The sequence below is a fragment of the Lontra canadensis genome, unplaced genomic scaffold (genome assembly GCF_010015895.1).
Source record: "Lontra canadensis isolate GAN:19392208 unplaced genomic scaffold, GSC_riverotter_1.0 scaffold1, whole genome shotgun sequence".
NCBI classification, from domain to species: Eukaryota; Metazoa; Chordata; class Mammalia; order Carnivora; family Mustelidae; genus Lontra; species Lontra canadensis.
Window position 1 is genome coordinate 26,602,481 of NW_022630995.1, and position 115,011 is coordinate 26,717,491.

Sequence of the window (115,011 nt, forward strand, 5' to 3'; positions counted from 1 at the left end):
TGTGAAAATCAACCTCGATGAGAGAAATAAAGGAGGAATTTGAAGCATTAGTGAGCACTCAGACATGCAGAATAGGGTGCTAAAAGGCACATATTGTTCTATTAGGATGATCTGTGATGGAGTCATAACTCCTGTCCAAATCCCACTCTCAAGAAGGTGTAGGTAGCAGCCCCCACGGGTAATGAAGCCAAAATAAAAAATAAGCAAGTAGACACGAAATGGAGTGGCTTTTTTTTTTTTTTTTTGAGATGGAGGGAGGGAGGAAGACAGAGAGAGAGAGAGAGAAGTGGGGAGGGGCAGAGGGAGAGAACCTTAAGCAGGCTCCACGCCCAGCCCGGAGCCTGCCGTGAGGTTCAATCTCACGACCCTGAGACCATGACCTGAGCCAAAATCAGGAGTCGGACGCTTAACTGACTGAGCCACTCAGCCGCCCTGAAATGCGGGGGCTTTTAATATACTATTGAAAGTTGGCCACAACTTTTTGGTGAATGAGTTCACCGGTCCTGAGTACAGCTGCAACTCTCCTCATCATCACATTTATCCCGAGATTTCTAGAAAACACTAGTTTGAATTTGAGATATTCAATTTTCGGCAATCCTGAGATGTCTCAGCTACAAAGTGCCAGAGGCAAAAAAATAAACAAACAAAAAAACAAAACAAAAAACCCTCCTCAGCTTACCTTCTCATCGCCCCGGCTCTTCACAGCCCACATGCGTCAGAGAGTGATTGCAAAGGCGTTATTTCCAAAGGACTGAATACATTTCCTCAGAAGAGATTACATTTTAAATGATGTTTTTAAAAAATTTCCATTTAATTACTGTAGACAATTTGTTTCTCAGTTTCCAATTATTATTGTCAGCATAGCCCACTTACTCACTATAATTTCTGAACAAGGACTTGTACACAGGGGACGGTTTTGGGTTTTGTTATGGCAATTAAAGATAAATGTTACGAACAGATGCTGGGGGGAAATAAACCCAACCGTCTGCTGCTGAATGTGCCAAGAGCGGTGAGCGTGCTCTGTTTGGGATTCCCTTCTGCCCCAAGGGCTTAGGCTAGTAGACAGGGCCAGGAAGCTCTTGTATCATTTCCGCGCGCGTTAGGTTTTTCCCCTTCCAAGCTGTCACTAGGTTCCATGGGCAATTCTTCTCTAAAGGGATCACAGAAGCTTCTCTCTCATTTTCTACCTGGAAGTTCTTCTTCACACAAAGATGTGGGGAGAAGGTTCAGGCGAGTCAAAAGGGGGGATGCGTGTTGCTCCGCGGGGAGCACGTCCTCCTGCCTCCCTGTGGGTTCAGACGAATCAAGAAAGGTGCTGTCCGGGAGCTCCCTCTCCTCCTCACCCCTCTAGCTCTGGGGCGGAGTCTGTGATCTTCCATCTTTTCCTGCAGGTAATGTTTTCCATTTTCCGTTCATTGTGCCTCTTTGTCCCATTATTTCAAAGAGCTGTCTTTTAAAAATGCGCTTCCAGGGGCGCCTGGGTGGCTAAGTGGGTTAAGCCTCTGCCTTTGGCTCAGGTCATGATCTCAAGGTCCTGGGATCCAGCCCCAAATCCAGCTCTCTGCTCAGCAGGGAGCCTGCTTCCCCCGCCCTCTCTGCCTACTTATGATCTCTGTCAAATGAATAAAATCTTTTTTAAAAAATGTGCTTCTGTTGGAGCAACCATCCTGTAACCTCTTGCTTTCATAGGCCTGCAGCAATGCAGCTCAAGCTGGGTGTGTGCGTGTGTGCGTGCGAGTGCGCGTGTGTGTGGAGCAGGCATTAGTCATCTATGCCCTCCCCGGAGCATCCTGCTCATTACATCGCTGGAGAACTTCATTTCAATGACTGGGGTTTTTATGCGGACTAGTATTGCCCAGAGAAACCCACCTCGTGTTCCTGCTTTGTAGGGTTGCACAAAGTGCCTCGTGACTTTCTGCTGTTCCCTGTGGCCCAGGTTGGGCCTGTCCTACCGCTGGCCCTCTCCCAGTGCTTGCCGTCCATATAGAATGAAGCCTTTCCTTCATCTCCACCAACTGTCTCTGTAGGCGTCTGCAAGAGGATTTTCCAGAGTTGAGCCCAGCTTCGGTCCAAATGATAGCGGAAAGCCCATCTGCGTCACCAATTTAAAATGGTGTACCTGGAGATTTTGTGTTTTAGGAACCTTGTCTTCTACCTCCTGTCTTGCCTTCAAGCTCCTGGGAGTCTTAAAAAGTCTGGGTCGGTCCTTGTGGGTTCTCTGATCTTTACATGAGGTTTCTTAGATCCTCACGATTTTCTGCCCTGCACGGTCTTGTGACTTGCTTCCTTCTACGTGCATTTTCGGGGCACCTGTGCTGTGCCAGAGGTCCTGCCATCGGCGAGCTGATACTCCACCATCAGACAAGTTCAGAGTGGTAAGCGGGGCTGATGCTGGCTAGAGACTAATTGGACGGTAGTACCAGAGGCAGTGAAGTGGGCACTTCTGCCTGGCTCTGGCATTTTCCAAGCACTCAATTATTAGCTCAGAGTTTTAGAAATCCACAGGGTATGGTTGCATATCTTTTTAATTCACTGTCTGGCTGAGGAGGGTTTGTACTGTACCTGGAACTGTTCCAGATTAAGAGACTAGAGAGAGGCAGGACAGCTACGTATGGTGCTTTTCCCCGGATTATGAATAAAATTGCTATCAAGGCCAATATTGGTATGAAGAGAGAGATTTTAATCTAGACTGTTTATTAGGTTATAGAACTGTATCAATGTGAAATTTCTTGAGTGTGATCATTTTATCGTGGTTCTTAAACTGTCCTTGTTTTGAAATACTAGGTATAAAGCATCATAATGTAATTTACTCTTGGTTCAGGAAGAAAAGTGTACCTATCCACAGAGAGAAGTGTACGTATGTACAGACAGACAGACACACACAAACACACTCAGAATGCCACAGAAAAGGTGGCAAAACATTGACAAGCAGAAAATCTAGGGGACAGGTATATGGATGGGTTGAAGTTCATTATATTTCTTGAATTATTTTTCTGTAGCTTTGATTCTTCGGTATAGAGAGTTCGGTGGTGGGGGAGGGGAGGACCGAAAAGTAAAAGAAAATACTTTAAAACTACCTTAAGTGGTTTTTGAAGCAAAATCCCAAGAAGAGAAGAAAGAACTCACGAATCGGTTGTGAAACCAAACACAAATACTTTTTATTTATGGGATATCATTTTACATCAATTCCATTAAAACCTAAAACCAGTTTGCTGTACTCAAGTTAGGTGGCAGAACAGGGTTTCAGTTAAGCTGGAGTCACAGAACTTGCACACGTCTATGGGCGGAATGCAGATACTGACGACACGAAGCGTTCACAGTTACAGGCTGGCTGCCGTCCGTTTAACAGTAACCCCCCAGGGAAAGGCCTTAGGATGAAAAGCAACCCACGTTTTGGTCTCATTTACAGACACCCAACACTTAGTTGGTCAATGAATTTTATACATTTATTATACAACATATGAAAGAATAAAAGATAAGGCTTACAGAGGTATTTTAGCAGTTGTAAGAATAAAAACCAAGGGCGCACACTAACTCGGAAAGCTTTCCGTATAAACTTCAAAAGCACTGATAAAATGGAGACGGAGAGGCAACAGATGTGTGTTGTTAAAGGAGAAGGTTAGAGGCTTGTCTAGTCGGATTTATAAAAACTTAATTCAGAGTTCATGCTTTGAAAAGGCTGCATGTAACATTATAGTGGGTGTTTACGGCAAATCCAATCGTGAAATTTCTGACCTACCAGTAAACACCGCAAAGTTGTATCATGACGACGGAGTATTGCAATGTGTAGTTCAAGACACCGTGGGAAGAGAGAAAGGGTGTAGACAGGTAAGAAAGAAAAACCAGAAGAAGGCACCCTAATTTCTTGAACATTAGCCAGTAAGTAAGTGTCTGATGACTGCTCAATTTTATGTAACTTAGGGACATTTTTTAAAAGAAAAGCATCTTGTTACTCGTTTGGCCCCTTTTCGTCTCCCTAAAAATAACTGCATAAAATCAAGAGCCAAGGGCAAGCAGTCCACAGGCACAGAGGCTTCTTTTTCAAGGGAGCTCGAAAACTATTTGGAGTCTTCTAAATGTACGAGATCGTCACTGCTTGGGAATACTTACTTTCCATATTCCAGATCACGAATAGTTTTCCCTTGGGTTTTTTCCCCCCGATCATCAAAATGTTCACAGTGGCTGAAATGGAACATCTCCTCTTATGTTAGGATTAGCTGTGCTTAGTGTTCCCGAACATTCTCCAGTACTAACCTTAACTCTGAAAATAACTTCATCTATGATTTCTACTTGGTTAAACAAAACTACAGCGGATCGAATCTAAGAACTGTTGCCTTTAAAGTGCGATTTATTATTTTTTTTTTTTTAACTTTGCGGGATACTTCTGAAAATGAATCGAGTTCTTCACAAATTCACACCTGCCTCTGGCCCATCGCCCCGGGACACCAGGCACCGGCTGGGATGGAACAGATCAGTCCCGAGGGCTGTGCTTGCGTCAACACCTTCTCTTCTCTTCTGTTATTAACTTGTGCAAACTGGTATGAGGCTGTAAGGTAGACAGACGAGTCTACCATTCCTAAGCAAGGAATGATGAAGTCTGCTTAATCATTACAGAGTTTTTCACACTTCTGGTTTATTTCACAGCAAACCAAACCTTTCTTTTTGGTAGAAAAAGGGAGTGATTTCTACCGCATCATGATTTTGTATATGCACACACACTGTATATACATACAAAATTTCTGTCTTTGGTGGTTCAGTTAGGGAGAAAATAATATGAAAATCTGAACACTGTTTGCAAAGAAACTGTGACATAGTGGTCAGGAGTAGCATTGTCTGTGTGCTTTTGCTCATTTAATGCCATTTAAAGGTTCACATTTAGTCCAAGAGATTTTTTTTGGCCAGATTTTGTGATAACCCGAACCTCTTCCAATCATTATTCCATCGTGGATCTTGCTCATACCTACAGCATGCACCTGTCCAAATGCACCATTAGCTTTTTATCGGTTTAAATCATTAGACTTTTATGTTTTCACAAAACTTTAGGGACTAAGTTAGTCATTCAATAGCACCAGATAGTTGAGGGGGAAACAGGTTATCTATACATTTCCTCAAGAAGGGTAAGGCAAGGAAAAAAAAAAAAAAGAGCAAAAAAAAAAAAAAACCCCAAAAAAACAAAAAAACAAAAAAAAAACCAAACAGACATAAAATACAAACCTAAAAATACCGTCCTGTTTACTCTCGTTTCCTCATCCACATAAATAATGGCTATCACCTTTCTGTACAAATTACTCGGGTAATGAATGACAAGTGGCCCCTCCAGGAAAGGTCCTACCGTGTGATAAAATGAGCTCAATGCTGGTGGTTTCGTGTCCATTGCCTGCAATGGACATTCTGCCAGGAAAAGCCTAGCATGAAAGAAAACGAAACAAAACACCTCTCACTTACAGTATAGTTCTTTTTCCAGGAAAACTAGAAAATTAGACACCATGAAAGCTTAACTAAAAATCTAAACCACAACTAAAGGTGCTTTGCGGTTACAAATTGCCAGCAAACCATCAGGTTTCCACGGAGCAGGCAAAATCAATGTTACCTAGAATGGCACGGGAAGCGTCGGGAGACCCAACACTGACAAAGAGAAGGCAAAAGGGAAAACCAAAACCAAAACAAAACCCAAAACAAAAACAGCAAAGGAAGTTTACAAAAGTTTCAAACTCATTTAAAAAAGGTGCAATTTTAATTTGTTCATTTGTACCTATATTCAAACTACTACGGCCTAACATCAGAGAATAAAAACCTACACCCTGCGTAATAGAAAGCATCTGTGGCATGGTACGTGTCTAGATGTTCAAATAATTGTACCTTCCATCATTTAAAAACACTCACATTGAAGTAAACCAAATTATATTTGGCATGTGCCTCTGTGAAGGTCTGACTCACACCTCTTTCCACAAGTTGGCCTCTTAAACGATGAGGTTAATTCTGGCAACATTCGCTTATGGTAAAGGTTGTTCTCTCTTGTGTTCTGAAATGCTACACTGGAGACCAAATAGAGTATAACTGGTTCGTTTGAAAAAAGGGACTAGAAATATGCCACAAAAATTATTTTTACAATACAGTTTTGCAGAAATAATCTCTAGGTGAAGCTTTGTCTTTTTATACACATATACAAAATTTAAACAGCAATATACACATCATCACAGTGAGGGCGCTGGCAAAGTCACCAATCTGTAGTGTTAGGTACAAACTGCAAAGCAGCCTTCCAAGAGGACGAGGCTACACAGCAAGCAGAGCCGGCCCGTTCAATAGCAAACACCAAAACGTCCCTGCAAAAGGGAGACAGTGCAAGAAAAGCAGCATGCGCTTGGATACAAACAGCAATTTATGGCTAATGGTTGACAGATCTGTGGTAACAGTGACTCTCTCGCTGCTATGCATAAAGTCCTAGGACATCTGTTTGTCTTTATACCACTCCACAAACTCGTCCAACAAAACTGGCCCTGAAGAAAGAGAGAAAACAAAGGGGCTATAAGGCTCTTCCCAGTGAGGAGGGTGTGCTGATGGATGGGGCGGGGCCGGGGGGGGGATGCTGCGCTGGGGGCGGGGTTGGTGTGTGTGTGTGTGTGTGTGTGTGAGAGAGAGAGAGAGCGAGAGAGAGCGAGAGAGAGACTGAGAGAGAGCGAGCGAGCGAGGACATGTGTGCACCCAGTGCCCGGTACTTACACGCTCCATCTTCGTCGTAGTTGCTGAGGTCAAGGTTAATTGTCCTGCTAAACTCTAGCACATTGCACCACTGGTCTTTGTTAATAACTTTATATTTTGATTGCTGATGGAGGGAAAAGTAACATGAATTACTGACACTTACAATGAACAAATGACACGGTTTCAACTGCTGTGTGCATCAACTTAATAAAGTTCATGAAGGTTAACTCTTTCATTTGAGGTATGTTAAGCACCAATCTAGGAGAAGGATGAGAGACAGCAAGAGCAGAACTTAAGATGACAATTCCCATTAGGAAAATATTATGAGGGCTCAACACAAAATGACAAGCATATCAAAGAAACATGATTTTTATCCCTAGAAGTGAAATTTCTAGACTGCCAAAGCCCTCATTAACCTACTTCATAGAGATCCTGCAAGAATTACAAGAGATAATTTATGTAAAGTACCTCATTCAGTGCTTGGCAGAAAGCAGGTGCTAAGTAAAGAGTAGCTCCCCATTAATAATCCCTGGCCTGATTAGCACGCTCACTGTCAAGTACACACACAGCAGGAAGTTACTCTCCGGGAACTGACGAAGGGCTAGCAGCGGTCTTAGAGCTAGGTGCTCTAGCTGTTGGAGAGAGTTACTGTTCTAATCATTCAAACCTTGAATCTGATCATAAAAGTAATAAATCAGAACACCCATGAAGTAGTTCTCCTATTCCACTCAGACAAAAAATATGCCATAGGTATTTTTTTTTTCAAAGTATACAATTCCTGTATAAAGACTGAAAAATTAAAACTCAGATTCAACAGTTTTTAAATCCTACCCACTAAAAGTCGGGAACACTGGGAACCAATACGAGGAGGGGAAGAGCAGAGAGAGCAGAGCCCACGGTTTTGAGGGTGCAAACACAAGAGAAGCTCAAAGGAAACGCTCGCTGTGTCCTTTGAAAAGAAAAAAAAAAAAAGCCAACTAATGTAAAAGAGGGAACAAATACAAGTTGAACTTCTGAAGCAACTCAAAGCAAACATCAGTCTTGGAAACAGCTAAAGATGCTCCTGGAACCATGCAAAGTCAGACTGGCTTGCGGCAGGGTCTTTCGGCTACAAAACTCCTTGCACTGGGGCTCAAATTCTGCTCTACTCTGAGAACAGGACCTATTTCTACTCATTTTTCGAAGAAAGCTAACATTTCATGGGACGGCCAGAGAAATTAGAACAGATCACTGTAGCCACGGACTGTCACATCAATAAATACTTCTTAAAGTAAAAACTGTATCTTATACCCGTCTTGAGAAGTCCTGGTTAGTGACCGTTAAAAGCAATTTTTAGTAACAGTCCTCAAAGAATCAGATCAGCTGAAAGTTTTTCTGGATCACTGCATAAAGTGAGCTGTAAGAAAGATTAAGGCGAAAGTGAAGCTGGAGTCAGGGTAGGGCCCAAGTTTTTCTCAAAGACCCAGGACCCTCGTCCTTTGAAGCAAAGGGCACTTTTTAAGGGGTCTGGGTCTGGAGGGCAAGAAGGATGCCGTCTGTGACAACCCCTGAAGCTGAAACTTACGTCTCCGTTACTTCCAGGTCCTACAGTATCACAGGGCATCAAAACCAGCTCCGATAACCAGCAGCTCAAAACGTTTGATCACGAACACTTAGAGCAAGCAAACCTCGGTGGAGTCAAGCTCTGGACATTTTTTCTAACGCAAACGCAAAGGGAATGGAAACTGAGGGAGATGCTGCCAGTGTGCCTAACCCTTAGATTGAGCTAGGTGCCCGCATCCTTGGAGATAAAGAGTAGAGAACAGTACAGGACCAACTCCTATGATAAGAAGGTGGACAGCCGCTTCTGAACCTTTGCTTCATAAGAGTGAAAATTCATCTACAGCCACAAAAGAAAGTGAACCTTGTTTTACTGCTGTTATTCAGAGCAGGATATCCTAGCGGAGGTCAAGGGGGGCAAGAGAGCGGGAAGGACGGAGCCATGGCCGTCTCCGATGCACCCGCACCCGGGAGTGATGCGGCACACACACCCCGCGCCCCCCCCAGACAGCCCCAGGGAAAACGGGGAACTGCTCACGGACAGCGATTACGTCACCATCATTCCTACAGGCAGAAAAGTACAACAAACAGAAAATTATGTGAAATGGTTAAATAAAGTAGACTTGGTAGTTCTAAGCAAGCAAACATACATTCCATAAAATAACAATTTGGTACCTCTAAGAATTGGTGAAAAACTGGAAAAAGGGGCCAGATTTTTCCTAATAACAGTCCCAACATGCACTTGGCAGTGTTTATGTCTAGGCTGCGCTGGTCCTTTTCCTGTTTAACAAACAAAAACAAGGATGAGCCAGATGCCCCCAAATAATAAATTCCAATAATCCAAATTTCTGTTTCACTTCAACACAAAATTAGTAAACAGCTCATTTGTGATACACCATAAAAACCCTGAACCAAGCCTCGGGTGGGGGAGGGGGGCGGTTCAAACGCAAGGGAGGGCTTAATCAGTTCGGTGCCATATCAGTTTACCGTGGGCAAGACTCATGTCAACTGAGTGATCGCCCTAATGCAAAAGCGATTAGTTATATAGTCACGGTATCTATGAACATTTCACGGGATAAAGAAAAATCTACAACTCGATCACTTGCTGCAACATTTACAATTATCCAAATCATAATTATGGACCCCAAAGCCTGTAACTTTACTAAATGGAATTTATAGGTTTCAATTTCCACGCTTAGGAATCAGGTTTCCTTAAGAAAAATCATTTTTTCCCACAATTTTATTTCACTGCTAAGTGTTTTTCATTGTTTTTCTTGAACCTAAGAAGCTGGAATTAAATCAACTCCTAATAAATGCTGGGGCTCTGGAGATTCTGAGAGGATGAACGCATGCGCGCACTGGGGGGCAAAGTGTCTAATGTGCTGCAGTCCTCCTTACCTTGGATTTATTAGATGTGGAATCTCTTAGCAGAACACCCCTAACTAGTAGCCAAGGGAAAGACAATATTTTATAAGGAAACCAGAAAAGCAATAATACATAAACCTGAATATGGGCAGATTAAGTTCAAATTCACTTCTACTTGCGATGAAGGATCCTACTTTCTCGTTCTCACCTTTCACACAAGTTTCCATTCCAGACACACAAGCAGGCTGTTTCTAAGTAAAGGGACTGAGGATCTGGGCCCATGAGCAGCAACCTCACATATCCGAAGCTAGCCTCCTTGTGGTATTTTGACTACAGCGGAAATGTGCAAAAGGATTTTCGACAAAGGGAGAGTGAGAGCCTGGCCATCCCGCTTGGGACGCAATCTCAGTGTTCGTCAAATTCAGGGATGATGCTAGGACTACCACGGTCAGCCACGTAGGAGCCACACATACCTTCCGACCAAATTAACTGTTACCTTGAGGACTCTAACACTGAGGTGCTCAACAGTACACACGGAATTTCTGGCCATGACACTGGATTTGAAAGTGAAGGACTTAAACAATATGGCCCATGGGAGGGCCTCGCTCAGCAACAGCAAACAGGGCAGATGCAGATACAGGAAGATGGGCAACAGGTCTGTCTTCGGTCCCAGTCGCAAAGGGTTAAGGACTGTTCCCCGACAGACCAGGTCAGTTGGTCCAAGTCCCCCTTCTCCATTACAGGCCACGCAAACTGAGTCTGATGATGGTGGGGGCCCAGCTCCACAGTTCCATGCAAACAGGTGGGACCTCCTTTCCACGGCGTTCTCTGCCTGTCTCCTGGCCACGCATACGCTCTTGCTCAGGGCTGCGGGACTCACTCCCAGGGAGAGGAGGGCAGGAGGAGAGGTGCGCCCGAGACTGCCCACCTCTCGCCAACCACCCTCCTCGGTTTGCTGCATTCCAGGGGCTCTCACTTCTGCGATGCGCTGTGCAAGCAAAGGGACAACTTCCCCTTACCCTGTAACATGGGTGTGGCACACAGCAACAGCACACCACACTATAAAGCAATCCACAAAAAAATAAAATAACGAGCAAACTGTTGAAAACACACGCGGCACCACGGGACGGGGCCCAAAGTTCATTTGCTGAACAACCGCTCAGGTAGCACAGGGCTGAGGCCACCGGCGTCCTGCACACCCTTTCCCCCTGAGGAGTTTGTAATCACTCACTACGCCTAACGTCGCTAGTCTTGCCTTGATACAGTTGTGCCTTCTTCCAACATCAATGCCTCTGTCCCCATCACGATGGACATACACTAAGGTGACAAAAAAAAAAAAAAGATACAAAGGACCTGGACAGACTCTTTGCAACAATATAATCATCTGACAAACTGATGATCATGAAGGAATTTCAATGCATGTGTTTGGCAGTGATGCCAAAACATGGAGGAAAGGCATCAGACTCACAGGACCGGAAGCTGAACAGCACTCACTTACTCCTGCTCTGCAAGGGTGCCAGCCGGCAGCTCGCAATCACTAACACCATCTTCTGCCTAGCAAATAAGAGAAAGATATTATGGACGCACTCGCGGTCTGAACAGTGGCATCTCGCTGAAAACCAACATTGCCAGTGGGGGGATACAGACTAAGTGCAAATGACCATGAATGGAAACGCTCAAAGTTCCCGGGAACAGCACAGTTGAGAGCTCCCACAGCACACATCTCCTAACCAGCAAAACTGGAGACACGCCCAGGGGGTTCTCGGACAATGATCCTAATGGTAGTCTCTGCAAAAGGGCTCCCAATCAGAAGTGAAAAGAATCTTCTAGGATTCTATGAGGCAGCCATCGACATCATGGGTAGTTAAAAAAGGAAAAAAAAAAAATCACCTTAACAAATTCAAGGAGTACAGCAAAGACATACAGAAGCTCCTTGAGAGAAATTTGAATAGTACTCCTGTCAACAGTGACCCATGACCCTTGCTCTTGGAGCAACCAAGGAGCAAAGGACAGATTTCTGCATCTCAAGGTCAGAATCTAAGCAGAAAGGACCTTGAGGCAGTCTGTCAAGAGTCCATCAGCATCCCCCAGAGGCCCATCAAGGTTAAAGGAGAAGAAACCAAACTTCCCTTCCTGCCTACTCCTGACCCAAGAAGTGGGGGTATCTCTTGGCACGCACTTCCCTTGTCTAGGAGAACAGCTTAGAAAAGAATTTTATTTTTCAAATAATAATAGGAACCAAACAGGTTCTAGACACCAAAGATACACTAACTCCCTACAACACACAACTAGATTCTGCCTTGCTGTCTTCCTTAAACAGAGATTTTTAAAAGCGCAGTTACAGACGAATCGGGCCTCTTCGTGGGGCAGCCGTAAAACCAAAGGAATGTACTCTGGAGATCTGAGGAAGTTATGTGTCGTCTCTGGACTAAATGCATCCCTCAAAGCTAAAGTCTAACAACAGTGAATGTAGAAAGTGATGACGTTTATCAAGGTCTGATTTAAAGTTGTAGTATCTATTTACATATATTCAATATATACATAAAAACTACCTTTGTTTATGTAAGACTGTTTCAGTATAAGTCTTCTTGTAAAATATGAAAATTAAACACTTTTTTTCTTAAATAGCTCAAATGATTTAACAATAACAGAAACAAAGCAATTCAAATATGTAAATACGGTATTACAAAATGAATCTGTAACCACCTAGGTATCTAGATATTCTGTACAAGAGGTTCCCAACTTCCAGATTCTCTATTTCCAATTTTCACGAAGTGTTAACAGCTTAAAATTTGTATGTGAAATGGGGCGCCTGGGTGGCTCAGTGGGCTAAAAGCCTCTGCCTTTGGCTCTGGTCATGATCTCAGGGTCCTGGGATAGAGCCCCACAACAGGCTCTCTGCTCAGCAGGGAGCCTGCTTCCTCCTCTCTCTCTCCGCCTGCTTCTCTGCCTACTTGTGATCTCTGTCTGTCAAATAAATAAATAAAATCTTAAAAAAAATACTTGTATCTGAAAAGGGGAACCCCAAATTATTAAAAGTATAAAGAAAAAAAAACCTTCCAAAAAAATCCCTCTTGTAAAAAAAAAAAAAAATCCCTCTTGTTTTCAAGAGAGACTAGGTGAACTCAAGAAACCAACTGTGGGGGCACCTGGGTGGCTCAGTGGATTAAAGCCTCTGCCTTCAGCTCGGGTCATGATCCCAGGGTCCTGGGATCGAGCCCCGCATCAGGCTCTCTGCTCGGCGGGGAGCCTGCTTCCTCCTCTCTCTCTGCCTGCCTCTCTGCCTGCTTGTGATCTCTGTCTGTCAAATAAATAAATAAAATCTTTAAAAAAAAAAAAAAAAAAAAGAAACCAACTGTGACTACAACTCACAAACATAAATGGCAAATACCAAGGCAGAAATTGGTGCGTGAAATCAAAAGGCCTAAACTGAAGACCTATGACACACGCCCTGCAATTCTTCTAGGTCACCACTGACTTCATAAAAAAGAAAGCGCAAACGCAGTCCTCCTAAACACAGCTACCTAAGGGAACAAATGCAAAGTAAAGACAGCGCTAAAGAACTCGAATTTTGATATGGTTCTGTTTTTGAAACTGGTAATACAATAAATCAGTTTTTCAAGTGGGAGTCTTTTTTTTTTTAATGCATGTGAAAAAACAAGCAAAATGTCAAAAAACCCAAGAGTGCCCTTCCACTGGGAAAAGTGAAATAGTTTTGCTCTTAGAATTTACCCAGCATTCATTAAGATAACAATGTTTGCAAAACAATTACTTAATTAAGCTAAACTATTGACACTTCCTTTAAAACAAAAGAAAAAAAATCTGCCAACAGTCTTTCCTTGTCATTTTACTTGGCACAGATTCTCTGACTGTAAGCACTACTCTTGGAAAACAAGTCATTATTTGGAACTTGAGGTTTGCAGACAACCTAAATCATGTCAGTGTAGAATAACTGAACAACTGTTCCTAATTCTATAGGGTAATTTATGGACTACTTCAACTGCACCAAAAGCTTTGAAAGGCGCCTTATACTTAAACACATTTAATACAACGACTCTGTTAGGACAGGCGTTATTATAACCCCCACTTTATAAATAAGGAAACTGAGGCACGGGGAGCTGAATGACAGTCATCAACCAGTCGGTCAAGTCCAAGCCTGAGCTCTTGGGTGAGTAGCACAGCACCTCCCTGAAAAAGGTTCCGAGGCAGCGAAGTCCCAACAGCTTTACAACCAGGGGCTGAGCACCGTCTGCCCTGCTGACGGGACGTGCAGGGTAAGGAACCCGGGATGAGCGCACTACCCCTCCTTCCTACTTGCATCCTCCCCGGGGACCACCCCCGTTTTCTTCCGAATTCACAATGAAGAGGAGAAGAAAGTGGAGGGACGGCGGGCGGCGTAGACAGGGAAACTAGGCAACTGCGCTGCTGACCGCGGAGAGACTGACCCAGGTGAGCAGAGAAGCGGAAGCGGCTCCCGAGATCGCAACAGACTCGGGTCAGCGCCGCGTCGGGCCGAATTCTCTGCCGACACGGGCTGCTGAGCCAGGCCTGGGAAATGCTCCTTAGCAGCTTCTGTGGGTGACACTCACGGTCATTTCTGGTTTGCAGGGAAATGACTCAGGGGCTGTTTCACTTAGAGGAAGACAACACCGGAGCTTTGCGCTGTGTAACCTCTGCCATCTCGCCCAGGCGCTGGGGCCCGCCCCCCGCAAAGCGCGCACCGCCAGGGACCGCCGCATGGAGCACTGTACCAGCCACCGGGAGCACCCTCCCAGCGCTCCCAGCGCCGGGAGCAGCCTGCCGCCCACCAAGCCCGCGACCGCGCCTCCCAGGAAGAGGCGCTCGGGCTCTTCTGCCTCCACGGAGCCCTCCGGTTCCACTTCTTCAAGCTGGACCTCTAGGAGTGCGGGGTCAAGAACTCCCGCCAGAAAACTGGCCGGCTCTTCCCGGCACCTCGAACAGAAGGCCTCCCTGCCTCCAGCGGTGGCTCCTCCCACCTCCTCTTCCTGCCCTCGGTCTGTCCATCCGGATCATCTCCCGCACTCTAGGAGGCCCCCCACGTGCCCTCTCTCTCCCTTCTGTTCCGGGCCGGACGGGGCCTGCTCTTCTCAGGGCTATGACGGGGCTGCGCGCCCCCCTCGGCCCACCATCTACCCTCAAAACTCTGAGTGTCCACCCGCCCCGTGACTGCAGCTGGCTACCTGCCTCTGCCACAGAAAACAGGAAAAACCAAATGTAACATATTTAATAACTCTTCCCAGATCAACACAAATTACTATATTTAGTCTTTTACTTCATTCCATTTGTCCAATCTTATTCTCACTAGATCCTTAAAAAAAGAAAGGAATCAAGAAAAAATGGCTGTTTTATTTTAAATGAGTCCATATAATGATACTTGTTTATGTAATAATATTTACACTTGGGAGAGAACCCTTCTGCAAAAATGCCCACTTGTATGAAAGAACTGGCCATTTCAACCCCTGAATGTGTGTGTCCCACCATCTTCCTCCACCAAGACACCACAAGATGGTGACAGTGTGAAGTCAGGGAAGGCAGTGTGGCTCTGCAAGAGCCCCGTGCTGTCCCCTCCTCTCTGGCTTCCAGTGTCATCATCTGCCTAATGACGACACTGGACCACGTGGTCTCTTGTGGTTTCTTTCAGCTCTAAAGTTTCACAATTCTAAGACATCCATGAGACTATAAAAATAAGTTCAAGTCAAAAATTAAGTTAGAAAAATAATGACAACTAACCACTATTTTTAATTGGGTACAAGTTTGAAAGTGAGGGAAAAAACCATCACATTCATAGGGCTATATAATCTTGGTGGAGAGATGTCAAAGAGGTCATCTTGCCATTTTCTGGTACTGTATCATAGCTTCCTTCCTCATATATTAAAGTAAAATTGAAAATATTTAACATAAACCATTGTTATTTATAATAGGGAATATTTAGGATGTTGAAACAATAAGAAAGCTTAATTTCTATTAGAAGTTTGGTTTTAAAAGGTCTGCTGTGTTAATTATATGTTATTACCTCTAGGAGTCCTTTCTTAGTAAGGAAAAAATAAATATTGGAGGGAAAAAAGAGGAGATGGACTTTTCCCAACCAAGATGGAGTTAGAGAAATCAGATTTCCCCTTTCCCTTTGAAAAACTGGGAAACTGGACCAATGATCTGAAATGATGGCTGTCACACGATGGACAACAGGCAGCATAGGACCATGACCGCTAGAAGGAGATAGGACGGAAGGCCTAGGGTGATACCCGCTCATTCTTCTGAGGCAGGTTCCAACCCAGAACACAGGAGGAAGAACCCAAACCAAGCCCAGGGCTTCTTGCTGGGAGTTGGAAAGGACAGAGGCTGTAGTTCAAGGAGACAAAGGTGATTATGATTTGTGGGATAAAATACCAGCAAGGGGGGAGCTACACAGAGAGGTATTTAGAAATCCACAAAGTGTCTCCCCTAGTCACTAGCCAAGGACTTATCTGTGCAAGTGCGAGAAGAGACTGAGTGCAGGGAAGGCAGCAAACACTCACTGAAAAGGAGTAAGAAGAAATTCCCAGACCTCCGCAGGGCTGGGGAAAACCCTGTGTTGCCACCAGCTACAGTGGAAAGATCTAATACACATGGGCTTGGGTAGAATCCTCAAAAGAGACTTACCAGTGGGGTTGAATCATCCCAAAACTGAAGGCTACTCCAGACCAGGACTTTCAAAGGATCAGTCCGGTTCCAAGGAACTGTAACTGTACACCAGGAAAATGCTTACGCTCAGTCTTACTTAAAGGAATACAACAAAACTCAGGAGCCAGTAACATCTGGCATCCAATCAAAAGCCAAAAAAACAAAAACTACTAGGAAAGCAGAGAACTTGTCAAATATGATCACAATCAAGACAAAAATTAAGGAATAGAAAGATACGTAAAAGAAGATGTGGTATATATACACAATAGAATACTATGCAGCCATCAAAAGAAATGAAATCTTGCCATTTGCGACGTGGATGGAACTAGAGGGTATCATGCTTAGCGAAATAAGTCAATCGGAGAAAGACAACTATCCTATGATCTCCCTGATATGAAGGAGAGGAGATGCAACATGGGGGGTTAAGGGGGTAGGAGAAGAGTAAATGAAGCAAGATGGGATTGGGAGGGAGACAAACCATAAGTGACTCTTAATCTCACAAAACAAACTGAGGGTTGCTGGGGGGAGGGGGGTTGGGAGAAGGGGGGTGGGGTTATTATGGACATTGGGGAGGGTATGTGCTATGGTGAGTGCTGTGAAGTGTGTAAACCTGGCGATTCACAGACCTGTACCCCTGGGGATAAAAATATATTATATGTTTATAAAAAATAAAATTAAAAAAAAAAAGATATGTAAAAACGACAGACATGATGGTACCAGGAAACAGAGTTTTTAAAACACCTGTCATAAACATGTTCTAGATGTTCAAGAAGGTAGGAGAAGATATTATCACATAATGAGGAGAGAAATGGATAGAAAAAAGGCTCAGATGGAACTTTTCCAGCTGGAAAATACAGCACCCAAAATGATAAATATACAGGCCAGGATTAACAGCAGAATTAGACACTGAAGAAGAAAAAATCAGTATTAGCAGACACAGTAAGAAATATTACAAAGGATAAGGGGAGACCCCAAAACTGAACATGGAATCACTGGCTCGTGGGACAAAAATCAAGCTTCTAACACAGGTGTTAACTGCTGTCCCAGAAAGACAGAAAGGGGGAACTGAAAAAATGCTGAAGAAATAACAGCTGACAAAGTTCCCAACGTAACACAAACGAAGTCCACACATTCAAAAAACTGAACAAACCCTAACCAGAATGAACAGAAGGAAAATTATGCCAGGGCATATCGTAATCCACTTGCCAGAAAGGAGGAAAAACAATAAAACCAGCTACAAAATAAGACACTATGTTCAACGGAAAAATGAACATCGGACTTATCATCGGAAACTATTTAAGACAGAAGGGAAAGAGATCATTTAAAGAATATTAACAGTCAATCTCTAATCTTTTATCAGGAGAAGCACCTCCTATATCAAAGGCAAATTAAGTTTAGAGAATTCACCGCCAGAAAGTCTGTACTATGAGGAATGTTAAAGGGAATTTTTTTAGGCAGAAGGCAAAGGATACCAGGAAGAAATGTGGATCTACGTCAAAGAGCACAAACATGGCTCATAAAAGATATTTTTGTCTATTTAAAGCAAAAGTGATAACAACGTATGCTATGGTCTGATGTTTGTGGCTCCCCCTGAATTTGTATGTTGAAATCCTAACCCCCAAGGTCACGGGTATTAGGAGATGCGGCCTTTGAGAGGTGGTTAGGTCACGAGGCTGGAGGTGAATGCCATTCTAAAAGGAGACCCCAGAGAACTCCCTCTTCCCCTCTGCCATGTGAGGGTACAGCAGAGAGCCATCTAAGATCAGGCTTCAGGTGACCACCAGAGACCTAACCGGCTGGCACCTTGACCCTGGACTTCCCAGCCTCCAGAACTGCAAGAAACAGATTTCTGTTACTTACAAGCTACTTAGTCTCTGGTATCTTGTTATAGTAGCCTGAACAGACTAAGACAATATACTGTGAGATTTATAGTACAAGGACAATGTCCCCCAGCAGCAGCAGAGAGTATGGGAGGGCAAAAGGAAAGTCTGCTATTGTAAAGGTTCTTGCATTATACATAAAGTGGTAAAATATTATTTGTAGATTGTGAAAATATAAAGATGTATACGTCAAGCCTAGAGCAACCACAAGAAAAATGAAACAGAGAGACAGCTATTAAGGCAATACCGGGATGGAATGATTAAAATGGGACCATTTAAAAAAATATACCTCAATCCAAGAAATCATGATAAAGGGGAAAAAGGAACAAAACAGATGAGACAAACAGGGAAAAAAATACTATAGGAGACGTAAGTTTAACCATACCGATAATTACATTAAATGTACATGGTTTAAGCATCTCAAGAGGTTATTTTCAGACTGTCTATAGGCTATCCATAGGAAACTATATCCTACCTGTAAGAAACCCACTTTAAACATAAAGACACAAATAGGTTTAAGGTAAAAGGGTGGAAAAAGGCAGATCCTGCAGACTTTAATCAAAAGAAAGCAGGAATGGCTGTATCTGTGTCAGACAAAGTAAATTTTAGAACAAGGAACATTACTAGAGATAAAGAGACATTTCATGATGCTAAAGGATCAATGCTTTAAAAGGCTGTACCCGTATGCACCGTATGTACACCTAATGTCTGTACTTCGGAATACGTGAGGAAAACGACAGGGGGAATAAAGCTGGAGAGTTCAACGCTCCTGTCTCGGTGATGGACAGAACCTAGAAGGCAGACAACGGGAAGGACAGAGAAGACCGGAACACCACCATCAACCCGCGTGACCTAACTGGCCGTCATAAAACACTTCACCGAACAGCAGCAGGACACTCATTCTTTATGTGTTTTACACAAAAACACATTCATCGCGGCAGACTGTGTTCTGGACCGCAGGTCAAGTCTCCACACGTGTGGTGAACTGAAATGACCCGTGCTGTACTCTGACCACAACAGAATTCAACCAGGGATCACCGCGAGGATTACTTGGAAAGCCCTAAATATGTGGAAAATAACACCAACAACACGTTTCTAAATAACCAACGTGTCGAAGAAATCACAAGGGAAAATGGAAAATTTCTTGAACTGAATGCCAACGAAAACGCGTACAACATCTCAAAATGGCGGATGTGGCGAAGCAAACCAAACCGAAGGGTCCAATGACAAAGCCATCTCAGAGCGTATTTTGGCCCAACTGAATGTGTCTGGCGAGGATTAATATGGGCGGCAGTTACTCATCTTACCTACCAGGGCCTATGAATTCACTGGCAGCGCTCAGTAAAAGCAAGGATCTCTGCTGGCTGCTACTGGGGATGCAAAGAAGGAAAATGCCGACTCCCTGGCTCCGTCCCAGACAAGGCAGGCCTGTGCCCAAACTCCACAGCCGTGCTGGAGGAGGCAGCAGTGGTGGGCGGGGGGCGGGGGCAGGATCCCTGAGGGTGTGAGGGCAGGGGAGGCTGTGGGCAGGGGACAAGGGGATGCGGGCAGCTGGGCCCAGAAGCCGGAGGTGGCAGAGAGCTGTGGGGGCGCAAGCAGGGCTCCGGGCAGGGGGGGGGTGTCTGATGACGAAAGGCAGAAAGCAGAAAGGCCAGAGCAGGTTCAGCAAACAGCGGGCTGGACGTCACAACACAGGTGTCCTGTGAGAAAGGAAACCCGAGGGACCCGTGGCCTGGACGTGGGACCAGAACCTGGGTTTGAGTCCCTATCTACTGCTGATGGACGGCATGACCATGGTGCAATGTCTCTGCTTCTCCGTGGCCCACTCTCCTCCTCTGTGAAGGAGGCTGAACCCACCCCTGCTTGTCACGCATCGTGTGTGGGGGGACAGCCACACTGAACACATGGCGAAGCACTACGTACCCTGAAGGCCCAGGGGGCGGAAGGAAGGCTCTGCAGAGCTGGAAGGTGGCCCGGTGACCCTGGGGCTGAAGGCAGACGAGGGACACCCTCCTGACGGGATGCTGGATGAGAAGTGACAGGATGTGGAAACAAGGTGACTGTGGCAGTGCAGGCCTGGAGTAACTAGGGCCTTGAGTCGCGAGGCTGTGGTGGAAGCACCAAGGAAGAGGCCAGCAAAGGGGGCTTCTGAGACAGGCCACACTGACAGGCCACGCTTACGGGCCACACTGATGGGCCACGGATGCGGCAAGCTGGGGCGAGGAGTAAAATGGAACTCAGGGCTAAAGCAGCGGGTATGTGGCAATCTCTGACCCCCAAATAGAAAAGCTAAAAAACAGGGCTTATTTTGGTGAGAAGCTGTAATGCTTTGAAACACACTTTGCCCATACAGTAAGAACAGTGGACTCTGGGAGGAAACCGGTCTCATGTAATAAAATGGTTAATCCTAAAAACCATGTATCTATTCTAAAAGCATCTGGCAAATAACTCCCGTGTACAATTTCACAAATGCCATTTAGTAGAACACTGTGTCTGAGCTGCACCATATCATTTCTAACATCTATAAACTTTGATGTGTTGTGATTTTATTGGTAGGTTATGAAAATGCAAAAATTCACAAATGAGGCCATGCTAGAGAACTACTAATGTGTTATTACAGATGCACCAGAATTCACCATCAAGTAAACCCTTGGGGCTGACCTACCGGAGTCAAAGCATGTAAAAAGGGAAAAAGATCAGCATGGTGGTTATGTTAAAAAAAAAAAAAAAAAAAGAGTTCTCTGTCCCTGAACTCTCTGCTTTAAAACCCAATCAATCAAGGGATGCCTGGGTGGCTCAGCTGGTTAAGCGGCTGCCTTCGGCACAGGTATTGATCCCAGCGTACTGGGATCCAGTCCCACGTCGGGCTCCTTGCTCGGCAGGGAGCCTGCTTCTCCCTCTGCCTCTGCCTGCCACTCTGTCTGCTTGTGCTCACTCTCGCTCCTCTCTCTCTCTGACAAATAAATAAATAAAATCTTAAAAAAAAAAAACCCAATCAATCAAGAAAGCCTCGTCACCTGAATCCACGAAATGCACAAGCCTAACAGAGACACAACACCGTTCCTGAATGGAGTGTAACCGTATGGGCCGTGGGCTGTGTGTGAATGAACACAGCGCCAGCCCGAGCCTCGGGACTCCCACCCATGGTGACTCGGCTGAGAAAACGAGACTTCATTCACTCCAGCAGAACCACGGTCACACACTCAGATGGGCCTCACCACGTGACAAACAAGATTGCTCACTTTTCAGCACGATGACTAGAAACTATGTCTGAGTCACGTTCACTGGAATCCGCTCGGGTCTGAACTTCAAACGACTCCCAAACACGACACAGCACCCAGAGGGAAGCTGGATTCGATCTGAGTGGTTTACTCCGGTAACTCAATGGGTGAAGGTCTGCTGTTTCACGAGAATGACAAGCTTTCCCAAGCCTGTCTCAAAGACATTTAAGAAAACGGTCTACCGCATGCCCATTTGTAAATGACTTCTAAGCCAATCTCAAGAACGACTGAAGGTCTGCCATCACAGCTTTCTGCTAACACGCTACATTTTTGCCCAGAATCAGTTAGTTTAGAAAGCGTACATGTAGAAAGAAGTTCTAACTAGCATCCTGGGAGTAACTTACTCAACTTTGTTGCTTGCAGCATGTAAAAACGAACCTCAAAAGGCAATAAGAAAAAGGGGGGGGGAGGGAAACATCTGGATAGGCTCCAGAGAACTCACCCGTGCAAAGTCAAATGCATATCTGTAAATAAGTTTAAAGTTTGTAGAATCATTTAATAATGATCTTAAGTATTCCAAAGAATTTCTGAGTTTTTCTGTTGTATCACATCTAGAAAAACAGAATAAAGGCAAATTATAACCTGAGTTTTTTCTTAACTGGGTCGTTACATAAAACAGAATACCTAAAGAACACATTCATGACGATCTTATTTTTCCCACATTTTTGACTTAAAAAAAATTTCCAACGTACAGAAAAATGGAAAGGATAGTAAATAGGCACCCACATACCCATCCCCTAGGTTCATAACAAATACTGTCAGATTTGCACTTTCTCACATACAGGCACTTTTTTTCTGTACCAGCTACTATTTGAAAGTAGCTGGCCAACATTATGACACTTCAATCCTAAACATATGAATACCATCATCACTCTTAATATTTTATCAATGTCAACTTTCTTAGCTAATGTACAACCCATATACAAAACTTCCAATTGTTCCCCCAATTTTCTTTATAGATGCTTTTTCTTGATCCAGGATCCAATCAAAGCTGTTTTTAGCTGTTTATCTCCTTAGTCTCTAGAAGGGCATCCTGCCTTTTTCTGTCTTTCTTGACAATGCCATTTTCGAAAAAAAGTCGTTTTGCAGAATCCCAGTTTGTCAGGTAATTTCCCTAGGATTATACTTTAGCTAACTACTTACGGTAAGAACACTACTCATGATACCCTTCTCCCTGTGTCCCATGGGGAAGCTCCTAATGTCAGTCTGGCCCATTGTGAGTGATTCTAAATTGCTTCATTCAATTTAAGTACCCTCCCCCAGATTCTCCACTAACAGGTACTTTCCCTCCTCTGAAATGGTATATAATTTATGGGCTGCTATCTTGAGACTGAATCCTGTTCCTCAACAACTTTCATCTGGTGGCTTTAGCGCCCACCTGCTTGAATCGACCTCAAATTTGAAGATGTGAAATGGTGATTTTTCTGACTCTCTCCTGCTGTGACACTACCGGCTGGAGCTCTTCTATAAAGAGAAGTTCTACTCACCCCCTTTCTTCTCTTCTGGACTTAAGGATTTTTGCTTTTTATTCAGAGTTATAATCTTGCATTGCCTTTCGTCTTTGTGATGCACACATTGTCCTCATTTGGGCAGCAACCCCTCCAAGCTGGTGCCACTGTCCTTCTGACTTGTCCCCGTCAGTCTCTGAGCACGTCCTTGCTTCTGGCACAAGACATCCCAGCTCAATTTGTACTATCTCTACCCTATACCTGAAATCAGCTATTTCTCCAGGGAGCTTTGGTGATAAAAACCTATTTTTTACAGGTAGGTGACACACGGTTTATTTTTCCTAAGGAAGTAGACTAATTGGCTATTTTTACAATTTTCTGTTCCTAATATCTAGCCCTTAAAAAGGAGAACCAAGAGTCACCACTTCCACCAGTGATATTAACCTTTTCAATGCTGGATGTGCTTCCTAAGTATAAATAATACATACTGTAAGTCTTATCAATGTAAACATTTTACATACTTTATAAACTAAAATAGGTTCATACTAGAGCACACTGATCTATTTTTAGCAATAAATCTCTAAAGGTTTCTTTTTTGTAGCTAACTACAAAACAGTTCCCATAATCTAATGAGATAATAAAATATTTAAAAGCCAAAAATTAGAGTAAATGCTTCATTTCTATGAATCTACAATTTAGAATGTCCTCTATTTCTTCCTGATGTTTAGAAAGTAAAAAACAAAAAAAACAATTAGAGTATTTTAGAAGTCAGAAAAGGCTTCTTGAAGGGACTGAAATGTTTGCTGACAGTTAAAAGCAGACATCAAATATTTTTAGCAGAGAGGGTCTTTCAGATAAAAGGAACAGCACGTGCAAAGGCCCAGTGGCAGAAGGGGGCATGCCAAGTTAAGATGAAAAGAAAACCACTGTGACTAGACAGGGTAGATGAAGAGGGGAAGTGAAAGGGAGGTGGGGCCAGGCCTTGTAAAGGGTTTTGCGGTCCAGACTGTTTTGTTTTTTTAATTGAATGCTAGAAAAAAAATGGAAGCCACCCTCTACACCATGGGAAAGACCACAATAACCGGGCTTGCATCTTGAAAAGCACACTCTGGATCTCTATGGAGAAAGACTGGGGAAGACAAAAAAAAAAAAAAAAAAAAAAGATGCTGATAGCCTAGATAGAGATCTAGTGTCAGACCCCAAATGTGGGGTGAACAGTTGCTCAAAGGACATGCAAGAAAGCAGTAAGTGGGAGTCTAGGAAACAGGGGGGAACAAGCTATCTCTGCATTGGGCATTCTACTGTATGGTTTGATTTTTTTATCGTTTATATATACATAATAATATTTTATTAATAATATGGGGGAGGGTCAGAGAAGAGAGCAACCAGCTAACCCCAAAACATTTAAGGCTGAGGTCTCTGCTCTTCACTGGAAGGGCAGGTGAAGGACCAAAGCCACAGGACATCGGCCAGATATGGGCAGGTGGTTTAGGGGACTCCTGCCCAATGAGAGGAAGAAGAAAGATGTTTGTTGCAACAGACTCGAGGGCAGGGACCACTCATCCAGACAAGAGCTCTGGCGGCACAGCTAACAGAAAAGAAAGGAGCTGCGAGTCTTCAGGCAGGACCACGAGGCCAAACGTGAATGAAGCTCAGGCCTGCCTGGGAGTCCTGCCCCCACCCCGGCCAAAGACATCCTTCTGCTTGAAAGACACCCAGAGCTCCTGTCTGGAGTGTAAAGCATGAAATGCCCAAAGTAAAATTTTCACTTCGTGGATGTACCAAAGACAGTGACGTGGCTTAGGGCTAATATCATCAATAAAGGGTTTAATCTGCTTAAAAAGGGGCCCTGATACGTACGCCAGTGTTCGCAGCAGCAATGGCCACAATCACCAAGCTATGGAAAGAGCCAAGATGCCCTTCAATGGACGAATGGATAAAGAAGATATAGTCCATATATACAATGGAATAGTATGCCTCCACCAGAAAGGATAAATACCCAACTTTTGTATCAACATGGACAGGACTGGAAGAGATTATGCTGAGTGAAATAAGTCAAGCAGAGAGAGTCAATTATCATATGGTTTCACTTACATGTGGAGCATAAGGAATAACACGGAGGACATTGGGAGAAGGAAAGGAAAAGTGAATTGAGGGAAATCGGAGGGGAAGACAAACCATGAGAGACTGTGGACTCTGAGAAACAAACTGAGGGTTTTGGAAGGGAGGGGGGCAGGAGGATGGGTGAGCCTGGTGGTGGGTATTAAGGAGAGCACATATTGCATGGAGCGCTGGGTATTGTGCATAAACAACGAATCTTGGAACACTGAAAAAATAAAATAAAATAAAATTTAATTTAATTTAATTTTAAAAAGGGGGGGTCCTGCCCCACAGTCTCTAGACTGACCCCCATCAGGGAACAGGCCGCTGAGCCACCCTATTTGAGCCACAGATTGCCATCTAGTGGTCACTCCACAAGATCACGTACAGGGCCTGTGAAGAAACCGGTTTGGGGCACTGAAGCAAGCCTCCAGAGACTTTCCAGAAAGCAGCCACATCTTCAGCCCATCTTCCCTACTTTTCGGTGTAGCACAAGTGAGAAAACTCCTATCGGCCCAAGCCCAAGAGTGAAAGACCATGCCACTCCACTCAGGGACATTACCTCCCAAAACAAAATGTGCACTTATCGTGGGATGGTTTCTTTTGTGATTTTGCTCCTGTAACAGACTCAGAAGCACCAGAAACTCGAACAATAAGCCTCAAAGGCTCTGAAACCAAAAGTAAATTCTCTATTACCTGGGGAAAGGCCTTTACCCCTTCACTTAGCCATAGGTATTTTTCTAGCCCCTCATCAGTTCTATGCTGAGTCAGCTACATCTCTAACACTGTTTTGTTCTGTCTAGGATAAACATCCCTATAAGCTTAATTCATCAGAAGTAACCTAAAGCCTACATGTAGGAATAAGGCGATAAGCAAAACAAAGAGTCGACTGAAATGAGCTGTGCCTTCTGACTGAGAATGATCTACAAAGCTTAGCAAGGACCGTCCCCCACCAGATGCTGTCACTCCTTCCAGCACTCACGAAACATGGCCCCGGTACGGCCGGGCAGAGTTCTGAGAGCTCAGGTGTGAACCACAGCGCACCACTCCCTCTTCCTGGTTCGAGAGGTGCTGGCGGAGACACCCAGGAAGTGCTGGAGCTCATTCAAACCTCTGGTTCCAAAACCCATGGGCTGTCTGTCTCTGGCACATTCCCACTATAGAGTAACCATTTTTTTTTAAGCTTAGCGTTTTCATCAAATATACTAATATGTTATAAATACAGGTATTGTCATATAACTTTAATTCCAGTTTGAGTTCAAAACACTTCTCTAGGCATGTTTAATAAAACTAAAAGAGAGCAAAAAAGAAAAAAAAATCCAAAACAGAAGACAAAACAGGTAATTCAGAAGATGGACTACCTTCCGTCTTTCCAGCCTATGAATGATTAGTTTCCATCCTTATTTACTTCTTGTCCTTATTTACTGGGCGTGCACACCGTATAAACACAGTACTCACTCAATTCAAGAAGCCTAGAGAAAAGTGGCCTTATTACTTTTAGATCTTTTGCCTGAACTTTGCTTCCGAGCCCCTGCCCTGAAGGGACTGTCTTGTTCATGGACTTTGTTTCCCCAGGATGTAGAAACACTGCGATGTAGAAACACTGCGCTTGACACATCATGGCCATTCAAATACTTGCTAAACAAATGATGCATCTATGGAGGCCCGAGGGAGGGAGGAGTGGAGGTTCTTAAAACTTGACGTTGGACTATTCTGAACTATAAAGAACCTTAGAGGTTATTCTGAGTAATTATCTCTTCCTCCGTCATGGGGAAAGCTGTCTCAGAGCTCCACAATGAGGAAAGAAAGCAGGCTCCTCAATGTCCTGAGTGGGTCGGGCTTGTCATTCTGCCCCAAATGGCAAGGACCAAGTTTCGTACAGGAACGCATCTGCCACCAAGTGTGTCACACCAAGTGTTAAGCAGGGCTCCCAGTGAAGGACCAGCAGGGTTCCTGCATCTCCCTCTGCACCCCCCGAACATACGCATACCTCCTCCAGGGAGCTGCGCACTTCCCAGGGAAGGTGGCCCCCATATGGGAAAAGCCTGGCATTGTGTAACTTTCTTTGGTAAAGGCAAACGTCAAGAAGAATCCAGAATGACGTAAATTGGATATTCTACCCTCCCTCTTAAGACAAATGAAAGTGTGTCTGAAAAATATTAACGGTGCCTCCTCTGAAGCCTTGAAATAAAACCTTGATATGGCCATGCCTTCATCAAGACAAGGACCCTTATAACAGAGTAGCCATCCTGCACCGTGTTCGGAAGGCAGCAGAGAAAGACAGCGAGGAAAACCGTGAAAGTGAGTAGATGTAAAACTGTCAAGGAGATGTGCCCAACACCAAAAACACAATTTTTAAAAGAGATTTCAGAGGACTTAATCCCTCAAACTCTAGGCACCATGCTATTGACTTTTACCTAAAACTCATTCCCCATCAGACAATAGTTGATACAGGAAGAATGTGACTTAAGAATCAGAAGTCTGGGGCTTTCTTCTTCTTTCTGCCACTTACTTTTAACACATCATGTAACCCTGCTAAGCCTCAGTTTCCTCATTTGTAAAATGTGCAGGAGAAAGCCTGATCTGTCTTCTTTACCAGGCAGCTGTGAAAACCGTAATCAACTACTACAGCCAGGTGCAAAGACAGCATTTTTATCAATAACAAATGTATGACACTAGTAAGTTGGCAAGTTCCAAATTGTTTCAATAAAACCATAAAACCATTTCCACTCCAATTTCAATCCAGTAAATATCAAAGTCTATTATTCCAAGTTGAAGTGCAAAAAAAAAAAAGATCAAAGTTCCCATGTTAAGAATCAGCACTTCACCTTCTAGGACCACGGAAATATTTACGTACCCGTCCCAACCGTATCCTTCAGTGCCCAGCAGAGGGGAACAACTGTTTTCTTGAATGAAACTCTTAGTGTGTGCTCTCCCTCACTCACACACACACGCATGCATGCAAAGTGAACTCATAAAACCATCATCATAAAACCACTGGGTTTTTGTGTTGTTTTTTTTTTCCTTATTCTGGCACAGGTAATACAAATAGAATCATTATTATTACTTTTTAATTACCAGCGTAATGAGGTTCCAATTTTTCCCAAAGCTAACATGAGAATATACAAAATAGAAGATATCAAATATTTTCATTTTTAAGTTAAACTCAAGTCAAAGTCTTCCCCCTACCTGAAAGCCAGATGCTATTACGCCTTTACTGTTTAAGCTCTAAGCCTGTGCTGATAGGACAGCCACCAGACACACGCGGCCACCGAGCTCTTCAGATGCAATTAATGCAAAGTGAGGTGGACCAGAAATGTTAAAACATGCCCCAGAGTTTGAAGATTTAATATGAAAAAAAGAACAGCTCATTAATTTTTAAAATACTGATTATATGTTAGAATAATAACAGTTTGGATATTTGGAGTTAAATAAAATATATTAAAATTAATTTTACCTGTTTCTTTTAACCTTTTTTAATGGGACTATTAGAAAGTTTAAAATGACAGACTGGCTCACATCTATGAGAAGAGGCTTCTATTGGGCAGATCTGCTCTAGAAGAATACTAAAATAAACAATATACATTCCATAAAAATTTTAATTTAAATTCATGCATAATGTCCTCTTCACCATGTAAAAATGGGATTTGGTCTTTACACCTATGGCCACAGATGAAGTCTGCCAGATCACCTGGCTTCCTCCAGTCACCCAGCCCGGGCTCCCTAACCTCCCTTGGAAACAGCCAGCTGGGGAGTGCATGGAGGTCTCCCCCACAACTCCACTCCCAGGGCAGCCCTGGGACTTACTGTAGAGAAGTCATTCCTTTCAACCATTCCTGCAGAGTAAAATAACCCATGTTTTGTGCATCCAATTTCCAAGCGAGGACAAGCATAACTACCTGTATAAAAACAAACAAACAAAAAATTAGAACGACCAATCAAATCAGAATGACAGATCTTAGGAATTAAAACATATCAACAACTTTCCCAATGCCTGTGTTTATGGTAGTTTAGTCACCGAAATATGAACAGGGTAACTTCAACGATGCGTTCTAGTTTGGAAAACACCTAAAAAAAAGTTTGATCATTCGTCTGTTGACAAAGGCTTGGAGGAACATGAACTCTTACAATGCATGATAGTGGAAGTGTAAAGCCATTAACCACTCCAGAGTGCAATTCCGCAATATTTACCAAAAATTAAAACCAGATACTGACCCAGCAACTCCACTTATGGAAAGTTACCTTATAGATACATGTATACAAATATTCAACAATATTTTCTGCAATATTACTTATAGTAGCAAAAGCCTGAGAACAACCACACATCTATTAATAAGGGCCTAATTAAATACTTCCTTGTTGAATGCTTTCTGCACAAAGAAATACTATGCCACCATTAAGACAAATGAAGTAGAGCCATCAGCAGAAATGGGGAACAATCTCCAAGGTTTACTAAGTGAAAAGAGCAGGTGCAGAGCAGCTGGCTACAAAAATAAAAAGGCGAGTGATAGGTCATATGTAATAATGGAGTCGTATCACAGACACACAATAATGTTTGTGAATTTAACTGTATAGACCGGAGGAAAATTATCTGAGAGGAGCCCAACATTCCACTTTAAAAAGCGTGGTGCCTGGACCGAGCACAGGCTGAGTGGCCCAGTGGCCCCCGATCACTTCTCAGTGGGGCACTGCTCTGGCTTCTAGGGAACCTTCGGAAACGCGGTATCAGGAACCATGACAACTCTAGTTTACGGCACAGCTTATCACTTAGCAGCTTTAGAGAAAAGACAGCCCACAGATCCTGATGGTGAGCTTAATAGATCCCTGAAGGTGTAAAGTCAACGTTTCAAAGGCATGTCCAGCTTCTAACTATCCAGGGCTCCGCACAGCGACAGAGCTGACCCTGCCCATCCATGAGTGTGAAGAGGAGGAAGCCTTCCCATCTGGTCTACCTCAAAGACCCAACATAAGACGAGGAGTAACTGAAAAGGAAAGGAGGTCATCCCTAGACAGGTAAAGAAGAGGGATGGGGATTTGCTAGGACCACCACTCTGTGGGGCTGGTTATCTCTGGACAGTTGTCCATACCTAAGGGACACCCGAGTCCTGAACAGGGGCTATACACTGACGAATGGCTACGTGTCTGCCTGTTGTAAGAACAACAACAAAAAACAATGGGAAGAAAACAGATGTTTCTGCAAACGTTGGCCAGGGACTAACATGTTCCATGTTTGGCAGTTAATCTGATTTCTTTACACAGGACTCGAAGGCTTCATTTCAGCTACCAGAAGAACGTCTCCAAACATCAAGCCACCAGCCATATGGCCCCACTGGGTCCGACAGTGATGGTGGTAAGAGGATGACATAACAGGAAAAAAGTAAGGCAAGCAGTCAATTAGAAATCACTTGAGATGATTTAATTAGCCTCTGAGAGCCAACACACACATTAAGTACTTCAGAACAATAGTATTTAGGAGATGCAGCAAGTCTGTCCTTTTGTTCACCAACAAGCTAGTTTGTAGACTAAAAATGTCCAGTTTTGTCTAATTTCTAACTGCAAGATTAAAGAAAAGCTTTCTCTTCATGCTGACTTTATGGTCAAATTTCCACCTTGGAAATTATTATCTGTGAGAACTGATTTTCTAAGCCCTTTCACCAAATCTCAATTAAATCAATACATGTCAATTTTTAAAGTTACTACGTTTCTTAGATTAAAAAATCTAGATTACTAGGTAGATTACTAGAACTGATTAGTAAACCAATATTTCCACATACCACGTGTATCATCACAAAATCATCGCTTTAACAGGTTAAAAAATTTTACCTTAAGAGACCAGGGGGCTATTCAGAAGAACTTCCCAAAAAGAGCTTACATGTTCTTCCAAATATTTACACAGTAGAGGATCTCTCCCTAACCCTTAGCTTTTCTTGGAATTTTGACTCTGGCATATCAATTTACCTAGGTGAAATGACCCACATTTTCTAATTCAAACTTAGTATCTTCTCACACAATATCTATCCTCTACTGGAGAGATTTAAAGTCCACATAAACACTTGTTAAGTTAAAACAACGGTTAGGACACAGAAACACAACACACACACACACATATGCTAATATGCAAGAAATGCGGCTAAAAAGCCAAGTCGATATTTGCCATGAGTATTTCTTTACACAAAATGGGACTTTTTCTTACGGTAGCTAATCAGGATGCTAATTACTTAAATAAAGGATTTTGTTGTTGCCTTACTAAATGACAGCACATTTGAATTTTACGAGCCTGCTTAAATTTTATAAGCTGTAAGTCTCAGGCAAGGTGAGGGCTTTACAACCTTTATTTATTTTTTTAAGATTTTATTCATTATTTATTGCTTCCCACTGAGCCCCAATGTGGGGCTCGATCTCAGAACCCTGGGATCATGACCTAAGCTGAAGACAGACACTTAATGACTGAGCCACCCAGGTGCCCTACAACCTACTTTTAAAGTGTTTTCAAGTGCTAAGTCAACAGAGCATGACAAGCCTTTAAAAAACTATCTCAACACTTATTTTTCAAATGTTAACACTTCCGACATTGGGATGTATTCACAACTGATGCATATCAGTTTACTTAGCAACATGTTTTTCTTTCTTAGTGATGATATAAAATATAACTTCTATTGGTGCCTTAGAATTGAAGCACGGTAATAAATATTTTAGGATAATATTCTGAATTCGGTCTCCCGGTCTTCAGTGTGATTTCACATTTCAAGACTATTTCTTTTCCTACAGAAATCGAGAAAGAAAGGCCTCATCACTGCTCCACAAAAGGATACTAAGAGCAGATCTCTGTAGCTGAGGACAGCTATCTGAAGAACTAGAATCAAGGGCAGCACTCCCTCCTCTCCAACAGGCCTTCCCTGCCCCGGGAGTAAATGCTCCCACGATGCCTCTCGCAATGCCTCTCACATTGGCGGTCCTGATCTCCTCCCTTCCTGGCCCTACTGTCCACCCCTCCTCCCATCCAGGCTGACATCTGTGCTCCTTAGGTCCGCTCTCAGGCCCAACTCACTCTTACCCCTCTTACCATTCAGTCCAGAAAACACTCTGCCAACCTCAGCCCAGCCACCATCAGGAAATTTCCTTCATAAAGCTGGTGAAATATTCTTTTCTGTGTCTATGACTAGTAGTCTATGGGCCTCATCAGGCAAATACTCTTTATTGGCCCAGTTGTCCCTAAACCTTTAGAGCAGGCTGAATAATTTATTAAGATCCCTGAACTAGATCACATTAAAATAAAAAAATATAAGGACAGAAATCCATGTAATGAGCTAAAAGCGCTTTAGAAAAAGTAAAGCATTGGGGGGAGTTGGGGGGAGGACAGAGGCATAGAAATGTTAAGGATAAAGAAAAGTTTTAAGAAAAAGTGTGAAGTCTTCATTTCTAGTTGTCTTTAAGAGCATGGGCACCAGCAATCTTGCCAAGAAGAGTCTGAATGAGAGGGACGATCTCTTGAGATCTCTTCTAGATCATAAATTCATTCAGGAGCTAAGACATGTTTGTTAAATCGGAGGCTAATGCGGTATCAGACTGCGTGGTTAATGAGCCAGGGCACTTGTATAGTATCGTTTTTCATGTTAGTGTAAGAGAGACGATGTAGGACAGGAAAAAATGTTCAACAATACCATGATGATAAGACTTAAGAAAAAATAATTAAGTGTATAAAGTAACTTCTAATTAAAATGTTTTAAGGACATACTTAGGGCCTTTATATACTAAAAAGTAATCCCTGTGTTAAATCTGATCAGAAGTGGAAGAGCTATGAAAAATTCTTGATCATTACAACCTACTCAAAACCCTGATGAATAATTAATTATTCAAAGATCTGGACAAACTCTACATTGGGCTGGAATGACTACAGAGGGGGACAGATAGACTGTGACTCAGTCTCCCGACTGATCTCCCACTGAAGGCACACAGGCCCATACCACTTTTTAAACATCTAGCCTAATTACTTTATTATAACTAGGCCTTTCAGATACAAGAACGTAAACAAGAAAAAAATGACTAACCAGTCACACCATACCAATTGCAATGAAAAAATTTGCTTAGAAATCAAATTAGATTGGAACTTGTTGCCTAGATTGCCTCATAAAACTAACACACACCGTTACTTTTTTACTGTTGCTTTATTTGTCAAGGGACAAAAGAGGTAAGGAAAATAGTCAACTGATTTGCCTACCTTAATAGGCTACACTTACATTTTCTGGTTCGACACCAATGTCTTCACAGAATTTCTCCATGCCTTCAGGGCCTACAATATCATCAGTACCTGTGATGAAATGAAACCTTATATAAATTTAATCTTACCAGGTACACTATTACTCCTATAGTAGTGTTATACAGTTAAAATATGATTAAAGGAAACTAAAATCAAGTAACACTTACAGGCCATAATCCTTTCTGAAAAAAAGAAGTCACCAAGTATAAACTAGAAAATATTCTGGAATTTCCATTACTTTTTAAAGAATTCGGCTCTGCACAATGATTTAAGTCAGTTTATTGCCACGTCTTCCAACCTGAGAACACAGGCTACACATAATCTGCGTCTAGAGATAAGGCTACCTGAGTTCAACTCCTTCTCTTTCAAGGAGCTCATAGCTCTATCTTATTTTGGTGATAATTTCAATATATATAATAATCTCTGGAAACCCGAGAACCACATAACATTCCTTACAAAATTAACTGGGAAATAACATAATTGCTTCTCTTCCGTAGGAGAAAAGCAAGCAGTCTTTCTGTTCTTGATAAGTCAATAAAGCCTCTTTCTTCCCACTCTGGCTTCAGCTTTGTTTCCTCCTAAAATAACTGCCTACATGTTCTATCTCTACTTTATCTCCCATTCATTCTTCAACCACTGCAATTTAGTTTCTGCTCCTCTCTCTCTATTGAAGCTCTTCTTGCCAAGGTCACCAACAACACCTTCACTGCCAAATCTAACAGGTTTTTATCTGAACTCTCTGTGCTATCTGAAACTTTGGAGCTCTTTCTTCACAAAGTTTGCCTCTTCCCACAGCTTCTGGAAGTACCCTCTCTCATCTGGTTTTCCTCCTACTTCTCTTTTGGCCTCTTCATGTGTTCCTTTGCTTCCTCCCAACATGTTAAATTTGATGTGTGGAGTTCCATCTTGAAACCTTTCCTAGTCCCTTCTATACCCTCTGCCAAGGAAGTGGCAAGGGCACTCAAGCTCTCGGGCCCATGCTTTCCCTCTTAGCTTGGGACTGTCTACCACGTCCTGTCAAACGGCCACAGCTGAACTCATCTTCTGCCCTGAGCCACCTCCTGCATTTCATTTTCAGCCACCACCTCACTGACCAGATCATCTCTCCACGCCACGCCTGCTTATCCTCCGGTAGTCCCTCCCAGCTGGTGGCCCCATCAGAAAACAGAAACCTGGGAGTCATCCTGGACCTCTCCCTTCTTCCACATGCTCCATGTCCGGTCAACTAGCAGGTGCAATGCCAATTTTGCCTTCCAAATATTTCTGAGGCGCACTTATCCTGTGCTAGCCTGTTCAGGCTTTATTCTCCCAAGCAGATGACCCCAGCAGTCTCCTTGGGATTCTCCTGAATTCCATAGCCCCGCATCCCCCGACCCACCCTGCGCACAGCCACCTAAAGGAGCCATCCCGGACATAAACCCCATGCTGGCTTCATGCCCTTCAGTGGCTCCCCACTCCCCGAGGATGAGGTCCAAAGTCTGGCATATCCAATAAGGTTCTCTAGGATTTAAAGCCTCCCTTCTTCTTCAGCCTCCCATCTCTCCATCTTCCGCTCAAGTTTCTTAGAAAGAAATGAATCAATAAGCAGTCCTCAATGAATAAAAACTGAGCCCCAGAAACTTACCTGTGGTTTGCTCGGCACACATGTCCTGCCACACACCTAACACCAGGCTGTTCTCTGTGGCCTCAGCCCGTCTTCCTCTCCCCTTTCCCAGTGTTAGCTGGCCGGCTCGTTCAGTCCTGAAGACTGAAACCAGACAGGGAGTCCTCCACTCCCCCCCGCCGACCCCACCCCTGCAGAGACTGGGAGGGGCAGTCCTCTGTGACCCTGCCATCCCAGGAGCATCTTCTCACATGCGGCCCGTCTGCGTTAAGTCCTGGCTCCTGTGTCTTTCCCTCGTGATTCCTCCAAAGTAAGAGCTACTGTATTTCCAAGGGACCCTCAGCACCCCGCCTGGCACGGGGCAGGTGCTTTTAGAAAGCGGACTGGATGAATGAGTGAAGGGTGGAATACAGGAGTGGCTCTGCAATCTCTGCACAGCCCCTAGCTCTAGCAAGGCCTGCAGAATCCCACCATCTTCATAGCCCTGTTTCATCCAGGTAACACCGACCTGACACACGGTGGACCTTTGCTAAAGACGGAGAGAACATGGGCCCTGCCCTCCAGGAAGGAAGACAGAGCATAGGAGTAATTCCTTTTTTTTTTTTCTTCTTTTTTTTTTTTTTTTTAAGTAATCTGTACACCCAACATGGGGCTTGAACTCACAACCCGGAGATCAAGAGTTGCATGCTTAACCACCCGAGCCAGCCAGGAGTAATTTCAATACAAAATAATGATATTTATTATAATAAATAAATTTATTATTTATTATAATAAATAAATTTATTTATTATAATAAATAATAGGGGGGCAGGATCCACGGAGCACGCGACGCTCGATCTTGGGGCTGTGGTCCAAGTGCTACGTTGGATGTAGAGATTACTTAAAAAAAACAAACAAACAAACAAACAAAAAAAAAAAACAATAAATGTATAAGGTTGCTGTCCTCAAGATAAAATGAATATTAAAATCACCTAGAGGGCTTGTTGGAAAGTCTTATGTCATTTCCCTGCTTCAAAGCCTTGGCTCCCCTCAAGTCAAACTCAGGCCCTTCCCTTGTAATGTGGCCACCGCAAATATTTTCTCTGCATGTTGTTATTCTCCTTTGCATCACAAATGTGCTGTTCTGTTACAAAATGTTTTGTTTCACATATTCAAATCCGTTCCCCTTTTTGGGGATTTTCTTTTTTTCTCCTTTTATTTTATAGGTTTTTCTACATAGTCCTAATTTACTTATCTTGATGACTGGGGGAAAAGCTATTGTTTAAACAAAAATTTAAATACTGAAATCTTTAAATAATACTTAAATATTAAGACAATAATAAAAGTTATCCAAATAAAAGAACTGCATTTCTAATCCAGTTATGTTTTGCCACATTAATACACACACGATATAAAAGTTCATGTCAAAGTGAAAGTGAGAAAAAATCAGAAAGCAAGTTTCCACTCCATCCCTTCCCTACTCCTCAGAGACAATCATTTATTAAACAGTCCTTTAAATAGCCTTCCCGAAATAAGCTGCTTATAGAATTCTACAGGCATGGAATAGGTCCATGTTTATTTGCTGTTTCTGTTCGTCCATGAAATTCTCCGTGGCTTTCCAGGGAGAATCTGATCATTTCATCTCCAGCCAATGTTCGTTTTTGCCTGCTCCTTTCTAATGACTTATTCCCCATTCTTTCCATCTCTTGTCTAATAGCACTGGCTCATCATTTCCAAAACATGGGCAAATAAGCATCGCCAGGGGTGAGCACCCTTATCTTTATCTCTCTTCACTCAAATGAAAACACATTCAGCATTTTACCACCTAACAGGCTGCAAGGTCTGGCTTTGAGAGTGTGGACACCCACACGTGGGCAGCACGTAAATATTCTGCAAATGACACAGGAATACAGCCACATGGGAAAACGCTCCAACAGACAAAATCAGGGCAAAGTAGACTAAAAAGAAAAAGGTGTTTTCTGCTCTCGGACTTAGCTATGCACAAATACACAATGAAATCACTTATCAGTTTGCTGACACACAAGGGTTCACACTAGGCCTGTAAATCCTGCCCCTCGCTTTAGTCCCCGTGCGTACCTGGTGGTCTTCCCAGGCGAGGACCCGCACATGCGCTCTGCTAGTGGCCTGTCTTCCGTCACCTCCCTGCACGGAAGCGTGTGTACGGGTCACTGTCCTGGCCATGGTTCTACTACTGTAAAGATTCCAGCGACAAAATCCAAGAAGAGTTCTTCTTGTGAGGAAATATCCACCCATTCCTATTATGCTAAGAGGTTTTGTTCTTAGAAACAGATGCCTTTTTTTGGTCACTACTGGGAGGACCCCTTGAGAGGTAGTTGCAGATGTGAAAGAAAAAGTTACTTTATAATTCATTTAAAATTCCTGTCTTTGGTTTCCATTCCTCCCAACTGGAAAGGGCTCTTCTGCTGTAACCTTGAGCCTTGAGCCTTGTAAGGTGCCTCCTTTTCCCCAGGCCTGCGCACAGGCACTTGGTGGGTCCCGGCTGACTTTCCTACCTTGTCCACCCTCCAGCCTGGCCACTGACGCCTCTCTCTGCCAGCATTCAGCCCAAAGATGATGCTTCTCGGGTCTGTCTGTTGACCTGAGTGCACCCCAGAGCCTGGCACCCAGCAGGCCCTCAGGGGAGGTTTGCTGACATATACTGTGTGGCTGTCATGTTAAGTTCTCCAGGGTTCTTCCTTTCCTCCAGATTCTACGCGATGCCATTGTCCTATTACCTACAATACTTGCCTCTGTTGTTTCTAAAGAGCAAGTTTTAACCATATGCCTTGCAGGGGCATGACTCTGCCCAAAGTAGTATTTTATCCTAAAAACCGTAAAATATAGCTTGTCAATCAACATTATTTAAGATACCCATAATTCTGCTACTTAAAACAATTTTTCTCTTTTAGCCATGGTCTTTCTCGTGCATGCACTGAGATTTAGTTGTAATCACGCTGCTCGTTGGGATGAGGAATTTATCAATTCACACATAGAATTCAGCCATCTTAACTCCACCATTAAGAACTGAGAATTCTTCATTCTGAATACAGAACTGGCTGACACGAAGTGGTTAGAGGTGAAGCATGAAGGAGATGATTTTTAAAAGCTCTATCGAAAATCCTAAGCTGTGGATTGCCCTGGTAACAAGCTAGTGGAGATATATTTGGAAGGCAGATACACTGACAATGCTCTAAAAAAAAAAAAAAAGTAGCCCCCCCCACTTTCCCCACCATCCTAAGCAGGGGCCCCTCATAAATATATTTAACCTTTTTCATGGTGGCCTCAGGCCCTCGGGGGAAAGCTTCCATAATGCCATGACCCTGCATCCCTGAGGCAAACGAGGCCACACTGTCCCTTGCCTTACCCATAGCCTCTGTTCCCTTGCTGACAGATCACTTGGTCACTTAGCATCTGCTCCTGGCCCTTAATCTCATTCTGGTAAACCCAAACACAATCCTGTCATAGAACTTAATCCAAAACAGAAACTAAGGACCTGGAGTCAGGACTTGGGAGAACTTCTATGATTTACATATATGTGAGCTTGTAACTCTGACTTCGACAATGGCACGTGTTTGGCTTAATTCCTTATTCTTAGATAGACTTCAGAAAGTAGACGTTATCAGGTCAACTGCTCAGGTAACACTGGTTATTTTTCATCCTAATGGAAAGAGCGGGGACTCCTGTTGCAGATGGAGGTCTGCCATGGGCAGTGGGGGGCAGGGTAAGGAGTGGAATGAACTCTGGGAAGGAGGTAAGAGGCACCCCAGTGAGATGACTACACCACAAAGGTCCCTACCACCCCTCTACCCACCCCAGATGAGAGTGCAAGGAGTCAAGCCCATGCCAGTTGCTCTTTCCCAAGGAAACAGAACTCACCATGGATGCTAAAGCCTTCCCCTTGCTAGCTAGTGCCCCAATCCCCTCCCCTGCCCCACGGCAGCCTCCTAGCCTGCCACCCTCCCCCCCCACCGCAGACTCCTCCCACAGCACCACTTGACAGTCGCCCTGGGTCATGTCACCATTTGCTTTTCTTGAATAATGATATACAGCTTTTATTCATGTGCATGGGATATTAGAAGGGAAAGCAGGTATCAGCTGGAGCTCCTCATGAGACCCAATTTCAAGCCATTTCCCCTACCAACACAGGAAAAGAAGACAAAATGGGGGAGGGGAGTAAAAACAGGGATGGCCGCACCCACAAAAACTGTTTGCAGAGATGAACTGCAAGGAACCACCCGGCAGGGATTTCAAGGAACCTAAAGAACGTGGCTTAATCTTTATCCTAAATGTCACCTTCCTGAGCCAGAGAAAAGCAAACAAGAAGGAAAACTGTAGCCTGCCCTTTTTAAAGGACACAGAAATGTGGCCATACCATGAAAAAATGATGTTTGCTTGGAAAGACACACACACACACACACATCAAAATAGCTATGCTCTGATGGCAGAATTAAGTGTACTTTTTGTCTGTTTAAAAGACAAAACTTTTTCCTTTTCATAACCCATTTCCATAAAAATCAATGTGAACCAAGACAAGAAAGCAAAAAAACCTTCATAATCAAAGTAATATAAATATGAAAAGACCACATTCAGCACCCAAGTATCAAGCACCTGGCAAAGGGCCAACCGCTTTTCCTAGGAATACAAAATGTCTTCGAGAGATTCACTTTCTCTCGATGTAACATGGAAACACATACATTCTAATACTATGTAAGTATTTGTACTAAGGTCCATGCCCTGCAAACAAAATCCGGCTCCAACTAGTTCAAGCAATGAAGGAGAATTCATTAGAAAGATACCGGAGTAGCACGGGAAAATCAAAAGACCTATAGGGAAACAGGATCATGTCCTTTCAAGTCTACCATGCAGGAGAGAAAATGCTCTTCTCCTAGCTTCAATCTGAAAATTCCAGGGAATTTGATCAGATTGGCCTGGCCTGAGTTACCTGCCAGCCCCTGGAACAACTTCTGTGGCCAAATGGACAAGGTTCTTAATAGAAAACGAACAGGGTGAGGTAGGGGATGGGGTGCAGGTGGGTGGGGCGGTGGGGGGAGAGGGCAGATCAGACCAACAGGAGGAACCCTCGCTTTGACATGTAATAAAAGGGTATGTGAACCAGTTATGAAAATGTCCTGGGTCAGTACAAAGAAGGCTATTAAGCTAATGACGAGGCTTCAAAGATGACCAGCAAGAGCTGTCAGATGGCAGAGCGGAGAGGAAACCCTCCAGGTGGAGGGACGGCAGTGAGTCCGGGAGCGGTCTTTTAACCTGCAGGGAGCACGGAGTTTGCAGCAGGAGGTGAGGCTGGAACGGAGTGTTAGGGAATGACATGTCCGATCTGCTCAGTTTTTTGTTTTTGTTTTGTTTTTTAAGTAAGACCACAGGAGGTCCATGAAACCTAGTTGGGAGCAGAGACAGCACAGGAAAATCGGTTTGAAAGGGGCTGAAATTGTCAAATGCGCAGGCTAGGAGAGGGCCAGAAACACAGCAAAGAGGAAGGGGAGAAGAGCCTTCAGCTCAAACTTGTCTGGAAATACTCCTTTTCTTTTTACCCTGCACACAGCCACAATGACAAGCCACCCTGGATTTCAGTCTGATATTATCCAACCAGTTATTGTGAGCTGCAAAAACAGGACGGAATTTGAGACACTTTAAATGACAAAACAAACTTTTGCCAAATGAGCTTTCAAAATAGACACTTAATATAAGAAATTCCATTGCACATAAGGGTTCAAAGCAGCAAAGCTTATTTTAACTTTGATGTACAAACCAAAGAGTCACCCACCACCAGCATTCCAAGTAGGTTTCCTAGCAATCCCGAGTATTTCTCCCAAGTGCATTCATCTTCTCAGTTCCCTTCTAGTGTTCTGAATTCTTTGGCTTAGCTGCTGGCTATAAATAGGACATTTGGTGACTTGTTTCGACTATGTTCCCTCCCTCAAACAGGAAGAGACGGCACACATACCACATTAGAAAAGTACACATTTTTAAATTCTTCACTCTTTCCTAAGGCAGTCCTTACAGCCTCCGATCATCTGAACGAGGACCTACCTGCATATTCGTAGAACCACTCTAAGCATCTCTTACTTGAAAAGGCTTCTTCTTCCGTCTTTATTCTGGTTGAATCATATTTCCTATACATGCTAGAAATGGAGAAAGGAGTCTGCAATTATTTAAAGATGCGGAGTTTCTTTTAAGTGGCAGACAGTTTTTTCCTCTTTTACCCAAACCAGACATCTATTCAACCAGTATTTCCAGTATATTTTAAACATTTTGCTTCCTGCACGTGGAAGCTTCAGCTTTTATAACTACACTTTTAAACACAGTCAGACCCAAAACAGAATTAAATGGTAAATACTTGATACAAGTTTTGCTCTGATTAACAAGTACTCCGTAAGGACTGATTTAATATACTCCCCTCTACCTCACGAGCCAGAACAACCTACAGAATGAGATAGTGAGACGCAGCTAGAATTGGCTAAAGTGTTTCCTCCCAGCAATGACCCTACAACTCACTCCTGTCTCTGCATTAAATTCTTTCAGGTCTTACAAATCAGGGGGGGCACAGAACGCAGTCTGAGGAAGAACCCATCAGTATTGGACACGTCAAGGGAATATTAAGCAAATAAAAAGAAACATAAAATTATGTCCAAGCGCCTAAGGGGAAAAAACCTCAGAAGAGAGAAGTACAGGAGCCTGGCTTCGGCCCCTCTCCTGTCATGCCCCACTGGTATGGAAACACCCAGCATAAGCTGCAGAACCAAGTCAGGAAGCCCAGCAGCCTGCTCCTACAAAATGGACTCTGCGGGAGTTCTGTATTTTGTGACGACTGGGACCTAAGAACCAAGATGTTCCTCATCTGGGGAAGGGAGAGAAGGCAGGATCTTTAAAGTAGTCCTTTCAACAGAAAATTTCTGACTATATACCTTTTCTTTTCCTCATCTATATATAAATTGCCTAAACACGTATGTGTATGCATATATATATATGTCAACACTTAAGAATATAGTTTTAATTTACATATTATCTATTACAAAGATCCTACACAAGTACATTTTAGTAAGAATTTATTCATGACCTAGACATTCACCAGAATATCTGTATATACCCGATGAGAGATTCTGGGTTTTCATACAGAGCATAGCTATAGGGTATCAAGATACTGAAACAGCAAACCCCCCAGTTTTGTATTTCTTCTATAGGCCATACTACCCAGAAACAAAGGTGGGACTGGCCAATGGTTCAAACAGAGAGCTTCCAATCCTGGGCCGAGATATTCTCAGCTCACGGACTGTAACCAATCAACAACATGGAGACCTACAGAGGACGCTGCCATGTTTGAACCGCTTCGAAGTACTCTACATAAAAAAGGACAATTGAGTACTATTTGGTAAATAAAAGATGTAATACATTTGATTACATGAATGAACCTCAGAAACAACATGCTAAGTCAAAGAAGCGTGACACAAACACACCACTCACGCGAAATGCCCAGGAAAGGCCAATCTGTACACGGCCGCTAAATGGGGGGTTGTGGGCATCTGGGGGTGAGAACGGGGTTGGGGGGGGAACTGTGAATGGGCCTTAGGGATCTCACTGGGGTGGTGGACATCTTCTAAAACTGGTTTGTGTGATGGTTGCGTTAACTCTTAACTACTTGGTAAAAATCACTGAATTGTATGCTTAATGTGGATAAGAGCTACGGTATGTAAATAAAGTTGGTTGTTTTTTTTTAAAAGACCAGGAATGAAACTCAGCCAAAGCTACAGACCCCTACCCCTTGGGTGGCCAGTGAAATGCCATCCTATCGGCAAGAAGACATCACACCCTCCCGCAATGCAGCTACCGGTTTCTAAGCAGCTTTCTCATACGGAGTTATCCCAGCGAGTGGTGAGAAGTAACGAGGGCGGTGGACAGAGTCACAAACTCCATGTGACTATTATCATTTAACAGCTCCATGACCAGAGCATCAACGCCACCAAAGAAGTATCAAGTGACTGGCTTCCCAAAGCTGAAAATCACTGGTCGAAACCTTGCTGGTGATTGTCTTAGTCACTGCTACCTTCTTACAGATCACATTTGCTGCTCATCTGGGCTAGGACGAGGGATGCCATTTTCAGAGTCGAGTTCTTTATCCTTCCAAATGAGGAAGAGCATATTAAGTCCAATGGCAAGAAAACAACAGAAAAATCTCATCTAAATCCCCTTGGTTCATAGATGTGAATATTCAGGCCCATGAGTGAAGTAACCTACAAAGCCAGAATGGAGGAAAGTGGAAAAAAGGCAGAAAAGATTGAAATTATGATGTCTGTTCCCAACGACTCATGAAAATCCAGATGAAAGATTAAAGATGCCCAAGATAAACAAGTCTACTGACTTTCGGAGTGACCAAAACCACTTCTCTGAAAACCAAAACCACTTCTCTGAAAGAGAAGTGGTTTGCAGGGTCTTATTTTTCATGGTTTCTAAAGAAATTCTCACTCATCTGAGACTGGTCTGCCCGGCTAACACTCCAAGCAGGCTCAGAGCGGCCAGGCCCCCCGGCGCTCCCCCAGCCACTCGGCCCTGGGGGCCCTCGTGAAAGCAATTATGGATTCCTGTGATTGTGTTTGGTGAGACCCTCTTAGAGGACAGATACATACCAATCCTGTGGTCCTCAACGGGCACAGACGGCAAGCCCTTGAAAGGAAACAAAGAGACTCTACACCAGTTTTGGTGGCTCAACGGACCGAGATAAAAGTTCAATTTCTAAGAACTCGACTTACCTAATTTGGATTTCGTTCATAAACCCACACGTAAAATAAATATCCCAAGATAATTACACTCTGAAAATGTGCCTCTGATACACGTCATCGAGTCTGATCTACCGGCTCTGCGACATACCCATCGTGTCTACTTTTCTTGGCGGATAAGTCATCTCCGGACGCGGGTCTTCTCTTTTTCCTCGGTGGCATCGCTTTACTAAAGCAGTCTGAAGAGCTGCACGAGCGCAGGCTTCCTAGGGACAAAGGGTCACAGGGCACAAAAGCCAGTTTAGCAACATCCCACATCCCCAGAGTGCGCCACCTGCCAAATTAAGAACGTCCGCGGCTTGTACTGTAAAGGGTTTTGATGTTATTTGTGCATGTTCTAAGGTGGAAAAAAAAAAAAAGGTTTTTGGTTCCTCTTTGGGAAAATGTTATTGTCAAGAAATAAACCTAGCGATGACACGAATAAGTTAATATCCCCCGCCCTGAAAAAACACATTAGAAACGGAAGTCATCATGATTTCCATTTACTCTCCAAAAACACTAATGTAAATCATCAAAGCTTTCGGTCCCTTTCACAGGTCAGTGTTCCTTCAAAGGGAACTGCACGGCTATCTCATTTGTGTATTTCATTGGGCAAGGTCAGATCAACCAGTAACCTTGAATCTAAAACACAAACAAGCACATTAGTCCCAATACTGTTAAGCTTCAAGGGATAGCTGATATCAGAAAAACAAGATTTAGATTTTTTGGACAGAAGCCTGACAGGATCTTGAGCAAAATTTCCATACTAATTTTTAGTCTGCTTCTGCCACTTTCAGTCAGGATTTTCAGAAGCAAACCTTCATTTGGTAAAAGATACTAAAATGTACTAACAGATGATCCCAATAGGGAACACGTACAGGGACCTCAGGGTGAGCGAGGCCCGGTTTCTAACACTTATACGATGTCTTCACTTGTTAACCTCCTACCTGGCGGCTTATGAAAAGAGAATCCTCATTACTGCCCACGCCGATAAGAGAATGGGGGGCAGGGAGAGCTTAGGTTAAATGGCAAAATTGGAGTTCAAACCCAGAGAGTCTTGCTTTGGACTGTCTAAAGCCATTACAACTTACAAAACAATTATAAGATAATTAAAATGTGTCCATCCTGGCACAGGTGCTACCGGATATGCCATCTGGGTCCCACACTAACCCCGAATGTCAGTCTGGCAAGGTAGAGATTGTTATCTCTGCTCGACAGATGGGAAAAACCAAAGCTTGGACATTCAAGTGGTTTTCCAAGGTCCCCAAAGCACTGAGGGGTGAATTCAGGACCCCCACGTCTCTCCTCCTGCCACTAGTCCCTTGGTAGAAGGCCCCGGGCTCTCCCTGAGTCAGAGGACAAGAGGGAGCTTAAGGAAGGGTGCTGGTGTTCGAATGATCTGCGTTCAGTGAGTAAGTTTATGTGGCTTGGTCCATCACTGGCCTACTCTGGTTCACCGTTTTAAGAGCAAGAACTATGTGCCTCCCTCTTGGGACTTTCGTGAAGAAACACATACCCTGAAAGTGCTTTGGTGCCAAGCACTGTGTGTAGAGAGACGGCGGGGGTATAAACAGACACGCGTTCTAACGGCCGGAACGGAGGGATGCCTGCGCTGCTCAGGCAGACCCCAGCGCCCCGAGTGCTCGCGGCGACCGTGGATGTAGGCATGGCTAGCATCCCCATTTTCACAGATGAAGAAACTGAAGAAGAGAGATTAAGTCCCAGCTGGAAAGCAGCAGGTAAAGCAGATGACAGAAGCCAAGCAGCTGTGCCGCGAAGTCCCTGCACTCAGCCACTACGCAGTGTCACCTCTCTGAGGGACAGAGCTCCAGGCGAGGGTGGATGCACAAGGGCTCAGAAAGACCTGGGTGGGGAGAAACACTCAGAAAGCATCAAGACTTACAAGCCAAAGGAAGAGAGCGGGTTTGGAGGTGTGGTCCAGGGCAGCCGAGGTCAGCTCGGGAAGGAGCGGAGGTCCCCACCAGACTGAGGGATGAAGGGCCCACAGCAGCAGGGGGCGAGGATGGAGGTCAGGCTCTGGCGGGCCTGGCTGCAGAGGGATGCGGGTGAGGGAGCCCGCACAGGGCACACGGCAGCTCTTTCTAGAAACCTGCTCTGGAGGGCAGGGAGAGAGCCGTCAGTAGCTATAGGTCACAGCCCCAAGAAGAGCGCTGATCAGGACTGGAACCTCAATCCCGGTTCACAGTGAGGCTCACACCTGGTGCTAGGTTCCCAGGGCGACGTGCTGCAGGCACCGAGCGGCCGAGAACACCTCTTCTGTCATAAACCATGACCACAGCCCGAACGGGGGGGCTGCCCAGTGCCAGGCACTGAACGATGCATGAGCTCAAGGATCCTGCCTCCTCCTCTAGCTCAGAAGCAGACCTCAGACAGGACAAAAAAGACAACCCGCAGTCACCCTTCTCCAGCTCCCCAGATCCTGCGCAAGGATGGCAACAGAGAGTTTTTTGGAGACAAAAGGCAGACGGTATCTCTGACCCCAGCAACAGCAGCGCCAACTGGAAGAGGAAGGTGGGGAAAGAGCCTCCCACCACCGCACACACCCCGTCTTCCCTATAGAATGGTCCTGTTTATAAATAACACTAAAGCGTACAAAAAGGTCCAAAGAGTTTCACGGTGACCCAAGCTTTAAAAAAAAGAAAGAAAGAAAGAAAGAAAGAAAGAAAGAAAGAAAGAAAGAAAGAAAGGGATTTATTCTTGTCCATGAATGCTTTGGGGTAAGGTCTGCAGCGTGTAACAGTGTGTCCCGCCTGGCTGGAAAGCCAACCACACGGCTTGGAAACAACAGTGTGTCCGAGGAACAGCGCATGTTGGCGAGGACGTGGGGCTAACAGAACCATCGTGCACTGCTGGTGGGCAGGCAAGCTGGTGCAGCCACTCTGGAAAACAGTACAGAGGTCCCCCTAAAAATTGAAAATAGGAATACCTACGACCCAGCAATTCTGCTGCTGGGTCTTTATAACCAAGAAAAACAAAAACACTGATTTGAAAAGACTACATGGACTCCAATGCTGGGTGCAGCATTATTTACAACAGCCCAGAATGGAAACAACTTTAGTGGCCAGGAATAGATGAATGGATAAAGAAGATATGGGGTATACATACAGTGGAATATTATTAGGCCATTAAAAATAATGAAGTCTTGCCATTTGCAATGCAGATGACCTGGAGAGTATTATACTAAGTGAAGTAAGTCAGAAAAAGACAAACACCATATGATTTCACTTATATATGTAGAATCTAAAAAAAAAAGAAAAAAAGAAAAAACAAACAAACAGAAACAGACTCATAAATAACAAAGAACAATTTGGTGGCTGTCAGAGGGGATGCAGGCTGGGCGGATGCGCAAAGTAAGTGAAAGGGATTAAGAGGTACAAACTTCCACTTATAGGTAAGTCACAGGGATGCAAAGTAGAGCACAGGGAGTAGAGTTGATAATATTGTAATAACCTTATAGGGTGAGTGATGGTAACTACGCTTATCCTGGGGAGCCCCGTGTAATGTACAGAATTGTCAAATCAGTATGTCGTCTACCTGAAACTAATACAACATTGCATGTCAACTACACTTCAATTTAAAAAAAGAAAGGAAGGAAGGAAGAGTGGTCTGTCTTAAACCTCAAAGCTCACTTTCCGCTCCTTGATGTCTATTTATAAAGAGAAGTCGGGGCGCCTAGGTGACACAGTCTGTTAAGCATCAGACTCTTGATTTCAGCTCAGGTCATGACCTCAGGGTCATGAGATCGAGCTCTGCATCCATTTTGAGATTCTCTCCCTCTCCTCCTGCCCTTCCCTGCCCCCTTCCACTCTGCTCACTTTCCTTCTCCCTCTTAAAAAAAAAAGTCATTTCCAACCAGCACTGGTGATGGGTTGGTTCTAAGCACCTCATGTGGCAATAACCACCCCTTTACACCAGTGTCTGCAGAACATGGAGGAAAACGCACCATATCCCCTCAGCTCACGAACAATGCATACTGTTTAAAATAATGTCTCCACCAACATTCACCAATAAAGGTTAAGCCACTAGCTCCTCTGCTATCTGCTTCCTCGTAGACACACTGGCACAACGTCTAGCTTTCGCTGAGGCCTCCTTTTCAAGGGTATCCTATTTTCGGTAAACATACAAACATCTTAAGTTCACTTGTTCAACTTTCTCTTATTTTCTTCCTTATTGCTGTATGTTTTCTGTGAAAAGTTTCACAAATCACTCCTTTTTTGGTGGTTGTGTAAAATGCACTCCTATTTGAGCCCCAATTCGGCATTTTATTCTTTGATTAAAATTTTTATCTTCTCACTCGGCTTTTGCTTAGATCGCTCTAGTCTAATGACCAGCATAGGCGAGTGGCTACATCTTTCACCAAGAAACAACATCTGTTCATCTTCCCAGTGCCCTCACTGGCTCACTGACCCATTCACCCCGCCCCAGAGGAAAGACGTGTCAAACTCATCCCCCAGTGTAGATACAAAGGGCCATACAGCATAGCTCCAGAAGTAGAACCCTAGACCCCATAATGTCAGGGAAAAGTTTCAGGCTACAAGAAGCAATTTTTTAATGCTGAGGAAAGCAAGTTTACTTACAATACACTTTGCCACATGAACCAAATCAACAAAATACACAGAGAGCACACAACTCAAGGCTTATGTGCTCCAAACCTGCTCCCCTTCCCCCGACCCTGACAGAGCTCCAGGGAGTCTACCTGAGCAAGGGCAACACCGAGGGTTTGTAAGTGCACACACAAAAGTACACGCTGGCTTGGAGGGCCCCATCTGGTTCACCTGTGCATACACAGCAGCTAATACAGTATCTTAGTACAATAATAGATATATACATTACTGAGAACCCTACAGTAGGCTCTCAATAAATAAGCATTCCTAAAACATGTATAAATCAAATTCTATTTAAAAAGTCAGTACAGGGGCACCTGGGTGGCTCAGTGGGTTAAGCCTCTGCCTTCGGCTCAGGTCATGATCTCAGGGTCCTGGGATCAAACCCTGAACTGCGCTCTCTGCTCAGCAGGGAATCTGCTTCCTTTCCCCCCACCCCCCCCACCCCCGCCTGCCTCTCTGCCTACTTGTGATCTCTGTCTGTCCAAAAAAAAAAAAAAAAAAAGTACGTTTCTTCAGTGCCTTTCCAGATATTTAAAATACCAATGAATAGACAGTATATCATCATTTCAGAATTTTTTTTTCCGTTTGTCAATAAAATAAGCACTCAACTTTAAGTCGCCTGGCAAGTAAGACTTTTTTTTAAACAAAAATATTCGAGAATTTTTTTTTTTTTAAGATTTTATTTATTTCTTTGACAAAGAGGGATACAGCGAGAGAGGGAACAGCAGGCTCCCTGCTTGGCATGGGGCTTAGTCCCAGGACTCTGGGATCATGACCTGGGCCTAAGGCAGATGCTTAACGACTGAGCCACCCAGATGCCCCGAGAATGTTTGCTTCTTAAAATACCTCTGTAATGTCTTTTTATAATAAAAATTATAATCACTTAAATGAATATTTTATAAATTTGTATTTATTTGTATCATTAAAATTTGGCTTTACTGACTCAGAATTTATATCACTTAATCCACTTCAATTAAACTTTAAACTAAAAAAACAACTTATAAAAATGTTATGAAATGTTGTCTACTTCAAATAATGGACTATTTTAACCCCCAGAAGTAGCTATGGAAGTACAATCAATATGACATTATTGATTGAGGCAAAATGTAAAGGCGGACATTTTAAAGAATAACTCTGAAGCATTTTTAAAGTTATCCTCACAAGTCTGAGAGATATTATTACCGTCCCAATTCTACAGATGAGAAAACTGACCTATAGAGTTGAGTACCCAAAAGTTCCTAGATCAATAAGTGCTTAACAAAGAAAAAGCAACTTCCATAGAGGAACTTTAAGAAATCCCAAAATTCATTTGAAATGATCACAGGTACAAGTTTTCATTCTTTGCCAATTATCCAAGAGAAAGCACTGAATGAAAAAGATTTTAAAGATCCATCTTATGTCATGAGAAATATTCGGCAGATACACAGGAAAGAAAAGCCTTTTGATAATAATAATAATAAAGAAAGAGGAAGAGGGGGAGAAGAATCTCAACTAACAATCACAAACTCTGACATTCTTTAATATCATCTTGATGTCCTGGTGTTCAGTCTCAGTATTTCTACATTAGATGGACAGTCTGAAATCTACCCTGATGCTGGTGTGTGTGTGTGTGTGTGTGTGTGTGTGTGTAGTCCTTTAAGAAGGCAATAAAAATTGCTTATATTTTTTACCCAAGGGTTATGACTTGAATTCAGGTTCACTTATTTTTGATTTAGTATTAAAAGAACTTCGGATCACTAAAGTAGATCCAAAGTGATCTCAGGTACTAAATAGAACAAATGAAATGTTCTATTCACTGCCTGTATTTTCAAATAAATCGGGTAGTCGGTGAAGTCTTTTCAGATTAAACAATCAGAAATACTGCCAACATCCTTCAGCTTATTTTAATAGTTGGTCCCACAAAATCTATTTTAAACAGCAACTCGAGTTCACCTGGATCAGACCAAAGGCTGTTTAATGACTATCCTGCTTGCTGTTTTGAGGATAATTTAGCTAAACTTATTTTTTTTTTAAGATTTTATTTATTTATCTGATACAGAGAGTGCACAAGCACAAGGAGGCAGAGCAGCAGGCAGAGAGAGAGGGGGAAGCAGGCTCCCTGCTGAGCAGGGAAGCCCAATGTGGGGCTCGATCCCAATACCCTGAGATCATGACCTGAGATGAAGGCAGAGGCTTTACCCACTGAGCCACCCAGGCACCCCACTTTTTTTTTAAGATTGTAATTATTTGAGAGTGTGTACACGAGAGGGAGAAGCAGACTCCCCACTGAGTAGAGAGACTGATGCAGGGCTAGATCCCAGGGACACTGAGATCATGACCTGAGCCTAAGGCAGACACTTAACCAACTGAGCCACCCAGGCGCCCCTAAACCTGTTATTCTTAATAAACAGTATCTAAGTAGGTGCTCCACTGCCTTTTCTTTTTTAATGTTTTTGTTTTGGGGCCTCAAGAGATCCATAAAATCAGAGAATTTGTCTGACTTTTCCTAACAGCGTAAATGCATGTTCTAACACAAAAAAAACTCACTAATTTTTTGTTTTATTGAGTTTATTATAACCTTGTTTCACTTAATAACATTCAAAGCTCATTCTGCCACTTCAGTACTTTTCATATGGCTGTTTTGCCTCACTTGTCACTGAACAATGTCACAAAGACATAGTGATTTCGGTTGATAAACAGACTACATTTCAAAACACCTTTCTAGTACCTAATATTTTCTTTCATGTCCTTGAACAGATCATTGAACTACTTGCTTGCCTGAGTGAAACTATCTGTGTCTAAACGGGAAACTTTTTCCCTATTTAAGACAAGAAAATTTTGCCGTTCCTTTCCAAATACTGACTTTGGATATCTGTCATCTTTCTCCTCATTCGTTGTTTTTTGTCCCTTCCATTTGGTTTTTCTTATTCATTCCCTATAATCTGGATTTGGGGCTACTTGTCCAAGGTGAACTCTGTCTGTCTCTCTTTTTCTTTTTTTTGGCAGGAGGAAGACCGAAAGCAGCAAAGGAAAATGTGAGAAGAGACAGAGCAGGAAGACAACAGCCTCTCTTGGATTTAGGACTGGCTCCTCCATGTACAGTTTCTTATAGAGACTGCTGAGACTATGGCTGAGCCAAAAAGATTCAAAGCAGCATTACGGTGATTAATGTTCTCAGATTTCCAAACATAACAGATTTAATGTCTGATTTTTAAAGCATACTCTATCAGGTATGGTAATCACAAGTGATGCTATAACCATATGGGGAAATGCTAATGAAATGGACTATTCGAAGAAATTACTAATGCTAATTGATACTGACGGGCACGTACGAGGTACCAGGCATTGCACCAGCACGTTACATACCAAACAGCACACATATCCTCTGTCCCCAAGGGTGAGAGAGGAGGCATGAGGCCAGATACATTTTCCACTTTCATTTTCTTAATTATAGTTTCCAGTTTTTAAATTGCCACATTCAGGTTAAATATTTAGACATAAAATTACTATAGTAACAATATTCATTTGAATCTAAAGTTCAGAGTTAACTACATAATGTACAAAATTCAGAGCTTAAGAGGTTTTATTACTTCTGCTAAAGAAGAGACAACCTCAAGGCTGTACCAACACAATATTCAGTTTTCAATCAAAATTGCGTGAACTCAGAAGTTTAAAAAACTCCTCAGAGCCACCAATATATCAGTTCAGAATTGGAGAGAAACGTGCTTTACTTCTGAACTATTAAAACTGGCCCTGAAAATTTTATTTCAGCATAATTGAGAGCAGCCGAGTCAAAGAGACTTAAATGTGTATCAGTAGGAGGCTGCAGAAACATTATGATAGATCCATGAACTTTAAAAATGCAGAGACACGAAAATATAAAGCAGCTGCTTTACAAATGTGCTACTAGAAAAAGATCAAGATACACTGAGTGACAAACACAAGAGGCACATATAAATATATACTGTTAGAGGGGATACCATCCTCATTGGGGAGACAAGAATCTACGAGTTACCCCTAGAGAGTCAAATGCAGACTGCTAACAGGGGATGACAGCTGGGTAATAAAATGGAAAAGAAACTTTCATTTTTTTAGTTTATACCTTTTCGACATTTCTTTTAAAACCATGTGCACACATTGTTTTCAAAATGTATTAAGCAAATTGCTTTTGACTGCCCTTGAGTTGATTTACTGACACAGAAAGATCAGGTGAAGAGAGCCTCTGTGGCCTGGCCTTCTAGAACACTCCTAGCACAGACTCTGCCCCTGACCCCCACCCCCCACCACCTCTCTCACTCCTTGCCCTGGAAGGAGGAGTCTGATCTAATTAGTGGTCCAGGGAGAAAGAGCTGAGCAGAGGGGTCCAGCCCCTTCTGAACTCCCTTCCAGAATGGTCTGCTGGCAGAAGCTCGCACTCCTCCGCTGTCATAACTGGCAGGCCGGAGGGGGCACAGCAGGTGCGCCAGCCTGGGCTCATCTGGCTGTGGCAGTGACTGGGTGTCAGGCTATCTCATTCAGGTGAAACACAGAAAAGCCTCCGCCTTCTCGCTGCACACCAGAGCTGTGTTCTCCAACAAAACTGTTACTTCCATCTCCATCTTACACCTAACTTTCAACTGGTTCTGAACCAATCTGGAGGAGAAGGTAGGAGAGTTCTAAATCCCCAAACCTCCAAGATATACCATTGAATGAAAAGAAAAGCAAGATGCTGTATAATATGTACATTATGATCTTAGAGATGCTAAATTTTTAAAGTACTATAAAAGTATATGCATACATAAAATTGTCTGAAAGAACACATATTAAACAGCATAATGGGGGAAGGCTGGATTGGGAGACGAGAAGGACTGTCACTTTTTATTCCATTCGCTTTTGTGCTGTTCAAAATTCACCAACAAGCCTGTACTCCTGTGGTCATTTTCAAAAACTTTAAATACATTTTAATGATTTTTGCTGGGAGATGTAGTAACCACAGATCAAGTCCAAGTTTCTGAACCTTCAGATTAGCAATAGTTTGGGGAAGTGGTTCTCAAAGGGTGGTCTTCTGACCAGCTGCACCAGCATCATCTGAGACCTTGTTAGAAATGCACACTCTAGGGGCACCTGGGTGGCTCAGTGGGTTAAAGCCTCTGCCTTCGGCTCGGGTCATGATCCCAGGGTCCTGGGATCGAGCCCCGCATGGGACTCTCTGCTCAGCGGGGAGCCTGCTTCCTCCTCTCTCTGCCTGCCTCTATGGCTGCTTGTGATCTCTGGCTGTCAAATAAATAAATAAAATCTTAAAAAAAAAAAAAAAGAAAGAAAGAAAGAAATGCACGCTCTGGGGCCCCAGCCCCAGTCTACAGAATCAGAAACTCTGGGGGAGGAGATTAGCAATCTGTTTTAACACGCCCTCCCTAGAGGGTTATAAACTAGCTAAAGTTTAAGAACTACAGGACTAGAGAACTGTTTATAATTATTAATTTCCATTTTCCAATTCATAAATCCTCAAGACCCATACAACACATACATCCAACACTCTACTCATCTATCAAATGATCGGTCATCTCCATTCAATAACCATTTGTGGGATACTTTTCGAACCGTATCACCGTAGTAAGTTTTTAATATAAACTAAAATACTTGAGTAAAGAAACAGTACTATGAAACCACTAGGGAGGATTCCCAGCCCCTTTAAAGGGACTGAATCACTCTGACAGGAGCCAGAGCCCCACAACAGGTGCGCTGCTGGAAGGGAGCTAGAACATGGCTTCCCCTCAGACACCCTGAGAAACACCTCAACCAAGTAACAGCTTGTTGGTGTATTACAACACAGAGCGTTCTCAGCTCGTTCTTCTCCTTCATAACTTTATATTACAAGGCTTATTTAAAATTAAGTAGTGGAAGCATTTACAGATACCTGTCGGGTGATCGTCTTGGCCAACGTCTTCTGTTAGATTCTGCAAGAAATATGTTCATTATTACCAAGAAATCACACACCACACAGCAAGTATGAAAATTCATAAACATTTTCATAAACAGCCAGTATCTTCATATCTGTAATCTAAATTTTTACCAAATACACGTAAAATAACTACTTTAAACAGCTGGTAGTTTTGTCTTTAAGAGGTTGACTTACTAGCTTATTAAGGGTGTGGTAGATCTTATGAATATTTGCCAGTGTTGAGAGATGAGGGTTCAGCTGGAAGTCTTTAAAAGAAAAAGAAGAAAATTCAGTGTCATTTATTTCCCAGGCTACCAAAACAGTGTAAAAGAAGAAAACTCAGAAGTGAAGAAAAACAAATGTTTGGATACCACTGAATGGTCTTCTCCATTAATTTGATACTTATTAAATAAAATACAACATGCAACTACTGACCTATCTCTTAGAAATAGAGTCTGGCAATAAAGTCAAATTCCCAACCAAATGTTTAAGTTCATGAAATTTTCATGTGAACAGTAAGGAAAAACAGAAATCCCTCAGTAGTTGTAAAATCCTACCAGCAATGAACCTGAATATAAGAGAAAAATGTCAATAATGTTAGCGAATTAAAGTCACACAAATAGAAGATCTCAGAAGAAACATGTTCACTTTCTCTTTCTCTTTCCTTTTCCCTTTCTCTTCCCCGGAATTACTAATACAGTATCAAAGCAAGCTCCTGGACAGGAAAGTACAGAAAAGCATCTCAACCATTTGGCATTTCTTGCAATATATTTATTTTGTTGGCTCTTATACAAGAGAGAGCAAAAATGGAACCTAAGTCCCTCCCCTCCCATCAAACGAACATAGACAAATCAAAGGACTCCACTGCAAGCTGAGGCCAGGAGCCCAGAGCCCAGGGATGGAGCCTACAGTTACTTGCACTGCAAGATTAAAAAATGCCACAAACCCAGGAACGCAGAAGCAGAAATCATGCTCATAAACCTGTCCAAATCCAAGAACGTTATCCCCCATCGTCTCTAATAATTTCAGGATCACATGCTCAATCATACCCCCATGTTAGAATCCCACACAACATAAAACGTTCAACTGTTAGGCTTTTGAATCTCTAAGTTCAAATGTTTCTTGTCGCTTGCACACATATGAGGCTACATAAATGTAAGTTAAAAGTCTACAAACCATTTTATATTTGAATAAATATCAAAGAGTATTTTCATAAAATATCAAGATTTATACTAGTTCCTTTACCATCAGAAAAGTTAGTCTGAAAGTAACCTTGAAAAGATACTGTAACTCCCCCAAGTTAGGCCATTCTGATAAAAAAAGGAAAAAAAAAATCACCTTTCACTGGAACAATTTCTTTGGGACATGTATTAGACGCAAAGAAAAGACCAAAGAGCAGACACTACAAGTTGTCTGTGCTGGGCTGGACTCTGGGCTGCTGCTCGGAGGCTGGAAAGCAAGCGGACTTCCTTGCCAGTATTTAGAAAGCTTTACTTTCTTTTCAAAATTGTGCCAGGAATCCAGTTCTGGGCAGGCCGGTAGAGCAGAGCCCCTGGCATTCACAAGTCACTGTCAGGAGCAGCAGGCACGTACGTACACACACACACACACACACACACACACACACACACACAGGTGTGCTGCTGGACCCACCTGGTGGCAGTGATGGCCAGAGGCTCTGCTCACAGCCATTGAGAACTGCCCAACTAACCAGATTTTTTGGCTGAGAGACAACCAGAGCAAGGCCTCAGACTCTAAATGGGCTTGACTAAAGACAAGTGTTACTTGTTTAGCATCTGAATGCTTCAGCCATACTTAAGGTAAATGATGACATAATGTGGCCCAGAATCATGATTTTCCATCTTAATCAGTGCAGTTGCACAGAAAACGATTAGGAAAGCATTTGGAGTATGTGAACATATGTGTGTGCGTTTATTTACTTATGCGTATATTTAGTAAACATTGATGGGGTCTCTAAAGCTAGGAGCAACAGTACTCTCTGATCCATAAGAGGCTTTGGGGAGCCTGAACACAAAGAGCCCCCCTGACCCACATTATCACCACACCATAACCTCCCCTTCTTCGTACTCTCTCAGTTTCAAAATCAGAAGACAAATGATACACTCCATCATCATCTCTACATTAAATCCTGAAATAAACTCCTGCCCACCCCCCAAAAAAAACTAAAAACTGAAGAAATTTAAGGATCTAGATTCTCTCTTCACTGAAGCCACACGGGGGGTGGGGGGGAGGGTCACAGAAAAAGGGGCTTGCCAAAGATCATTCAAGCACCCAGGTTTCCAGATGCCCCACCCCCATGCTATACTTTTTCACCACTCTGATGTTAATTCAACTGTTGAAATTCACATAAAAGAATCTAAATGAGGGACCCCTGGGTGGCTCAGTTGGTTAAACATTTGACTCTGGATCTCTGCTCAGGTCATGGTCTCAGGGTTTAGAGATCGAGCCTGGCATCAGGCTGGGTGTGAAGCCTGCTTAAGATTCTCTCTCTTGGGGCACCTGGGTCGCTCAGTTATTAAGTGTCTGCCTTTGGCTCAGGTCATGATCCCAGGATCCTGGGATCGAGCCCTCTATTGGGCTCCCTGCTCCATGGGAAGCCTGCTTCTCCTCCCATTCCCCCTGCTTGTGTTCCTGCTCTTGCTATCTCTCTCTGTGAAACAAATAAATAAAATCTGGAAAAAAAAAAAAAAAAAAAACCACCAAAAAACCAAACTCCTCCCTCTCCCTCTGTCCCCCCTTAAAAAAAAAAAAAAAGCCGAATGAATTAAAATTTCTAAATCTTTCTACACACACACACACAGAGTTCTGTACTAAAAATCACAGCCAAAATACCACTTCGATTTACGACCTCTCTGTGAAGACCAAAAGCTGATGTGAATCTCAGGTCTACCAGTTATTTAACCTAAATCTCACCGCTCTTATCTATAAAATGAGATTATGATTCCTAGATACGGCAGACATCCATTATAATGCCTAGACCATATTAACTGTCCAATAAAAGAGACCAATTATCACTACATTCGCTAACATCATTTTCCATTATCACACCGCTATCTAAAATGGTCCCTAATTTCCATTGGTCCAAGTCAAACCCCAAAACCCCAACTCCCAAGTTGGGGCCACTTCTGTGATTGAGGCATGTGGCCTGGTACGTCTTTACAGCCTATGATGGCATTACTATATTCATACACCATTAACCGGTGTCCATGATGACAGTCAAAGATAACCTTGACATAGTGGAAAAAAAAGGCCATTTAAGACCAGGTTCTACATATGAACTTACAGTTCACAGGCAATGTGGCTAAAAGGTTTATTTCGCAAATCAGGGATTCTCCATTTCCAAATCCACTGTCATCATCACCTCATCACTGCATCACCAAAAGGAAAAAGAAAGCAGCAACACGCATACTTTCTCTTTAGCTTCACCAAGGAAAGAAGCAGCTAAGGAGGAAACACAAATTCAGAGAAAAAAAAAGACCAAAATGCCATTAAAAGATAAATCCACAAAGGTTAACACATATTGAATTTATGGTTCATCTGTTTAGTGCTCAGGGCAAGTAACAGACCTTGAAATCTAAAATAGATTTCACATCCTTAAGGAATAGATATTAAGGGTAAAAATCAAATGCTTTCCAGAGAACGTATTTAGGAAAGCACTAACTGATTCATAAAAATTTTCTTTTGCTCATATTTCAATTCCAAAGGATAAATGCTAGGTTAAGTCACCTTTATTCCATGATCAAATGACTCTCCACAGTAAAGCACTGACTGGGTTTCACTCTCCTCTACGACATGCAAACCCTATTATCCTGTATTAAAAGCCAAACCTGGCTGTGCAAAAAAGGCATAGCCTGCTTAATAAACAGCATGCCTAAATGATCTGATATTCTTACAACCATCAACAGAGGATGACTGGGATAAAGCTTCCTGCGTTTTTGTTTGTTGTTTTGTAATTACCATTTGCTGTGACCGATATATGATAAAAGAAAAAAATGCATAACAAGTGGGGGAGGAGGCAGGGGAAGGGGTCAAAGTCCATGTCCCCAACCTACCCTAGGTATAGAGTTCCACGAGAAAACAGGCCCAAACATTAGGAAGGAAACAATTATGTAACTTCAGACAATGACTATCAACCAAAAGAATCAAATTTTAAAAATTAACAGTCCTAATAGGAGTTTGTTTCCAGAAGAAGGTCAGAAACAATTTCAACTCTTAAAAATCAAATCCTTGGGGCGCCTGGGTGGCTCAGTGGGTTAAGCCGCTGCCTTCAGCTCAGGTCATGATCTCGGGGTCTTGGGATCGAGTCCCGCGTCGGGCTCTCTGCTCGGCGGGGAGCCTGCTTCCTCCTCTCTCTCTCTGCCTGCCTCTCTGCCTACTTGTGATCGCTCTCTGTCAAATAAATAAATAAAATCTTAAAAAAAAAAAAATCAAATCCTTCCCTCATACCATAGTCACTTGTCAAAGACAGCAGGGAAATGATCTCAATTACAATATCAACAAAAAGCAGCCATACATACAAGAATAAACAAATATGGAACATACAAATGAAAAAACCATGAAAGCTCACTGAAACACACAAATGTGAGATATCAGAGATATTACACTACTGGAATGCAAACACTCAGTATTATAAAGCAATCACTTTCCCTTTGCACTAAACTACAAATTAAATGCAATCAAATTCCTACTCTTCCTGCCTCCCAGATCTCCACCCCAAAAGAGGTGGAGAAAAGGAAGGGAGTCAGGCAGACTGATTCTAAAGTTCATCTGAAAGAATAAACACGTTGGCCTTGCCAAGAAATTGTTGAAAAGGAAGAATGAGGAAGAACGTGCCCTATCAGATAGCAATACACCGTATAAAGCAGAGGTTGGTCAATTCTTTGTAGAGGGCCAGATCGTAAACATTTTTAGCTCTGTGGGCCACGCCATCTCTGTTGCAACTGCTGGTGCCATTAGAGCGCAAAGCAGCCAGAAACAACACATAAACAAATGAGGGCAGCTGTGTTCCAATAAAACTTTATTTATAAAATCTAAGTAGTAGGCCAAATTTGGCCCGTGGGCCGTAATTTGCCAATGCTGGGTATAAAGGCACAATAATTACACCACAATGGTACATGTGCGAGAAGATAAATCAGTGGAAGTGCGCTGATAAACATATGTACATCTGTGTAAACACACATACGTAATTAATATACAATAAAATGACACTCAAATCAATGAGGAAGAGAGAATCAGTAAAGAGAGGGGCAAATAGCTAGCATGTGGAACAGACCACAGTTAATTCCAACCTCACCCAAAAGTTACAGATGGAAGGGGAAGGCGTTCGAGGAGAAAGAAAATCCCTTCTCTTGGGTTCGGGGCCCTGCACGCTCTGCCTCTGCCCGTCTCTCCGATCTCATCTCCTACCCGTCCTCCTCTGGCTTATTCGCCTCAGCCGCGTGAGCTTCCCGCTGTTCTGTGAATATTCCAAGCACACTCCAATCTCAGGGCCTTCACTCGCGCTTTGCCTCGAGCCTTCTGCTCTCTGATGAGAATACGGCTGCTCCCACATTTCACGGGGCTGCACCACCAGGTGCCTTCTTACACAACCTCGCCGGACCAACACATAGGACCCCTTCTTCGATCTTTATCACTTTCCCACACGTTCCTTTCCTTTTTCTTTTCTTTGTATCACAGCTTTGTCATCTTCTGCCCCCTTTTAAGGGTAAGCTTTATGGAAGCCCGGACTTGGGTCTTGCCCACTACTGCATCCCTAGTACCTAAAACGATACCTGGCACATAATAGGCACTCAATAAATACTCAATGAATGAACGCAGATCAAAGGCACCAAATGTTAATTTCAGTACGTTCAGGGCATTTCAAGGGCATCCACACCATGAGACCTTCAGATGTGAGAAGCAGCATGGTAAAAGACGAAACATAAAGAAGGCCAAGGTCAGAACATGAAGAATCTGTGAACCCTGCTTACCAGTCTAGATTTACTCTCTCAAGGCCCAGTCTCCACCTGGGCCACCTGGGGGTATGCCCCCAGACAGACATGGCACATTCAAGCAGCATCAAATCTACTCAGGAGTAATTCACCTGAAACAGTGTTACATGGACACAGAGGAGTACGGCACAAGACTTCGAGGAGATGTCACCACACCGAGCTCTGCTGCCAGGATCCTGGGGACGCTGAAGTCATTGAACCTCTGCCAGAGCAGAATGTCGGTGGAGAACTCTGAGGAGCGCTGCTGCGGGTCCAGGTGCTGCAGTGTTCAATTTGGGAACTGTCTAGAAGGATCACTTGGCAGCAAATGTGTGGCACGGACGGTGGGTGGCCTGGCTTCAGAATGGCCCCTCACAAAGACCACTGGAAGTGACTGAGGCGAGGAAGGATTAGGGCCTGATTTGAGATGGGGCAGGACCAGTGGAGAGGAGCAACACTGAGTACAGTGGGGCCTCCCCATACCCGCAGGGAACTCACACAAATTCGACCTCATTCACTTGGCCAAAAAGAAGGAAAAAGAAAAAACACAAAACAAAAGAAAGGAGGAAGAGAGAAGAAAAGAAACTTCACTTGTCCCATAACCGCTGTCCATTCTACTGAATGAGCCAGAGACAGGCACACAGATCCCATAGCTGCTCAGTCAGTCCGTTCCCACATGCTAGTCACATTTTGTGACTCTCACAACACTGGATGAGTCTAGTATTTAAAATTCTATTTTCCATAAAACATGGTCCCTAAATGCAACCCAGCTGCTTCAACTGGAGCTCCGCTGAAGAGCCAGAGGAAAGAACCGGCCGTGCTGGGCTGATCTCAGGGAACCCCGAGGGGGGCACCTTCTGAAGCTTTTCCAAGGGACGTTTTTAATTCAGGGGGTTTGGACCTTACACAGGGACTCCGAACTATCGTCCAGAAAAAACGTGATCGCACTATCGGGAAAAACCACTATGATTGCATTTAGGAGATGGCACGGAGGAGTTCAGTATTTCGTGCCCATCTGTCCAATTCTCCCTTTACTGGCTCAGGCAGGATCGCACAGCTGGCTGTGGCCAAGCTGGGAGTGATTCACAGATCTACGAATTCCCAATTCGGAGCCCATTCCTCCATTCTAGCTTATTTCTAATCAGAGTGAGAACGGATCAATCTCCAGGCTCCGTTAAAGGAAAAAAAAAGCAATACTCTCTCCCACTCGAAGTTGTTAAAAATCAACTACACAAACTTAGACTAACATTTTCTTAAAAGTTACTAAAACTGGCTAAATCTAAAACAACTTACCAACTTTTTTTGTTGTTGTTTATTTATTTATTTTAGGGGGAGGTAGAGGGAGATGGAGAACTTAAGCAGACTCCACACCGAGCTCCACAGGGCCCTCGATCCCAGGACCCTGAGATCAGGACCTCGGCCGAAACAAGAGTCAGACACTCAACCAACTGCGCCACACAGGGGTCCCCACCACCTTTATTTAAAGGGAGAGATGGGCAGACAAGATACCACCAACACCACCAATGTTATTTGACTTCAAGTACACCTCTTTCTTCTCAGCACTAACAATCAATAAAAGTATTTCATTATCTTTCTAAAGATTTTATTTATCTTAGAGAAAGAGAGAGCACACGCATGCCTGCAGGGGAAGAAGAGGAGGGAGCGGGGTAAGCCTGACATGCGGCTCCATCCCAGGACCTTGAGATCATGACCTGAGTCGAAATCAAGAGTCAGACGCCTAACCGACTGAGCCATCCAGGCGCCCCTAAAAATATTTTATTATTAGCTAGACTCTAGTTGGCCCATCAGTGGGCAATGCACTCAGGTATAAAGGATTTTAATGCAGCACTGTGCACAGGTATGTGCTTAATAAATGCTCCTTGATGACAATGAAAATGATGAACTAAAGCAGTAAAGGCTCTTGGGGAGGGGAGGGGCAGAATAATGACCATGTTAATGACTAAGAAGTGAAACAAAAATCAGACAAAAAGTAAAGGTCATCAAAATCAGCATTGGTCCTGAATGTTTCTCAGACAGAACCAGAACACGAGCAAGCAGAGCCTGGCCTCTCTAACTGGGGTATGGAACACTCAGGGGCTCTCTAAGTTACAGGTGATATGGCCCGTTCTCTTGAAATGTCAATTTTACTCAGTGATAAGGAAAAAGAAAAATACTCTGTTGTCAAAGTAAAGGGTGTATGGTAGCTGAAATGTATTCTTTAGGTTTGCCTTGTCTCCTTCCTTCTAGAAACAGGAGCCCTCTTTCCTGTGGGCTTCAGACAGACAGAATGAGAATGCCAGCGATGTCAAGAAGAAACCCCTACCAACCTATGAAGAACACGTAACAATGTCTGATTTCAGTCAACAAGATTTCAGATTTGTTACTGCAGCATAAAAGAAAAAAAAACAAAAACAAACAAAAAAAAACCCTAAGTCTTCAACAAGTCCTTACAAGGCCCTACATGATCTGACCTAAGTCATCTCATTCCATTATCCTTGCTCACTCCATTCCAGCCACTTTCTTCCTCGAAGACTCACGTGAATTCCTACCTCAGGGCCTTTGCATTTAATGTGCCCTCCGTGTCAATGACTTCTGGGGTTCACAAAACCTCGCAGCTGACTGCACCACCTATTTAAATGTCACCTCATCAGAGAGGTCTCTCCCGACTCCCTATCAAAAGCAGCACCTCCTCCCCCCCACCAACTTTAGATTTATTTCTCTACATTTGTGTGCTAGGTTTGTGGGTCCGCTTCATCCGACATGCCCCTCTTTGCTAGGAAGTAGGAATCTCTTTATAAAATGCCTAACAGCACCTGCCTCATAGGGATACCGCGAGGCCGGAATGAGTCAATGATGTGATGGGCTTAGAACGGTAGCCGGCGCGATGTAGGCACTACCGGGGATGCACTATCAGCCCAGCGCCCTCTTCCCCACAGCCCAAACCAAGCCTGCTAGTGAAGCCTCTTTCAAACTAATCCAGCAGCTGCCCATAGAGAATCATCTGAGAAGCTGGAAAAAACGGCCAGGGCCCCCATCCGGATGGGAGTGGAGTCACTGATTTTTTTAGCAGCCCAGATGATTCTAATAGGCAGCGAGAGAAGGGAGCTCTAGCCCCACTCTCGACTCGGTCCCCAGCCTGCGGGCAGCCAACCCGCCAACAGGACAAGCTCCGCACGCTACAGACCAGAATCTAACTCAGTCACTGGTACCCCACCAGCGCATTGAAAAGAACCAGGGCGAGATCCAGGGAAAAGATGACGAAACTGAAAAGCCAGGTGAAAATGAGAAACCAAGTAGCAGTGGGAAGATATTAGCATCTCTCTCCTCATCAGTAAATATTTGCCACTTTACAAGGCACAAAAGCCAGAAGGTGAGGCATGGCAAGGGGAACCTGGATAAGGGGTGGGAGGCAGGTCATCGTGGGTGACTCAGCGTTTTCACGGAACGCAGGCTCCAAAATGAAAGGCATCCAAGCATACCACGGCTGGCTTTTTCCTTGGGGCTCTCCCAGGACCCATAAAAGAGGCTGCGAGGAGAAGCCATCCGGCGCAGAGAGGCGGCGTGCCACCTAGCCGCGTCATCCACTCCGTGGCCTGTGCCTGCCAGTGCCATCTCAAAGGAGCCGGCCACTTCAGGACATCCTGCGTGGCTGCACTCCAAGTGTGACAAGGTACAAGGGGCCCTAGATTCATTCCCTGTGCCCCGCCTCACCCACTGAGGAACACAGATCCACTCGACAGTTCAGAGGAAAAATCATCCTTTAATCTCACTGATGTGACAAGAGTTCTGCTGCTCTGGCGTCGGAAAGGCCTGAGCTAGAGTCTCAGCTCTGTGACATTCCAGCTGAGTGACCCTGCCCGTGACCCAGTCTCACTGTGCCTCAGTGTCCCCATCTGTACAGCTGCTCTAACGGGCCCCTTTGCACAAGGCTTCTGCGACAGTGAAACGAGATGGTGCCTAAGAAGCACGAGCAGAGCACAGGCCCGTCACATGCCGCCCATAAGGTGCGCTGTTTTACTCCCATTATTATCAGAACGTAAAAGAGACTAAGACACACTGAAGCCAGATCAGAAAGTAAAGACAAGGCAGAAGGGATGACAAGGTGACGGGTCATTAAAAGTAAGACATCAACAGCCAGCTGCCTGGACTTGAATGTACAACCATCTTCTTCAGCTTCCTGTTTAATTAAGAACAAGTAATCTGTGGTCAAATTTTGGGAATGGCATTTGAAGAAAGGGATATTAAAGCGGAAAAGGACTTAATCTCAACTACAGAAAAAAAAGAGAAAAAAATAATTTTCAAAGATATTATATGAAAACACATTAGTAGTCCTACTAAAAGGTAAAGGGGTTTGGGTTTTGTTTTTGGTTTTCTTTTGGTTAAGGTTAATTTACTTATTTGAGACAGAGCATACCAAGAGGGGAGAGTGGCAGAGGGCGAGGGGAAGAAAATCTTAAGCAGACTCCTGGTGAGCGCAGAGCTCAATGTGGGGTTCGATCCCACGACCCTGAGATCACCACCTGAGCCAAAACCAAGAATCAGAGACTTAACCAATGCGCCACTCAGACGCCCCTAAAAGATAAATTTTATGTTTTGTAGCTTTTCTGCAATGTTGTCCGGTATCTTCTATATTTAAAAATACTACAAAAAGTGTACTTAAAAAGTAGTTAACACAGGTCTGTTTAAAATTAAGACCCAAGAAGACTAAAATGCTGACATCACTAGTGAGTTAAGGAATGCAAGACTTCTCTTCGCCATGATCAGTTCCCCAGTTAGAATCAGTTTTTAAAGCCTACTGTCATTGAGGGGAAGATGACAGAAACTAGTGGACAGGAGGGATGGGAAAGAAGGAATTCCTCCTACATCCTGATGCTACTGGGGCCCATTCTAACAACAAAAGAACCAAAAGCAAAATGGAGATGACCACATCCACTGGCTCTGCTATCAACATTCATAGGCCAAAGACAAAAATAGAATGTTGAGTTCACTGGCACTGGTGGGGCCTCTAGACCCTGGAGTCAGAATGCCCGAGTTAGAATCTCCATTCACCACTTAGAAGCTGTGTGACCTTGAGAAGATTAATTAACCTTTCTGCACCTCAACTTCCTTATCTGTAAAATGGGCATACTAACAGTACGCAATCTGCTTCTGTGGGTTGTTGTGAGAACTGAATGTATTAACGAAGGCAAAGCAGCTGCAAGAGCCCAACAATAATCACCAAACATGTGTCAGCCCCTCCCCACTCCCCCTTGTTCCTCCACACTCCCTGCGCCCTGCCTTGTGGCTTTTCTCCTCTCCTCTCTCTGGTCCCTCTTCTCAGCCTTTCACTACCGGGTTCCTGCCCACCCTCCACCTTATTCCCCTTTCACCCCAGCCTACCAACACCCCCTTCTCCAGCCCCAGTTCTCAGTACTTTGACCCTTGCTGTCTCTTCCCCTGGGAAAGCACCCTCCCCCTCCCCCACTGCCGTGGGTGGAGGGGGTGGGCACACACAAAACTTTTTCCTCAGGGGGGAAAACTTCAGAAGCGAAACCCACATGATAAATGCTAACCCTTCCATGAAGTCTAATTTTAATGACTTCCCATTTGTTTCCAAAGCACTCTGGGCAACCCAACCAACCTAGCTGCCATCGTGCCATACTTAAGCTGTCCATTACTTCTCTGCCTGCACCGCTAAAGCCGCCAGAAGAAGCTCTTTGGACACGGGGCCCCAACCCCGAACCCCCAGTCACATGTGTTACGGCACTGCCTGGCAACAAGAAACCCTCAAATGTTCGGTGAATGACTAAGTGAGGGAATGCCTCATTTGGTTCTTTCTGATAACCTCTCTTCCTCTCCAGGGTCTCCTTTTAAAGCCTAACGGAGGACAGGAGGACAGCATCATTTCACAGCAATCATTAGCAACTAAAACAAAAGAGAGCCAAGCACTTCTCTAAACTGTGGGGTTTTTTTTTCTCATTTAATCCTTGGGATCACTCTGATTTCGCCTCCTACCTCCTGCTCTCTGCCCAGCTCCCCACTCCACTCCAAGTCCACCAGCCTCTATGGAATTCCTACCACAGGTCTGCTCCTTCCCCAGAGCCCCTGCATTCCTCTTCCCACCGCCTGGAATGCCCCTCACTCCCACCAGTGACCCTGCTATTAAAAACTACAACATCCTCCACTCCTCTCCCCTCGGTGCTCATGCACCTGTGTGCCCCAGCCCCTGCTTTATACTTCTCTACAGAACTTCGAACCGTCCACCGCACCGTATGGTTTACGGGCTTACAGGCTCCCTCCCCTAAGCCAGACTGAGAACTTCACGAGAGGCCAGAAGAGGGCCTGGTACATGGCAGACGCTCGGTAAGCAGTGCAGACCGAACAGCTCCATACTCTGCGGTAAGTACGTACGTTTTAGGCGTGAGGACACAGACGCGCGTGCAGAGGAGCTGATGAGTGACTCACCTGCGGTCACACGGCTAAGACATAACAGAGCAAGGATGTGAATGCAGGCAATTTGACTCTAGGGCCAACTCTGAACTATTAACTGTCTCCCAACCTGACCCAGATAATAGAGTGAAAAGGCATCATCACATTCAGGGAGCAAACGCTAGCCATCTGTGTCTTTGGGCGGTACAGCTCAGCCGTCCACTGGAAAACTTGAAAAGGACGAGTAACTTCCCTCTAGACCGTTCCGTGTGGTAAAGCACTACCGGATTTATAACTTATACAGCACTGACAGTTTTTCTCTAGACTTACTAGTTCAGGAAAAAAAACAAAAGGAGAGATTTATCACACCTTTTTATACTGTAATATCCCGATGAACAGCAAGATGACAAATCATCAACTAACATGAAGGTGGCTTCCGATGACATATACAAAAAGCCAAAAGTTGTGGTAGGAGACGGAGAAGTACAGACTGCAAGGGAACACACGGGAACCTTCGGGGGGTCAAGAAAACATTCTGGACCTTAATTTTAGTAGCGGTTATGCCAGTATAGATATCTATCAAAATTCATCAAGCTGTACACTTAAAATAGGTACAATTTTATAGTATGTCTAGGATACTCAGTAAATACTAAAAAGCAATAAAGACTATCAGATAGAGTTCTACCCAAAAAAAGGCACAAAGAATATTTCCAGGCTAATACTCCCAAATTAGATCCAAAAAGACACACCAGAAGTTAGGCATTATTAGCTCCTGAGCATCACACCTCTCTCTCTCGCTCTTTTTTTAAGGACAAAGAGGTGACTGGAAAAAGACAAGCAGTGAAGAGCTCCGTATAATGAGATCCAGCAGGGTGGGTGATGTGCAGCTCAGAGCCTGACTGACCATTGGCAAAGGCGGCGCCCACAACTGACATTGACTGTGTGTTCCTTCTGTCCTTTGGGTAACCTCAGATCAGGACCCTAGGACCCTGAACAGAGAGTCCAGTCGGGGTAGTAAGGCACATCACTGCTCGTCTCTTCCAGGGCCTCTGCCACATCTTGACCAGTGACAGGTACGGATGTTCAATCTGTCAGGATTCTGAGTTTCGAGCATCAGAAACCAACCAGCTAATAGAACGGGACCGTGATTTCTTTTTTTAAAGAGCCATTGATTAGTTCACAGAAGGCCTAGGAAATCCAGAAAACCAAGTCACACAACTTAAGGACACACAGCAGAGCACATGGACACAGCCACAACTGGCCTGGCCCCTGGGACCACAGCCGGCAGCTGCCCCCCACTATCTGTCCTCTCCAAAGGGCCTCCAGGCACTCCCTGCTTCTTTCCAACACTTGCCTCCACCTTCGGATTCACACTCTGGCGGGCGTGTCTGAGCAGCCTGGCCTGCAAAGGTAGGAATTTCCCAATCAGGGAAAGAGCCAGGGCCCTTAAGACTGATGACGCCCACCACGAACAGAAATGGATGACACGCCATCTTTGGGAATACTAGTGATAGCAAGTAATAAAAGGTTTTCAAAAAATATTTACAAGAAAAAAATCCTCAAAGAGGGAACTTAAAGGAATCATAACCACAGGTAATGCTACTTGGGGAGGGTGGGCGTCTTTTTCATATCATTTAGTGTTGTACTCAGTATATTAGTTTCAAAAACTATAAGCCTACCTTCCTAAATTGAAAATGACTCATTAAGAGTGTTTTCTAATTAAAAGAAAATTCAAATCCAGAGTAGCAAGTACTTTGTCTGCTAGAATAAAGGACACAAGAGAAAAAAAGTCCTTAGCTCTGAAACAGTGATGTGATAATCACTAAAATATATGATTCTCCTTAAAATGCACTTCAATATCTTTTTCTACTTAAAGCATATTTTTTTATTTTATTTTTTTAAGATTTTATTTATTTATTTGACAGAGATCACAAGTAGGCAGAGAGGCAGGCAGAGAGAGAGAGAGAGGAGGAAGCAGGCTTCCTGCTAAGCAGAGAGCCTGATGTGGGGCTTGATCCCAGGACCGTGGGATCATGACCTGAGCTAAAGGCAGAGGCTTTAACCCACTGAGCCACCCAGGCACCCCAGAGCATATTTTTTAAATGTATGTTCTGCTTAAAAGAATAATTCTCAAGAGGTACTTCTCCTAACCCCAATCTCAGAATAAGAAAAAAGAACAAGCTATGAAAAGCTATTAACACTAATTCAAGATGACCAACTATAGAAAGATATCTGCGTCAATATCAGATAATCAGAAAATCCACCTCCAGCTAACAAAAAGTTTATTTTCTAAATGAAGAAAGCCTTCCAGTGATCTCAATGTGTAGTTAACATGAAATAACCCTATGGACCACAATCTGGCCATAAAACAAAAAGACAGGGAATGTCAGACCTGTCAAGCCCTGCCTTAGCCTTATCTACACAAGACTTACATACCAGATCCAAAATGGAAGCACGCATTTTCACACACAGACTCCAGGGCCCTTAGTCCATCAACAGCATTTTACTTGCTCCTTGAGAATTTCTCCATGCCACAGACATTCTTCAAAACTGGTATCTTTGCACGTATTTAAAAAGAACTATTGTTTAAATTGGTTTGCTTATGGCTGACTTTGTCAAAAAAGACCGAATGAGTAAGTGAGAGTTTGTATTCCCTGAAGAGACAATCTGAAGATAATGAAAGACGATTCAGAAGCATGCTAAATAGCACGCGGGAGGACTAAAATTTTCCAGATAATTCACTATTTAAGAGTTGACCATTTAAATGCAATTCAATACCTATTTGAGGCCCTAAACAAAGTGCCATCGTGGATGAGAAATGGATACTAAACAGACGGTCCTAGATCTCAAGGAGGTAAGACTCTAATTGGGAAAGGGACAAGTAAACGAGCAGTTATTGCTATATTAGACAGAACTGAGAACAGAGGTAAACCCAACTTTGGAGATTCAACGGAGGGAAAGGATGAGTCTGCTAGAGAGGGAACAGGAACCCAGTAAAGAACAGTTCTGCAGAAGGAGCGCCAAGGGCAGTGGACAAGGAGGCTGCAGTGGGCAGGGGGTCGGAGGGGGCAGAAACAGAGCTTAAACTGCACAAACCAATTCACCCCCAGGTTCCGAGGAGTCTGCATTTCGTTAAGCAAACAGGAGCCCTTGAGGTTTTGTGTGGGGCAATCCTAAAGACAAAGGTGATTGAACTGGTGATGCAGAGGACAAAGTGAGGGGCTGAGGCTAGCAAAAGGATTACTGCAGATTAACAACAAGATGGGTGAGCCCTAGGACGGCAGCCACAGGTAGGAGAGAGTTCCATGGGGGGAGGAGAGGCAGTCTCCAGGAAAACGAGAGGATGAGGAATGACTTAGTTTCCAGCTTGAGTTATTAAATGAATTGCGAATGAATGAAATTACTCGTTTTCCTCTTTGTTTCGACTACTAGGAAGCTCAGAGCCAAATATATGACTTATTTCTAACATATGGCAAGCAATTATGTGCAGCCTGTAAATCTATGGTTTATTTTCCTTCTGTTTTTTAAATTTACTTATGAGAGAGAGATAAGAGAGGCAAAGAGGGAGAAAGAATTCCAAGGAGACCCCATACTGAGTGTGGAGTCTGACCCTGGGATCAATCGCACAACCCCCAGATCATGACCTGAGCTGAGATTAGGAGTCGGACGCTTATCTGACTGAGCCACCCTCGCGCCCCTAATTTCCTTCTCTTCGCAGGCTTTTATCTATACTTAGTGAGTCACCTTTAATTATTTTTAAATGAGGCAGAAAATAAATCAGCATATTAAAAAAAGATTGAGACCAAGCCAGAGATAACTGGACAAAGTAGCTGGATCAGGGATATAACCTGTAGGCTGCCAACCCAGAGCTTTCTCCTCACTGCTCTACCACTCTAGCAAAGGCCACATCTCCCAAAAGAAACTGAAAAATGCCAGACTTCCAGTTTTTCAAACTTCCTTACAAGTAGCAGTGCCATGAAATCAGTTCTCCCCAACAAAACTGAATGGGAAGTCTCCAAGGTGACCTTCTAGAAGACTCCTCTCTGCTAAGAGGGCGTTATAAGAAAACATCTTCCTTCCTTCCTTCCCTGTCTCACACAGGCATGATGTCTGGGGCCACAGCAACCACATTGCCAACATGAAGCAATGAGCCCGAGGCTTTCCATAAGCCAAAATACTAAAAATAGAGGAATAAAAGGATGCAAAGAGACTAGAGTCTTCAAAAACATCATTCAGACACTGCACCACCCTTACAACCAACTATTTTCTACACTTCTTGCTAATGGACAACAATAAATTCTGTTATCTATGCCATTTTTTGTAGTGTATTGTTACTTCCCAATGATGGATACAACACTGGTCAAATCATGAGGTCAGTTTCTGACAGGCTGATTTTTATTCTGATGAGTTAACAAGATCATTATTCTTGAGACGAGAAAATGCAAACATGTATTACAAACATGTATTGCAGTCAAGAAGAAAGCAGTAACCTGTAAAAGCTGTTGGGGGCAGCTAATAAAAACAGAAAGGGATGTAATGATAAATAACATTTGAAAAAGCGTGATCAAGTATTGATTGACAGGAGCACTTCTTGGAGGCAGGACCAAAGGAAGGAAAGAGTAGTGTACAAAAGTCCTCTAAAATGGAGAAAACGAGGGAGACTTTCTCTTCTGGCAATGTTATAAACAAGATAACCTAAAAAATCCTTCCCAATATAAAATAACAAAAAATTCTGTGAAAAGTAGAAGAAACATCTGTTTAAACACGTATCTTAGTTCACATGAAAATAAAGAACCTCCCCAAAGACCAAAAATCAAAGAAGAACCCGAAATCCACAGCATAAAGTAGAAGCTGATCATGTTTAGAAACCTAGGGTTTGGGAGACTGGAGGAGAGGGGGATCGTGTGTGTGTAAAGGGCACCTGATCTTTGCGCTGTAACAAAAATAAAAAGGGAAAGAAATTACTAGCCTAATATTTTCTTTAAAACACCATCTTGAACACAATTATAACTAGTTTCCAACCTCGGTCACTTCACGCTTTATATAAACAAATTCCAGCATTAAGTGCATATTTTAAAAAACATGTCCATATTACATACTTACATATCACAACAGGCTTCATGAATATTTCATCACAAGATTAAGTAAAATATAAGATGAACAGAAATCTTTTCCTGAAAAAAAACCATACATTGCCCAATTTTTCGGCCACGATTTAATCATTAATCACTTCATCAAGTTCAGTATATCTGTAACCATACTAAAAGGTTTCCAAATTTATGACTTTTTGGTAAAATTTTATCATTAGGGTCATTGTAATATTCTTCTAGCGACTAAGCTACCAATAGTTTCGTAATACCTTATATATCACAGAAAAATAGTCTGTCATCTTTGAGCTAATGTTATAGCCCTCTACATGACAGATTCTGCAATGTTCAAATTCAGCATGTAAATGGTAATTCAGCATATAAATAAAAATGGTAATAGGAACTGGCAAAGGATTTCCAGTCTGGGGCATCTACAGAGAGGAAGGTCTCTAATATTAAAGAGGCCAAGAGAAAAGAATTACACCCTCAACTTAAAAAAACAACAACAACAACAACAACAACACAAAAACCTCTTAAGGTCGTCCACTGAGTTTACCTTCTGCTAGCCTCATTTGCTTCCCACCTTCCCTTTAAAATTGAAGACATCTTATATTCCCTTTGCTCAGCTTCATGCGGGGTTTATGAATGGGCACAGTTCCACCCTAAATTCCACTAAGCCACCTTCAATTAATTCATTTCAAGGCCATCTTCTTTCAGGAAGTCCTATCTTTGGGCAGTTCAAAGAGCCCAGGAAATGCAAACACATAATCTACATTATCGTCAGAAGGGTTCCATCGGTCTCCACTGCATTCCCAGATTTACCTAAAGACGAAAACTTTTAACCTTCTGTTTAACGCTGGATACCACAATAAATACAGCATCCTAAACTCTGCTTTGGACAGTGCTGCACCCTGAAGGTTTCACCAAACCTATGTGCTATAAGGCCACTAAATGCAGGGGGAAGTAATCAACTCGGGAATCAAGAACCCAAGTGTGAAAGGACTGCGTTTGTCTTGGTTCTCCCCCTCCCGCCGACTCAGGGAGAAGGTCCAGTGAATCGCTCCAGTCCTAGGGGACGAGAGAGGCTCCCAAGGGTTCGCTCGGGTCCTCCGGGAATAAACCACGAGTTAGCAGCGCCGGGAGGCTCCGAGGGGCGCGCTGCATTCTGGGACTCGTTTCCACAGTTACCCACGTGCACCCAACCCAACCGCGACTCCGCGCGGCGCGGACTACAAGTCCCAGAATTCCGCGCGACCGCCTTTCCCCTTCACACCCGGCCACTGGAGCCAGACCCTAAAGGAAACCCCTAAAGCGTCCTCCCCGCAAGCTCGGCAGAGGTCGCACCCCGCGAACGCTACGCGGAGCCTCTGGCCCGGCCCTCCCTGCAGGGAAGCGGGTCCCCAGGCACCAGCGTCCACACCTGACGACCAGAAATTAGACAACTGCGTCACAGACTGCCAATCCCACGGACTGCCTGGGACCCCAACACCTCCCCTGCGCAAAACCCCCCACCCGGTCTCCAGGGCCCGAACCCTCCGGATCCAGCCACGGAAAACCCGCAGCCCGCGCCCCGGCCCCGCCTCCCAGTCCCGCAGCCGGAGCCCGCGCCAGCGCTGACCTCGCTTCCCGCCGCTCTGGGGGAACCGCGGCCAGCGCCAACCTCAGGGCACCTCCCCGCCCCCTCCACCTCAGCCCCGCCCCCTCCACTCCCCGCACCAGAAGCTCAGGGCTCCCCCTTCCACAGACTCTGTCTTGATCCGGGGGGAAGGATCCCCTCCCAGAAAACATAGTCTGACACCTCCCCCCAACCCCGAGCCCCGCGCGGACCGAATCTGGACTTGACAGTCCTCCCCCTGCCCTGGCCCCTCCCAACCCCTCTTTCCTCCCAACTAGCTCTACACCCCCACCGCACCTCCTCTACCCCTGCCCCCATCCTGTCACCCCAAACCCTCCCCTCTTCTGCCTCCTTTCACTCCCAATTACCCTCTCTTCCCAACACCTGCTCAATCCTATTACCCCAACGTCTGCCCCCTCTCACCACTCCCAGTTACCCCACCACCCTTCTATGCCTCTCCAGCCCGGCGGACTCCCCAACTATCCCATCACACCCCAATCCCTCCCACCACCTCGCTCTCCCGTTACATCAGCCCTCATCTCCGTGCCCGCCCTCCTGCCCCGCTCGGCCGCTACCCCCATTCCCCCACCGCATTGTTCCCCCCCACCCCCGCCATCCAGCCCTTCTTCCCATTGTCCCCGCCCCCGCGCTCCCCTCGCACTCACCCGCCTTTCTCACGGAGCCGCCCGCACCGCTCAGCCCCTAGGAAATCCTCACCCCTGCGCCCCGCTCGCTCGCTCGCTCTCTCTTCCCGCGCCGGTGCCACCCCCGGCCCTGCCTGCTAGCGCCCGCCGCCGCCTCCACCTCCATTCACCCCAGGCACTCCGGTCCCAGCCCTTCATCGCACGTCCCGCCCCCCCTGCCCCCAACACTGAAAAGGAGCCAGTCCCCACCCCCCTCACCTCCGCCCTCCCCCGGCAGGCCGGCCCCTTCCCCCCCCCCACGCCCGCCCCCGCCCCGCGCTGCCCGCAGCGTCACCGCCCGCCGCGGCCCCGGGAGGGGAAGGGGTGGCTCCCGGGCAGGGGCTCCCGGCGCGTTTCGGGACAGGAGGCGCGGGGCGGGGACTGCGGGAGCGGAGTGGAGAGTGCTGGCAACCGCCCGGTCCCGGCCCGCTCGCTCTCTGTTACTCACTGACAGCGGCGGCATCCGAGTGCATTTTCGGGCAGCTCACACCCCACTCTCCGCCCAGGCTCCCGCGCTCGCCTCGCGGTCCCCCCACCGGCTCGCCGCACCTCGGCTCGGAGCTGAGGACCAGCCGCCAGCACACCCGGCCCGCCCACCTCGGCTCCAAGCATTGGCTGAACCTCGGCTGCGGGACCGCCCCTCCGCGTCTCTCATTTGACAAAAGGAGTGCGGAGGGCGCCGGTCTAGAGCTGGCAATGAGGCCACGCCCCTCGAGCTCCAATGCGATTGGCCCCGGCGCCTCGTCCCCGTAACGCCCCTGGCGGGGGCCACGGTCTGGAGTAGCAGGTTGGACCCGGCTGCTGTCACTCATCCCCGGGGGTCCGAAAGCGCGTGTAGGGGCGAGGCTGGGGAATTGGTCCACCTTGACCCTGAAGCCCCGCCCCGTCACGGGCGGGATTGGTGGAGCTGCAGACCAACCGAGAAAGATGCGTCGGCTCTGAAACAAAGCACGCGTGGTGTTCCGCGAAGAGCCGAGAAGGGATAGTGCAGTTGGGGCAGCTCGTGTCCCGTACAAGGAGTAGGGGAGTCCCCTCCTAATGGGATTCCCCACTTGTCTCGCACGCCTCCGAGCCGTTCTCAGCTGGAGCCCCGTCCACGCGGAACTTGGACTGGGACTTCTCTTGCGAGGTGTTTCCTACTGCTGGAAACTGGGTAAAGAATCGCCCCGTCCTCACTTCCAGCAAACCCTCGGGTGAGGAATAAATTCCCAATTCTTGTACAACAATTACAACAATCTGCCCTCTGCCCGTTTTCGAGATGCACGTCTCTTCCAGAATCATCACACTTCTTCCCCCTTGGTCCCGAGTAAGCTTTTCTAAAGGCTTCGAATGCTACAGGCATTGTCCGTCATGCACACATCTGTATACGCCCCACACCGCATACAGGAAATTAGGGCCACGCTCTGAGCTTCCGTCTGGCACACTGGCAAGTCCAGAAGGTAGGTGCTGAGCCCTCAAGGACTCCTAGCCTGAATCTAACTCACTGACTCTGAGAGGACCTCATTTGGCTGTTACTTGGCAAAAGAAGGTGTTAATGTAAGTAAATCCTAAGTCAAGAATTCGCACCATTTTCATGAGTTGCAACCACTTTTTTCAACGCTTCCCAACCATCTCATCACACTTAACCATAGTGTAGCAGAATGATATTTTGAGATATTTAGGAAGGATAGCCCCCTCCCACCCCAATCACAGGATGCATACACCACTTATCTGTATCCCAAGACCCTACCCTAACCTACAGCCAGAGCATTATACAATCAAGGAATAGGATTACATCACATACAATTGGTAACAAAACATTAGTCATTTTGGTTTTTCTATTTCTTCAGCCAATGCTTTCGAGTTTCAGGGTTCTGAAATTTAGGTTTCAAATCGGGATAAATGTCACGCCATAACCAAGGTATTTTTAAAGAACTGGATCAAACCAGTTCCTCTGTCCCACACCACTCCTGTTGTTGTATACTCCGTCCCTCTTAATCCCTAATGTCTCATGGGTAAATTGCATCCTTGTAATTGTATATCTATCATACTTCTATCATTCAAATATTTATGAATCACTTCACCTAATCATAGAATCTCAGAATTGACCTGAATTTATCCACTGTAGGTTTCTTCTCAAGATTCTCATCCATATTGCTGAACTTTAACAATGACTGGTTGGTCAGCTGGGCCTCGCAGAGATGGTAAGTACTTCTAAACTCTGAAAGAGGCCATTCCTTGTTGGGTAGATCTAACTCTTAAGAAAGTCCCTCCTTACTCAAAATGGAAAAGCTGCTCCTGCACTTTATCCTGTTTATGTTTGCAACCTTTTCATTATCTAGGAAGTAATAAATTCTGTAGAACTTAAATCATAAAATTTTATATATATAAAACGTATGTTTTTATTGATCACGGTACCTTAAGGGCCGAGACACAACTGTTGTTTTGCACAGAAATGGGTTTGCTTCTTCACACCTCCAAATTAAAATAAGCTCACAATTAATTTGTTTTAGGTAGCCATTTACTATATTGATTTATTTGCTGCAAACTTGGTGATAATGTATGTAATGGCTAAGTTACATGAGCAACCTGCCCGCTTCTTTGCCCGTAGCACCCAGCTCTTTACTGGCTCGTGGTGTCCACAAAAATATATAGAATGTTTAACCTTTGTTATTTCTCAGCATCACTTTCAGTGAGGTCACTATGGTTATTTTCAAATGAAAAATAGAGAGTAATTTAAAACATCTTTTTGATAGGTGAACTACAGCCTGAAGATCGAGGGGCTAAGCTTATTCTTAGTCTGCTAAAACTCAGGGCCCCACATGTATGAATAGTAAAATAGGTGTGATTGAGTGATTACATAATACTCTGCAGATATCACCCCATCATTTTAATAATCCACAAGACTATAAACCATTGAGGGCAGGAATTTTCTTATATTTATCTTTATGTCCTTAGCATCAAGTATAGTGCTTTCAAATAGTAGACACAACTTAATTGTTCCTTAGAGTGAACTGAATGTTGACTGTAATGTGAAATTTTAGATCTGAGAGGAGACTTGGGAAAATCCATCTTCCTCATTTTAAGCATATGAGAGTTGAGGTCCAAAGGAGTTAAATGTCTAATCCAACTTACTCAACTAGTTAATTACAAAGCAATAACTAATAACCAGGTCTTTCCCCCATACCCATATCAAAGCCTCAAAACTCCAAAGATGGGTAAACTACTTTTCCTTCCCATTTAAGAGTTGTAATAGCAATCTAATACAAATCCTATACTTCCTGGCTGGAATACTGCCTTCCCTTTTATGAAATTCAACAGGAAATTTTTTCAATATGTAATAGAACATTTAACTTTTTTCTCATTGGTACCATCTCCAAATAACTTGATCTCTGTGGGGGGGGGATGTTTAGTAAGATAATAATGTTACACTTCTGTGCCTTTATATTCAGATCCTTGGGGGGAAATTTAATAAGTGTCTTGGGACTGTGATGGTAGAGTAAAACTTTTCCCCAAATTCAACACATCCCACCATAGCATGCTGTTCTGCATATGTTGGGGGATGGGGGCACAGAGTAGAGAATAGCATAGTCTTAAGACTGAAATAAACTCGAGCCTGCTTAGACAAATCGATAAATAAGCCCCTGATAAAATTGGGAGAGAGCTGGAAAGAAGTCATGTCAAGGAGGAATTAATTCAGCCTCAGATTGAAGTGAGACAGTGTATAGAGCTCCACGAGTTATCAAAAGTCAGGCTAGGGGTGCCTGGGTGGCTCGATGGGTTAAGCCTCGGCCTTTGGTTCTGGGGTCCTGGGATCAAGCCCCGCATCAGGCTCTCTGCTCAGCAGGGAGCCTGCTCCCCCCCCAACCCCCGCTCTTTCTCTCTCTGCTTGCCTCTCTGCCTACTTGTGATCTCTCAAGTTGATCTGTCTGTCAAATAAATAAATAAAATCTTAAAAAAAAAAAAAGTCAGGCTAGATGGGATTACATGGAAACAGACAAACCAAAAATAAATCTATCAGTAGAAGCCAGGATAATTCATTTCTCCAAACTCATATCCAACTAACAGTTTGCTGATCCAAGTGATTCCAACTTTTTTTTTTAGTTGCTTCCCATGTGGTAGGCATTACTCTTATACTCTTATAGTGCTTTCCTTGTTAAAGTATTCCACATAACCACAAAACACTCTAAGGGAGGGGCGGGGGGGGCAGTTACTAATATTATTCCCATTTTACACATAAGTTAACTGAGGCTTAGACCTTTCAGTAACTTGCCACCTAGCTAATAAGGAACAGTGTGCTTAAGTGGTCAAACTCCCTGTGTTATATAATATTCCCTCTCTTCTTAATCAGGTTAACGTATGCCCTCCATGCCTGAGAGATTTACTTAAGGATACAATAATATGGAGGTGAATGTGTTTTTAAAAGATAGTGAAACTTGGCCTCTTTCTAGAGTTGAGTATGTAGACACTCAGGCTGCCTTTGTTGATATATATTATGAAAAAACGAGTCTGAAAGATTATTTCCAGGTGACTCCGTCCTTCTTATCTATTTTAGCCTTTTGACCTTATTTCAATAACAGTTATCGACTTCATGGTATATTATTAATGAGATTATTTATCTAGAGTATCCAATGAGGCACTGCTGAGTATAATTTCCCTACTCTGATAGATCAGTGGGAGGCGGCAGCCCCTTCAGCCTACAGGAATTAGCCTTTTAACCTTTGAGGCCTGTGCTACTGGGAAACAGTTTCAGCTGTCTAGTTTTTAATTTCCTAAGAATATCACCGTAACTTTTCACATATATACATAGAACAGTATTGCAATTAGCCACTTACCAAATGTTAATAGGGTAGTAAAAATGTAGGTTTTGTTTTTCAATACCTATACATAATCATGTTCCAATCATTAGGTGAATGGAAAAGCATAGAAGTAGACATTTTCCTCCAGTGTCACCAACAGGGACAGTCCTTCCTCAAAACTGGTCATGACTGACAAGCTGAAAAGATGGCATCATCCTCTCCTTTCATCAGCTTCCTTTTCCCCTGCCCCTCTTATGCTAGAGGTCAGAAACTGACAATGACACACAAGCAAGTGACCTCTTTGTAATCGCTCCTGGTTATTTCATAAATTGATATCCTGTCATGTGCATTTATAATGTACATTAAAAGGTTTTCTTTCTTTCTTTTTTTTTTTCATCAACTTCTGTTGGGGCAATAGTGTAACTCCCACAATAAAAAAGAGACCTTAAGGGATGGAACTTTCTGGAGCCAACGCTACACTGAGCATTGTTAGCCATGGCAACACTTTTGATACTTTTTTCCTGAAGCAGAACATAGGCTTAATTCAGATGGCCTGGATTAAAGACCCATTGACTTAAGAAGACAGTGCATCATTTAAAAGAAATTATTTCACGTCTCTGTGTGTTTTGGTTTCCTCATCTGCAAAATAGTGAAAATAATAGGAACTACCTTATAGGTGTGTTGTGAGAACTACGTGAATGAGTCAGTATAAGTAAAGCACAGAAAGGTACCTGTCTCCATACCTGTTAGCCTCAGTACTCACCATATCCTTGAATCAATCCCTCCCCCACACAGCCAGCTTGTCATCCCAAACCTTCCTTTTCCTCTAAGCTGGTCCCTGCCTCCACAGTCACTGTGTTTTATTAACTTGGCTTCCTTTCTCCTTTCTAGAGTTTACAGTGAACATTGAGTTAGGGACAAAATCGTTCTTCACCAAGACATGCTACCCATATGAAATTAGTCTAGTTTGAAACCGAAATGTGAGATTTTACACAATAAAGAAAAAAAATGAATACCCAGTATCAATGCTGTGTCATTCAAACTAACTAGCTTAGTGAAAATTGATTGATACTGGAAGTTCAGATGTACATAGGAAATTCCTAAACAATTAAACAGATTGTAGTAAATTACAGGGGATTCTACATAACTAGAGATACATATGGTGTTCCCATAGTGACTAATTTCTCTTCCTCGTCCTTTGAAGTCATATTACCCTTCCCTGAGTGACGCAGTTACTGGTATAAAAGATTTTTAATCTGCTGTACCAGAGGCAAAGTGTCTTTAAGTATTACCTTTGGGCCAGCCTGGGATAAGATACAGACCCTCCCACTTAAGGAGGCATTAAACTTGTTTGGGCCTTAATTCCTCCATCTATAAACATAGGATTAATATCTTCTAGGGATAAATATGATAACATATGTACAAGCACTTATAAAAGTAGGAGACAGAAGCAGGAATAAATGCATGAGCCCCAATTATGTGATGTTTTCACATACTTCCTTGTGAACTTCATGCAGTTGTGTGAGGTAAGGTTTAATTTTTATGCTTGGAGCTATTTCAAGTAAAAATGAGTCTGTGTTTCTAAGTTATCTAGAAAATCCAGGTTTCCTTCTTTATGAACTGCCATTTTAGGGATCTCTCAGAAAAGCTAAGAATTTTCTAATTCTGCTGAGATTTGACATCAGTGTTTCAATTTCAATTTTTTTTTTTTGTTAATTTCTCCAGCACAACTATAGAATGCTTAAACTGGCGTTATTTTCTTTCTTTCTTCCTTTCTTTCTTTCTTTTTTCTTTTTACCCAGGGCCTTCTATTTTTCAGAAATCATACCTGCCTAGGGATTTAACAGAGTGTTTGAATAAAATTGTGTTCATTACCACATGTTCTTTTCTGAATTGGATATTTTCACCTCATTCGCATCGAGCTAATCAAGTGCTAATGATGTTGCATTAAATTCTATCTCAGAAGGTATAATTTTCCAATCGAATCTAAACAATGCATGAGGTTTATAGTGACTTTCATAAATATACCATTGCTTCACTTACTCCAGCTAGCAGGGTATGGGCAGAAAAAAATAACCATTTTACTTGTACAATGGCTTCTGTGTGCTGTAGGCTCTTCATTTCTCCTCGCCTTTTCTAGCCTGCTTCCATGAATACAATGTCTTTCTAACATCCCTCTCAGGGCAGTACAGGAGGCCCCATCCATCTCCAGACGTCGGTGGCTGCACGGCAGCCGAGCATCTCATTATGGCAAAGTGAAGCATTCTGGGAGAGTGGATGGAGCCGGCAGGCAGCAGTAGGCAGTGGGGGAGGGAAGAGGAGGACAGGAGCCGAGGAAAATATATGCTCACTTCCTTGGTGATAACATGTTATGGAAGTAAGAACTTCCTGTTCTAGAAAGGAAGAGGATGTAGGATGTCAGAAACCTGTGACTAAGCAGATTCCCAATCCTACAAGCTGGTTACATCTGCCTCAGTGACCACAAGCCCCCGACACACCTGAAACCCACCACCCCCCCACCCCCCGCAACTGAAGTTACCACAGAAGCCATGTTGTGGGAAGAAAGTAATGAATCCACGTATTTCAGAAAAAGATCTATCGTTCCAAATTAGAAAAAGGAAAGAATTTGGAGGTGTGTGCATGTGTGCATGCACATATACACACGTGTGTAGACACACACATATCTATCACTGATTTGTCCAATTGGAAAGTATTTCCTTCCAGCTGACCTGATATTTACACTTTAGTTTGTTATACTGCCTTAGTCAAGATAGGTTAAAGCGAATGCCCTTAACATGTTGGGAGTCACAGGACCCCTTTAAGAATCATTGAAAATGATGACTCCCTATCAAAGGCCTGAAATCCCCCTACGTCCATCCCATCACCCCCTAAATTAAGAACTCCTAGATTAGAAATTCATTTGAGTTCACAAGTATTTCCCTTTAAAAATCCAGACACTTGAGGGACTAGTCAGTGGCCATCGGAATTTGTTGGCAAGAGAGGAGTTCCCCAGTCTGACTGTCATCTGGGCCTGTGCTCAAGTAATGGGAACTGGTGGGTGAGGTGAACGGTTTCAGGCTGTGGAACAGTAGGAGAGGAGGGAAGCCTTGGCTCTGGGGGGGCAGCAGTTTCAAGGCAGTGTGGTGTATTGGACCACTGGACAAAGAGCAAGAGAGAAGCAGTGCTCTTTGGAGAGGAGATGCCAAAAATGAACTCCTGTTTCCAAGTTTCATTCACCTCCAGTTCCAAACTGGGTTGCAGTCAAAGTTGCTTTTTCTGCAGCCAGACTCTGGGTCCTCCTCTGCCCACAGTCACCCTTTGCCTTCCCTCTCATCTAATTGTTTCATTTTCTCATCCCCTGATCCCAGGCCCTGAGCAGCTCCCACTGGGCTGGGGCCACCGAGCCACCTTGCCCCACCCCCATGGTCTGGTCAATTTCCTGGGAAATTCTGACCTTGACTCCCTGCACCTGCTTTCATCTCATTCTTTATCCCTCCAACTCACAGTCACTGCTTCTGGTTTCAAAGCTCTATCACTACAACCTTCATCTGTCCTAAACTTCCATTCAGATTTCAGATAACCGTAGCTTGGGGAAACATTTCCAATTCACAGATAATAGACTAGGGGCTATAAATACTGTACTGGCAAACACTTAATTTAAGTACCACTCACTTATTACCAGGCACTATTCTAGTGTTCCTGTCAACTCATTTAATTCTCTCAACAATCCCGAGAGGTAGAAACTTTTGTTAAACTCGCTTTACAGGTGAGGCGACTGAGGCACAGATAAAGTAACTTCTCCAAAGTCACACAGCTAGTTAAGGGCAGAACTGGGAGAATTAAGCCCAGGCAACCTGGATTCAGATCTGTATTTTTCATCGCTTTGCTGTGTCACTTCTTCATATAGCCTCGTACAAAGGGCTGTTTGCTCACCCTGTGCAACAACCCCCCAACCCAACGCACATTCCAAGTCCTTTATTGTGGAAACTATACCTATTTTTCTTGTACCAGTAGGCAGTCAAGCCCAGCATAACTCTAGGGGGCCAGGGCAAAGGTCCCGTGTTCTCTCTGCCCATCGTCAGTGGCAACATGAAACATGGTTTCCCTAGTTCTGGGGTGTGGAACTTTATCATCTTCCTTGTTAAAACAATCTGGGGATCTGGCACCAAGACTGCCCATTGTGGGATATAAGAGTAGGGCTCAGGGGCACCTGGGTGGCTCAGTTGGTTAAGTGTCCGACTCCTGATCTCAGCTCGGGTCTTGATCTCAGGGTTGTGGGTTCAAGCCCCATATTAGGCTCCAAGCTGGCCATGGAGCTAACATTTAAAAAAAAAAAAAAAAAAAAAGAGTAGGGCTCAAAGTAGCAGAGTATGGTTACAGGTGATTCAGCTTTAAAGGATTACCACTGCATGGGGGTCAAAACTCTGCCACTTCGATTCACAGACCTGTACCCCTGGGGATAAAAATACATTATATGTTTATTAAAAAAATTAAAAAGTTAAAAAAAAAAACAACCCTCTGCCACTTGCCCCCTGCTCCCCACTAGCCTTCTCTCCCTTTTCCAGCTCCCCTGCCAGGAGCCCAGGGCTCCTGTCATCGTGGTGCTTGGTGACCAGCCCTCCTGGACAAACCCCTGCCCTTTGTAGAATGAGGTCCATCCTCAGTGAGAGAAGGCGAACCTCTCTATCCCCTAGTAAGAGCAATATTGAAACAAGCTTAAACAATATCCCAGAGGACAGACACAGAGGAGTTGCCTGAAAATCGGAAGGAGACCAGACTGATGCTGAGAGATCATGATACTCAGGGGCCACAGGAAGGGTGAAATTCCCGAAATTCCTCACGCCATTTTTGGGTTAGGAAATGGAGACACTTCCTTCTCCCCTGCCTCCGAGTCACTCTGCTGCTAATGGAACAAAACAAGGCCCGCCGCCCCACGGCACGCAGGCAAAATACCGAGCCCAGCTCCATCAGCCTGCTTCACGCACCGCAGAGTCGCATGTAGTCCCTGGGACCTATTTTGATGATCAAAACTTACCCATCCAATGTCTCCTTCCCTCAGCTCCTTGTGCATGACTGGCTTGCTGTTCTCCGATAAACTAATCCAGGGGAAATACACATGCGTGAACATAGTACCCCTCGCAAAGATATTTACACTTGAAATAAGACTCCTAACAAACACGTGGCCCAGCACCAACAACATACTTCCCCCAGCCAGCCTCCCACCTTCCCACCCTCCAGCCTGTCCTCCTCCCTGTCTCCACGACAGCTCTGTCCCAGCCCTTCCCGGCTCCGCTTCGGGCTCACCTCCATTAAGCCCTTCTTTGCCTGAGGTTGCCCACAGTCATGTCTTTTTCCACTGAACACCTGCCTCACTAGAACGGAACTTGGCAGGAGGGAACAGAATGGGAACAAAGGGGCATAGAATGTTTGGACAGGACAATCTCAGAGGTGAGCCGGGCACATTCCCTCATCCCACAGGTGAGGAGACAAAGACACAGAAGCAGTGGGGCCACTTGGACTTTGTCCTGCCTGGCCTTCCCCTCTTTTGCTAGGAAGACCCCTGCTTCTTTGGGGGGAACTGCTCACCTCACCATTCATCAGATAAAGTTTTGATAGCCAATTGGGATCCCTCCCACTCCCAGTGGGCACGTGATCTCTTGCTTGCTCATTCATCTGTTCATGAAATAACCATCAGCAAGGGCCTTCCATGTGCCGGACACTGCCGGGCTCTAGGATAACACGTTGAGCAAAAACAGCCCCACTTGGTGCCCTCATGGGGCTTATGAGCTTGCAGAGGAGGCATTCCTTAAGTAACCATGCAAGCAAAGTAAAATGGCTCTTTTGACAAGTAGGAGAAAATGAACACAGTTTTTGAGGGCATACAATAGCAGAGCTGACTCAGCAACTTTGTACAGGTGTACAGTTCATGCACTGCACAAAAGAGCACAGCCAAGGGGGCAAAGGTGCTAAAGTACCACTTACAGTCTGCTCACCGACCCATGGACTTGGTGTGAAGCTGCGTCTGCTCAGAGCGGCATCTTGTTCTTCACATCTTGGTGGTCCATCCAAAAGGGTCATCTTTTTCTAATATGCCCCAAAGTCTCAAACAGACCAGCCAAGGCTCTGGTTGTGCGTCAGTCAGGGAAGATAATGGAAAGAAGTGAAGCTCCCCTGAAGAGGTGACTGGAGACACACAAATAATGAGTAGTTAATAAACTCAGTGGGAAGGAAGAGGTTTCCAGACACCCGGAAGAGCCCAGGCAATGGCCTCGTCATGATGGCCATCTGGTCCCTAGTTCCAAGCACTTCTAAGGCTTAGCCGATCCCTTGCCTTCCCAGACAATTGCTCTCATGACATTCCACTTCCTATTTGTAGTTCAAAATTAGTTTCTGTCACTTGCACTTGGAGAGCCCTGGCTCACAGAGCAAAGCTGGCCCAGCTCTCCTTCCTCCCAAGTCCATTGGGCCTCCTCCCTCTGCCAGACCCCATCCTTCCATGCGAGAAACCTCTCCTCTCTCAGGCTGACTCACCTTCAGAGCCTGAACTCTGCCTTGGATGATCTCGTATTGTCTCCAGCATGGAACGGAAACTCAGTAAACATTTCGTGAACCAAGACTCGATTAACTCTCTACGGGTGGCCATTTTGTCCACTGGGACTGGATAAAGTGGGAATAGTGGAGTACAGAGTAGCTTTCCTGTATGTCCCTCATCTCCACCAGTTCACCCATGGTTTCTAGGGGCCCCGAGCATATGCAGACTCCAGCTTTTGCTTATGTTAACAAAGGGCTCCGGTTTGTCTAGAATTTGGCTTTGGAGAGCTGATGGCCCTGATTTCATAGGGAAGAGTCAGCAGCTTTTACTCTGTCCATGCATGCTGAGTGCTAGGGGGCTGCCTTTAAGATCAAGCATTTTCCAGATCTCAAAGTCCATAGCTGAACGTTAAAGATGGTTTTCACCCTGTGCTTAATATCAACTAAGGCCTGGTCTAAGGGGGTCAGGCTACCTGAGATGCTCTGTGGTTCTGTCAGCCGAGAACAGTCTACTGTCTCACCGATCTTTGTATTATTCCCAAGTTAAGGACAGTCGCTCTTTTGGGTACATCCTTCCCCCTCGAACTCCAGGGCCTGAAGAATTTCAGCTTTGTACTCTTATCTCATGCCACTGTTGCTCTTAGCTTTGTTAAAGGAGCTGGTATTTGAGGGTTTTTTGAGACTCCTGTCCCCTTTAAATAAGGCCAGCTCTATTGGCTTGAGATGGAGGCTGCTGAATAAGCTAGTGTTTGCAAATAGGGATCATAGAATTAGGGTGCTTCTCTTCACTGTATCTCACAATCCAAGGGTTTTGTCTTTTCTCAATTCATCAGATTAGAAGGGAAACACAAAGATGATGCATCCATCAGATCCTATCCATATTTTCTTCACCAAGACTCCCAAACCAGCCACTCTACTGAAGCCAGGTGGTAAGGTTGCGAAAGGGTAACACACCAGATTTTGGAAAAGCAGCTGAGACTTGAACATGGACTCTTCTGCTCAACACAGGACACATTATCTAAACTCTCTGGGCAAGATTTCTTTATTTTTAAAATGAGCACAGTAGCACCACTTACCTCACAGGAGTGTTGTGAGGACTCAACAGATGATTCGTGTGTGGTAGGCAGAACATTGGCATCCCAAGCGTGTCCCATGCCCTCATCTGTGGAACCTGTGAATGTGTTCCTTAACATGGCAAAAAGGGACTTGGTAGATATGATTAAGAATTTTGAGATGGGGCGATTATCCTGGATTCTCCCAGTGGGCCCTATGTAATCGCAAGGGTCCTTGTAAGTGAAAGAGGGAGGCAGGAGGGTCAGTCAGAGAAGGAGATGTGATGGGGTCTGAGTGAAGCAGTTACTAGAAAGGGCCAAGGAATGCTGGCATCTTCTAGAAGCTAGAAAAGGTGAGGAAATGAATTCCTTCCAGGAGGAAGAGAGCCCTCACAACACCTTGACTTTATAGCCTCTTGAGACTCTTTTGTATTTCTGATTCAAGAACTGCAATAAGTATGTGTGGGTTTTTTTTTTTTAAGATAGTATTTATTTATTTGAGAGAGAGAGAGCACAAGCAGGGGGCAGGGAGGACAGAAGGAAAAGCAGACTTCCCGCTGGGTGGGGAGCCTGGCGCGGGACTTGATCCCTGGACTCCAGATCATGACCTGAGCTGAAGGTAGATGCGTAACCGACTGAGCCACCCAGGCGCCCCTAAATGTGGGTGTTTTAAACCACTACATTTATAGCATTTTGTCACCAGAGCCATAGGAAACTAATACAGGACATAAAGCGTTTATCTCAGGACCTGCTAAAATACCATAAATTGTTGTGGCTGTTACTATTATTTTTGTTTCCTTGAATCAGATTTCTTTTGTTGTAAATGATAGAAATTCAGCCAATGTGGCTTAGGCCAAACAGGGAGTAATTTTTTTGGCTCCTTTAATCAAAAAAAGACAAAACAAATATAATAAAGGAAGCAAATTTATTTATTAAATGCTGGTCTTGGCATTGAGAAGGGGGGCCCTCGTGGCTGATCCAGAGCCACATAAGGAAACGCTCCTGCCCAAGACTTTACCTCTTCAGGGAATGGTGCCTGGGTGGCTCAGTTGGTTGATCATCCGATTCTTGATCTCAGCTCAGGTCTTGATCTCAGGGTTGTGAGTTCGAGCCCTGTGTTGGGCTCCATGCCCAGCATGGAACCTACTTGGAAAAAAAGAGAGAGAGAGAGTGGGACAGAGGTGCAAGGGTGAATCACAGATAGTTTCTTGACTGCGGCAAGGTTGAGAGTCCGAGGGCAGAGCAAAAAGTTCAAGAGTAGCAGAGTGGAGCACGAGCAGGAAGGGTCTGGCATCCTAAGCACACAACTTCTGTGGCAGGATCTGGATCCGGCTCTACCCTATTTGGCTCTTGCTTCAGCTAGGTTTTTCCAAACTTCCCATGCATTCTGTGAGCGTCCCAGTGCTCTCCCACTGAATTCCTCACCTGCGGAAGTCAACCAGAGTAGTTGCATTGTATGCGGTTGAGAATCTTATTATGCTCAGCTGAGATAGTACAGCTTCGGGTCCACTGGATTCAGGAACTAGAGCTCAACAGGAGGCTCTCCCCACTCTGTCTTGTTGCCACTCCCATCTTTTTGACCTGTTTTTATGACAGCGGTGGTTTTGTTGGTTGTTTTGTACGTTTCTCAATTTGGTAGGATGCATTCTCTTACAATTGGCGGGGGGGCGGGGGTGCTGTCACTCCTTAGAACAGGTGATCTCAGGACAGAATTCTAATTGACAGGGCCTGACTCACGTGATCATACCAAAGCCTTTCCGTATGGCAGGAGATGGGATGGAATTGGCCAGCCCTGAGTCATAAACTGTCTTCCGGGGCCAGGGGGTGGTGGACACTGTGGTATGAAACCCCAAAAGAACAACATGAAGTTAGTGAGGGGTAGTTTTCCAAGCCTGCGTGAGTGTTCTTTCCTGAAGAATAGAGGGAAGGAATGCTAAGCAGGGTGTTTTTTAGAGATGACCACTTCATAATCATTATTGTTGTAATTTTATGAGAATTCATTTATTTGTTCAAATAATACTTGTTTAGCATTTACTGTGTATCAAGCACTGTCCTAAACTCTGGGGATACAACAATTAACAAAACAGATAAGAATTCATCTCTGGCAATTCAAGGAACCCCAAATAGCCAAAACAATCTTAAAAATGTGAATAAGGTTGGATGACTCACTTCCTAATTTCAAAACTTACCACAAACTACAGTAGTCAGGGCAGTGTGGTACTGGCATAATGGTAGACATGCAGATCAATAGAATAGAATTGAGAGTGCACACATTAAAATTACAAGCATTTATGTTTAAGTAATTTTCAGCAAGGGGTCAAGACAGTTCAGTGGAGAAAGGATAGTCCTTTCAACAGCGGTACTGGGACAACTGGTTGTCCACAGGCAAAGGATAAACTTGTACTGCTCCCTCACATCATACAGTAATGAGCCCCAAATGAATCATGGACCTAAACGTAAGAGGTAAAACTATAGAACTCTTATAAGAGAACATAGGCAGAAACCTTTGTGAACTTAAGCATGGTTTAGACCATGCTTTCTCAGATATGACACCAAGAACACAAGCAACAAAAGAGAAATACAGATGAATTGGACTTCATCAAAACTAAAAACTTGTGCTACTAAGGGCACCATCATAAAAGTAAAAAGACACTCCACAGAATGGGAGAAAATATTGCAAATTATTTATCTAGTAAGCGACTTGTAGCTAAACAACATAAAGAACTCTCACACCTTTAAAAAGTTTCCTGTACTTGGAAAATGATAAAACACTGATGAAAGAAATTGAAGATGACACAAAGAAATGGAAAAACATCCCAATCTTCCAATCATGGATTGGAAGAACAAATATTATTAAAATGTCTACCCAAAGTAGTCTACACATTTAATTCAACCCCTATCAAAATACCAACAGCATTTTTCCCAGAGATAAAATGCTAAAATTCACAATCCTAAAATTTGTAGGGAACCACAAGAAACCCCAATAGCCAAAGCAACTTTGAAAATGAAAAGCAAAGCTGGAGGCATCACACTTCTAGACTTCAAGATATATTAGAAAGCTATAGTGATCAAAACAGTATGGAACTGGCATAGAAATAGACACATAGATCAGTGGAACAGAATAGAAACTCCAGAAATGAACCCACAAGTATATGGTCAATTAATTTTTGGCAAAGCAGGAAAGAATAGCCCATGGGAAAAAGACAATCTCTTCAACAAATAGTGTTGGGGAAACTGGACAGCAACAGGCAAAATAATGAGACTAGACCACTTCCTTTCACCAAACACAAAAATGAATTCAGAATGGACTAAAGACCTAAATGTGAGACAGGAAACCATGAAAATCCGAGAAGTGAACACAGGCAGTAACCTCTTTGACATTGGCTATAGCAACTTCTTTCTGGATATGAGCTGCCTTGTCCAGCAATTGCATTACTAGGTCATTACCCAAGGAATACAAAAATACTAATTCAAAGGGATACAGACACCCCAATTTTTAAAAATATTTTATTTATTTTTTCGACAGAGAGAGATCACAAGTAGGCAGAGAGGCAGGCAGAGAGAGGAAGAAGCAGGCTCCCCACCAAAGAGAGAGCCCAATGTGGGGCTCGATCCCAGGACCCTGGGATCATGACCTGAGCCGAAGGCAGAGGCTTTAACCCTCTGAGCCACCTAGGGGCCCCAGACACCCCGATGTTTAAAGCAGCATTATCTACAATAGCCAAATTACGGAAACAGCCCAAGTGTTCATCCACTGATGAATGAATAAAGAAGATGTGGTGTGTATGTATACATATATTATATATGCATATGTATATATGTATACATACACACAATGAAATATTACTCAACCATAACAAGAATGAAATCTTGCCATTTGCAATAATATGGATGGAGCTAGAGAGTACTAATTTGCTAAGTTGAAATAAGTCAGTGAAAAGCAGATACCATATGATTTTACTCATATGTGGAATTTAAGCAACAAATGAGCAAAAGGGAAAAAAAGAGAGGGGGAGGCAAACCAAGAAACAGACTCTTAGCTATAGAGAACAAAATAATGGTTACCAGAGTGGAGGTGGGTGGGGGATGGGTGAAATAAGTGAAGCGGATTAAGGAGGGCACTTGTGATGAGCACTGGGTGATGTATGGAAGTGTTGAATCACTATATTGTACACCTGAAACTATTATTACATTGTATGTTAACTAACTAGAGTTTAAATAAAAACCTAAAAAAATGCATAACCCAATCAAGAAATGGGCAAAAGATCTGTATAAACATTTCTCCAAAGAAGGTATACAAATGTCCAAGAAGAACATGAAAAGATGCTCAGCATCTTAGCTATTAGGGAAATGCAGATCAAAACCTCAGTAAAAGACACTGAACATCTAGTAGGATGAATGTTATAAAAAAAAGGCAGATAATAACAAGTCTCAGCAAAAGTGTTGGAAAACAAGTGTTGAAGAAATTGGAACCCTCATACATTGCTAGTAAGAATGTAAAACTGTACAGCTGCTTGGAAAATAGTTTGGCATTCCTTTTAAGGTTAAAAATAGAGTTACTATGTGACCCAGACTCAGCAATTCTTCTCCTAGTTATATGCCCAAGAGATATAAAAACATATATACACATAAAAACTTGTACACAAATGTTCATGGAAGCATTATTCATATCTATTAACTGATGAATGGATAAATAAAATGTGCATAGCTATACAATGGAATATTACTTAGCAATGAAAAGGAACGAAGTGCTGATACATGCTCCAACACTGACCTTGAAAACATGCTAAGCAAAAGAAGCCAGTAACAAAAGATCATGCATTGTATAATTCCAGTTTTATGGAATGTCCATACTTCCAATTCTGGAATGTCCAGAATAGGCAAATTTATAGAGACAAAAAGTCAGTTAGTTATTGCCTGTGGGGGGATGGCAAGAAGGAGAATGACTGCTAATGGGAATGTATTTGGCAGGGGGGATGAAAATATTCTAAAATTGTGATGATGGTTACGCAAATCTGATTATTTTTAAAAATCCATTAAATTGTATGCTTAAGTAGGTGTATGCTTAAGTAGGTAAATTGTGTGCTTAAGTAGGTAAATTGTGTGGTATGTGAATTATATCTCAATGTTAAAAAAAATCCATGCCTTCATGGGCTTATATTTCTGTTGGAAGATAAGGAAAACAAACAGAAATATATAAATAAACAGATGGTATTTTCAGTGTTGCTAAAGAAAATTATAAAGCAGAATGGGGGATAGGGAGTATTAGAGAGTGGATGGGGGCTGCAGTTATGACTAGAGTGTTGTTGAAAGCTTTACAAAGAAGGTTCCGTATGAGCAGACACCTAAAGGAGATGAGGGTACAAGCCATGTGGAGAAAGAGTACTCTCCTCAGAGGAAAGAGCAAGTACAAAGACCCTGAGGCAGAAGTATCCCAATCATATGGCTGTAGTGGTGGCTTCAGTGTGGCTTCAGATATTAGGTTAGTTGGTGTCTGCCTGTTATTGTTTTAGACCTTATACCAGTTTTTGGTACACAGGAATCAGGAATACATCATCCTATTCTTGAACCTGGACCCTTGGTCTAGGAAAGTGATTCTCAATCTTTTTTCTGCCTTGATACTCCTGAAAAATATGTTCCTGTGAGCAAGTTGTTCCACAGACATTAATATTAGGAGTGATATAATCTATACCATATAGGTTTGCATGTATGTATACTGTCCTAAGTCTTCCGCTCAAGAAAGTATATCAGAATGAAAAGGAGTGAAACTAATGTTAGTATAAAGATAATTTTGAATCTATTCAATTTATTTAAAAAAATAAAACAGGACAACCTATAGAATGGGAGAAAGTATTTTCTTTTTTTTTTAATTGCCACACCTCTAGTTTACTTATTTATTTATTATTTTTTATTATGTTATGTTAGTCACCATACAGTACATCATTAGTTTTTGATGTAGTGTTCCAAGATTCATTGTTTGTGTATAGCACCCAATTCTCCATGCAATACATGCCCAGATGTGGTCCATACACACAATGGAATATTACTCAGCCATCAAGAAGGATGAATACCCAGCTTTTGCATCAACATGGATGGGACTGGAGAAAGTATTTTCAAATCGTATTGTCTGATAAAGGCCTGGGGCCTAGAATATATAAGGAGCTTTTACAACTCAGTAACAAAAAGACAACCATGTCAACTATATTCAGTTTTTTTTTTTAATGATACCAATGAGACCTAAAGGGGGAAAAGAACATATTTTCTACTGTGTTTGTAACTCTGCATCGTACCCAAATGCACCACATTCATTAGGTTCACAATAAATATTGTTGACAGTCTGAATGATAAGAAAGTGGGGGAGGAAAAAAAGGACAGCTAACTTTTAAAATGGGCAAAGAACTTGAATAGACATTTCTCCAGAGAAGATATACAAATAACCAACCAACAAACAAAAAGATGCTCAACATTGGTAGTCATTAGGGAGATGCAAATAAAAGCCACAATGAGATAGCATTTTATACCCACCAAAATAGCTATAATTAAAAAAGAAAAAAACACAAATACCAAGTGTTGGCAAAGATGTGGAGAAATTGGAACCCTTGTCCATTTCTGATGAGGATGTCAAATGGTTCAGCCACTGGGAAAAATAGTTTGGCAGTTCCTCAAAAGCTAAACAGAATCACCACATGACCCAGCAATTTCACCCGTGGGTATATATGCCCAAAACGATTGAGAACAGCTACTCAAACAAATCCACGCACTTGAACAGCAGCACTATTGATGATAGCCAAAAGGTGGAAACAACCCAAATGTCCATGAACGGATGAATAAATAAACTAACTGTGGCATATGCATACAATGGAGTGTTATTAGCCATAAAAGGGATGAAGTACTGATACATGGTGGATGAAACTTGGAAGCTTGGAGACATGTGCCGCGTGAAAGAACCCATACGCGAGAGGTCCCATATCGTATGACTCCATTTTACGTGAAACATCCAGAATAGACAAATCTGTAGAGACAGAGTAGATCAGCAGTTGCCAGGAACTGGGGGTAGGAGTCAGGACTGAATAACTGCTTCCTGGGAGAGAGTTTTATTGTAGGATGATGCAAAAGTTTTGGAATCAGATAGTCAGGATGGCTGTACAACATTGTGAATGGATCAACTGCCACTGAGTTGTCCACTCTAAAATGGTGAATTTGATGTTCATTTACTTCAATAAAAAACATCATAATGCATTCCAATGTAGGCCTTTTATTATTGATAAGAAATAACCTAGTAACATATCTGTGAGGACACTGTAATCTAAAATGCTCTACCATGGCAGTGCCACTCCCCCCCCCCCCACTGCCACCAGTCTACTTTGATTTCCTTTTAAATCTCAGCTAAGGGCTTGCCACTGTGTATCACATAGAGACGCATGGATGGGTAGGCAGGTGTGTTCTTAGAGGTGGACAGATTCACTCCCTTCTACATCAGCTGGCTTGTTTTGAGGGGGTCATAACTCTTGATTCTCTTGATGACCATAGTTCACGTATCCATCCTATCTTACCATCTCTTAGGTACCTGTAGGTCTTACTTCCTTGCAGTTGTTAACATCTCAAGCCCACTTTGTCTGTCCCCATGCCACTACGCTAGTTTCTCAAAAGTGACAACTGTAGACCAGTTGCATCAGAATCACCTCACCCCAAAGCCAGACCTACTGAATCAAATTATCTGGGGTGGGGAGGGAGAGAATCCCCAGGAATCTGCATTTTCATTAAGCAACATTGCCATATGCTTTTGCATGTAGACATTTAAGACCTTTACCTTTGTTCTGGATTCCCCATTAATAGTTAATTTACTAATTCATTCAACATTGAGTGTCCATCCAGGCAGTAGCCTAGATCTAACGAGGAAAAGAAATGGGAACCCCAATTTGCAAAAACAAACATAAAAACAAACAAATTTTAAAAACCCCGTACTTTGATTTTTCAAAAGTACCAAACCATACTATTCAATATAAACTATCTAAACCCAAATTATTTCAACACCAGTTCATTCAGACCCGTATGTTTCTAGATAAGACTATAGTAACAGTAACGTCACATGGATTTATGTGTTCCAAAGACCACAGACAGTTCTAGCAACTGGGCAGGTGTACAAATTCTGTCAATCTTGACAGAATGGGATGTTCTTCAGTCCTATAAACTCTGTAAGTATCCTTTCCTAACTTCTCTCTTTGGAGACCCTACTAAGACTTTGTCAGATCATGTTTTTCCTTGCTCAGCAATTTCAATAAACTAAGCTTTATAAGCAGCAGGTTTCCTTGATGTTCTTTTTGTTGGGCTCTAATAGCAGGCACAGATATAATATTATTATTTTCTACCGTGAATTATTGTTTATCTCCCTCACTATTATTTTGCATTCTGTTTTATGTGATACTATCCCTAGAATCTAAATTTATAGTGTTTCTGTGCATTTTCCTCTTGAGGCACATCAATCAAGACCCAGCCTTTGGCTCCTTGTTCTGTACACCTTGAGAACAGAGTATAGAAGAGTTGTTTCAGGAGTTGAGTTACTGAAGCAGTAGCAATCCCACAGTCTTAAGCAATTTTGAAATGTGTCTAAATCCAGTAGCAACAAGGACTGTGACTTCTGAAATGTCACTAGGGTGTCTCTTGACTTGGATTTAGTCTCCTTCATCCTATTCAGGGTTTAGAGGATATGTTCCATCAGAAGATTCCTCTTTGTTCAGCCCTGAAAATTTTTCTTCTACTATTTCTTTATTTCTTCCTCTCCAGTCTCTTCATTATTCCCTTCTACACAAATGCATAAACTTCTAGGTCTATCTACCATGAATCTTAACTTTTTCCCCCCTTTAGCCATCTTCATTTTGAGTTCTAGCCCAACCTCTTGGGTTGGTCTTCCTATTCAGTAATTCAGTTGTCAGCTATGTGCTATATAACAACTCATTAGCAAAGGGTTTTCTCCCCCTTGTTTTATGAATGTAACAGCTTCTTAGACCTCCCTGAGTTTAGTTGTGGCATGGGGAATTGTAATGGACTGAATGTTTATGTCCCTCTAAAATTGGTATGTTGAGGCGCTAACCGCCAGTGCATTTGGAGGTAGGACCTTTGGAAGATAATTAGGTTTAGAGGAGGTCTGGAGTATGGAGCTCCCATGATGGGATTAGCATCCTTACAAAAGAGGAGGAGACACCAGAGCTTGCTTTCTCCACCATGTGAGGACAGAGAGAGAGGGCAGCTGTCTATAAGCCAGGAACCAAATTTGCCTGCATTTCGATCTTGGACTTTCTAGCCTCCAGAACTGTGAGAAATAAATATCTGTTGCTTGAAGCCACTGGTCTATGGTTATTTTGTTACAGCAGCCTGAGCAGACCAAGACAGAAGGTGGAGTCCTCTGCTTTCCTTCCTGATGCCTCAATGTATCATGCAGTTGGACAACTTGCTACATTCCTCAGTCCAATCCCATCTGCTTCTGCCTTTTGTGAATTTCTCAGCAATATTTCTAGGAACGCTCAATCTGTAATCCGCTAACAGTACCATCTCTTGTATTCCCACACTATCATGGACTTACCCTTTTAAAAATGTTTTCTCTGCCTTTACAACAAGACTTTGGACAGGAGATAGGTAGGCACACGTGTTCAGTCAGTCATCTCGGTTCAATAGCAGAACTCTGATCTCCATTCTAGGCATGGCTTCTCGCAGTGACTTTGCGAAAGCCTGGGGTGGTAAAAAGGGCATTGATCCAGAAGCCAAGATACCTAGATTTCATTTCCAGGTCTGTGCCTCACTTGCTATGTGATTTCAGATGAGCCACTCACTTCTCCAGGCTTTTTGTCCTCCTTTGAAACCCAAGAGGGTTGTCCAGATTAGAGCTCTCAACCTTCGGATCCCAACACGTGTCAAAAAGCCAGAAATAACAATGGTTTAAGTAGGAATGAAATAAAGTTCTCTATATTGTAAATAGACAGCCCAAGGATCTCACGACAGCTCCAGCATCTTCAGGTACCCAGGCTCTTCCTTCTTGGCTTTCCCTTGCCGTCCTCAAAACCTGCTTTCTGCACCATAGTCCAAGATGGCTGTTTTAGCTTTCATCTCCACATTTTGGTCACAGAAGGAAGGAAAGGGCATGACCCCCTTTAAGGACCCTGTCTGAAACTTCACATGCCACTTCCTTTTATATCCTGTCACCAAGAACTTGTTCCTAACCCCTACAATGATTGCTGTAGCTGCAAGGGAGGCTGGGAAATGTAGTCTCCCCCACTCCCCCACCCCCACCCCGGGTGTCCATGTGCCCAGCTAAAATTTGAAGGTTCTTACAGAGGCCCAAGGAAAAGAAACATCAGGGGACAGCCACAGGTTCTGCTACGGTGATGTGCCAGTGGTGATTTGTGCACCAGGAAACCTAGTAATTGAGTAATTAAGTACTCAAGATTACTAATGAATTATTTGAAAAACCATGGGTGGATTCAAGGTCATCCCTATATTAACACCTATTCTCTCTTCTTTATATCTTGATGAGTTTTCCTTTTGAGGCAGTGTTTAGTTCAATAGTAGGGAACTTAGTGAAACACAACCTTTTCAATGCCTCGGTCTGCAGTGAATTATTGCAGCTGATAGGGAGTCCTTACCAACGTTTGTGGTTTTGTCCAGTGTGAATACATTAATAAGAAAGTGTCATGTACTTATCTTAATGGCAATCACGTTGGCTTTTGTGAAGGGAAGAAGGTTAAGAAATCTTACACTAAGTGAGCTTGGAAAGGGCTTATCATCTTGAAGACATGTGCGATTCAGGGCCTATAAAATCTCTTCTGCACGAACCCCTTACAGTCTTCCACCTGGGAAGCTTGTTTGCAGTACAGTGAACAAGACAGTTCACAGAACAAACACAGCTCACAATACAGTGGGTCCCCGGCCTACTCCATACCATAGACTAACAATCTCTGCGAGTGAGGCCCAGAAATGCACCAAGGGCACAAGCTCTCTGGGTGACTCCTAAGAATGCTGGAGGTTAGGAGTACTTCTAGGAGTCTTGGGAAGAGCTCTGGCCAGCACTTTTCCCAGTCTCCCGTGGACTCCTTGCCCTGTGTCTGGCTGCCAGGCAGCTTGGGCGGCTGCAAGCTGAGGCTCCTGCCTTTCTGAGGATGATCGGTGATGTCGTGGTTTTACCAAGCGTCCCTCACAGCACGAGGTTGAACCACTACAGTCTCTAGACCCATCCCCGACACGGCTGTTCTTCGCAGCTTAAAATTATAAGCAACTCTTGGAAGGTCAATACGTCCAGTAAACTCATTTGCTGCCTTCTCCACCTGTCTTTCTGGTCCAGGCTTCACCAAGTGTAATGTACCAGGTTGTAGCCTGTAGATGTAAGAGATCTTTTTGGCTTTTGTACATACACAGATGGGCTTGGGACTGATAGATCTCCCCTAGCAGGCAGAAAAGCATAAACCGCTGGGCTGTGGGGTCCACAGCCATACGGGGGTGGGGGGGTTGTAGAGAAGAAGCGAGCATCTGTTCTGTGCTCAGGGCTCACCATGGGTTTCTGGTGTATGCAAGCTCCTAGGACACCCCTAACAGTCCCACGGGAGAGTGACGTCTCACTTGATTCTCATTCTCCGGAGTGCTTAAGTAACCTACTTCATCTCACCCAGAAAGTACAAGAGGCTAACCGACCCTCCTTGACTTGGGGTAGATTAGCAAAGTAGAAGAAAAGGGACAAGGATATCTGTGGTTCTCAAATTAACACATTTCCGCCACAGCACATCTTCAAACGTTTGTGTTTGCCCATCCCCGCAGGAGAAGCTTCCGAGTGTGTCTCCCGTATGTACTTAATTATAAATATATACATCAGAAACCAGTCTGCTCTTCAGACGTTAGTGGGTGCCAGCAGCACCTGTAGTGTTCAGGCACAGCTCCTCCGGCCCCCTCCCCAGAGCACCAGACATCCCGTGGTTTGAGATGTGACCCAAGAGTTTGTACTTTTAACGGGTTCCCAGGTGATGTCGAAGCGGCCTCTGATGGACCTGGCTTTCAGTAGCATCGCCATCACCATAACCCCAAGGCAGAAATTTAAAGCACTAAAATACGACGGAATACAATCGTAATTCTAATTAATATTTTTCCTGCACCCAGATAATTGTCTTAGGTGGCTCCAGGAGCCAGAGATCCCATTTTGGAAACTGGGGCATTACACGGAGCCACACTGGCGTTCCCTGCCAGAGAGGCAGGCCAGGTGGTACTTCAGAAATCACAGAAATTTCCCAAACCTCAAACGTTGCGAATAAAGGAGATAATAAAGGGACACATCAGATGGCACAGCTCTTGGGCCCACTAATATCCCCCTGTCGAGCTCAAGCACTCTGCCTTTCATCTTCAGCTAACTCTACTCCTATCATCTTTCCTCTGCCTTAATTTTTTTTCCCTTTGTGATAACAGCTACCATCACTTTCAGGTAACGCAATCTAGCACCCCTGTTGTTCCTTTTATGGAAATTCTAGCCACTGCAAGTACATGTGGTACTTGATATCCACAAAGCAAAAATGTTCTGAGTGAATGATGCTTTGATTGAACTTTAATTTTGCTGTTGCTTTGAAGTCCTGGCCCTGTGTAAGTGATGTGCTGTTCAGCCTGGTTACTTTCATAAGCACTTGGAAGGGAATTTTTCCCTACTCAACATATGATGTAGATTTCCAGTGTGCCCTGTAGATTTCTTCAGTGCGTTTGCTGTTTTGGGTGAAAAATGAGGCAGGCTTAAATGCAATAAATAAAACCAGTCCCAGCATTTTGAAAGAGAAGAGACAAGGTATTTGCAAAAACTTGGTGCATAAATTTAAATCGAAAGGTTATTATATAGCAATGGGCTATAGTAGCAAGAGGCTATTGTAGGAATATGATTGTATTATAAATAATATCTGACATAATTAAGATATAAATATTATAAATTTCAGCAATAGGCTGTATTATAAAAGATGAAAAAAAGTTAATTAGTGCTTCAGCAGATGAGAAAAGAAACATCTTTTGAAATTTTGACATAAAGGCAGCTGGAAGTGTAGCTTATTGGTAAAGACAAAATGCCTTCTTCCAGAAATAATCCCAGAGTTTCCTGTGACCAAATCCAAGCAAGAGAGCAAATGTCATGGACTGAGAGGAGCTTCCTCCTCTCTCTCTGCCTGCCTCTCTGCCTGCTTGTGATCTCTGCCTGTCAAATAAATAAATAAAATATTTTTAAAAAAGAAAACTGTGTTCTTGTTCCAGCTTTTCTACTATTTAGCTGTATCCTTCCATCAGTCACCTAGTCATTTGCGCCGCACAGGAAGACTGCTGTGACCCATTGCTGGCTTTGGTGGAATTAAGTCTTGATTAACCGTCTTCCACTTTCTCCCTCTTGCCCCTCGCCTCATTCCTGCCTCAGACAGGAAATAGGTCAGACGGGAGAAGAGAGGCACTGGGGACATGCACCAGCAGAAAAAGAAACAGAAGGCCCATCTGGGCCTCGGATGCCCTGGACGTCTCCAGTGACTTTCCAAACAGGAAGAGCAAAACAAGAAGCAGTGTTTGCATATTGTGTCCCTCAGAAAATATTTATTTGAGTCCAGTAAGGTGTCCTGCAATGTATGGACTCCGGTCTTAGAATCAGCAGTTACTTAATGTGCTATCCTGGGCAAGTCAACTCAGCCTGAGTATGAGTTTCCTCAGCTAGAGAATGCAGAAGACGCCTCCTGAAATCTAGCTGTGGCGGGGTAAGGATGGCCACACATTTTTTGACACCTTTCCTATTGAGAAGTGGAGTCTTGGCTCACGATCTTTGACTAGTGAATAGGATATGGCAGAAGTGACATTATTCCAATTTCCGAGTCTAGACCTTATTCTTCTGGAAGCTTCCATTTTCTATCAAGAAATACTTTGGGAGCCCTGAGCCACCATATATAAAGTCCAACTACCCAACAACATAGAGAAAACAGCTAAAGGGCTCAGCTAAATCTAGCCTTCCAGCTGTCCTCATCGAGGCACAGTCGTATGGGAAAACCAACTTGGACTCTCCGGTCCAGCCCAGCCACCATCCACATGTCGGCTAGTGACCCTAGTCAGTGCCACTTAGAAGGACTGCCCAGCCAAGTTCTGCCCAAATTTCTAACCTGCAAAATCATGAGACACAAGTTATTATATAATAATAGGTAATCCGTTTTAGACAATAGTGGGGCTCAAAAAGAGATTATAGATGGAAAAGGACTTGTCAACTGCAAAGCAACGTGTTTTGTCACTAGTATAGAAAAGAACAAGTTCAGTCTCTGAACACAGGCGTTTACTAAGTAGTGATTTTGGTGACATTTGCCATTACTACTTAAGGATGCAGTCACTTGCCATCAGGTGACAGTAGTGGAGATTAAGAGAAATACCTTCAGTGTCTAGATATTTATGTTGGTAAGGGCCAAGGCTCTGTAAGTAAGGGACACTAACGCAAACTCCAGCTGAGCAAAGAACATACCGTCAAGCTTCGAGTTATTTATTTGGTAAAAGAATTGGGAGCAATGATTTCTTTTCTTTTCCTATGATTATATTCACTTTAGAGTATTTTGAGATAATCAAATCAATTAGCCAGAATACACGAAAACCTGGTACTGTATCTGAAAATTCCATCAATGCTTCTCGTTGCAAATCTTTCCAAAATGCCATAATAGCTTTCTTGCCTCAGTCGGTTGTTCGGGAAATCCAAGATCTTTGAAAAGACTGTGAAAAGTTACCTCATATGTTGAGTGTTTGAAACTTAAAGTGCATTTTCCCCCTGAAATTCCCCTATAAATGAAAATAAGATTCCAAGACACAAAGCCGATAGAATTACCAATGTTTTATAAGGCTGCATAATTATGTATTTTAAGGGTTTTTTTTAAGATTTTATTTATTTATTTGACAGACAGAGATCACAAGTAGGCAGAGAGGCAAGTAGAGAGAGAGGAAGGGAAGCAGGCTCCTTGCTGAGCAGAAAGCTGATGCGGGGCTCGATCCCAGAACTCTGGGATCATGACCCAAGCCGAAGGCAGAGGCTTTAACCCACTGAGCCACCTAGGTGCCCCATATTTTAAGGTTTAAAAAAAAATGTCCCCAGCAAATTCCATGCAGTGATTTCTTTAAACTTCATAAAATAGGCTCCACCTTATCAAACTCTTTTCAGTCAGATCTATGGGAGTCTGCAGGATGTCAGAGCCCACCCAGGAGGGCAACAGCTTTAGGGAGGTAGCGTCTGCTACCTTCAGTCTCTCTGCCCAGGGCTCAGCAGAGAGCCCAAACCCGGGAAGCCCTCAGCGGCAGTCTGCTGTTGACCCCAGAAGAAGCAGGTACAGCGACTAAAATGTGGTTCAAATCAGAGAGACCGAGCTTGAATTCTGCCCTGCCTCTGGCCGGTGGTGATCATGAACTGAACTCAGGATCCGTTTCCTCAACAATAAAATGAGAATCAATAATGCTAACCACATGGTGCTCCTGCAAGAATTCTATGGAACATTTTAACGGAGGCCTTGGTGCCATGCCTGGCACACAGGAGGTCCTCCAAAAGGGGCCCCAATTGTTATTACTACTCCTGAACGCCAGCGTGTCCCATGTGTGGCTCCATCCACTTCCTAACTCTGCAGTCCTGGGGAGTGGCGGGGGAGGGAGGAAGTGCAAGGAGAAACTATTATAACTTCTGTGTTTATTTCTTTTTACCCCAAAATATTGGAGAGAAATTAAGCTTTACTTATATTTGATATATGAATTTGTAGGCAAACATATATGTAAGTTACAAATAGATACATCGAGAATATACACTGCATTGCTCCATGTTTAAATTCTAAATAATACAGCGGTACACATTAAAATGTTCAAGGAGCCCTAGCCTGATCCTTCAGCTAAGTCACTGGAAGGGAACAAGGGCCGTGGTAGTAGACCCGCCGTAGGTAGAAGGAGCTAATGTCCTTAACCACAAGAGGGTCCTTGAGTCTCTGTCCCCTCATAACTTCCAGCAGAGGCAAAGTCCTGCCTCCTTCAGGTGGGAGTGTTGTTGGAGGAGCAGAAGACAGAGGGAGAGTAAGGGAAAGTGGGATGAACTCTAACCGCCAGCCAGCCAGGAGGCAATCCATTGGTGACCAAGTTCGCCAACGGGTGAACATGGCTTCCCTCTAGTCAAGGGACCTCACAAGATGGAGGAAGTAGAGCTTCCACAAGGCGGTGACACCGGGTCTGACAAAGTGAAGGAGACACATGAAGTCAGAGGGGTGGCTGGGAAAGAAATCTGCCCCGGAAATGTGGGCCCTGCCCCAGTGGGAGATCAGCTGTGCCCTAGCAGGGTGGCGAGTCCAGGACTAGGGCCCCGTCTGTGTATCTGAGACATGTGGAAGTCAGGCAGCCGTGACTCCGTTTGGAACGTCAGTTTTCATAGTAAAGAGGTTTGGACTATGCATCAGATCTTCATGATATTCCCTGGAAATGCTTTTCCCCAACAAATTTTACAAGAGGCAGGATCCTGAGGAAGGTGGAATGCTGGGCCAGGGAGTCAAGAAAACTGTGGGGGCGCCTGGGTGGCTCAGTGGGTTAAGCGTCTGCCTTTGGCTCAGGTCATGATCTCAGGGTCCTGGGATCGAGCCCCGCATCGGGCTCTCTGCTCAGCGGGGAGCCTGCTTCCTCCTCTCTCTCTGCCTGCCTCTCTGCCTGCTTGTGATCTCTGCCTGTCAAATAAATAAATAAAATATTTTTAAAAAAGAAAACTGTGTTCTTGTTCCAGCTTTTCTACTATTTAGCTGTATCCTTCCATCAGTCACCTAGTGCCTCTGAATTCTGTCTTCTCAACCTGTGGAGTGAGAGCTGATTTACCTGGGGCCTGGAGTCCTCTCCAGCCCTGTGATGATGAACTCCAGGATGCTGAAATGGGCAAATTGCCTTAGGATTTGCCTAAATCCTAAATTCGATCCCAGGGTCCTGGAATCGAGCCCCGCATCGGGCTCCTTGCTCAGCCAGGAACCAGCTTCTCTCTCCCTCTGCTTGCTGCTCCCCCTGCTTGTGCGCACTCTCTCTCTCTCTGTGTCAAATAAATAAAATCTTAAAAAAATTTAAAAGAGCATACTGATGTTCGAAAAGCAAATAAGAGGGGCGCCTGGGTGGCTCAGTGGGTTAAAGCCTCTGCCTTCGGCTCAGGTCGTGATCTCAGGATCCTGGGATCGAGCCCCGAGTCAGGCTCTCTGCTCGGTGGAAAGCCTGCTTCCTCCTCTCTCTCTGCCTGCCTCTCTGCCTACTTGTGATCTCTGTCTGTCAAATAAATAAATAAAATCTTAAAAAAAAAAAAGCAAATAAGAAATGAGAGGCAAGAGAATACAACTCTTGAATTACCAGATTCCACTAAGTGAAAATCTGGTTGGAGAGCAAAGAGAGAAGAAAGGCGAGCCTGGTCTCCGGAACAGAGGAGACATCAGCTATGATAAGTGTGACCACTGTCAAGTAGGGACAGAGATTGGGATGTTTCCGTTTCTCCCCACTGGACTCCCTTCCTCTCTACTGACCACCCCCACCCCAGGTTGCATCACTGGGTTATCAGAGCTGTTCTAGTCTGTTTGGGCTGATATAACAAATGACCATAGACTGGGTGGCTTCAACAAACAACAAATACTTCCCACAATTCTGGAGACGGGGAAGTCCAAGATCAAGGGGCCGGCAGACCCACTATCGGGTGAGGGCTCTTTTCCTGGTTTGTAGATGGCCGTCTTCTCCTTGTATGGTCACATGGTGAAGAGCAGAGAGAGAGAGACAGAAAGCTTTTGGGTCTCTTCTTTATAAGGGCACTAATCGGATTCATGACAGCTCCACCTTTGTGACCAGATTTCCTCTCAAAGTCTCTACCTCCTAAGCCGTCACATTAGACAGTAGGATTCCAACATAGGAATTTTGGGGGGCACACAGTCTGTCCATAATACCTGTCCCCCTTGAGGCATACTGAAGAAACAAGTGAATTCTCATCTTAAATGTAAAAGGAATCTGGAAAAAAAAGAAAGAAAACAAAAGTCATATTCAGCATATTGCTAGATAGCTAAAATTTTTAAGGGAAAAAAATAAATCCAAGTGGAAAACTGCCAGAAATGTTAGAAAATGTTTACGAGGATATTGTTAGAAAATTTCTGTTATGGCAAAGAAAATGTTTATATAGTATCTTACTCTGCCAGGAAGCAGTACAAACATGAGGAATCTGTCCACTTTTCCTCTCTACAAAGTAAGCTACAATTGAGGAGGAATTAGAATTCCCAGTCATCCTGTAGCCAATTATAGAGTAGGAACTCTGGTGCTATCATTAAGAGGAACCCCAAATTTCCATAGAATTGATTTAACTTCTAATCCATAGATTTCCTCAGAACCCCTAAAAATAAGGAGAGCTAAGAGCATGTTGTATTTCACGGGGCTGCCAGCTTATTAATCATTTCTAATTTAGCCACCTTCTCGAAGTCTCCAAAGCAGTCCCCTTGAGCTCCCTTCCCCCAATCTACCACAGGCCTGAGCCTCCTACTCCAAGGCAGTCCAGCGGGTCTACTCAGAGGGCCCAGAGTCAGAGAAGTTGTGGTCAGCCACACCCTCAGCCCACCTCAAACATCAGGGCCTTTATTTTACCTCAGGACTCAGCAATGGCAGGCGTGTGCCAGACCACATGGTTAGAGGCCCTCTGACTAAACTCGAGTTGGAATAACAGCCATCAGGTTAAGGGGGATTACATAATACCAGGGCTCTGTGTACTTTCTGTTAAAACTATTGAAGGGTTATCCTTAGGCTTGCACAGAGCACATGACTTTGAAGCGCACTATTGTAAAGGTGTAAAGAGATTATTAAATGTGTTTTTCTTTTTTTTTTTTTTTAAGAGTTAGGGTTAGGGTTGTTGACCTGAGCCAAAGGTAGAGGCTTAACCCACTGAGCCACCCAGGAGCCCCTATGTTTTTTCTTTATGTGTAGTCCAAAGATAATGTCTTTGCAAAAATAAAATGCATGTATTTGCCTTTTCCCCTTATCTCTATTTCCTGGGAGACTTCCATCTCTGGACTTGAGTTTCTTCTTACCTATCTTCCAGTTCTTCTGCTAGTTTTCTATTCTGGTATTAAAACATTTCACTGAGGGGCGCCTGAGTGGCTCAGTGGGTTAAAGCCTCTGCCTTCGGCTCGGGTCATGATCTCAGGGTTCTGGGATCCAGCCCCACGTCGGGCTCTCTCCTCAGCAGGGAGCCTGCTTCCTCCTCTCTCTCTGCCTGCCTCTCTGCCTACTTGTGATCTCTGTCTGTCAAATAAATAAATAAATAAATCTTAAAAAAACAACAACAACATTTCACTGAGGGCACCTAGGTGGCTCAGTCTCCTGGTTTCATTTCAGGTCGTGATCTCAGGGTCCTAAGATCAAGGCCTGCATGGAGCTCCCTGTTCATCGTCGAATCTGCTTGAAATTCTTTCTCCCTCTCCCTCTGCCCATACCTCTGCCAGCTCTCTCTCTCAAATACATAAATAAAATCTAAAAAAAAAAAAAGATTTTATTTATGTATTTGAGAGACGGAGATCACAAGTAGGCAGAGAAGCAGGCAGAGAGAGAGGAGGAAGCAGGCTCCCTGCGGAGCAGAGAGCCCGTTGTCGGGCTCGATCCCAGGACTCCAGGATCATGACCTGAGTCGAAGGCAGAGGCTTTAACCCACTGAGCCACCCAGGCGTCCCTCTTTTTTTTTTTTTTTAAACATTTCACTGAATTCTTAATTTCAAGTATAGTTTTTTTGAGAATTCTAGAATTGTTTTTTTCAAACCTGCCACGTCACTTTTTATGGTCTTCGTTTCCTGTCAGAATATTCAAGCATGGCTTTTATGACCTTGAACACAGTAAGCATAATTTTTGTAGTCTGTATCTGATAGATCCCATACCTGAAGCCTCAGTGTGTCTGTTTCTGTTGTTTCTGCTCATCATGGTCTACAGTGTCCTATCCCCTATTGTGCTCAGTTATCTTTGGTTATGCAGTGGACATTGTGTATATGAATTACTTGTAGAAATACTTTGAGATCTATTAGCTCCCTCCTAAGAGGATTATTCATTGGATTTTATTTTATCATATTTTATTTCCTTATTTTGCCAAGAGTCTTGGGCCTTCCGCCATTCGGAGTCACCTCAGTCTCAGTTCAGGGCTTGAGATTTTCTTGGTCCCCCAAGATCAGAGCTTCTCCAACTGACATAACTTGTGGCTCTTGTTAAAGTGAAAATTTTGTTATAGGAGAACTGGGGCAAACCTTGAGAATCCACATTTTCCAGAAGGCCCCCCACCCCCAGGGATGTCAGTGCTTGTAATGGTTAAGTTTACATGTCAACGTGACAGCCCAGAGGATGCCCAGATTAAGCATCATTTCTGAGTATTTCTGGGAGGGTGTGTCTGGATGAGATTAGCATTTAGATCTGTGGACTCAGTATATTTCTCTCCTCATATGGGTGGACGACATACAGCTTAGTGAGGGCTTGAGTAGAACAAAAGGTGGAAGAAGGGGGAATTCACACTTTTTTTCTTCCTGCCTGGTTGCTTGAACTAGGATATAGATCTTCTCCTGCCCTTAGCTCTCCTGGTTCTCGGGCCTTCAAACCCAGACTGGAATGTGTATCGTTGGCTTTCCTGGTTCAGGCCTTCAGATTCAGACTGAATTATACCACCAGCTCCTCTGGGTCTCCAGTTTGCCAATGGTAGATTATAGGACTTCTCAGCCTCTGTAATTGTAGGAGCCAATTTCATATTATAAATCCACTTATATAGATGGATTTATCTATCTCTATCTATCTATCTAATCTCCATCCTATTGGTTCTGTCTCCCTGGAGAATCCTAATACAGGGCTGATGGTCCATGGTTCCATACTTTAAGGAGCAAAGACTTAGAATGACTTGAAGCAGGCTTGCAGTTCTTTTGAATGATGACTTATTCCCAGTTTCTCCTAATGTGGGTTTTCCATTTCATTTCTGCTTCTAGTAATTCTAAACGTTTATCTGTAGATTCTGGTGGGTTTTCTTGCATAAACAAATCATGTGGTCTGAAATAATGACAATTTTATTTTTTCTTTTCCAATCCTTAGACCTTTTATTTGTTTTTCTAGCCCTATTGCTCTGGGTAGGATCTCTAGGACAACTTGACCTCATCAAAAAAGCCATGCCTGGGAACAACTGTGTGCATGTGTCTGCCTTCGGCTCAGGTCATGATTTCAGGATCCTGGGATCGAGCCTCCATGTCAGGCTCCCTGTTCAGTGGGGAGCCGGTTTCTCCCTCTCCTTCCTCTTGTGCTCTCCCTCTTGCGCGCTCTCTCTCTCTCTCTCTCTCTCATATAAATTAATAAAATCTTAAAAAAAAAAAAAAGCCATGCGGGATCTCAAGAAAAAAATTTTTTTTTCAATAGTTTTCTCAATAGTTTTTTTTCAATAGTTCAGTGTTACCATGTTCATTGTAAGATTTTGTACATATACTTTATTAAGTTTTCTTTTTATTCCCAGATTGCTAAGACATTTTCTAAAAAATAGTGAACAAGGGATGCCTTGGTGGCTCAGTCAGTTGGATGTTCAACACTTGACTTCATCCCAGGTCATTATCTCAAGGTCATGGGATTGAGGCCCTCGTGGGGCTCCACACTCAATATGGAGTCTGCTTGGGATTCTTTCCCCTACCACTCCCTCCCCCTCTATTCCTCCCCTTGCTCACGTTTTCTCTCTCTCATTCTCTTTCTCAAATAAATGAATGAAATCTTTTAAAAGGATATCAAGTTCTAACAAATGGTTTCTTAGATAAATCTTTTCGTATATTGCTGAGGTGGAGAATTATATTGGTTGACTTTCAAATGTTAAACTGAGACTGCTTCCCTGGGATAAACCTAACTTAGTCATAACATATTATCTCTTTATACAATGCTGGATTTAGTCTGTCAATATTTTGCTTAGGAATTTTGCATCCATGCCCATGATAGAGATTGGCCTATAATTTTACTTTCATTTAACATTCTTTTCCATTTTGGTATTGTATTAGTCTGGATTCTCCAGAGAACATAACAATAGGAGATGATAGATAATAGATAGATACCTATATAGAGCATAACTACAGATACAGTTATATCTGTATGGATCGAATGATGCTCATTAACAGAAAATATTTTTGGTAGAACACTTGGCCCAATAGAGGGTCAGTGGTCTATTTAAGTCACCTGTATCTCTTGATATGCCACATTTTCATTACTATTTAGTTCAAAATGTTTTCCACTGTGAGCTCTTCTTTGACCCATGGGTTATTTAGAAGTTTATTATTCTATTTCCAATATTTAGGGATTTCTCACTATCTTTTTGTTATGTTTCTAGTTTAGTTTTATTGGCGTTAGAGAATATGCTCTGTATTAACTTGATACTTTGCATTTGTTGAATTTTCGTTCTTTGGCCCAGTACATGATCAATTTGGGGAAATATTCCATGTGCACTTGAAAAGAATGAATAATTTGAAGTTGCTTTGGGGCACTGTTCTATAGATTAACTGTGCTAGGTTAAGTTTAACTGTGTTGTGCAAACTTTCTGCTTATTCTGTCATTGACTGAGAGAGGAGGATTGACGTCTCCACCTTGGATACCCATTTGAGATGTAAGTAGGTCCTGAGAGCTTGATGAATGAGTAAGAAGGAGACCAAGAAAAAGAGGTAATTGGATCTGCATTAGAAAGTAACAGATATATGGGGTGGATGCGGAAACCAGAAAAGGTTAAGTGGGAGATTCCTAAGCTAGATGATGTGGAGAGCACAAAAGATTTGTAAAACAAAGGAATATCTATTCTATTTAAAGTTGTTTTGGATTTCTATAATGTAAACTCCTCCCTGTCTTTCCAAGATCTTCAGTAAAATAAGCTAATAAACCCCATGGAGAGAGTGTTTTGTTTTACTTTGTTTTGAGGAAGTCAAGGAAGACTCGGAGTTCTAGATGTGCTTGTCACAGTAGAGAGGTGGCACCTGTTGTCAGTGTAGACCTGCTTCCTCAGAACTTTGGGAAATACTGAGCGCCTGCTGAGGGCCCGGCCCTGGCTAGGTGTATTAAATACACTCTCTCTACTTTGCATTGTAGCCTACCTAACCCAAGTCAGAAATGCAAGAGTGAGACCAGCTATGAACTGAAATATGACAGTGGAAAGTAATTGAGAGAGACCATAAAAACCTGAACCTTGCTCTTTAACCTCCCCACAACTCACAGAAATCTTTGGGGGGGGTGGGGACCACTGTCTCTGGGAGGAAGTGGAAGGAGGATTCAGGCCATCTTTTTTTTTTTTTTCTTTTTCCTTCTTTTTTTTTTTAAGATTTTATTTATTTATTTATTTGACAGAGAGAGAGAGAGAGAGCACAAGTAGGCAGAGAGAGAGAGGAGGAAGCAGGCTCCATGCTGAGCAGAGAGCCCAATGTGGGGCTCAATCCCAGGACCCTGAGATCATGACCCGAGCCAAAGGCAGAGCCACCCCAGATGCCCCAGATTCAGGCCATCTTACCCAGAGCTGAAAGTAAGGGGACCTCAGTTAGCAACTAGGTCACATAACTTAGCTGTATTTCCGTCAGGAGATAAGGTTGCTAAAGCACTTGGCTCAGTAGAGGGTCAAGAGCCAGTAGTTACTATTCAAGCTGTTTCTGTATCTTTCTGTCCCCCCAAATTGGCAGTAAGGATCCAGAGAAAAGGGCAGTGTTGTTCTCAGTTCAGGGAAACCACCACCACCACCTCGTGTCAGGTTCTCGAAGTTCCCCAAACATGATTAGGCTCAAGGGCTGAATTAGTGATTTACTGATGCACAGCAAATTGCCCCAGTCCACTGGGGTTTAAAACACCAGTTACTGTCTATTAAAAATTTTGGAGCAGCCAAGCTACATGGTTGGGTTTAGGTCTCTCATGAGTTGCCGTCAAGATGTCAGCTGGGGCTGAAGCAGAGCTTGAAGCCTGGCTGAGGCAGGAGGTGCCAATGGCTGAGGTGATTCACCAACATGGCCGCTGGCAGGAGGCCTTAGTTCCTCAGCACCTTTTCCCTACGGCTGCTTATGATATGGCAGCTGGCTTTCCTCAGACCCAGGAGAGTGAGACGAAGGTGGGAACCGCAATCTCTCTTACAACCTAAGCTTGGAAGTCGCATGCCATCACTTTCATTGTATTCTCTTCATCAGGAGTCACTCAGTACGTCTCTCCCACACTCAGAAAAGGAGAGTTAGGTGGAGCCAAATCACTTGTAGATGTTTTATATTTTATTTAATTAAATTTTTTTTGGAATTTGAGTATAGTTGACACTCAATGTCACATGAGTTGCAGGTGTGCAACATAGTGACCTGACAAGTGTGTGGGGGCCCTCTGTCCCCATAGAGCACTAGTGCAATTGCATTGACTATATTCCTTGTGTTAGGCCTTTTATTCCCATGACTTACTCATTCCATAACTGGAATCTCCCACTCCCCTTCACCAATATCTTTTCACTGTGATAATATTATTTTATTATTGTATCTACTATTTATAAAGTAACCAATCAATGCACCTAATCTCTACCAGGCATTTGATTTGTTATAGAACTGATCCCATCAACAATCTTACATTATAGATCCCTTCACCAATTTTTTACAGATTTTTAATTTATTTATTTAAAAGAAAGAGAGAGAGAGAGCAAGCATGAACTGGGGAGAGGAGCAGAGGCAGAAGCAGGCTCCCCATGGAGCAGGGAGCCCGAAGCAGGACTCCATCCCTGGACCCTGGGATCATGACCTGGGCTGAAGGCATATGCGCAACCAACTGAGCCACCTAGGTACCTCCCCCTTCACCTATTCTGCCCAACCCCTCTTCCCCCTCCCCTCTGGCAAACATCAATATGTTCTCTATATTGATAGGTCTGGTTTTGCTTTTTGTTTGTTTATTCATTTGGTTCGGTTTTTTTAGATTCCACATATGATGGAAGTCATATTTTTCTTTCTCAGTCTGACTTACTTCACTTAGCACAATACCTTCTAGGTCCATCCACGCTGTCCCAAATGACACAATCTCACCCTTTTCTATGGCTGCATAATATTCTTGTGTGTGTGTGTGTGTGTGTGTGTGTGTGTGTGTGTGTGTGTGTATGTATACATATCCCATCTTCCTTACCCATTTATCTATCCATGGACACTTAGGTTGCTTCCATATCAGGGCTACTGTAAATAATGCTAAAATTCCAAAGCAGTGATTCCATTTTCTTTGAGCATATACCCAGTAGTGGAATTGTTGGATCATATGGTATTTCTATTTTAATATTTTGAGGGACCTCCGTACCTTTTTCCGCAGTGGCTGCACCAATTTGCATTTCCATCGACAGTGCCCAAGGGTTCCTTTTTCTCCACATCCGTATCCTTCATTCACTGTGCAGAAGTTTTTTATTTTGATGGAGTCCCAATACTTTATTTTTGCTCTTGCCTTAGGAGACATATCTGGAAAAATGTTGCTACATCTGATATCTGAGAAATTACTGTGTTCTCTTTTAGGACTTTTACAGTTTCAGGTCTCACATGTAGGTCTTTAATCCATTTTGACTTTGTGTGTGTGGTGTAAGAAAGTGGTTCGTGCCCATTCTTGCATGTAGGCGTCCAGTGTTCCCCTGTACCATTTATTGAAGAGATGATCTTTACCCCACTGTATAATCTTGTCTCATTTATTGTAAATTCATTGGCCACATAAGCTCATATGTATGTCTGGGCTCTCCATTCTATTCCATTGATATAGAAGTCTTTTTTTGCATCAGTACTATATTATTTTGATAACTACAACATTATAGTTATATTTTAAAATCTGGGAGTGTGGTACTTCTAGCTTTGTTCATCTTTATCAAGACAATTTTGGTTATTTGGGGTCTTTTGTGATTCTATACAAATTTGAGGATTATTTATTGTCGTTCTTGGTACTTTGATAGGGAATGCATTGAATCTGTAAATTGCTTTGGGTAGTATGGATATTTTGCCTATTAATTCTTCCAATCCATGAGCATGGAATATCTTTCCATTTGTTTGTGTCATCTTCAATTTCATGCAAGTTTTATAGTTTTTATAATACAGGTCTTTTACCTCCTAGGTTAAGTTTATTCCTAGGTATCTTATTCTTTTTGGTGCAGTTGTAAGGAGAACTATTTTCTTAATTTCTCTTTCTGCTACTTTGTTGTTAGCATATAGAAATGGTATAGATTTGGGAGTATTAACTTTGTATACTGCAACTTTACTGAATTCATTTATTACTTCTGGTAGTTTTGGGTGAAGTTTCTAGGATTTTCTATGTATAGTATTATGTCATCAGCAAATAGTGACAGTTTAATTCTTCTTTTTTTTTTGCCTCTATTTTTTTGGTAATTTCATTTTTTTTCAGCGTTCTAAGATTCATTGTTTATGCATTACACCCAGTGCTCCATGCAATACGTGCCCTCCTTAATACCCACCACCAGGCTCATCCAACCCCCCACCCCCTTCCCCTCCAATTTCTCAGAGTTTATTTCTCAGAGTCCACAGTCTCTCATGGTTGTCTCCCCCTCCAATTTCCCCCAACTCACTTCTCCTCTCCTTCTCCCAAGGTCCTCTATGTTATTCCTTATGTTCCTCAAGTAAGTGAAACCATACGATAATTGACTCTCTCTGCTTGACTTATTTCACTCAGCATAATCTCCTCCAATCCCGTCCATGTTGATATAAAATTTGCATATTCATCCTTTCTGATGGAGGCGTAATACTCCATTGTATATATGGACCATATCTTCTTTATCTATTCATCTGTTGAAGGGCATCTTGGCTTTTCCACAGTTTGGCAACCATGGCCATTACTCCTATGAACATTGGGGTACAGATGGTCCTTCTTTTCACTACATCTGTATTTTGGGGGCAAATACCCAGTAGTGCAATTGCAGGGTCATGGGGAAGCTCTATTTTTAATTTCTTAAGGAATCTCCACACTGTTTCTCAAAGTGGCTGTACCAACTTGCATTCCCACCAACAGTGTAAAAGGTTTCCCCTTTCTCCACATCCTCTCCAACACTTATTTACTGTCTTGTTGATTTTGGCCATTCTAACTGGTGTAAAGTGGTATCTCAATGTGGTTTTGATTTGAATCTCCCTGGTGGCTAATGATGATGAACATTTTTTCATGTGCCTGTTAGCTGACAGTTTAATTCTTTACCAACATAGATGCCTCTTATTTTTCTTTCTTTCTAGTCTGATTACTGTGGCTAGGACTTCTAGTAGTATGTTGAATAGAAGTAGTGAGAGTGGACATCCTTGTCTTATTCCTGGTCTTAGAGGGAAAGCTTTCTCAGTTTTTCACCATTGAGTATGATGTTAGCTGTGGATCTTTCATATATGATCTTTATTATACTGAGGAATGTTCCCTCTACACCCACTTTGTTAAGTTTTTGACATAAATGGATGTTGAATTTAATCAAATGCTTTTCAGCATCCATTGAAATGATCATCTGATTTTTATTTTTTATTTTGTTGAAGTGGTGTGTCACATTGATTGATTTGCGTATATTGAACCATCCTTGCATCCCTGAGGTAAATCCCACTTGACCCCAATGATCCTTTTAATGTATTGTTGAATGCAGTTTGCTGATATTTTGTTGAGGAATTTTGCATCTATGTTCATCAGGAATATTGGCTTATAGTTTTCTTTTTTTGTTGTGTCTTTGGTTTTGGTATCCGGTAATGCTAGCCTCATAGAATGTATTTGGAAACTTTCCTTCCTCTTCTATATTTTTGGAATCGTTTGAGAAGAACAGATATTAACTCTTCTTTTTTTATTTAAATTCAATTAGCCAATGTATAGTACATCATTAGTGTCAGATGTAGTGTTCAGTAATTTATCAGTTTTGTATAACACCCAGTGCTCATCACATCATGTGTCCTCCTTAACGCCCATCACTCAATTACCCTAACCCCCAACGATGCCTTTCCAGCAACCCTCAGTTTGTTTCCTATAGTTAAGAGTCTCTGATGGTTTTTCTCCCTCTCTGATGACTTCCCATTTTGTTTTCCCCTCCCCTCCCCTATGGTCCTCTACCCTGTTTCTTATGTTCCACATGTTAATGAGCCCATATGATAATTGTCTTTCTCTAATTGACTTATTTCACTCAGCATAATACCCTCCAGTTCCAGCCACAACAATGTAAATGGTAAGTATTCACCCTTTCTGATGGCTGAGTAATATTCCATTATATATACATACCACTTCTTTATCCATTCTATTATATTATATCCATAATATTCCATTATATATACATACCACTTCTTGGATAAAGAAGAAGTGGTGTATATATATACATATATATATGTATCTTTGTATATATATATGAATATACATGATATATGATATGAACATATGTATATACACACATATATAAGAAGTGTGTGTGTGTATACACACACACACACACACACACACATATATATATATATATATATACATACCACTTCTTCTTTATCCATTCTTCTATTGATGGACATCTTGGCTCTTTCCATAGTTTGGCTATTGTGGACATTGCTGCTATGAACATTGGGGTGCAAGTGCCCCTTTGGACCATTACATTCGTATCTTTGGGGTAAATACCCAATAGTGCAGTTGCTGGTCATAGGGTAGTTCTATTTTTAACTTCTTGAGGAACCTCCATACTGTTTTCCAGAGTGGCTGTACAAACTTGCATTCCCACCAACAGTG

At 43.5% G+C, this 115,011-nt stretch overlaps 1 protein-coding gene across 6 annotated transcripts; it reads right to left on the reverse strand.

Annotated features, from left to right (window-relative positions):
- Positions 1 to 5,712: 5,712 nt before the first annotated feature.
- On the reverse strand, positions 5,713 to 84,093 carry DCUN1D4 (defective in cullin neddylation 1 domain containing 4). 6 transcript variants are annotated; one of them, XM_032851947.1, is made up of 12 exons: positions 84,014 to 84,093; positions 83,745 to 83,805; positions 54,344 to 54,414; positions 54,125 to 54,164; positions 43,734 to 43,848; positions 40,902 to 40,993; positions 33,231 to 33,301; positions 28,801 to 28,892; positions 21,888 to 21,996; positions 8,914 to 9,018; positions 6,721 to 6,823; positions 5,713 to 6,497 (listed from the first exon to the last, which is right to left on the reverse strand). In XM_032851947.1, the coding sequence occupies exons 1-12, from the start codon at positions 84,017 to 84,019 to the stop codon at positions 6,442 to 6,444; spliced, it is 921 nt and encodes a 306-aa protein (XP_032707838.1). In that variant the 5' UTR covers positions 84,020 to 84,093; the 3' UTR covers positions 5,713 to 6,441. The 6 variants fall into 6 exon arrangements, with proteins under 6 accessions (XP_032707838.1, XP_032707847.1, XP_032707869.1 ...); XM_032851956.1 differs by lacking the exon at positions 8,914 to 9,018; XM_032851978.1 differs by lacking the exons at positions 83,745 to 83,805; positions 84,014 to 84,093 and adding an exon at positions 74,063 to 74,078.
- Between the last annotated feature and the right edge of the window lie 30,918 nt (positions 84,094 to 115,011).

What these genes read in the sequence shown, in the direction of transcription:
- DCUN1D4 (XM_032851947.1), bottom strand. An exon ending in GTGGTTCTACGAATATGCAG is followed by an intron (nt 33,302 to 40,901) that starts GTAGGTCCTCGT and finishes ATTTCATCACAG; the next exon opens with GTACTGATGATATTGTAGGC. An exon ending in TTTTTCACCAATTCTTAGAG is followed by an intron (nt 6,824 to 8,913) that starts GTACCAAATTGT and finishes TCCCTCCATCAG; the next exon opens with CAATCAAAATATAAAGTTAT.